The sequence below is a fragment of the Rhinichthys klamathensis genome, unplaced genomic scaffold (genome assembly GCF_029890125.1).
Source record: "Rhinichthys klamathensis goyatoka isolate OS25496 unplaced genomic scaffold, OSU_Roscu_1.1 h1tg000243l_1, whole genome shotgun sequence".
In the NCBI taxonomy this organism is placed as follows: domain Eukaryota; kingdom Metazoa; phylum Chordata; class Actinopteri; order Cypriniformes; family Leuciscidae; genus Rhinichthys; species Rhinichthys klamathensis.
Window position 1 is genome coordinate 909,037 of NW_026606765.1, and position 143,155 is coordinate 1,052,191.

Genomic DNA, 143,155 nt, shown 5'->3' on the forward strand with positions numbered 1-143,155 from the left:
CAAGTGAACAGAGCATTTCTCTCCTCCATTATCTCAGCTTGAAATCTCACCACTGGCAGTTAGAGAAGGCACAGCAAAAAGACTGTTTGATATTGTTACAGCCATTATATGCAACGGTTCACTGAACACATTACTAGCTCTGACATGTGAAAGAGATGTGAGAAAGGGATTTCTGAGGCTAATAAATTGATAATAAATACCCAACTGGGCTAATGACATATAATTAAGTATATCACCAGAGCAAGAGTGCTGTTGCTCAGGCTACAACCTTAAAGTGTGGTCAGATGAGAGAAATTTTGCATGCAAAATAGTGTATCTATGAATAAAGCAACCTTTCACAGAGAAGACATTTTAAAACCAAGCAGCTTTCTTTTGATCTACATGTGAAATCTGCATGTGGAAACCTTTCGTCCTCACTATTGATTCCCATTGAAATTCAAAGAGCAATGGTAAGCCAGACTTGTGAACAAACTTTTACATTTTCGACACAATATTGCCAGTTAACTCATGTATTTTGTTCTGCGAATGTAAAAAGTTAAAAAGAAGATAAAGTCAAATCATCAGAATTCATTTGCAAATTGATTGAGTAAAAGGTTCAATGACTCATAAAAACTGTCACTTGTTTTGTTGAATGAATTGGCGTTATAAATGAATCAGTTGCGTGAATGATTCGATGACTCTCTCAGTGCTGAATGAATCAGTGCTTTTGAATGAATCTGTTAACTGAGTCACCTGTCGACAACTACTGCTGTAATGACGTAACATTCAGAAAGAGTCATTGGAAAATCCCCACCTCAAACTGTGTGTCTGGAACAAACAGACAAGCGTAGTGATACAAACTAGCAAACTACTAGTCACAGTGCTGTTGGACTACTATAGAGTGCATATGCCCACGTTTCAGGCTGCCTTGGTTTTGGACGTTTTTTTCCATACGTTTTTTCCATAGGGATTTTTTAAAAGTCTTAGATAAAGGGTTTTAAGCCATGGATCAAACCAACCAGCTACAAGATCAATCACAATATTACAAACATCAATATGAAGCCAAACAAAATACTTGAAAATCTGACAAGAACCGCAAATATATGGGACGCAGAATATCATGAGGTGCACTCTTTCAATTTTGGGTACCACCTAGCAACCACCCAGATCACCCTAGCAACCATAGCAGCACCTGTCAAACACTCACAACACTCTAGTAAAGTGTCAGCGATAATCCCGTTTTGCAGAAATTGTAAATATCAGGTTTAATGGCTGCTACGCCTCAGGCTGGATGCGTGCTTTCATGACGCCTATAAAGCCTGGTTCATGGTTCCCTGAAGGAGTATGATATTGTTTGTTATAAATCATTGATTACCTTCATAATCTTTAATCAAAATATCTTCCCCTCCCTCTTGCAGCTCTTCTCTTCTCTAATGTGTTTACTGGTGTGGCAACCTGTCACTCACATGAGATCCACCAATAGCCAACTACGACCATCCAACTAACCAATCAATTCCTGATGGACAAAATCAAGTCCTTCCCTACATTTGTTCTTGTTCGAGAAACCGTTTTACTCAGATATACGTCACAGCAGGGGGAAAAGTACTATCACAACTTCTGTTTCAAGGCGACTTTAAGGTTTTTTACATTATTACATTATGATTTGTACATTTGCATGGATCATTTTGTAATATAAAATAAGCAATATAATAACAATACATTGACATGTACTTTGTTTCATGTACAGTTTTGCCCTTCACAAGCTCTCATATAGGATAACAATCTCAAAACCTGCAGATTGTGTGAATTTAAATGTGTTCCCATATATTTTGACATTTCAAAAATCTCTCAAGATTCAGAATTCAGTCTGTTGTTATAGGCCTATAGACGTGTTATGTTGAAAGATGATGTAAAGGACATCTGCAGTACCTCCTGCTTCAGCTCGTTCTCCAAACACAGCCTTGAGTCTTTGAGAGCAGCATTTGAGAGATGTGTGGATGTATGACATCTGTGTGCAAACACAGCTCTGTGTACAGGACACCACTGAGAGTCACTCCAGTGTCACACCACAAACCTGCTTAAAGGGTTAACCAATGAGTCAATCTAAACAGACTCACTTATGTGCGTCAAAGTGCATTAATTAGGCTACATGTATTATTGGTGGGAAATCAATGTAGTGGTGTTTATGTGATCAGACTGAGACTATAGCGTTCACATTTAGTCACGTGCACTAAAGCCAGCTGAAAAATGACTTATCATCACATTTAAATCCAGAGGCCTTTCCCAGCGGGGTGTAAACTAATGGTTCGGCGATGACATTAATGGCGTGCGGTAATGACTACACAGGAGCTCAATGAGTAGTCTATCTGAAACCATAAAATAAATGTGTGGGTGGATGAGGTTCAGTGAAATGGAAATTAGGGGTTAACTGAAGGATACAGCAGCTAATTTCAGAATCGCGGGAATTCATATTTCTTTATGATCGCAGTGGGGATCTACTTGTTTTCTTTCTTTTTTTTTAGAGCACTGGAGTAAGCATTTTTCATTAAATATTGATAAACTATTTTATAATTTTCATCATGTACACATTTTAAGGGAATGCAATAAAGTTATTGATTTCAATGGTTTCATAATTGCTTATTAATACATAAGTTACATTTTTCTCAGACTGTGTTGATTCTATCTATCTATCAATCAATCTATCTATCTATCTGTCTATCTGTCTGTCTGTCTATCTATCTATCTATCTATCTATCTATCTATCTATCTATCTATCTATCTATCTATCTATCTATCTATCTATCTATCTATCTATCTATCTATCTATCTATCTGTCTGTCTGTCTGTCTGTCTGTCTGTCTGTCTGTCGACCTCATTTTAAAAGGACGAATGAACCTTTTTATAGTCTGTGTCATTTGTGTTTAATTCAGTGTCTGGATGCCGAAGAACAACAAGCTGAGGAAGGACTTTATTTTAAGTATGCACATAAAGCTTATTTTGTCACACACTAACCTACTCTCTGTCATTATAATAAGTTTTAGAGAGCATTGACAATTGCATGGAAGTGACTGCTGATTTGTTAAACTGTCTGAATCCACACTGTATATTTACTAAATTCCTCTCCTGCCATCTAGTGGCTAAACATGATAACGTCAATGGCAGGTCCATTCAGGGGCCGGCCTGGATAATCATTTACATTGCATTTGCATTTATGCATTTGGCAGGCGCTTTTATCCAAAGCGACTTACTTTGCATTTCAAGTTACACATTTAGATTCTTATCAGTTCTTGCTTTCCCTGGGAATCGAACCCATGAATTTGGCGTTGCAGGCGCCAACGCTCTACTGTTTGAGCTACAGGAAAACTATCATAGGAAATCATCAAGGAAAATCATACTTGGATCTCTTACTTATTTATTGACTTTTTTTGCATACAAAGTTTTTCTCGCTGCAGTTCCTCCTCTTCCTCTCCATCCAGTTGTTTTGTGTTGTGGCTGTTCTCAGAGCTCTGAAGCAGTCAGGACGCGGAGAGAGAAGAAGAGAGAAGAAGAGAGAGAGATGAGGAAAACCACATGAAGAGAAAAGCGTTTCTAATCATTTTAATAACTACTGTGAGCATGGCTATCATACATGTCCCATACTGTTTACCATTCTAACAAACCACTATATTCATAAACTTTGGATCACTGGTCTGATTTGTTATATACTGGCTGGTTTTGTTTAGCCTGCTCTTTATCTGCACCGCATTGGGAAACTCTCCTGCCTTTGATTTTACCATCCTCGTATAATTATTTAATGAAAAAATTATTCATAACGAATCAAATAATATTACACAAAATTACTAAGTAACTTTTTTCTTATATATTGCTTTTTCATGATATTATGCTACTTGTGCAGATTAAAATTTTTACTATCCTCCATGCATAACTGCATAACGTCTCGGTTACGATGTAACCCTCGTTCCCTGAGTAGGGAACGGAGACGTTCCGTCGGATGACGACGAATGGGGTTTCGCTTAGAAAGCCAATCGACTTCGAGTATACAAAAACGAGCCAATGGCAAAGAAATGCCATGGGTCTGTGGAATTTGCATAGCGTATCTCCGCCTTACCTCGTGGGTATAAAAGGAGGACGCCGGCAATATGCAGATATGTTTCTTCGCTGAGGAGCCAAGACTGAGCTCAGGCGATCCCCGCGGTACAGCGGAAAGTGGCTGGAAGACGGAACCCTTTCGTTGTCACTCCGAGTTCCGTCGGATGACGACGAATGGGGATACCTAATTACGTCTAATCACGCCACCTTCTCGGCTGTCTTCCAGTGCCCTGCGTAAATCTGAGATCCCTGTCGTGAGACTGGCACAGACGAAGGACTCCTATTTAGCACAGGAATACCAAGGTACACTGGGGAGCATATCCCATAGCTTAGAGGAATATGCAATTACTGCCAACCCAGAGGGTGGGACTTAGAGAATACACATATGACCCGGAGGGATGCATATGGAGAACACTGGGGTGTCCAGCCGCAGGTGGAATATTTCAACCCCAGGGGTGGCAAGGTGGCTTGCCAAGGGAAAGACACATGCTCAGAGAGGCTTACAGTGGAAATACACATGTGGGGGTCGCTCAGAGGAGGGACCATGCACACGGGAGGCACCTAGCCGACGCGTAGGCAATAGACACTGGCGCCGACGTCAGGAGTGCTGGAGGAACTCAGGGCATTCGGGGAAGCTCACCTGAGGAATATATCGCACGTATCCAGTCCGTGGAGTGGAATGGCGAGCAAGCGAAGACACCTGAGCGGGTCCAATACTAGCTGGTTGAAGCGAGTACATGAGAGGACACAGGCTCCACTCGGAGATTATAGAATCTGGCGAATGTGTTCGGTGTCGCCCAGCCTGCAGCTCTGCAGATGTCTGTTAGCGAGGCGCCATGCGCTAGAGCCCAAGTGGGGGTGGAGTGGGCACCACTCCGGGTGGAGTGGGCAGTCACACCAAGGGGGCACGGTCGGCCTTGCTGCTGGTATGCCAAAGCAATGGCGTCCACTATCCAGTGAGACAGCCTTTGCTTGGAGAGAGCCTTTCCCTTCAGCTTCCCACCATGACAAAGAGCTGGTCTGAGGTCCTGAAACACTGTGTTCTGTCTAGATAGGTGCGGAGAGCACGTACTGGACAGAGCAGTGCCAAGGCTGGGTCTGCCTCCTCCAGGGGCAGCGCTTGCAGGTTCACCACCTGGTCCCGGAAGGGAGTGGTAGGAACCTTGGGCACATATCCAAGCCGGGGTCTCAAGATCACGTGAGATTAGGCCGGCCCGAATTCCAGGCACGCTTCGTCAACGGAGAATGCGTGCAGGTCCCCTACCCTCTTGATGGAGGCCAATGCAACCAGGAGCGCTGTCTTCATTGACAGGAACTTAAGCTCCACTGATTGCAAAGGCTCAAAGGGGGCACTCTGCAGGGCAGTTAGAACCACTGAGAGGTCCCAAGAGGGAACGAGAGGAGGGCGAGGAGGATTCAGCCTCCTCGCTCCTCTCAGGAACCTGACGATCAGGTCGTGCTTCCCCACAGACTTACCTTCCACTGGGTCATGGTGTGCGGCAATAGCGGCAACATAGACTTTGAGGGTGGAGGGAGACAGCCTTCGCTCCACGCCTTCTTGAAGGAAGGAAAGCACAACACTGATCGAACATCTCCGGGGGTCTTCTCGGTGAGAAGAGCACCAGTTGACGAAGAGTTTCCACTTCAACGCATAGGCGTGTCTCATGGACGACGCTTTAGCGGAAGTGATGGTAGCCACCACCGCTGGTGGTAGGGTACTCAAACCTGCCTCGTCCCATCCAGGAGCCACACGTGGAGGTTCCAAAGATCGGGACGAGGGTGCCATAGGGTGCCCCGTCCCTGAGAAAGGAGGTCCTTCCTCAGGGGAATCGGCCAAGGAGGTGCTGTCGTGAGGAGTACAAGTTCGGAGAACCAGGTCCGGGTGGGCCAGTACGGCGCGACCAGAATGACCTGCTCCTCGTCCTCCCTGACCTTGCGCAGGGTCTGCGCAAGAAGGCTCACTGGGGGAAACGCATATTTGCGGCCCTGCGGCCAGCTGTGCGCCAGTGCATCTGTGCCGAGCGTGCCCTCGGTCAGGGAATAATACAGGGCGCAATGGGTCGAGTCGTGAGAGGCAAACAGATCTATCTGTGCGTCCCCGAACTGGTCCCAAATCAGCTGAACTGACTGGGGATGGAGTCGCCAATCTCCCGGGAGGGGCTGAAGCCGTGAGAGCTCGTCGGCTGCACAGTTCAGGGCTCCGGGGATATAAATGGCACGAAGCGACCTCAGATGCTTCTGACTCCATATGAGGAGGTGGCGGGCGAATTGCGACATACGGCGGGAGCGTAGACCACCCTGACGGTTGATGTACGCTACAGTGGCGGTATTGTCTGATCAGACTAGTACGTGTTGATTCTTGAGCACGGCCCGGAAGCGGCGCAGATCAAGACGTACAGCCAGCAACTCGAGGCAATTGACGTGCCATAGGCCGTGGGGTCCTGTCCAAGAGCCCGCGGCAGCACGTCCATTGCACATGGCGCCCCAGCCCGTGGCAGAGGCATCTGTTGTTACAACAACATGCCAGAAAGCTCGTTCCAGGGGCACTCCGGCCCGTAGAAAACTGAGGTTCGACCACGGGGTGAAGGTCTGACGGCAGGTTGGAGTAACTGGTACTCGGAGGGTGCCGTGTTGCCATGCCCACCTCGGGACTCGGTCGCGAAGCCAAAGCTGAAGCGGTCTCATATGAAGCAATCCGAGCGGCGTTGCCGCGGCTGCAGATGCCATATGCCCCAGGAGCCTCTGAAAGAGTTTCAGTGGAACCGCACTCTTGCCCTCGAACTGTCTCAGGCAAGTCAGCAGTGACTGCGCGTGCTCGCTCGTAAGCTGCGCGGACATGGCGACCGAGTCGATGTCCATACCGAGAAAAGAGATCCTCTGCACGGGGCAAAGTTTGCTCTTCTCCCAGTTGACCCGAAGGCCCAGACGGGCTAAGTGCCGGAGCACTAGGTCCCTGTGTTCGCAAACCTGGTCTCGAGAGTGAGCTAGGATCAGCCAGTCATCGAGATAGTTCAGGATGTGAACCCCGTGTTCCCGAAGGTGGAACAAGGGCTGCCTCGACGACCTTCGTGAAGACGCGAGGAGACAGGGCTAGCCCGAAAGGGAGAACCGCGTACTGGTATGCCTGCCCCTCGAAAGCAAACCGTAGGAACGGTCTGTGTCGAGGGAGAATGGAGACATGGAAGTAGGTGCCCTTCAGGTCGATCGCTGCAAACCAATCTTGGGGCCGCACACATTCGAAAATGCGTTTGGCGGTGAACATCTTGAACGGCATCCTGTGAAGGGAGCGGTTCAGCACGCGCAGGTCCAGGATTGGCCGTAACCCACCGGTTTTCTTCGGGACAATGAAGTACGGGCTGTAGAAGCCAGAGCTCATTTCGCCTGGAGGGACAGTCTCGATCGCGCCCTTCGCCAGCAGGGTAGCAACCTCCGCTCTCATGATAGGGGCATTGCCACCGACCATAGTGGAGCGGACTCCCCTGAAGCGGAGAGACCACGCGAACTGAATTGCGTAGCCGAGCCTGATCGTTCGTGCGACCCAGCGGGACAGGTTGGGAAGCTCTAGCCAGGCTCCCAAGAACTGTACCAGCGGAGTCATGCGAACCACAGACTTCCCGTCGGTGGGGCAGCGAGGCGTTATGACTGGCCCGGACGTGGACGGCATAGCGGCCCGGTGTGGGGGCACAGTCATAGACCGTGTCCTGACAGAGGAGACCAGGGAAGGACGAACGTTCCACGGGGGTCTGCTCTGCCAGGGGTCTGGCGATATACGAGGATGAGAGCGGCACGGTCCGGGGACAGCGCGCACTGTCATCCGGCTCTGGGACAGAGGAGGACGAGGGGTGCACGGCCCTGGGGCGGCGCACCGTGTCGTCCGAGAACTCTGTGTGGTCAGAGACGGGAGAGTCAGTTCTTTCTGAGAATAAGGATTCTTCCCCGGCCCTCCACCAGGGAAAGTAGTGGCCCTGCTACCAGCTCCTGGAAAGAACTGAGTCCCATCTCTGAGCAGCCCATCTCAAGAGTGCCGCTTAACACGGCGTATAGCGGGGGGCGGGGCTGGAGAGGGTTGTGGCGTCCCTCTGCGGCTTCCAGAGCCAGCCCGGGTGAACGGGCGGGGTGGGAGCCGCAGGAGGGCGCCTTCGGCGAGGGCAGACTGAGGGATCTGCTTGGACGGCGGGACCGTCGGGGCAGAATAAGCCTCAGTCTGCTCGTGGGCGGTTGAGAACTGTTGGGCAAAGCCCTCAACCGCACCGCCGAAGCCTGGGATATGGGGGTGTCAAGCAGATTGGTCCGCCCGACATCCTGCACATCGGACAGGTTTAGCCACAGAATGGTGGACATCACCTGACCCAGGGAGCGTACGGACACTTTCGTCGCTCGGAGAGCAAGGTCAGTGGCGGCGCACAGCTCATTGAAGAGCCCTGGGTCAGTCCCGCCCTTGTGCATGTCCGTGAGCATCTGGGTCTGGTAGACCAGCAGAATGGCCATGGCATGCAGTGAGGCGGCTGCCTGTCCTGTAGCGCTATAGGAATTCGCCACAAGTGTAGACGAAAAACTACAGGCTTCGGACGGGTGCTTAGGATCGCGCCGAGAGGAAGCACTCTGAGGACACAGTAGCATCGCAACAGAGCGTTCAACCGGGGGGATCCCAGTGTACCCATGGGCAGTGGCCCCGTCGAGGGAAGGAAGGGCGGAGGAGATCGAGGGATCGCTGGAAGACATGGGGGTCTTCGAGGATTTCGAGATCTCCTGATGCACATCCGGGAAGAAAGATAGACACCCAAAAACCAATCGCCCAGCAGCGAGCGCTCAGGACAGGGTGAAAGGTTCCACTCTAGTCCGATGCTCGCAGCGGCCCGGGAAAACTTGGCCGTCATCTCAGGATCTGACTCGACAAATGCCATATGCACACCCGAAAGTGGCAGCACTGTCGAATCTTCACTTCCTGAAGATTCTAGCCCGCCCTGTGATGCTGCGATGGACAACAGATCCGATTCTGGAGCGTCAAGGGAAACCCGTGGGGCATCCGAAAATAGACCCGGGGGAATCCCCTGAACACTCGCGGGTTGCGTCACTGAAGAGGGGGGCATGGTCCACGGACAAACAGTCGGCGGATTTGTTCCACACTCACACCCTCAGGTCACCCTGGCCACCAGCCGAAGTAGCACCTCACGTGGAGAGTGTTAGATCGGGCTGTGGATGAGGGGACTCTCTCTCTAACGAGATCATTGAGTCTCGACCGTAATGACGCGATGGTCACGTTCCCGCCGGGAGAACGTGAGTCATCCACAAACGCTGCTCTAGCGTGATCAAGCCCAAGCACGCAGAGCAGAGAATGTGCCCATCAAAATCGGAAATGAGTCGACCGCAACCAGAAATGCACGGGCGAGCCGTCTGGTAACACTTTACAATACGGGTGCACTAATATGCATTAATTCATGTTTAACTAATGCATAGATAATCATGAGTTAATGTATGATTCATGAAGAACTAAACCATTAATTAATGATTACTGCATCAGCAACTAATAAAGAGTCTATATGATTAATAGATTAAGTAATACATGAATTGCTATTAATTCAATGTGTCATTGTGTATTAATTCCTTAATAACATATTTGATTAACTAATAGTGTAAATTAATGTGTTAATTACCACAATTAGTCAAAGCTATGCACTTCAACTTCCAGTTGTCTGCTTTAATTAATCATTAGCTAATGATTTGCAAAGGTATCATTATGTTATGACTTTACTTGTTGAGGCACATCGTTATTAACTAGTCATTTAGTAATTGTAGTAATTTACACATGAATTTGCACTAACAATGAAGTAATTAATCATGTATTAATGCATATTAGTGTACCTTAGTGTATTAGTGTATCTGGAAGTTGAAATACAAGGCTTTGGCTCATTCTGGCAATTAACATATTAATTAACATTATTAGTTAAAAAAAATGAGTTATTAGGGAATTAATTCACAATTACATATTTAATTAATAACAATTCATGTATGAACTAATACATTAACCATACAGACTCTTAATTAGTTCCTAATGTGGTAATCATTAATGAATAGCTTAGATAATCATTAGTTACACATTAATTCAGTATTATCTGTGCATTGGTTAAGCATGAATGAATTAATGCTTATTAGTGCACCCGTATTGTAAAGTGTTACCGAAAAAAACTCTGCGATGTTGAACGAGCAGGGAGAAACACACTCATTGGCAGATCACTGCACAGATCAGCAGGCAATGTGAACTCGCTGCAGATCGCCATCACACCAACACAGGAGAGAGTGGCTCGTCTCGTAGAGTGAAGTCAGAAATGGCTGTGGAGTGAAGAGATACTCTTGGCTCTGAAACGAAAACATATCTGCATATTGCCGGCGTCCTGTTTTATACCCACGAGGTAAGGCGGAGATACGCTATGCAAATTCCGCAGACCCATGGCATTTCTTTGCCATTGGCTCGTTTTGTATACTCGAAGTCGATAGGCTTTCTAAGCGAAACCCCATTCGTCGTCATCCGACGGAACTCGGAGTGACAACGAAAGGGAACTAATAGTTATTATTTTATATAAAAACAGATTTAAGTTTATTCTGCTCTATTTTATTTATTTTATTAGTAAGATGTAGGTATTTTCCACATATATTTTACTATGTTTAAATAATATCATTAACGTATTGTTAGTCTCTACCACGCATTTAGCATTTTTAACACTTTAGAGATGCACAGATGAATGCTATGCATAAATGTAAATGTAGGAATCAACAAGGGTTAATTCAGGATAATCAAGCTTTTAATGTTGTTTATATGTCTATGTGGTATTTTTAATATGCTTTAAGACAAACCATGTGTAAATTCATAAGTCAACACCATTGTTGAGTATTTTCTCTTTAAAACTGCAGTGAACTAGCCTGGTTTAAAACCAGACCATTCTCAGTTGTAACTGAGTTATGGTCTGGCAAAGCATCAGACAAATCATTTCCAGAGGGGCGTCACCAACGGACGTCACGGATAGACCTAAAACCAATCAGAGCGATGAAGGAGATGACGTATGGAGAGCGGCGGAGAAACATCTCCGAGTGTTGTTCTTTGCTCACTTTTTAACAAAAAGGCAACGTTCAAATCGCTTAAAACAGACGCGATAGCTGATTCGAACGAGTGATGTTCGACGGCGGCATCCATCTTTGTAATGTAGGCTACAAAATCTGCTTCAAAATCCCAGCGCTGTCGTCATCGTGTAAAGCCCGCCCCAACGTTTCTGATTGGTGCCTCGATTTCGACAGATTGGAAATGGGCTTGAATGAGCTCTTTGCCAGACTAACTTTCAGAGCAAATCTAAATTTGCCAGAAGTTGTCTGGGTTTTCCCAGGCTAGCAGTGAACCAAAGACGGTTTGAAATCGCTGGTGTTTCTGACATCACAAACTACCTTGTAACCAATCAGGTCAACGTGTGATCGTCAACGAGTGGATCTCTGAGCTGGTGTGAGTGAGTGGAGGCGGGGCTAATTTGCATATTCATAGAACCACGTATATTAAATGAGTCAAGGGTATAGAGTTACATTCAAGCTATTTTAAGGCATGATGAATTTTCTTTTCACAGGAAAAAAAACCTTTTAAATATGTCATTTTGGTGATCAAAGATGAGTTTTAAGGGATAAAATTATTGACTACAGGGGGACTTTAAGATTTAGTCAGTCAAAATCGTTACTCTAATTTTCTAAGTCTCTGGAAAATAGCAATCTGTGACTATTATGTTAAATATCACATTTTTTGTGTTAATTTGTTAAGGGATTTGTGGAAACATTCATGTTTTTAGATTTGCAGAGTTAAAGGATTAGTTCATACTGATAAAACTACAAAGGACTACAAAACAAGTCCACACAAGACAAGGAAAACACAAGACAGGAATCGTGACAACTCCTCTAAAAAAAAGAAGAAAAAAAAGACCTTTGAGGAAGGATGCCTTTAAACTTTAAAATATTAAAACAAGTGCAAATTATGTTATCATTTAATCTCTATTAAAGGTGGCCTATTATTTATCAATAAAACCGTTTCTGAACATCATCATTCAAACTTTCTGAACATTCTGAGCATCGATTGTAGTCTTGAGGGTTTTATTTTCTTTCTGGGAACGTCACGTCACAATATCCCTCATTTAAACAATTCCTGCCTAAGGCATGTGCAAAATAATGGGTCAGGCCCTGCTTGAGTTGAGTGTGTTGAAACTCGCAGTTGTGGTAAGGGGAGTGACATTTTCGAAAACCCACTCGAATCAGTTGACCAATCACAACACAAGGTCTATCCCTTGACTCAATGTAGCAGGGCACCGCTGGGTGGCAGAGCTGGCGGATTATGCTCCACATGCTGGCTACGTCATATCATAACGTTAACATGCCGAAACGTCAGACCTCATTTAATCCGCAAATGGACAAAAGAGCACGAATTTAAATCAAGTGCTGTTATCGCCTGAGCTGCTGCAGAGGGTGAACTTCTTTGTTAATAAACTGAAATGTCTATTTGTTTTGTTTTTTTGGATTCATTATTTATTTATTTGTGTATTTCTTTTATTTCCAGAAGTCCAGAAATATTATGTTTTCAGGCACTGTGCACTTTGCAAGACAGGTTCGTCTCAGTGTTCAGTTTTTAAAACAGACACAATGTCTTGAATAAATACAAATACTGTGAACAAACACTTTTTTGCCTCTTCTGTTACACATAGGTCTACATCAAGATATATCGTAGATCAAATTGTCTGGCAATGAATAGAGTAGGCTATTTCAGAATCACTGTATCATGATACCATCGATATGATGGTCAAAATTGTTGCGAGTACACCAGAGTCCTAGGTAATTATTCTTGCCTCACTAATGTCCTCCTTTTTGATGTGTTATGGAAATGGCCACGCTACTTCCATAGTATTTTTTTCCTACTATGGAAGTCAATGGGGTACATCAACTGTTTGGTTACCGACATTCTTCAGCAGAAGAAAGAAATTCATTCAGCTTTGAAACAACTTGAGGGTGAGTCTCAAGTCTCTAAAGTCAAACTAGTCAACCAAAGTGCCTTAATAATCTCCTCTTTACAGAAAGGTAAATAAAGCTGTGATTGTAAATGGGACATAGGATAATCGAGTTGACAGTAGTCAACATAATGACATAAAACGCTCTCTTCATGTGGTTTTCCTCCTCTTCTCTCTCTCCTCTTCTCTCTCTCTTCTTCTCTCTCCTGGTCCTGACTGCGTCAGAGCTCTGAGAACAGCCACAACACAAAACAACTGGATGGAGAGGACCAGTAGCAGCTGCATTGACATAAACCGCACATGTACCATGTTTTGTGAATAGTAAACATGCCATACAAACTGGATCCATGTAAATGTTAAAAAAGGCTGTTTTTAAATGAAAAAAAAACAACACTAAATAAAATAGATAAATAGATCACAAGATCATAATCTTAAATTATGACAGTGCCTGATTTCTAAGTTTCTTTTTAAAATGATTTATTGTATGACCTCAGTTTGAACTCAGTTTGATGTGGTAAATGGTTCATATACAGTAAAAGAAAAAATATTATAAATGTCAATCAAGCTTTTAAAGGAGAAATTATGAATGGAACAATGAATGTCCAGACATCACAAACAATCTTTATACATCTGAAAATGAACATCGAAACACCTACTATGCAAATCTTCAGAATTTATTACATTATGAGATGTAAACCATGACAAGGTACATTTACACATAATATTTATTGTGACAGAGATGACAAATGTATTTGCACTGTAGTCACAATCATCAGAAATACACATGCCCATGTGTTGCATTTCTACTTTATCAAAAGTTATCAATAATTTGCACGATTCACTTAATCTAGTACTGGAAATTCTATGACGAACAGAGGCAGGAAAGTTTTCCAGTGCGGTGCAGAAAAAGAACAGGCTGAACAAAACCAGCCATGATAAAAAAAGTCAAAGCAGGAAACCAGCTTGTCGGAGAACTGTCTGATGTCCGAATTTCAGAGAATCCTGTGATTATTCTTGGAACATATAGGATAACCATGCTTACAGTAGTTATTAGAATAATATTAAACTACTCGGTTACTCACAAACCTCAGTTCCCTGAGTTAGGGAACGAGTATTGCGTAGCTATACGCAGTGGGGAAACTCCTTTTCCTCGATTTACTGAAGCCTTTATGTAAAGCGCATTTGCAGCTGCACAGCAGAACATGAGCGTCTGGCTCGCTCATAGGCTGCGCTGCGGCAACTGCATATCCAATGGCGCGGGCGCCTCTGACGTGCGACCAATGAGATCACTCTGCGTCATACACGTCAGAGGTATCCTCAGACTATAATAGTCCCCGAATTCGCCTTTATAGCAGGTTTAATGACTGAAGCGACAACTTGCCATGTTACTATAGTGCGGCTGGCTACGCAATACTCGTTCCCTAACTCAGGGAACTGAGGTTACGTAAGTAACCGAGTAGTTCCCTTTCGAACGGTCACTTCGTATTGCGTAGCTATACGCAGTGGGGACGCCATGCAAAACGCTGCACTGGATAACTGGCTGCTACTGCAACTCAGGACCCCTGAGCATACAGAACAAGCCATAACCGCATAATGATGTATAAATAGACCAGACACCGTCAGGTCTAAATAGTACACCTCAGTTAGTAATAACCCAACCTACTACACCAATGAACCCAGACCCTGTCGGGGTTATTAGTATATGAACATACCACCAGTCAAGTGGGTTATATATATAATTATAACCGGCCAAAGCGGGTTTATATATGTATGGAATATAGTAGTAGTAGTAGTATCCTTTTATTCAGACTCATGGTCTAACCATACAAAATAAGATAAGATAAAAATACAATAATACAAATACAAATACACAATACAAATCTACAAATGACTCGTTTTTAAAAGACACTTATACCAGTGTTCCCAAAACTGAGACATGCAGCGTGTGGCACTGTACCTAACATTCACCAGCACCACAACAACTTGATTTACAGAATCATTCAGTCGACAAATGAACCTGAACATTGCTTTTCGCAGGACAGACTGCAGTGTGTCCACTCTTGTGCTCACAAACAACTCACTCGCACCAGTTGATCTGGGCTTTTTTAGTAACATCCTCAGAGCGTCATTGAATGCTACTTGCAATTTCTGAAGACTAGCTTTTTTATAGTTCAGCCACAGATGTGCAGTGTACAAAGGCGAACAGTATGATTTAAATAGGGTCAACTTGACTCCAGCAGTGCAGCAACCAAATTTGCGTACTAGAACATTTGCCCGCACATACAGCATACGGCACTGACGATTAATGTCATTGTCATCTGTAAGCTGATCTGTAATCAGATGACCAAGATATTTCACTTTACTGCAGATATTAAGAACATTACCTGCAAGCCTAAAAACAGGAAAAGTTAAATGTCTGTCTTCTGCGGTTCTGCAGATCATGATAACACTTTTGGAGTCATTGTACTTTATATCATGTTCTTCCCCAAACGCAGAACATATACTAAGAAGATGCTGCAGTCCAGCTGAGCTCGGGCTAAAAATCACACAATCATCTGCATACATAAGATGATTCATCACTGTACTACCGACCATACAGCCAGTTTTACCTCGGTTTAATTTATATGATAAATCATTCATGTAGAAATTGAATAAAATGGGGGATAAGATGCTCCCTTGTCTTACTCCATTACTGATATGAAAGGGAGCCGACATACAGCTGTCCCATTTCACTTGCATGGTCTGTTGGGCATACCAATATGATAGGATTCTGACAATGTATTTAGGGACTCCTGCTGCATCCAATTTTTTAAATAATTTCCAATGATTCACCCGGTCGAATGCCTTGGATGCATCTAAAAAACATATAAAAACAGTTGAGTTTTTTCTCTTATAGTTGCTTAATAATTCCTTCAGGACATATATACACATATCCGTACCATGCTTCGATTTAAAACCAAATTGATTATCTGCAGAGGTAATTATTTCATTAATCCTCTCAAGTAGAATTAATTCCGCAACTTTTGATACTATATTAGCTAAGGCGATGGGTCTATAGTTGTCTGAGGAACCCACTTTTCCTGCTTTATCCTTAATCACAGGAATCAACATCACAGACATCATTGAGTCTGGAAGAAAGCCATGGATCATGAAGGCAGTAAAGCCTAGTGCAAGAAGTGTATATAGCCTTATGCTTGCATTTTTTAGATGTTCAGCCGAGATAGAATCCAGGCCGGTTGATTTATTAACTGCTAAGTTCCTAATAGCTTTAGATACCTCATGAACATTGATTGTATCTACATTGTCAACATTATCTACTTTAAAACATTTAGTCTGTACACAATTAAACAATTTTCTATAATGCTCTCGCCAGAGCTCAGCAATAGCATTTGCACCAGGGACTCCATCAACTGAACATGGTAGTGAGGGTTTGCAGGTATTTGTACGTTTCACCTCTTTCCAGAAATCATTATTTGTGTTGTCTAAAAGTTTCTTGGCCATAGCTTCTGCCCTCAGATGCTGCTCATTTTTACTAATGAAACGTATTGCATATTTACATTTTGCATTTGTGCTCTTCTTATATTCAAAAATAGGTCCCTGTCTTGGTTTACCAGCCATTGCCCAAGATCTAGTAGCTTCACGAGCCTCAGCATAGAATTCAGCCACATATGCATTCCAGCCAGGCCGAGTTTTTCCTCCCTTTTTATGCTTAAGAAGAGACTTACTAGCTTCAAGTAAAGCAGAGACAATTGCTGTATACATAGCAGAGATATCTATGATATGTTCACTGTTTGTGCAATTACCATTTTTGCACATGAGTGCCTCTCTAGGGAGATATATATTATTCAATAATTGATCAGTATGTTCATAGTACAAAGACATTTCTTCACATGTAAGAGAGGACCAGTCCAAAAAACCATGATTTGAGTTATTTTCACACTTTATAGTTGACGGTATGTACTCAGACCTGATCACCATTTTTATAGGAATGTGATCAGAAGTGGATACATCGTATAAAATTTCCATATGTGCCAAGGATGCGTGAGCATCAGCTGTAGTGAGGCAATGGTCCAGCCAGGACGTGGTGTGCCAGGCCTCACTTATATGTGTGTAGCTATCAACAGGCAGGAGCTCTCTGCTGGACAGTATTAAATTATTATCGGTACATAAGTCATTTAAATGTTTAGCAAACACTGACTTGTTGTCTGAAATGTCTGCATTCATATCCCCAACGATAAAGATATTTGAAAAACACTCATTTTGTAAATATGAACTAATAAAAGCAACCTTATTTACATAATCTTCTTCATTTTGCTGGCATTCATATGTAACCGGCCAAAGCGGGTTTATATATCTCATATAACCGGCCAAGAGCGGGTTTTCTATATGTGTAAATCTACCCGGCAACAGCGGGTTTATGAATGAACACAACCGGCCAGCAGCGGGTTCTATATATGTGAGTGTGATTGTGCACAGTAATATATGACCAGACCAGCCACCGACGGGTCTTAATCATACCGAATGCACCTTCGCCAGCAGGGAAGGCACTTCCATATTATAGAAATTCATAAATGTGGAAGGCGAGGACCAGCCGGCCGCATCACAAATATCCCTGATGGGAATGCCAGATGACCAAGCCCATGACGAGGACATACCTCTGGTCGAATGGGCCCTGATGCCTATAGGGCAAACTTGACCCGCTGTGGTATAAGCCATAGAAATAGCATCCACTATCCATCTAGACAGTCTTTGCTTAGTGACTGGATCCCCCTTGGATCTACCACCAAAGCAGACAAAAAGCTGTTCTGATTGTCTAAAAGACGCAGAACGCTCCAGATAGATTCTCAGCGCTCTGACAGGGCAGAGAAGACTAACCTCTCCATCCTCTACAGAAGGAGGGAGGGCTGATAACGTCACCACCTGTGCTCTGAACGGTGTTGAGAGCACTTTAGGAAAGTAACCATGTCTGGGCTTGAGGATGACTCTGGGGCCATCTAGACCCAACTCCAAACATGCAGGGCTCACAGAGAGATAGATGCCAACGCCATAAGGAGAGCGGTCTTCAGCGAGAGAGGTTTTAGATCAACCAATTGGAGCAGTTCAAAAGGCGGACCTTTCAGCGCCCCCCAGGACCGTGGAGAGGTCTCAAGACGGCACAGACGGAGGTCTGGAGGGGTTCATTCTCCTAGCACCTTTAAGGAATCTCACGACCAGGTCGTTTCTTCCCAGTGACTGACCAGCCACCAGAACATGATGTGCTGCTATGGCTGCCACATACACTTTGAGCGTGGACGGGGAGCGACCCGCATCCAGCAGCTCCTGTAAGAATGAGAGAACCACAGCTATCTCACATGACTCTGGGTCAGCCTGATTTTCCGAGCACCAGCTGGAAAAACCCGACCATTTTGAAGCATAAACGAGCCGAGTCGAAGGGGCCCTGGCTTCAGATATGGTTCTTAGGACCTTCTCAGGAAGGGCCCATAAATCGGGTCTCGGATGCCACAATGTCCCGTTCGCCTGTGTGAGGAGGTCTTTCCTCAGTGGGACAGGCCATGGGATTGTGTCCGATAACTGAACCAGTTCCGGGAACCACGGTCTGGTTTTCCAGAGAGGGGCCACCAGAAGGACTGGGCACCCGCTCTCTCTGACCCGTTTGATGACTTGTGGAATCATTGAAACGGGGAGAAAGGCATAAAGGGGACGGTTGGGCCAGACATGGGCAGTGGGTGTTGATTCTCGAGGCGAAAAGGTCTATTTCGGCCTCTCCAAACACCTTCCATATCAGACTGACCGTCTGTGGGTTCAGGGACCACTCGCCGAGGGGAGTGTTGCCCCGTGAGAGCATATCCGCGCCCACATTCTGGACGCCTGGGATATGTGCTGCTCTCAGAGAGCTCAGGTTGGTTTGTGCCCATAAGAGGAGGTCTCTTGCCATCGCATGCAGGTTTCCTGACCTGATGCCCCCCTGGCGATTTATGTAGGCCACCACTGACATATTGTCTGTGCGGATTAAAACATGGTGGCCTCTGAGGTTCGACAGAAATGCCTTCAGGGCCAACCCAACTGCTTTCATCTCCAGACAGTTGATATGTAAGCTCTGCTCCGTGCTCGACCAGAGGCCGGATGCAGGCATGCCCTCGTGCAGCGCTCCCCAACCCAGGTTGGACGCATCTGTAAGAACCACTTTCCTCCTGGAAATTGTTCCCGTTGTCACCCCCTTGTGGTACCAGTTCTGAGCCCGCCAGGGAATCAGGGTTCTTAAACAACCGTGATTCACCATAATACGCAAGTTGCATTATGTTGAGGGTAGTCCGGCAAGTGCGGGACCCGTCCCCTCTCTCCTTCCTCTGCGTGCTAGGACGACTTTGGCGGTGCTGAGTGGGGCGCAGCGCTTGGTCTCGGGCCTTAGTGTCGGGGAAGCGGGAAGCGCTTGGTCGCTCTCGGCTGGCGCTGGGCATCAGCCGCAGGGCGGGGCTGAGAGGCTTGTTTCGCGGGCTTTGTTGGCCGAGGCGTCGACGGGGCAAGCTTGTGAGCACTCGACGCCGAGCTAGAGCGTTTAGGCAAGAAGTGACGCATGGCCTGGGACGCTTTCTGTGCCTCGGTGTATCTCTCCGAGAACCCCTTCACCGCCGGGCCGGTGCTGGATACTGGGCCTCGAGGAACCTCGTTCTCTTCGCGTCCTTAATCAGTCCCTCCAGAAAAACGCGATTATGCGATCGCTGAATTCAATGCATAATCAGCCAAAGTCCGCATATTTATCCGCATTTTTTTCAAATACTCCGCAATTTCGCCGCATAAATTGCTGATTTCTGCGCAAAATATGCGGGGCTTGCATGATTTCATAATCCCCGCATTTTCGTCGCAAAAAAGTCACATATATCTTAGCAGAAAGTTGGAAAATGTTGCGTTTGCTTCACACAAGAGCAGCCGTTTCCCCCTGTTGCCATGGGAACGTTATGAAGTGACGTAATTACGCGACGTGAACATCATTGAAAAGCTGTAAAACAGGAGCACACTTTATTTTTAAATATTTCATTTATTCATTTTTACTGAAGTTGTAGCATATTCCTCTAGTAAAGCTACAGAACTTGTTTGACTCATCAATGTTTTATTAAGTTTGATGTGTTTATTAAGGTCTTGTAACGTGTTGTGTCGGGAAGAAAAATAGGGATAGCTCACAGCTGAAGTTATTGCAGAGGCCAGACAGACTCACGGAGGCGATTGGCATCTCACAACTCGCACTTTATTCCCAAATCGAACTCGTATAACTGTCTGTCACGCGTTCTACCGTCCACATCGTTACTTAATAAACAAAATAAGATAAAATAAGTAGCAACAAACAGAAATTACCCGCACACATGGGGTGTTCGAGGCGCACATACAATATAATACTGCAGACAGCGCGCAGCTCTTAAAGGGGCCACACCTTATTTCCACTCGTTACAGTCTGAAATAAAACAAGATGAGAAATTAAATATTTCCAGCACTTTCTGTGATGTAGTATGCTTGCTTATCATAGGAAGTAATAAGAAATGACTCTTTACATTAAGGTAGTAGCCTAGTGAGAACAGGGTGTTGGGGGAATCACTTTTTTTTCTCTTTTTCATCAAACCGCAGTTTTTGCAAGTTCCCGCAATTTTTGCAAGTTCCCGCAATTTTTGCAAGTTCCCGCAATTTTTGCAAGTTCCCGCAATTTTTGCAAGTTCCCGCAATTTTTGCAATTTCCCGCAATTTCATCGCAAAAAATTGCATAAATATCCCGCATATTCCATCGCATTTTTAAAGAAAACGGGCCGCGTAATCAAGGATTTTTGCCCGCAACAATCACAAAAAAACTCCGCGTTTTTCTGGAAGGACTGCTTAATGTCAGTGAGGGTAAGCCAGAGGTGGCGCTCGAGCACGACCAAACTCGCCATATTCCTCCCGATAGCCTGTGCTGTGGCCTTGGTAGCTCTCAAGGCCAAGTCCATGGCCCTTCGCAGGTCCCGAAAGGCCTCAGGGTCCGGGCCAGCCTCGTCCATAGACAGGAGGAGTTTGGCCTGGTACACCTGCAGCACGGACATCGTGTGCAGGGCCGATGCAGCCTGACCGGAGGCGGAATACGCGCGTCCAGCGAGGGCTGCAGTGCTACGGCACAGCTTGTTGGGATGAACAGCTCTAGCTCGCCAGCTAGCGGCTGTGTTCGGGCAGAGATGAGCGGCCAGCGCCTCTTCGAGGGGCGGCAATGACTCATAGCCTTTTTCCGCTGCTCCGTCCACGGAGGAGAGCATTGTGGACACTGCGGGGCCTCGCGTAGAATAAGGAGAATAAGGAGTGCGCCAGGCCTTGGTGAGCTCCTCGTGTACTTCGGGAAAAAATGGCGCTGGCTTGTGACGAGGGGCCTGTTGATGCCCCGGCAGAAACCAGCCATCCAGCCGACTTCGAGGGGGTTCAGCGGGCGCGGCCCACTCGAGCTCGAGGTCCGCTACGGCCTGCGTCAGGATCCGAAGCATTTCCACGTCGGAGTTAGTCCTGGTAGCAGAGGCGCTGGGCGTCGGCTGGTAAGCCATGACGGGGTCGAAAGAGCTTGCATCCGCACGTGGCGCAGGTCTTGACACGAGGCATTGAAACAACGCTAGTACAGATAAAAACACACTAGAAATGCAATAATAATGAAAGGAAATCGCCGGATAGCCACAGGAGAGACGGCGTCAGGAGAAACACGGTTGAATGTGTCGTCTGCTGAACTGTAGCTCGCTCAGGCTGAAGGCTTGTTCAACGGCGAAGATTCAATAAATGGTCAGAGACGTGAAGTTTGTCGTGAAGAAAATCTGCTATAATGGCGAATTCGGGGACTATTATAGTCTGAGGACACGCCCCCTGAGGACGCGCCCGCGCCATTGGATATGCAGTTGCCGCAGCCCAGCCTATGAGCGAGCCAGACGCTCATGTTCTGCTGTGCAGCTGCAAATGCGCTTTACATAAAGGCTTCAGTAAATCGAGGAAAAGGAGTTTCCCCACTGCGTATAGCTACGCAATACGAAGTGACCGTTCGAAAGGGAACGCTCGTCTCTTCATGTGGTTTTCCTCCTTTTTCTCTCTCCCTCTCTCTCCTGGTCCTGACTGCTTCAGAGCTCGGAGAACAGCCACAACACAAAACGACTGGATGGAGAAGACCAGTACCATTTGCATCGACGAGAGCCATGTATTTATATATCTGTTTCGTGAGGTTAAATTGAACATGCAACACAAACAAGAGATCAAATTAATTACCCAGGCTGCAGTGCAGCAGATCACTCTATATCTGAGAGGTTTGTACTTCAGAAAGGTTACAGGATGAACCAGTGCCAGGTAACGCTCAACACACATCAGACACTGAAACAGAGGACGGCCAGTGATGGTAAGTCCTATTAAAAATAGTTCAAAACTTGAAAGAGTTGTAAAACCACACTGACAATACAAAGATCCCACTATTCAGACAGATACCAAGCTCACAAACAGAGAGATTGAGGATGAAGAACTCTGATGCGACTCCACTTCCTGTTCCTGTGATGATGAGCCATATAATATAGGAGTGTGTAGGAAGACAAAATAAGAAATTGATGCTGTACACACAGATTTCCAGACTGTCCATTAACCCAATGGAATGCATTGTGGAGTTTGATGCTTCAGTTGTGGTGAAGTTCATTGTAAAATGTATTTATTTCCTTACAGGGAACAAGGTAACTTGTTCCCTGTGTCGCCACATTGAATAAGTAGGTGTTGGAGCCATAGGCAGGAAACAATGCAATGGCGTTAAACTAATAAAGTCAAAGTTAGAATGGTGGCCTCATCAGGGGCCAGTTTCAATTAGGAGGTTCAACCAACTCTGAGTTAAAACTTGAACTCTGAGGGCGTTTTCACACTTGGTTCGATTGCCTGTTCCGAACCCGAGTTCGATTGCTCCCCCCTCCCCCCTAAGCTACTAGTGGCGCTCAAGCACGACGAGGCTAGCCATGCTCCTCCCGATAGCCTGCGCTGTAGCTTTGGTAGCACGCAAAGCTAGGTCCGTGGCACTCCTGAGATCGCGGAAGGCCTCAGATTCCGGGCCAGCCTAGTCCATCGCCTGGAGGAGTTTGGCCTTGGAAACCTGCAGCACGGCCATCGTGTGCAGGGTCGAAGCAGCTTGGCCGGAGGCGGCGAAAGAGCGTCCAGCGAGAGCTGAGGTGTTCTGGCACGGAGGGGCCTGCTGGCGTCCCGGCAAAAACCAGCCATACAGCTGACTTCGAGCCAGTTCCTCGAGCAAGGCCCACTCGAGCCAGAGGTCCGCGACAGCCGTGGTGAGGATCCTCAGCATCTCTGCGTCAGAGTTAGTCCTGGTAGCTGTGCAGTCCGCTGAGACGCTGGCACCCGACTGTGAGGGGAGAGTGGGGTCGACAGTGCCTGACCATTCCTGCTCAGAAGCTGCAATGGAGAGGCTGTCGTCATCATCCAACGCACCGAATGGGGGGGCGAGGCACATGGGGTCGTGGCCGGCGTGGGCTCGCTAAAATCCACGTTCTTGGGCTGCCACTGGCTGAGGGTGCTTCTTCCTCTTCAGTTGAAGTAGCGCGGAAAAGAGGAAGAGCGGGAGGAGCGGTGTCGCCATCTTGAGAGAGAGATAGCCGCGTCCGCAGCACCGATATAGGCATGCCCTCGCAGAGAGAGCAGCCGCCAGCAGTAAGTGCAGTTTCAGTGTGGGCAGGCCCCAGGCATGAAACACACTCTGAATGCCCGTCGTCCTCTTGCAGATGGGATCCGAACGTGGCGCACGTTGAGCAAGGCTTTTGTAACAACGCTCGCTTAGCTCTTTCAGACTGTATAACGTAACAGTAGAGTGAAAGGATATATGGTTGATCGCCGGATGGCCACAGGAGAACGGCGACAGAAGAAAGTGGCTTCCAGACGAGTGGAGGCGCAGTCCGCTATGCGAGGCTCGTTCTGGCAGAAAAAGGCTTGTTCCGAAGGCGATGGCTTCAATTTTTCTGGAGGACACAGAGACGTCAAGTGTCGCTGAAGAAGAGAAAATCTGCTATAATAGCGATTTTGGGGTTCCCTTGTGCTGATTGGCGCACACGTCAGAGGCGCCTTCACCATTGGATGTGCAGTTGCTGCAGCACAGCCAATCAGCGAGTCAGTCACTCTCTGTGCTCGCTGTGCAGTTGCAATGCTTTTTACATATAAGCTTCAATAAATCTGAGAAAAGCAGTTTCCCCACAGCATATAGCTACCCAATACAATGTGATCGTTCTCGAAAGGGAACTGCTGTCACCGATTTAGTTCATTTGCGAATTGCTACAATGGTATGAGTTTTTTATTTATTTTTTTGCATTTATTAATGATTCATTCTGTGAGAAACATTTAATATATCATCAAAAACTGTTGAGTCTTATAGGCATATCAAATAGACCTATAGCCTATGAGCAGAGTTCCTCTTTCCTAAATGTAACTAAATTACATTAAGTTTGAGTTGATCAAACTTAAATCAATTTCATTGATGACACTATTTAAATATTTTATGTTAGACTCATTAAATATAAATATGCATTACTTAATTAGATATAAGTAAAGTGAACCAATTTGAATTTTGTGTCATATCTATGAAGGGCCTGAATTTTATTTTTTGAGTGATGTATATGGAGTATGTATATGTATATAGTGTTCTTAACCAATAATGGAATATGCGTATCTTTCTGTCTGTTGCACATTTTAGTTTTTTATGCATCATTTCTCAGGCTTAAGAAAAGTGTTGGGTAATTGGCAGTGTACATGTGTAGCTATATAGAAAATATGTATAAAAAAATAAAAATAAAAATAAACATCTTTATAAATTGTATTGCAATCACTGTTGATTCCAAATAAAAGGAGACACTCGGTCATTGATAACCTTTTTTATTTGAATAAACAAACAGCACACTAATGGCAAAAACTTAAAATATTATTTGCAGATAATCGTAATTAGCGCCGTTTATCCATAAAATGCATTTTAGATGCATGTTGTCTATAGCATGTTATCATTCAATGCAAACGTATGAGAATGTGTGTTCTAGCTGTATTTTACATGCAAATATCTACAACTTTTTAATGAGATCACTGACTTGCACATACAGTATAATATAACCAAAACCACCACATGAAGCTATAACTATAATTCAGTGTGCAATTGTGGCCCATTAAGGCTACACAGGAAGAAAAAAAAAGAGCAATATATCAGCTCCATAAACTGAATTTAAAATTTTCCAGTATAATAAAATAAAAAAATAACTACATTTAGCATACAATTATTTAATTTAACAGCCAATTAATTTATCAATCATTTAATATAACATATTAAATAACAATGAAATCATTTATCACCATTTCATGGTGCACAAGAGCAGGAGAGTTTCCCAATGCGGTGCAGATAAAGAGCAGGCTGAACAAAACCAGCCAGTATATAACAAATCAGACCAGTGATCCAAAGTTTATGAATAAAGTGGTTTGTTAGAATGGTAAATAATCCTATTGTAGCAAATGGGACATATATGATAGCCATGCTCCCCGTAGTAATTAGAATGATTTGAAATGCTCTTCTCTTCATGTGGTTTTCCTCCTCTCTCTCTCTTCTTCTCTCTCCTGGTCCGGACTGCTTCAGAGCTCTGAGAACAGCCACAACACAAAACAACTGGATGCAGAGGGCCGGTAGGAACTGCAGCGAGAATAAATGTGAATGTATTTGTCCATTTTTTGTGAAGTCAATAAATAAGGAACAGAAGCAGGAGCCAAGAATAGTTATCCAGGCTGCAGTGCAGCAGATCACTCTATATCTGAGAGGTTTGTACTTCAGAAAGGTTACAGGATGAACCACTGCCAGGTAACGCTCAACACACATCAGACACTGAAACACAGGACGGCCAGTAATGCATAGGCCTAGTAAAAAGAGTGGTAATTTTGAGATTCTCTGAAAGCAAACTGACATTATATAAAACAAACAATTCAGACAAACACCAAGCTCACAAACAGAGAGATTGAGGTTGAAGAACTCTGATGCGACTCCACTTCCTGTTCCTGTGATGATGAACCATATAACATAGGAGTGAGTAGGAAGACCAAACAGGAGATTGATGCTGAAAATACAAATTTTGAGACTTTCAAGTAACCAGAAAGAATCCGTTGTGGAGTTTGTAGATTCTTCAGGTGTGGTGAAGTTCACTGTGTAGTTGTTCATCTCCTTTGTGTTTGTCTTCAGCAATATAAACTGCAACTGTGATTTACTGGAAAAGAGAAGCGTAATGAACCAGTGAATTCAGCCTGTGTGAATGAACTCAGAATAAGTACGATTTTAATATTTTTTTAATGCATCCAGTTTGAATGTTCCAGTTTAGAATTCTAAAAATTCTTTGTTTACATTCAAATAACCAGAGCATTTCATGATTAAATGATATACAGTCTCTTTTAATTCAATGTCTCTAAACAATTACACTTGCCCCAAAACCCTTGGACAGATAAACACAATTACACGGTTAATTATTGTTGATGTTAAAAAATAAGAAATTCAATCAAAAACAGAGGTTTATCACCTGAAGAGTGAATGTCCGGTTTCTCTGGATGAAATCTCTGTGCTGTGCTTTGTACACTGATCTCACAGCTGTCACAAGAATATATGACTTCATCTGCTACACGTCACATAAAACATCAGATATGAATATACTTCTTCAGATAAAAAAATAGGTTTCGTTTTTTTTCTGACAGGAGATAGAGACAGATATGGATTTTTAAAAGATGCACTGTACGCGGTAGACCAATCACAACAGAATGACTTTGACACTGGTCAGGTGTTACTCATTCAACACCTGATATTCAAATAATTAGACTGAGCATTTAAAAACTATGGCAAAGAAAAACCAACTATATATCTGTGTTATGACAGAATGTCAAATTTGATGTAATCATCCTTCATGCCATCCATATCTGAATAATGAATACAGAATAAACAATTAATCTGTGTAAATAACTAGAACAAACAAATGTGCAACGATAAGTCAGTTTCAGGTGGAAGACAGGGCGGGACATATTGAACAGCTCCTCCCCCTTTTTTAAATAGCCAATAGTTTATATCACAGCCAGAGCTGTTGAGCCCGATAAAGCCGCAGTTTCCTCCTAATCTCCTCCATATTGCTTTAAAATATAGCATTCTGTTCAGAATTCAAATGGGTCCTATACGTTTTCTAATACTCTCTGGACCGGAGCAGACTGTGTGCGTGCTTCGGCGGTTCACGTGCCACTTACAAGAAATCAGACTTCATTCGCCCCAATGGGAAGCATATTTACACTGAATCTGAATCATTCCCTATCCCCTATACAATGCACTGTGTGCTATTCGCCATGCAGAAAATAGTAACTGTGTGAGCAAATTGATTTCAGGCACAGCTTCAGCGTCTATGTATAATGAAGGGGGCGGGACGCGTTGGATTCTAGTGAACATTTGATTGGACAGAAAATCTAATGAGAAGCTAAAGTGTATGGAAAATTTTATGCTTGTTTCCATCTGTTTTGTCTCTCATAAGCAGATGGCCTTTGTATTTGTTTGCTTTTTGTTTGTTTGCTATTTGTATTACATTGTGAAGCGACCTTGGGTTCTTGAAAGGCGCTATAGAAAATAAACATTTTATTATTATTATTATTATTATTAAAGAGCAGAGTGATTATGCATTAATTTGAGGAGAGTCTCTGCATGAAAGACCAGTGACTGCAGATCAACGTGCTGCTGCATTTCTCTCCGAAATTAAATGAAATGTGGAGGATTTTATCTTTGACAAGATGATTGATAGGTCAGTTTGCGTGACAGGGTGCAACAGAGAGCAACCGTTAACTTTCAGATTCAGTAAGTATGGCTTTATGTCTGCACGGATGGCGTCATCATGGAGGCCAGTGAGCAGTGTTTGGAGGAATTGATTTTGGATTAGCTCTGTACTTCAAACCAGATTTAACTCTTTCTGAAGCAAAGACAATTTGTTGTCTCAGATCCATGGCTCGCACTAAAAACTGAATGGGTGCTTCTTTTTAATCTTAAACAGCCCGTGTGAGGGAGTGGTACAAGTCTGTAGCATCCTTCTCAATGTAATCAGTCCGTAATATCTCTCTGACAGCTTGCAATGACAGATCAACTCTACTTTCAAGATAACTCTTCAATTTTGTTCCTGGGGCTATAGCTTGAATGACAGCTTCTACGACTTCTCCCACCTCATCTCTTTTTCAGTGCTCTTTGGATTTGTCTTTCCAAACTAGTGTACGCTAACTCTCTTCTGTACAGTGGATGGACAAAATAAACATTTTGGGAAGTTACTCCTGTTGCATTCGGGACAGAAACATTTTCTCCTTGTTCATTTGGATTACTGGGTGCGATATCATTTTCAACCACCGGCTGGCGCTCTCGCGATATTTGTTGGGGCTGGGATACGCCATTATTGTAATTTTTCCCTTTGATTTCCTCAATGTTGTCATTTACTTGCAGCAATAGAGACATCTATTGTGTCTCCTGTGTGCGCACGGCCTACTGGTGAAGGACGCGATGTTGCTTCTCCTCCAGCCGATATGAAGACCGGTTTCTATAAACCCGTACTTCATTGAACCCTAGATATGTGGTGGGTTATGGCCTTCTTGGACCTGTGTCAATTAAAACGGGCCCTTTTTTGAAAGCCTCCATTCAATTACTTCACAGAAATGCATTTTCAAATGCTCCGTCCCCAAGGTTGGCCGGCAGCGTTCGACCTGAAAGACAGTCCTTCAGATCTCTATCCTTCCGCTCCACAGACCATTCTGTGTTCTGGGGTCGAGGGAACAAAGTATCAGTACAAGTCCTACCCTTCGATTGCTCCATAGCCAGTTCGGTCTTCAGGTCAACTGGGAGAGAGTAATCTCGCCCATGGGCTGAGTATCTCTTTTTCAGTTCAGGAGAAGGACTCTGTCCAACACGTCTCTTCAAGAAGAGTGTGTTAGGCTAGTGCTAGAAGTGAGAAAGGGTCCCACTGAAAATTTCAGAGGCTCCTGGGGCATATGGCAGATGCAGCCGCTTGGCTTCCTCCATATGAAGACCGCTTCAGCACTAGTTTTATGATCGAGTCCCGAGGTGACCGTGGCAGAGCGGCACGCCCTGTGTGATAAAAGATAACCCCGGCCTGCCGCCAAACTCTCAGCCCGTGTTCAGACCTTCAGGTCCACTAACACCGACTGTGGGGCCATGTACAAAGGGCATGCTTTAACGGAGGCCTAGGCGACCTCTGACTGCATTGGTATTCGTTACCTCGAGTTGGCAGTTCACCTCGCTTTGAGCCACCGCTGCTCAGCGAGCTGGAACTGGTCTGAAAAGACAACATTGCGACCGTTGTGCTAATCTTCCCTCGCATGTCACAACTCGCCCGCCACCTCCTCCTTGGAGTCAGAAGCTTCTGAGGTCGCTTCATTCCACTATAAATTTCTTCCGGCCTGCTCAATCGTGCCACCAACGAGCCTCACGGCAGCTATGGCCAGGGAAAGTAGAGACTCCATCCCCTGGCGGTCCAGCTGGGCAGGGACCACTACGGGGCCGCACAATTACATCTGTTGCTCCTCCAGACTCGTCCCTCTGCCAGTTGTGTTTCTGTCTGAGCAGACATCCCTTGGATAGACACTGGCTCTCAGCTGACCCCGGGGCCCCGCAGAAATGTGTTACCCAGTGAGCCTTCTAAGAAAGCGGCTATGCGATTCATTATCGCTTGGCGCTGCTCAAGTTCAGTGATGTTCATCATACTCAGGTGTTGAGCAGAAATGCTCCTGAAGTTCAGTGAATTATCACATCTAGTGTTGAGCAGTGCTCCTGTCGTGTGCGTGCATGTCGCTTGCACCTACTGTGCTAAATCAGGAGTGGAACAGATCTTGATAGTTGCCCCTTTTTGGTCCAACCAGATCTAGTTCCCTTCGACAGCCTTCCTGACTTCCCCTGAATACATTTCAAAGAACTGGACGGGGAGGTTCAGGTGGCTACCACAAGGAAATATGTGGTAGTGACCATCACTTCTGCAAGCACCCCCTTAAGATAAGGCAGTTGTGCTTCGCTAGTTAGAAGTGGAACCTAATCGTTGAATGAGTCTTCTCTCCGATCCTGAGAGCGTTCGGTCATTTCAGTGCTCTCTTTCCTGCAAGTTGGGTTGGAGTAGGCTGTTCACCCTCAATATGATACAAACATCATATGCAGAAGTATGGGAAGCACGTCCTGATCGCCAGGTTCCTGAGGGAGCAAGGGTTATCCCTGCGCTCCTCTTTATCCTCTTGGGCCTATCTCTGGTGCTACTGCAATGCAGAGACCGCCCCAGAGCCACTGATGAAGTAATAATTACATATGAATTACATAAAGCGTCTGCTCCGGTCTAGAGACACCACAGAGCGGATCATATGTGCGAGACGGCGCAAACCGTCAAACTTGACATTTTGTCATAACACAGATAGTGGGGTTTTCTTTGTCATAGTTTAACTATTTGAATATCAGGTGTTGAATGAGTAACACCTGACCAGTGTCAAAGACTGAATCTTTGAACGTTCACTGATTTTATCTGTGCACATCATACTACAAAGATGGTTACTGAAGTTAGACAATTTTCTGCATGAATGTAATAATGGTTGAATGATTTATTTTCTTCAAATGTTTAGTTAGTCATTTTGAACTTCATTTTTTAATTTAAAGTGCCCCTATTAAGCTATTTTAAAGGCTCCTGTTTTGTTTTGGAGTCTCCTACAACAGGTTTACATGCATCAAAAGTCCAAAAACATTTTATCATAATATACATTGAACATCACCACATTTTGCAATGATTCTCAAATGGACTGGATGGATGAATCAGTCTCTCTAAATCCCTCCTTTTCACGAGCTACTCTGCTCTGATTGGTCAGATGGCCCAGTCTGTTGTGATTGGTCTACCGCGTCTTTTAAAAATCCATATCTGTCTCTATCTCCTGTCAGAAAACAAAAACAAACCTATTTTTTTATCTGAAGTATATTCATATCTGATGTTTTATGTGACGTGTAGCAGATGAAGTCATATATGCAGTGTACAAAACACAGCACAGAGATTTCATCCAGAGAGACCGGACATTCACTCTTCAGGTGATAAACTTCTGTTTTTGACTGAATTTTTTTTTTTTTTTTTACCATAAAAACGAATTAACCGTGTAATTGTGTTTATCTGCCCAAGGGTTTTGGGGCAAGTGTAATTGTTTAGAGATATTGAATTAAAAGAGACTGTATATCATTTATTAATAAAGTGCTCTGGTTATTTGAATGTAAACAAAGAATTTTTGAACTGGATCGTTCAAACTGGATGCATTAAAAAAATATTAAAATCGTACTTATTCTGAGTTCATTCACACAGGCTGAATTCACTGGTTCATTACGCTTCTCTTTTCCAGTAAATCACAGTTGCAGTTTATATTGAGACAAACACAAAGGAGATGAACAACTACACAGTGAACTTCACCACACCTGAAGAATCTACAAACTCCACAACGGATTCTTTCTGGTTACTTGAAAGTCTCAAAATTTGTATTTTCAGCATCAATCTCCTGTTTGGTCTTCCTACTCACTCCTATGTTATATGGTTCATCATCACAGGAACAGGAAGTGGAGTCGCATCAGAGTTCTTCATCCTCAATCTCTCTGTTTGTGAGCTTGGTATCTGTCTGACTGGTTTGTTTTATATAATATCAGTTTGCTTTCAGAGAATCTCAAAATTACCACTCTTTTTACTAGGCCTATGCATTACTGGCCGTCCTGTGTTTCAGTGTCTGATGTGTGTTGAGCGTTACCTGGCAGTGGTTCATCCTGTAACCTTTCTGAAGTACAAACCTCTCAGATATAGAGTGATCTGCTGCACTGCAGCCTGGATAACTATTCTTGGCTCCTGCTTCTGTTCCTTATTTATTGACTTCACAAAAAATGGACGAATACAAAAAACAATTTTAACTCTGCAGTTACTACCGGCCCTCTTCATCCAGTTGTTTTGTGTTGTGGCTGTTCTCAGAGCTCTGAAGCAGTCCGGACCAGGAGAGAGAAGAAGAGAGAGAGAGGAGGAAAACCACATGAAGAGAAGAGCGTTTCAAATCATTCTAATTACTACGGGGAGCATGGCTATCATATATGTCCCATTTGCTACAATAGGATTATTTACCATTCTAACAAACCACTATATTCATAAACTTTGGATCACTGGTCTGATTTGTTATATACTGGCTGGTTTTGTTCAGCCTGCTCTTTATCTGCACCGCATTGGGAAACTCTCCTGCTCTTGTTCACCGTGAAATGGTGATATATGATTTAATTGTTATTTAATCATTTTAAATAATTGATCAATTAATTGACTGTTAAATGAAACCATTTTATGCTAAATGTAGTTATTTTTTATTTTATTATACTGGAAAATTATAAATTCAGTTTATGGAGCTGATGTATTGCTTCTTTTTTTCTTCCTTTGTAGCCTTAATGGGCCACAATTGAACACTGAATTATAGTTATAGCTTCATGTGGTGGTTTTTGGTTATGTTATATGTATGTGCAAGTCAGTGATCTCATTAAAAAGTTGTAGGTATTTGCATGTAAAATACAGCTAGAACACACATTCTCATACATTTGCATTGAATGATAACATGCTATAGACAACATGCATCTAAAATTACGATTATCTGCAAATAATATTTTAAGTTTTTGCCATTAGTGTGCTGTTTGTTTATTCAAATAAAAAAGGTTATCAATGACCGAGTGTCTCCTTTTATTTTGTCTACAACAGTGATTCCAATACAATTTATAGAGATGTTTTTTTATTTATTTTTATACATATACTCTATAGCTACACATGTACACTGCCTATTGCCCAACACTTTTCTTAACCCTGAGAAATGATGCATAAAAAACTAAAATGTGCAACAGACAGAAAGATACGCATATTCCATTATTGGTTAAGAACACTATATACATACTCCATATACATCACTCAAAAAAAAAAGATTCAGGCCCTTCATAGATATGACACATTAAAATTGTGTTTACTTTACTTATATCTAATTAAGTACAGTAATGCATATTTATATTTAATGAGTCTGACATAAAATATTTAAATAGTGTCATTATGAAATTTATTTAAGTTTGATCAACTCAATTTAGTTACATTTAGGAAAGAGGAGCTCCTTCTGCCCATAGGCTATAGGTCTATTTTATATGCCTATCAGACTCAACAGCTTTTGATGATATATTAATGTTACTCACTGAATGAATCATAAATAAATGCAAAAAAAACCCAAAAAAAACTTGTATGATATGAACGGAGTGCGCTGTAGTGTACAGAGGATTTGAATGACGCTTCTTAGCAGAATGTATCACAACTTACTGGAAGCTTAAGTCATTAGTCTTTGTGTATATATAGCCCTCATTTTACCATTGTCTCTTGTCTAGCTTTGTTCTCTGTAACCACTATTGGTGAGTGTTAGGATTTGTTCAAGTCCTTGTTTATTTTGTTCACGTTTATTTGAATAATGCTGCACGTGGGTTCTCATTGCACCCTGCCCCAGTCGACTTACGTTACAAGAACTGACTTCTTTTTCAGAATAGTAGGACACAACAGAATATCGCTTATGAACACAACACCCATCATATGAGTCTCCTTAAACTTTCATGATATGCCAATTGCTGCATCTACTGCATCTTTTTACTAGATTTAACATTGTGTCATAAACTTAACACATAAGTTACATTGTGATTCCTCTGTAAATGAGTTTCACAATGAAGAGTCTGTGTAAATGTAGCTTTAATGTGGCTTCTGTGTCTTGGAGGTGTAAATTTGGTTCATTACAGGTTAGGGTTTAATGTAGTGCTGTCAAACGATTAAAATATTTAATCGCGATTAATCACATTAATGTCATAGTTAACTCGCAATTAATCGCAATTAACCGCATATTTTTATCTATTCTAAATGTCTCTTGATTTCTTTTTGTCCCATTATTTTTTCTCATTTTCATGCTCTTATCAACATGAAAAAGTGGATCGGCTTGCTTTGTGCACATGTTTTTTATTGAAAACAACATTGGCATACTGTGTTCAATTTCACACTAACATTATCACTTGGAGCAAATAATCTCTCACACAATGTAACACGGTCCATCAATAAAAGGGTGAAAGTAATACTGACGAGGTCCTGATATTGACGAGGGGGCGGAGAATTCGCATCAGCTGTGTGTGTGTGTGTGTGTGTGTGTTTGGCCATCAAGGGGTATTTCAGACTGGACGTGCTGCGATGATGATAGCTCAGTTCACAACGACAAAACACACAGATCACTTTGGTCTTGTCAATGGAACCATTTGGCAACTTTTTAAAAGTAAACTTTCCATTCAGAATCTTATTGGCATCCATTTCGGCGTCTCGCGCTCGTCATCCACTCAAAACGTAACGTTAACCAACTATTTGGCCGGCTCGCAAGCCCAAACAAGTGTGTGCGGCGTGCCTGTTGTTTTGTTTCTGGTCTAGCTAGATCCGCTTGCGCTTTGGTCGACGAAGCAACAAAACGTCCTCGTGCGGTGCAAGCCATTGAAATGAATGGGTTTCATAACGCAGCGCATGCCGCGTCCTGTTGCAAAAGCATGTGAAAAAAAATACTACGTTTGCTAGGCCAAAAAGACCGTTAATCGCGCGATAAAAAAAATGTACACCGTTAAAATGGGTTTGCGTTAACGCCGTTAATAACGCGTTTAACTGACAGCCCTAGTTTAATGTTACAAACTGATTTACTGATGTACTTTTTGTAGATTGTTATTCCAATAAAGCACATCATGACCCAGTGTCACCTTTTCCCTATTGATGGCTGCCACAGAGATCATAGCAATAATCTTGACCTCCTGTCAACACAAATGTCTAAAGTATTTATTCCCTCTCTAATTTTAAAATTCTCAGTCTAAGAATTTGCATTTAAGGTGTTGAATAAGTGACACCTGTGTTGTTTAGTGTCAGATAAATGAATATGATTCGAGAGGACTGAACAAAAATTGTTCCAGTGATAATTTCCTTTTTACAGATTTGAGTGATTGTTGATTTAAACACTTATACTAGCTAAATGTATACAATTTTTTTTCGTAAAATAACGGTGAAAAGTCTGGCAGCAAAGTTGCCAACCACTTACCGTCAAATTACAGTAAAAAAACGTAAATTATTTTACAGAATTTTTTTTTTGAAAACGGATATTTACCGTGAATATTTTCTGTATTTTTACAGTCAAACTGCTGTAGAAAAAAAAAAATCTCATAAAAAATGTCTGTTGAATGTTAAACGAATGTATAAATCTGTATAAAAACTTACAAATATTGCAGAAATACCTTAAAATTACATAATTAAAACAAAGATTTTAATACAGAATTATTTGGTATATTTTTTGGATAATCCAATCCATCTACAAGAACTCCTTGTCAAAGTAAAGACTTTTCTATGTAAAACACACAGGAAATGTTGTATAATTACCTTCAGATACCCTAATTTAAAGCCTAATACCAGTATATTTATTGATTTAAACTTATTTTATGTCATTATTCAATCTATTTACAGTAAATTCCTGTTAAATATTGGAATATTGGTTTTATCCTGTACAAAAAAACAAGATCTTGTGATATTAAGTTTCAGAAACATATTTTTAACAGTTATTGCTTTATTAAAACATTATTTGACAGTAATTACAGACACATCTCTAATACATTTACAAGCTTTTACCATTAATGTATGCAGGTTTACTTTATATAAACATTATTTGACAGTAATAACAAGCAACTCTCCAATATTTCTACATGTTTACCATTTAAATAAGGGGGTTTACTTTATATAAACATTATTTGACAATAATTACAGGCAACTCTCCAATATTTCTACATATTTGTACCTTTAATGTATAGGGCTTTACCTTCTATATACTTTTAACATCAATGTATGAGGTATACTTTATATAAACATTGCTTTATACTAATTAAAATCAACTTTCCAATATATCAACATGACATTTACTCAATGTATGGGTTAACTTTATATACACATTAATAGACAGTAATTACAAGCATTTCTCCAATATATGTAAAAATACACATGTTTATTTTATGTAAACAATAGTTGATAGCAATTACAAGCAACTGTCCAATATATGTACATACTTTTTCCATTACGGCATGGGGTTTACTTTAAAATGCACATAGGCTAAAATGCACACAAAATACGGTCAAGTCCTTCAGTCAAAAAGTTCTTTGTTCTTAGTTCAGAAGCTAAGTTCTTTCCAGTAACAAACAAAGTTAATATATAATCAGTATTAATATACAGATGTGAATGTGCATGCTAAAAAAGTTCATTTGGCAGATTGATATTCACCCACGTCCTTTCAAAATTCCAACGATGGCTATGATCCTCTGTAGTGGCTCTCACCAGGCATTGTCCTGAAAAATAGATAAGATGTATCATGCTTGTAAAAATCGCCAGAGCAGAGCCATTAGGTTGCCCCTTAACAATAATTGCAGTTTGGAGCTTGAATGAAAATTGAACTGTATGCGTTGCGACGTTATAGGACAACTTAGTTTGAAGAAACGAGCAGACACTGATTAGCTACTTGCTCTACGTTTATTTAAAATTAACAGCAAGAAAACTAGAAGTGAATGTGCTTTCCATTAAATGAATCACACACAGTAAACAAATCCTTAAGAAAAAAAAAAACTTTGTGTGATTTATTTAAAACAAAACGCGTTCATTGCACAGTAAACAAACCCTTAAAGGAGAACTCCGGCGCAAAATGAACCTTTGGTCTAATAACACATTGGTACCTAGTCAACCGTTCTCTGAGATTTGTTTTCATGATAATCAATGTAAAGAGTTTTATCTCTAAAAACTGTTTAGCGTATAACGCTAGTAATGGGGGCATTTAAAAAGTAAAAAGAAATCGCTAGTTAATACCACTAACAAGGCTCAAAATAGCCCCACACTAACACAGTAACATAATGAGGGTCCCTACATGCAAAACGAAGCATTTGGGATGGGCATTTTTGTTAATTTCTCATTTCGATCATTGACAGGTCTCAAAATTTGTACTCGAGTACTCGGGGGGCGGGGCATGTGCGGGGGGGCGGGGTGTGTCTGTCGTGAAAATTTAAATAGGCTATTTTAAGACATTTATGAAAATGTATGTTGACAAATAAAAATATGACATCAAAACATGTCTATGAAAACATGAACGTATGAATAAAAAAAAACCTGCTAGATTATGATGCATCAATGTTATCGAAAAAGAAACATCTAAAGGGAAGCTGCCTGAGGTAAAGCTAAAGAGTAAATGATCTCCAGTAAACTGAAGCCCGTTCTATGACACACATCCTATGAGATTAATAATCAGATATCCTAGATATATAACATAAATGTAGCTAATATTACAACGATCTGCAAAAAAGGACACGCATGCACATGTGAACTAGTTGTCTATGGTTTGAAAGTGAAACTCTGGATGCGCTCTTCTCTTAACAGCGCGCTGATACACGGGCAACTAAAGCACAGAGAATTTACAACATTCTATCACAATCCTGTTCTCATTATAATGCTGAATATGGCATATTGGCGCTGCACATCTTGCACTTAATTTTTATTTTTTTATGATACAAAGTGATTAGGCTACAGTCATCACTGCGCGTTTTCGAAGCCATAACTAGAAACAACTTTAAATAAAACATAGGTTTACAGTTTAAAAAATTAGAACAAAATAACACTGCAGCATTATTAATATCATCAATGATTTTTGCCCATCAAGCCTATCTAAAAGGAATATGACTGAAAGGAATATAAGAAATAACCTGATTATAGTCAATAATGTCGGACATTCCATTTGAGCTGAAACTGATGAGTGAGTGAACGGTCGGTAAACTGCCGCGTTTTTTCTAGCTGATTATTAAACTCAACCAAACGCTTCTTATTTGAGATTAATCAGATATAGACAACATAAAAGTAATCTTACAACTTATATCTGCACCAAAAAGACGCGAATGTGTACATGAACTTGACCGTGCTGCTATAGAGGGAATGCGTATGACGTCACCGTCAGCTGGAGTGAATGCGGTCACGCACACTGAGTGGCAGAAAGACTGAGCGGCAGCATTGGTTTTCAGCGTGAATGCCGTGAAAAACACAAAAAAACACATCTAAAATGGGAAAGAGCTTTGCGATTGACTGTACAACTACATTTCACAAGAAATCTGAGGTATATTTTTACAGACTGCCAAAAGCTACAGAACAGAGAAGAAAATGGGATCGATGCAATTCATAGAAACAACTTGACTCCAGGCAGAGAAAAGTGGATTTGTAGTTATCATTGAGCCCGTTTACATGCAAACCAGTAACCATGACAACACAAGTAACCCGTGTTTACATGACTTTATTAATAAATCAGGCCATGACCCTTAGGCTGTGTGACGACAAAACAATCATTTGCGTATCTGACTCGTGAGTATTTCATTTGTTTTGTCGGTTGATGTTAAATAAAGCTTGCAACATGTCAGCGGGAAATTTACAGCTGGTATATTATCCTCTCATGCAGTTACAGATGCAGCGTTTTGACTGAACCACTTCTACTTCTGCTGCACGAGATGAGAGAAAAAAAAAGCAGAAAGCAGGTTAATGCGTTCACATAATACGAAATCCGAGTAAGAGGCAAAAAACGTATGACCCTACTCCGATAAAAGAAAACGGGTTTCCGTGTTTACATGACCACATGCGTTGTCATGACAAAAAAATATAGGCTACAAGTTTTAGGGTTGGACGATATGATTATAGCCTATATATAACATTGATATGAGTGATCACCTGGATTTAGACCTACCTATATTGTATTTATATAAAGCGTTCACGTATTTCCCCGGCGTCGAAATCAGGCACATATAAATGTCAGGAAACACAATGGCTGCGTGTCAATATCCATGGATCACTGGATCTTTGGTAGGCCTAAATTGTAAGGAACACTTATATCGAGTCCAACCATCGTTTGTTTTACTCTCGTTTCCGCAGTTTCCCCTATTAAATCCAGTCACGCAGCAGCTCTTTTGCCACTCAGTCCAGCTGAGGGGGCGTGTTCCGGCGGGAAAGTGACGCTAATGCATTCCCTCTATAGTCTGATGTTGTGGACAGCGCGTTGAAAAACGAAAGCACAGAGAATTTACAACATCCTATAACAATCGTGTTCTCATTGTTATGTTATGCATAGATTGGCGCTGCACATCTTGCACTTAACTGTATTTCATGATCAAAGTGATTCCAGGCATCACAGTGCGCGTTTTCAAATCCAGTTTCACTTTATTTCGCCGGTCTGGAAGGCGTGCTGTTGTCTAACGCTAACAAATCAGACTGCAGGAACCGCCCCAAATGCCACAATGACCAATCAGAGAAAGAGAGAATTTTTTTTGGGGGGGGGGGGGGGGGGGGGGTCATTGTTTTCATGATCGATCGTCGCTGTCACGTACGAGTACTCGAGTACCCGTGCCCATCCCTACGAAGCATTGAGAACTTTGTAAGTGTACAGACAGTTTAATAAGAAGATATTTTAAACATACAGTCAACTTCGCATATACAGGCAGAAGCCATCTTTGAAACACAGCCTTTACCAGTCGATCTACGAACGCCGATCCAAGTGCGCTGGTGAGAATGATAAGGTGAGCGCGAACAGCAGGCTTGGATCGGCGTTCATAGATCGACTGGTAAAGGCTGTATTTCAAAGATGGCTTCTGCCTGTATACGCGAAGTTGACTGTATGTTTAAAATATCTTCTTATTAAACTGTCTGTACACTTACAAAGTTCTCAATGCTTCGGTTTGAAGGTAGGGACCCTCATTATGCTACCGTGTTAGTGTGGGGCTATTTTCAGCCTTGTTAGTGGTATTAACAAGCGATTTTTATTTGTCATTACACTATGCCCAATATACTAGCGTTATACTAGCTTTATAGACTAAACTGTTTTTAGAGATAAAACTATTTACATTCGATAATCATGAAAACAAATCTCAGATAACGGTTGACTAGGTAACAATGTGTAATTAGACCAAAGGTTCATTTTGCGCCGGAGTTCTCCTTTAACAAAAAAAAAACTTTGCAATGAAGTCGTTCATCCTCGGATGCGGCGCCGTGCGCACTGTTACAAAAAACCCTGTGCACACAGCCAAGCGAAATGGGGTCTTGCGCACCCAACGCGTCATTTTTGCAAGGTGCGCGCGGACCATAGACAGTAAAAGAAACGGACGCGTCGAGTATAAACAAGGCTTTACTCCGTGTCAGCGCGCGCTCTGATCGGTAAAGGTGCACAGACCTCTCCCGAATCATCTCCAGCACTCAGCCTCCGAAGCACCACTAACTCTCCACCTCTGTTTCCCTCGTAAGCTGATAATAGTATTTAAACATTCTCTATGATAAAAAATGTTTGTAAAAAATATTTGAATAACGGTTTTGGCGGTTATAGAGTTCTAATGACGGTGTTCAACTATAACCGTCGGTCTCACGGTTATATAATAACCTTCACACCCCTACTGTTACGTGTTTGCAAGAGGCAACAGTAACTTGTAAGATGTAACGTTAAGTTAACAGCTAACGTTATTAAATTAATGTTAGTCAACCAAAGGTATTTAACGTTAATGTTATGATGGCTGATGCATGTTTCACATTCAGGGCTAACGTTAATAACGGTTTAACTTTATTAGGACCAGCATAATGTTACATTTGCTAAAGCTAGACAGACTTTTATAAGGTTAATACATAATGTAACAAACGGCGAGTTTTAACGTTAGCCCTGCTGACTCGACAATGTTAACTTGCATATTAAAATTGTAAAATGTATAAAAGCTGCCGCACTTAACAAGCACATTTGACATTGTGAGGAAACATAAATATATATATATATATAAATATATATATATATATATATATATATATATATATATATTATGTATATGACATTTATTTCATTTGTAAAAATGTTATCTTTGAGTAATGTCATCTTTGAGACTGTTAGTTGTTACATGATTAAAAATGTAAACATACACATAAAGCATGGCAATCCCGTCAGAAATGTGTATCATAAGCCCCTTTCACACAGCGCTTTGAACCCGGCAAATTGCCGGCAAATTGCCAGAGTGCCTTCTGTGTGAACGCAAACACGACCCGGGACTGATGCCGGGATCGATGCCGGGTTGGGGACCTAGTAACATTGCCGTGTTCTGACCCGGAACGCGCGCTGTGTGAACAAAAGCCGTAACCAATGCCGTGTCGTAATGATGACGCTGAAGTGAAGTGAAAGCAGGCTAGTGAAACGGTACGTAATCCGCTAGTTTATGATCGAATCAGAGAAAAAAAAATGCACAAGCGTGGTTTCTCCAGAGAGAAATCGCAGCTCATAAGCAAACTATACATGTTGCTGAGACATTACATGTAACATCGATGTCACGTGTCTTTCCGGAACATACACGGGTTGTGTGTGAATGCGCTCTCTGATTCCGGCAAATCACTGGCAGTGTGAATGAAGCAAAATCAAACGAACCCGGGTCAAATCCCGGGTCGCTTTAACCGTGTATTTTCCGGAATCTCTGTGTGAAAGGGGCTATAGAAAGGGAAGCACACACACAAAAAATGCCAACATCAAATGGTACACCAAAATCAAATAACCCTAACCCCATCAAATAATTTTACCTGCATCTGAGGGTCTTTCCCTTAATGTTTCCAGTGATTAAAGAAAGGACTGATGAAGGTGACACGAATCTCCCCTTTCAGTGCGCCACTTCAGCAGGAGAAAGACAAAAGGACAGAAAGTTACTCAGACTTTCCATCAGTAACAGTATGAAAATCACACTTAATACTATCCCAGTGTAGGTTTTCGAACAGTACGTGGGTAAAATTGACTTACTGTAACGTTAGTTGGTGAATGGGTCTTTCTGTTGGGTGTTCTCCCCCGATAAACATCTTATTCCAATGCTTGATCTAAAAAATAAAGTAAACAAATATCTTTTCAATATGTTATCAGTGTTTGAAGAGGTTATGTAAACATACTTCTAACGAATAAATGACGTTTTATCACTTTACTCATTCCCACGCTTTTTTACCTCTCATGTTAACTTACCAACAACAAAACACAGCAATGTTAGATGGTACTAACACATTGAAATACGTGCTAATATCGCTACGTAAATAGTGAAGCAGTACAAAAACACACACAGAGATAACTTATTCATCTTATGAGGTTGCAATAAGCCTGACAGTTAAATTACCCGTGTCCCTAAACGTTAGACTGTTAAGGACTGAAAAATGTTTTCTTACCTGATATCGCCAACAGACCACGTACGACCCCTTCCTCTGTTCATATTCCAGCTTTTGTTCTTCATTGACATAGCAACTAAAATTCGCTCAGAATTTAAGAATTCAACAGGCAGATATAAAATAATCCAGGTCTGACCGAGTAATCAACAACGCAAACAGCAGCTGCTCACACCAACCGACAGTAACGGACGTATTTTCAAAATTAAAATAGGCGCGCACCGCGCAGAGCCGCGCACATTCTCATTGGACAGTTTCCTGGAAGACAGACAGATTAACCAATCATGCTCAAAGTAAAACGGAGAAACAACCAATAACAATAGCAATAGTTTGCGCGAGTTGCAGTCTGTATTATCAAAGCCCGTATTATTATTTAATTAATTGGTCAAATGACATGACAGTGCATGTACAGTGTAATAATGCAATGTAAACTGTTAGGCAAGCAGACAAAATTGGCAAGCATACAAAATTGTAAATTCACACAAAATCACATAAAGCAAAAGGTTTCTGCTGCACTGCTCTGTTGAGGGTGAAACTATTATTGTTAATGATAATACTTATATTTTAACATATACATTGAAGAACTGTTATGAAAATCAGAAAAATCATTAAATGCTAATGAATTATCATAATAATATGCTTAAAGGCAGATATTTATGTATGTTGTTGAAAACATTACATTGTTTCAACGTACAGATCTTGTAAAAAATTAAACGTTGATTTAGAAAGTGTTTTTGTTAACCTTTTTCAACCATTTAGCATTAAACGTTGTTTCAACGACTGGCATTATTTCAATCATTCAATCATTCAATCAATCAACGTTGAAGGTCGGTCATGTGCCGGCTGGGTATATTAATCTACCTTTAGTGAAAGCTGAATGCCGATATCGTGGAAATGTTCCATACTTTATCCAGGCTCTCTACTGCTTCGCGCGAAGTTATGACGTATCCCCCTCCCAAAGTCAAACAATATCATTGGTCGAGATTGCCTCTGGCGTATGATTCGTCCAATGATTGTACAACATTCAATTATTTGAATCTGCGCGCACTTTCTTGATATCTAAAGCACAGAGACTAGAAAAACAATTAGGATGTTTGTTTACACGTTGTGTAATGTTTCAACCATTTTAATGTCTTCAATTCCTTCACCCCCAGTTTACCAAAGCTCAAGTTTATGCTACAAGAGCCTTGGTTGAACTCGAGCCCCAGAATAAATTCCTTGTCTTTCACACATTGCTCACCTATTGTAAATTAAAAATATATAGCACCCCATTGTAAAGCTTTATTCATAGTGTGGCGGTTTGTTCCCATCAACCGAGAAAATTGTGGAGTGGCCTAATGATTTCACTGCAGCGAGGGCCTTGAATTTTGTTGAATATAGATTGACTTTGTGTCTTAATGCTTCAACGTTTTTAAAGTGGATTTACAGCCTTTACTTTTAAATTTAATCACATATTTTCTTCTCAAATAAGCATATGAGATACGTGTCAATATAGTATGGTCAGAAAATCACTGTCAGGGCAGCATTTCAAACAGACAAAAAGGACAATGTCACCCTTAAAAGCCAAGCCAAAAGAGGACATATCAGCACACAAGATTCAAGAGTCCTTTCACACCAACAGGCAGACAGGCGGTTAGTGTCCAGCATTTTTTAGCCTGGTTGTCTTGCGGAAAAACTGTCCCAAAGCATGATGATCCGAGACTTGAGGCTGCAGCACCAGACAGCAGCAGCTACAGTGCACGGGGTGGGGTCTGATGTTGCCACTCAATTTTTTCTCTGCCACTTATGAAATTGTTACAGAACACTTCAGAATTGTAAACACTGAGTCAGTGGTACCTGACAGTAGAAACACTGGATATAGGATGCATAAACAATCACTGACTATTCTTGATTTAATTTTATATTAAACTTAAGCTGTGCAATTATTTCATGTACAATAACTGTATATTTAGTTACACTGTGCAACAATATCTCCTACTGTATTCATCCATCTTTCAAGGCAATATTTTTAGATCTGTTTCTGTAGTATAACACACAGTAATTATTATGTTCAATTTTTATTTACAGCATATCTGCATGAAAGGTATAGCCTATATAGCTGTTTTTTTATTTTTATTTTATGTATGTATTTTTTATCTATCACTCTTGTATCTGCACTTGTTGAATCTTAAGCTGATGTGGCCAGCAAAGTTTATCTTTGCTTCTGAAAAATATCTGCATTGGTGGCAGGGGACTTGGAAGTTTTACATTTACCCTGTATTTGATAGGTGTGAAGTGCTAACCTAACCCTAACCCTATACATTAATGGTAAAGTAATGTAGATATATTGGATAGTTGCTTTTATTTACTATAAAACAATGTTTATATAAAGTGAACTCCTTGAATTAAAAGTATGTAGATATATTGGATAGTTGCGTTTAATTACTATAAAAGTAAGTTTATTCAAAGTAAACCTATACATTAATGTGAAAAGTACGTGTTTTACATCTAAAAATCTGTACTTTGACGGGGAGTTCTTGTGGATGTAATTGATAATGTTATGAATTTACCAAAGAATACTGTGTAAAAACAGAAGACTTCTTTAATTGTATAATTGTAAGGTATTCCTGCAATAATTTCCAGTTTATATGCAGATTTATTCATTTGTTTAATGTTCTACAGACATTTTTTTAATGAGATTTTCTTTTCATTCTACAGCAGTGGAACTGTAAAAATACAGAAAATGTTTACAGTAAATATCTGTATTTTAAAAAACAGAATTATTCCGTAGAATTAACTTAAAGAGCATATTGCAGGTATAAAAAAAAATCTAAATTAATATATAACCTTGTATGAAAATACCATATGAAAAGTTAATGCAGGATTTAAAATGTTTTAAAACAACATAAGGGCACTAATTTAGTAGATAAAGTGAGCGTTTCTTGGACTGCTCGTAAAAACGGCTTTTTTTTTCAACATCGCGTCATTTTACGTCACGCTAGGGAGCCTCAGCCTCGGCTCAGTGCAGAGTAGGCTGGCATTCAGTGAGAGCGGCCGTGAGTCAGTGTGTTTTCGGTAGTTTTTGTATTTTAATTTATCATCGTCATGGTAAATTATTGTTTGTGGAGGTTGCAAAAACTCCGGCCTGTCAGGACATCGAGTCCACAGGTTTCCATAACAAGAAAAGGGACGGTGTTGTTGTATATCTTTCGTGCCTGGTGCGGTTTGTGCAGGTGAAGAGACGGGATTTCTCTTCCGCATCGGCTTCGAGAAACGCGTCGTGTGTAGCGTTCACTTCAGATCGGAGGATTATCATCCCGGCGATATGAGTTCAAAATGGGATTCCGAAGCAAAAATATTGATCGTCTAATACTGTACCAATGGCATGAAATAGTGTGATATAGGTAGTCATGCCCTAAATAGAGGCAACTTGTAATTGAAAAACAAAATTACTCAGGTTGTTTAAATATTCAAATCTTTAATTTTCTATTTATGTTATAACCCAGGTGAAAAATATGTATTAAAAATGTACTTGGGTATGTTTTTAGTACAATAGAAATATACTCAAGTATAGTTTTTATACATTTAATAGTATAAATCTACCCTAAAAATACGAATGTCTGCTGGCCTGATATACGATGGTAATAATCTGTACAATATTGTGAGCACAGTGTATATCGTTAGCGAACGTGTACATCTATAAGCACGTCTCTCACCAAGACACCTGGGCTGTTCTCCACTGGTTCTCACACCACAACTCATGGTGTCTCTGACCGTTCTGTCTGACATTAGTCCTGGCCTGTCCCTGCTCTCTTGGCAGCATAGCAGGCTCATAACTGTATGGCTGTGGTCCGTCATACGAGTAAGTACTTCCCCAGCGTCCGAAATGTCATTGCGATCCATTGTTTTCCTGTTGTTTGAATCAACCGCTCTCCCGCCCGTTACGTCACGCCCGCCACGCCCATTTTCAGACGTGGAAGTAAAATTTTCTCACAAAAACGACTCCAGAAGCTTCTGTAGCGTATTTATAAGTATATTTTAAAGAAAATCTAGTTCCTACATTATTTTTCTATACATTGACTCGTTGGGTCCTCTAACCTGCAATATGCCCTTTAAGGTTTTTTACTGTAATTTGACGGTAAGTGTTTGGCAACTTTGCTGCCAGACTTTTTACCGTTTTTTTACGATTGTTTTTTTTACATGTATTTACCTTAAATTTAAGGTTTCACAGTAAAAAAACACATAGTTGTCTTAATTTTAAATAAGCAATTTTATTTTTGTCTTTTTACATATAATTTAATGTAATTTAACATTCAAGCCAATTAAACAAAAGAATAATCCTGTAAAAAAAAACTATAATTTCTCCTTATATGAATTTACAGATTATTACTTTTATTTTATGGTTAATGTTTTTAATAAAAGTTTTTTTCTGTTTTTAATGACATTTACACGTAATGTTAAAAAAACAGAAAATATCTGTAAAATAATACAGTATATTTCTGTGAATTTTTTTTCTTTTTTACAGTGTGCTTAAAAAAGGTCTGCCAAAAGCTTGAAAATAAAATGCAATGTAAAACAATAATCCAGTTGCTGTTGGACATTAAGGAGCAGTTGAAAAATGTTGTGTCAAATGTCAAATGTCGATCTGTCTTTTTGATTATAAATGTTATCTTTTGCATACCTGGTGTTTTATGTGACGTGCAGCAGATGAAGTCATACATCTGTGGCATGTGAAGTCAGTGTACAAAACACAGCAGAGAGATTTGTGCCCATCCAGAGAGACCGGACATTCACTCTTAAGGTAATAAACTCAAATTTATGAGTCAATTACATGTTTTTACGATTAATAAGCTGACACATTACCACTTTGCTGATTTGTTGTAGGGCAAGTTTAATGAGCGGAATTTCTTTCCACTGCAAAGAAATAACAATTTATTTAAAATTCATTCAAGTGAAATAACAAAAGTGGTAAGAATAGAAAGAGGTTGTTTTTGTAGGCTATAAATAGCTACTCCATTTGTATAACCATTTTTTTTGCAGATTTAACAAAGATGTGCTCTGGTTCTTTGAGTTTAAATTGGAAAATTTGTAGACTTACAGATTGGATGTGAACTTAATTTACACTTCTCTCTTCCCATAAATCATAGTTACATTATTATGTTTTGTCCGCTGCTGAACTGAGGAAGACAAACACAGAAGAGATGAATAACTTTACAGTGAACTTCACCACAACTGAAACATCTACAAACTCCACAACTCAGTCTTTTGAGTTAATGGACAGTCTGGACATCTGTGGATACACCATTTGTTTGTTGTTTGGTCTTCCTACTCACTCCTATGTTATATGGCTCATCATCACAGGAACAGGAAGTGGAGTCGCATCAGAGTTCTTCAACCTCAATCTCTCTGTTTGTGAGCTTGGTATCTGTCTGACTGGTTTGATCAATGCACTGTCATTTAGTTTTTTTAGTCTCTCAACATTACAATCCTTTTCACTAGGATTTGTCATCACTGGCCGTCCTCTGTCTCAGTGTCTGATGTGTGTTGAGCGTTACCTGGCAGTCGTTCATCCTGTAACCTTTCTGAAGTACAAACCTCTCAGATATAGAGTGATCTGCTGCACTGCAGCCTGGATAACTATTCTTGGCTCCTGTTTTCTGTGCCTGTTATTTTCTGACGACTTAGAACTTACATTGTTGTTGTCGGTGCAGTTCCTCATCTTCCTCTCTATCCAGTTGTTTTGTGTTGTGGCTGTTCTCAGAGCTCTGAAGCAGTCAGGACCAGGAGAGAGAGGGAGAGAGAAGGAAAACTGCATGAAGAGAAGAGCATTTTGTCTCATTCTAATAACTACTGTGAGCATGGCTATTATGCATGTCCCATATATAGTCATCGGAGTTGTTACCATTCTGAAAAAACAGATTATTAGGGCACTTTGGTCCATTGGTTTGATTTGTTATGTTCTGGCTGGTTTTGTTCAGCCTGTTCTTTATCTGCACCGGGCTGTAAAACTCCCTCTTTCTTCAAAATGATAGAGTGTTTGATTCTACCAGAATGGCCAAGTTAAAGCAGCTGAATGATGCCTCCAAATATTTATTTACTGTGTCCAAGAATTAACACAGATTTTTGTGTTTTAAATGTAACATGCTAAACTTTAGTCTCACATTGAGTTGTTTTTCAATATACAGTACATTTTTGTGGAACATATTCATTGGGTTTTGTATCCAAAATTTTCAAATGCTGATTCTTAAAGTTTGCTTTTTTATTTGTATTAATTATTATTTTTTTAATTATTATTATTATTTTAAACAGCAGTGGTGTTTGAGTAGGCAGGGATTGATTGGCCATAGTATAAAAAGATTTTGAAGTATGTTTAGTTAAAATAAAAGCATTTAGGCTATTGTAAAAAAAAATTTTTAACTGATGTCCATGTTTTAGTGTTACAAACTAGAATGAACTCAAATTGTTTAACTCAAATAAAAACAAATTCAGAACATCTTCAAATTCCGTTAAACGAAAGTTAGAGAGACGAAGTTGCAGACATTAAAGGAAACAATTCTAATAGCGTGTATAGAACTTTTAAGTCAGCCAAAGAACATTAAAATCAGTAGATGGAAATCTTCTCTAGTTACGACTGTAATCATAGTTCCCTGAGATAGGGAACGAGACGATGCGTCGATGACGCTTTGGGAACGCCTCCAGCGTGAATGCGTCTGAAGCATCTATGTCCACTAGTCCAATGGAAAGAATGAGCATCATGGGCAGGTGACGTCATGGCCAGGAAGAGATAAAAGCGCATCCGGTGCAAACCGGCATTAGTTTAGAAAATTGCCGAAGCAAGTCGATCGCAGGGATGCAGGAAGTATGGCAGGGAGACACATCGTCTCGTTCCCTATCTCAGGGAACTATGGTTACAGTCGTAACCTGAGACGTTTCCTTTCGAGGGAACTCGCGATGCGTCGATGACGCTTTGGCAATGGCAAAAATACCCAAATCGCCAAACTTTCAAGTACCTGAGTGTCAGCCTGTTGTCAACTAAGCACTAAGCACCTTTGACCCTGGGGCAGCATCCAGGTCCAAGCTGTAAAACCTCACGAATGTGAGCGGTGAGGACCAGCCCGCCGCATCACAAATGTCTTGGAGAGAAACCCCAAATAATAAGGCTTTAGAAGCCGCCATACTCCTCGTAGAGTGAGCTCTGACCGCCAAAGGGCATGGCTGGTCAGAGGACTCGTAAGCAAGTGAAATAGCCTCGACTATCCACTTGCTAACCGTCTGTTTAGAAGCAGGAAGACCTTTCTTGGGTTATCCAAAACAAACAAATAGCTGGACGGAACTTCTCCACGGAGAAGTCCGATGAACATAAGTGTCCAGTGCTCGCACTGGACATAAGAGGTTCAGCCTTTGCTGGTCCGAAGAGGTAAAAGGAGGAGGACAGAAAGCCTGCAGCACAATAGGCCTCGGAATGATGGTCGGCACCTTAGGGACGTATCCCTGTTTTGGATATAAGAATGCCTTGACGGGGGGCGCTAGCGAGCAGGCAATGGAGTAGGTTGCAAGTTTAGAGAGCTCTGCACAAAATTTTATTTTTTACCCTTTTAAATGGTGCTTTGGTAAATTGTGTGATACAAAAAGACTACCCAAGACTGTTCTGCATCTTCAAAGACGATTTACTCCCTGATGAATGTAAATGGCGAGCAACCTGCCCAAATACAAATATACGGGCAAGGCCTCTGCTAACAAGACGAGCGCCGACACACCGAGTGTTAGCAACGTAACTAACACGACACCCGAGATGGCTGAACAAGCTCAGCAAACTCGAGAACAAATTGATATGGCGACGGAGATGAAGGAAGAGTTTTTGTCCTCTATAAAATCGGAGATGACCACACTTTTCCAAACCGAGTTAAGATCAATCATGGCTAAAGAGTTTGATGGAGTCAGATCAGAACTACAAGCAGTTAGGCAGGAGATAGCCAACAACACATCAGCTTTTCGGTCAGAACTGGAAGTGATCAGAACAACTGTGTCGGACATGGAAAGAGGACTCTCAGGATGCTCGGATGATGTCACGGAGCTACAAAACTCTGTGCGCAAGCTGGAGGGAAATGTTCAAAATCTACAGGAGAAATGTTTGGACATGGAAGGCCGAATGCGGAGGTCAAACATCCGCATTATGAATGTAGCTGAGGAAGATGGCTCCAGCACCCCTGCTTCTGTTTCAAGGCTGATTAAAAAAGTTCTTAAAATGGATAAAGACGTGCTGATTGACAGATCCCACCGCACTTTACAGGCGAAACGGATGGATGGCAAACTAAGAGCGATTATAGCAAAATTACATTATTATCAAGATTGTGTCGAAATCCTCCGCCTCGCACGGGAATCTGGCCCGCTACAACATAACGGTCCAACCATACTCATCTTTCCTGATTATCCACCGAGTGTAGCCCGCGCCAGGTCGGCGTTTAACGAGGTCCGTAAACTTCTTCGAGGACGAGAGGGAGTCCGCTATGGTCTCCTACATCCAGCCCGATTTCGGATCACGTATAATGGGACGGATAAGCAGTTTCAAGACGCAACGGAGGCCATGACATATGTTAAGAAGAACATTCTGCGTGAGGTGGCTTAGCTTCGCTTTTTTCTTTTTCTTTCCTGTCTCTAATTGTCAGCAGACTGTCTTTTTGATGAGTGCACGAACTTAAGTTTGATAAACAACAGTGCAAAATATAACAGGCTTGTTGACATGAGACTACAGTTAAGTTAATTTCTTTTATGCTTCTTTTATTATTATAATTTTACCAGTCTTAAGGTATGTTAGGAGATAATAAGCACCACTCTTTCTTTGTTTTTCTATTTTAATTTGAAATATTGGGGTTATATCCCAAAATGTTATTAACATGTCTGTGCAGAGCAAGCTGCAGAGCTAGAGTTCTCTAAAAAAGCACTTTATGTGTGGATTTGTTATTTGCGAGGGGTTATTTTTTCACCATGTTCTAGTTGGTGACTGGGGAAATTACTGTTGCACTAAATTGATTTTTTGTTTTGCTAACTCCGGGTTAGGGAAGGAACTCTTTTCTGTTTACATTGCACAAAATGAACGCTCACACTGATGTATCAGGTACTTGCCAGATAAACCTTGTTAGTTGGAATGTTAAATCTCTAAATCACCCTGTAAAACGCCGTAAAGTACTCTCACACCTTAAGGAGCTGAATGCAGATATTGCCTTCCTGCAAGAAACCCATTTGAACACATCTGACCATTTTAGACTTAGAGGAGGATGGGTGGGACAGATTTTCCACTCTATTTTTCAATCTAAATCTAGGGGAACAGCTATTTTAATCAAAAAGACTATCCCATTCGTAATGTCAAAAGTTGATGCTGACTCTGCTGGCCGTTATATAATAGTAGTGGGCAGACTGAACAATACCCCAGTAGTTCTGGCAAATGTGTACGCACCTAACTGGGATGACAGTGCATTTTTTACCAGCCTCTTCTCTCGAATACCTGATATAGATACACATCATGTCATATTAGGAGGAGATATTAATTGTGTACTGTCGCCCTCACTGGATCGTAGTTCACCCAAGACCATGCAACCAACTCGTTCAACAGTAGTACTTAATCAGCTTCTTAAAACTTACGGAATGACTGATGTTTGGCGCTTTCAGAATCCTGGGCGCAGAGGCTACTCCTTCTATTCACCGGTTCACAAAACATATTCTCGAATCGATTATTTTTTTGTCGATAATAGTTTACTTTCTAGAGTCAGTAAATGTGAATACCAAGCAATAGTGATATCAGACCACGCACCACTGTTAATTACTTTAAACCTGCCTACCACAAGCAGTGGGTATCGGCCGTGGCGATTTAATACATTACTTCTCTCAGATACTGAGTTTGTTAAATTTATTTCTAAGGAAATACATGAGTTTTTAGAACATAACCGGACCCCAGGGGTGTCTCACTGCCTAATTTGGGAAACGTTAAAAGCCTATCTCAGAGGCCAAATCATATCATATAGTGCCCGTGTAAAAAAAAAACAACAGGAAAGGCTTAAAAAGATAGAAAGTGATATCTTGCGAATCGATGGGGTTCTCTCATACTCGCCATCAGTCGATTTATTTAAGGAACGATTGGCTCTTAAAACAGAATTCAATCTGTTATCTACGAAACTTATTGAGAACCTTTTGAATAAATCCAGACACAAGTCTTATGAACATGGCGAAAAAATAGGGAAAATCTTAGCTCATCAACTACGGCAACAAAGTGTTGATCAGTCAATTCTCGAAATTATTGATAAACACGACAAAAAATTAACTGATCCATTAGAGATTAATAATAGGTTTATGGAGTATTATTCGCAATTATATACATCTGAATCCAGTAGAAATGAAGTACTGTTTGACTCATTCTTTAGCAAATTTACTCTGCCCTCTATTGATGAACAATATGCCTCAGATTTGGAAAGACCATTCTCAAAGGCCGAAATATTGAAAGCAATTACCACCATGCAAAGTGGAAAATCGCCGGGGCCAGATGGCTTTCCGAGCGAATTCTTCAAAAAATTCTCCTCAGAACTCTCCCCTATCTTACTTGCTGTCTATGAGGAGTCCTTCATCTCAGGGTCGTTACCAGAAACCATGAGACAAGCAGTTATTTCTTTAATTCATAAAAAGGGTAAAAGTAAATTAGATTGTAGCTCATATCGACCTATCTCATTGTTAAATGTTGATAGTAAAATATTTGCCAAAATTTTAGCATGTCGATTAGAGATTGTTATACCTTCAATAGTGTCTGATGATCAGACTGGCTTTATCAAAAATCGATATTCATTCTACAATATACGCAGACTTTTGAACATCCTTCATTATCCCACTCCACCCGATATACCTGAGGTGATTCTGTCACTTGATGCTGAAAAAGCATTTGATCGGGTGGAGTGGGACTACCTCTTCTACACCTTAAAGAAATTTGGCTTTGGTGCCAAATTCATTTCATGGATTAATGTTTTATATTCCTCTCCTGTAGCAGCAATTCGGACAAACAATAACATCTCATCCTTTTTTCAATTAGGCCGCGGGACTAGGCAGGGTTGCCCATTATCCCCCTCATTATTTGCACTGATGATTGAGCCCCTGGCAGTGGCAATACGGTCCGATAACACTATTAAAGGCATACTGAGGGATGAATCCGAACATAAAGTGTCCCTTTATGCGGATGATACCCTCTTGTATGTGTCTGAGCCGCTTAAGACCCTGCCTCATCTATTGTCATTACTTGGTAGTATTGGTAAAATATCAGGATATAAAATAAACATGCAAAAAAGTGAACTTATGCCGATTAACACTGCAGCCAGACTAATCACATTTAACTCCTTACCGTTTAAATTGAGTAAAGATAAATTTAAGTATCTAGGTATATGGGTTACTAATAATTACAAGAACCTCTATAAAACTAATTTTATTCCATTGATAGATTCTATAAAACAAGATTTTGAGCGTTGGGGTACATTACCGCTATCACTAGGAGGCAGAATAAACACCGTCAAGATGAACATCCTACCTAGATTTCTATATCTGTTCCAGTGTATCCCGATATTTTTAACTAAATCGTTTTTCCTACTGATAGACAGGCTGATATCAACTTTTATATGGAATGGGAAAAATGCACGCATCCGTAAAAGTGTTCTGCAGCGACACCGAGAGCATGGAGGACTATCGTTACCCAATTTTCAGTACTATTATTGGGCAGCCAATGCTCGTTCTATGTTATATTGGTTTAACTCGCATGCTAGTGTTCCTAAATGGCTGTCCCTTGAGAATTTGTCATGCCATCCCGCTTCTTTACATGCATTGCTCTGCTCAACATTGCCATCACCTCATCCAATATATAAATACTCTCTGAATCCAGTGGTTAAGCACTCCTTCAAAATATGGGGACAGTTTAGAAGACATTTTTCACTTAATGACGTGTCAGTCTTCACTCCCATAGTAAGAAATCACATGTTTACTCCTTCTATTATAGATGATTCTTTTGGCGACTGGTCTGTAAATGGCATTAGGGTACTAAAGGATATGTATATTGATGGCACTTTTGCAACCTTTCAGCAAATGAAAACTAAATTCCAAATTCCCAACACTCACTTTTTCAAATATCTTCAACTTCGTAGTTTTGCTGCATCATCTGTTAGTCACTTCCCCTCATTACCACCTGAGTCACTTCTTGACACTGTTCTAAAAGTGAATTCATACTCCAAGGGGGCCATTGGTAAAATATATAGTGTAATGAATACTCATAATATGGGACCTCTGGCTCACGTGAAAAGATTGTGGGAAGAGGAACTGTCTATAAGAATCTCTGAGGATGTATGGGAATCTATAATGAAAAAAATTCATTCATCTTCAATATGTCAAAGACATCGAGTGATTCAATTTAAAGTTGTTCATAGACTGCATTGGTCTAAAGTAAAACTGGCAAAATTTAAATCAGACATAGATCCTCACTGTGATAGATGTGAAACCGAACCAGGTACTCTGTCTCACATGTTTTGGCTCTGTTCAAAACTTGAAGTTTTTTGGAAGTCTATATTTAAATTTATTTCTGACACTTTGGGGACAGTCATAGAGCCTGATGCCATGATCTCTATATTCGGCATTGTGCCGCAGCATTTTCACTTAAATCAAAACAACAAAAGCCTCATAGCATTTACTACTCTTTTAGCTCGACGGCAGATACTGCTTAAATGGAAAGACAAGTACCCTCCAACTTTCAAAATGTGGCTCATTGATCTCTTATACAATCTGACCATGGAAAAAATAAGGTATACTACAGCAGGCTGTGCCTATAAATTTTTTGATATCTGGCAACCGGTTCTGGACCAAATTAGGAAGGTGGATCCCTCTCTACTCTCAATTTCAGAGGAGTAATATACTGTACATACGTGTGCTCTCTTCTTTAAAACATGTTAATGATTTTTATTTTATTTTTATTTTTTTGCTTTTCCAATTAATATGTGTATTGGTGCAACAGGTGGGGATTGTTCTTGGGTGGGTGGGTTAACATAAAAAGAAAATGTATTGTAAAAGTGTATCTTATGTTTGATAAGATGTTCAATAAAAACACTTTGAGGAGAATGCCTTGACCATCCCCGGTGCAAACTCAAGGCAAGTGGGGAAAACCGAAGGAGCCTGAAGGTCTTCAACTCTTTTGAGGGACGAAATAGCTAGCAGAAAGATGGTCTTAAGAGTAAGAAATTTTTCTGAAACCGAATCTACGGGCTCGAATGGCTAATAAGGGCTCTAAGGGCTTCTAGGACTATTGCAAGGTCCCAAGCTGGCACCCTAGTGCGAGTTGCAGGCCTCAGCCTCAATGTGCCACGAAGGAAGCGTGTGATCAGGGGTCTCGACACAACGATGTACTATCCACTAGGGCGTGGAAAGCTGCAATGGCCGCCACGTAGACCTTGAGCATGGAAGGACATAGACCTGACGTAAAGTGCTCTTGAAGGAACTCGAGTACTGTGTTTACTGAACAGTTAATTGGATCCCACTGATGCTGGTGACACCACGAAGAAAAAACTCTCCATTTAAGTGCATAAAGTTTCCTCGTAGCGGGAGCTCTGGAGCTTAGAATGGTCTCAACAACCTCGTTTGAGAGACCACTCTCTATGAGTTGGGCCCCCTCAGAGGCCAAACCCACAGTTTCCAAATCTCTGGCCGGGGGTGAAATATTGTGACAGAAGGTCTCTCCTGATCGGGATCTCCAAGGGAGGGCCGTCGAGGAGATGAATGAGGTCCGCAAACCGAATTCGACTCGGCCAGGGTGGTGCTACTAGCAGAAGGCTTATTCCATCCTGGGGGATTCTCTCCAGAACTCCTGGGAGCAGAGCAACAGGGGGAAATGCGTACAGACTCAGCCTCGGCCACATCTGAACCATAGCATTCCAGAGTGGACAGTGCGTCGTATGCTGAGACACAAACAGATCCACTTCTGCCTGGCCGTAAAAGTCCCATATTTGCTCCACCGCCTTGGGGTGGAGTCTCCAGTCCCCTGGCCTCAGCCCCTGCCTCGACAGGGTGTGTGCCCCTATATTCTGGCCCCCTGGAATATACACTGCCCTCAGAGAGAGTATTTTCCCTAGGGACCACAGGAGGATCTGGTGCGCCAGTTTGCAAAGCGGACGCGAACGCAGACCCCCCTGATGGTTCAGATAAGAGACCACTGATGTGTTGTCTATCCGGACAAGCACATGATGGCCCCTCAGGTCTGGGAGGAAATGTCTCAATGCATTGAAGACAGCCATCGTCTCCAGGCAATTTATGTGCCAAGAGAGATGATGACTCCTCCACAGACCCTGAGCGGCTTTCCATTACCGCTCCCCAGCCGGTGAGGGAAGCATCTGTCGAGATAGCAACTCGATGGCAAAGAGCTCCCAACACCGGACCCTGGGTTAAGAACCAGTGTTTCCTCCATTTAACCAAGGCGCGGAGGCACCGCCGTGTGATCTTGATCATACGGAGTGGGTTTCCCCTCGGGGAGAACCCTCTGGTCCTGAGCCACCACTGCAAAGGTCTCATGTACAGCAGGCCAAAGGGTATCACTTTGGACGCTGCTGCCATGAGGCCTAACAGTCTCTCGAACTGTTTCAAAGTGCATGACTGCCCTAGCTTTAGCTCTTTTGTGGCTGTGAGGATAGCAGCTACACGAGCGGGCGATAGAACGGCTCGCATCGTGACTGAATCCCAGACCACACCAAGGAAAGTGGTCCTCTGTAATGGAGAAAGCACACTCTTCTTATCATTGAGCTACCTGAACTGACTGCTTTTGAACCCCCCTCAGAGGGTGCGAGTCTGACACAAGGTCGAGTTGACACTGCGCCAAAAGCTCGCTGGAGACCGCTGCGCCCCGAAGCACTAAGGGTGGCGGGGTTGGCAGAACGGTCCCGTGAGGACACCGAGATGGAATGGGCACCGTATTCTGAGGTGTACACCGCTCCACCCCGGTTGAGGCTGTCCTAACAGGTCTGACGCCATTGGTTTCGACTTTGGCTGAGAGTGTTGCGTCTGCTTCCAGTGTTTGTGTGGAGGTGCACGAGACGCAACACTCTCTTTCTGCTGCGCACGATATGAGGAGCTGGACGGCTGGGGCTGCTCACGCCCAGCAGCCCCAGGGGGTTGGACACGGCAAGGGATAAACTTCTTAAATGCCTTTACTGCGTTTACTGCGTCACCGAAGAGACCAGAAGGATCAATCAAAGCATCAAGGAGAAAGGATCTGTCAAGGCTCCAGCTTGACCTGCTGCCGTATATGCCTTGCCCACTAAGTTAGATGTTGTCTTAAGTGGCTGGACCGAGTGACAGATAGCTCGCGAGCGTCTGTTCAGCCCGGGGCATCGACTCATATCCATATTCCTTTAACCCCTTTATTCCAGAATATAAATGAACTTGGGGGCTAAATAAAACGTGACGAATATGGCTTATTCCACGATCCGGACAGCTCACTGTGCAGATCGGGGAAATAGGGAAGGCCCCGTGGTGGAGGTGAAACACTAGATGTAAGGAATGCATTCTCCGTGTTGCCTCGGCAACAGCGGGTCCTGCACCCTGAGGATCGCGAGCCTGGCCACTTTTCTCAAAAAGTGACAGGCGGGAGCGGAGCAAGCGAAGCAGAAGCATCTTGCAATGCTGGCATTCAGCCCCCTCGAAGGCTGAAACCGCATGCTCCACTCCCAAACAAATCACACAAAGCTCATGTGTATCCCCACCCTTTAAATAACGTGGGCAAGGAGAAGCACAGAGCTTGTAAACTTGTTTCGCCATCTTTCCCAATATATATATATATAAATATAACAGACAGAAAGTCACAGATCGCTTGCTGAGGCAACAGAAGCTAATGGCGATTGCACCGGATGTGCTTTTATCTCTTCCTTTATCATGACGTCACCCGCCCGTGATGCTCATTCTTTCCATTGGACTAGTGGACATAGATGCTTCAGTCGCATTCACGCTGGAGGCGTTCCCAAAGCGTCATCGGCGCATCGCGAGTTCCCTCGAAAGGGAACAGACACTCGGTGCATTCATTTGAATGTAATTTTTTGTGAATTCACTGGAAGAGAAAGGGGGCAGCGGAGTGAGATGAATCGTGCAAGAGTTGCGTGGCGCTCCATAAACAGCACAGTTTTCACTTGAATGTACTATATGAACCCAATTTCTACTGAATATAGATCCATGTATACATTTTATATTTAGATAATGGTTACATTACCACATTTTATAAGCTGCTGAACTGATAAGAAAAAGTCTGAGGAGATGAATAACTTTACAATGAACTTCACCACACCTGAAGCATCTACAAACTCCACAACTCATTCCACTGTTAATGGACTGTCTGGAAATCTATGTGTACAGCATCAATTTGTTTTTTAGTCTTATAATACACTCCTATGTTATATGGCTCATCATCACAGGAACAGAAAGTGGAGTTGCATCAGAGTTATTCAACCTCAATCTCTCTGTTTGTGAGCTTGGTATCTGCTGTTTTTAATAAACCCTTTGAATATTCGTTTTTTTATCATGGGGCCATCTCAGTAAGTATGGTTTGCCAGGTGACCATCTATATTGTGTGTGGGAGGGGCAGGTTTTGTCGATGACCCAGTGTCACCTTTCCCTTATGGAGGCTTTCCATTGAGAATGTTGCATTAAACTTGACATCCTATCATTACACAGATGATTAAAGAGTTTGTTCTCTCTCCTTTTCAAAATGCTTGGTATAAAAATTTGCATATTTGGTGTTGATTGAGTGGCAGGTGTGCTGGCCAGTGTCAGAAATATGGATAATTTCTTTAAAGATTTATGGACTATTTGCTTTTTCTATTGTATATATAAAAATCACATTAATTTAGCTGGCGTCTCAGTTTTTCTGTGAAGGTCAGCTTGTAAAATGTGGCTTGGTGCACAATTTTAAAGTCAAATCAACTCTGTAAAATCTGGAGAAATGAAAACAAAAAAGATGGTCCTGTAAAATTAGATACACACAAGACAGCAGATTCAATTCGAGACAAAAGGTGTCAACCGAACACAATTTAGTGTTCTTCCTTCTAAAAATCACTGAGCTTATAGTGCAGGGATGGGCAACTTCAGTCCTGGAGGGCCACTGTCCTACAGAGTTTAGCTCCAACCCTGAAAAAATCACTTGCCAGTAACTTTCTAGTAATCCTGAAGACCTTGATTAGCTTGTTCAGGTGTGTTTGATTAGGGTTGAAGCTAAACTCTGTAGGACAATGGCCCTCCTGGACTGAAGTTGCCCATCCCTGTTCTAGTGGGATCCTTACCTGGGAACTCAGAAGGCTTTGGATTCAGTGCCAGAATGGGAAAGGGGATTTACATTGGCATAGGTTACAAGTGTTACCAGTATCGGTTGGACTACCTAAAAGTCTCTCTGCTGAGTTAGAAAGGGTGCATAAAAGTTATTGTTGGATTATCAGTATTCTGATGAGGCCACCATATTAACTTTTACTTCATTAGTTCATTGCCATTGTTTCCTTATGGATCCAACACCTACTTATTCAATTTGGCGACACAGGGAACAAGTTGTGCCCAGGAGAAAAACAAAAAAAAACCATGAACTTTCTTTTATTACTCATGCTCTTCAATTGTTTTATAAATGAATTATATGATACATACATTGATTGTGTGATGTCTGATGCATTTTAGGTTGTTTCTAATAGGAAATGGAACTGTCTGTGCTGTAATGTCCCACAAAGATTAATGAAATAAATCTTCATTTAATCCAAGTGCATTTAAATTGATTTTTTTAAGAGATTTTTTTTACATATGGTTGTCTGAGTATGTGTTGTGTTTGACGTATTTCAGGGTGTGCTGCTAAAAGGAAAAGGAAATGTTCTCCTTTTCTTGTGCTGCAATATCATGCCTTGTTAAACTTAAAATAAAACTGACAACTAGAAAAAAAACCTTTTCTTGATTTATGTTTGTAAGTAAATGCCAATAAAATATCTCAAGCTTTCAATTTCTTTTCTGTTTAAATGTTTACTCAGTCAGTTTCTTTCTCTCTCTCAATCATTTTATAATTTCAATATTTGCCTATCTGGTGTTTCATGTGACGTGTAGCAGATGTCGTGCTCATATATTCTTGTGACAGCTATGAAGTCTACAAAACACAGCACAGAGATGTATACACATCCAGAGAAACTGGACATTCACTCTTCAGGTGATAAACTCAATTTTTTAATCAGTTTCTTGGTTTAAGGCACAGCAGTGTGCAAAAATGTTGATGTTTTTCAATATCGTCAAAGGGCATGTTTTGTTTAGCAGTTTTAGCTCTGGTTATTTGAGTTTAAATTGGAAACTTTCTTGAAATACATATTGGTTCATTTATACTTCTGTTTTTTCCTCTTTTTCATATGATCTGTGGGTTACTGAACTGAGAAGACAAACAAAGGAAATAAATACCTTTTACAATGAACTTCACCACAACTGAAGCATCAAACTCCACAATGCATTCCATTGGGTTAATGGACAGTCTGGAAATCTGTGTGTACAGCATCAATTTCTTATTTTGTCTTCCTACACACTCCTATGTTATATGGTTCATCATCACAGGAACAGGAAGTGGAGTCGCATCAGAGTTCTTCATCCTCAATCTCTCTGTTTGTGAGCTTGGTATCTGTCTGAATAGTGTGATCTTTGTATTGTCAATGTGGTTTACAACTCTTTCAAGTTTTGAACTATTTTTAATAGGACTTACCATCACTGGCCGTCCTCTGTTTCAGTGTCTGATGTGTGTTGAGCGTTACCTGGCAGTCGTTCATCCTGTAACCTTTCTGAAGTACAAACCTCTCAGATATAGAGTGATCTGCTGCACTGCAGCCTGGGTAATTAATTTAGTCTCTTGTTTGTGTTGCATGTTCAATTTAACCTCACAAAACAGATATATACATACATGGCTCTCGTCGATGCAAATGGTACTGGTCTTCTCCATCCAGTTGTTTTGTGTTGTGGCTGTTCTCCGAGCTCTGAAGCAGTCCGGACCAGGAGAGAGAGAGAAAAAGGAGGAAAACCACATGAAGAGACGAGCGTTTAATATTATTCTAATAACTACTGTAAGCATGGTTATCCTATATGTTCCAAGAATAATCACAGGATTCTTTGAAATTCGGACATCAGACAGTTCTCCGACAAGCTGGTTTCCTGCTTTGACTTGTTTTATCATGGCTGGTTTTGTTCAGCCTGTTCTTTTTCTGCACCGCACTGGAAAACTTTCCTGCCTCTGTTCGTCATAGAATTTCCAGTACTAGATTAAGTTAATCGTGCAAATTATTGATAACTTTTGATAAAGTAGAAATGCAACACATGGGCATGTGTATCTCTGATGATTGTGACTACAGTGCAAATACATTTGTCATCTCTGTCACAATAAATATTATGTGTAAATGTACCTTGTCATGGTTTACATTTCATAATTTAATACATTCTGAAGATTTGCATATTAGGTGTTTCGATTTCCATTTTCAGATGTATAAAGATTGTTTGTGATGTCTGGACATTCATTGTTCCATTCATAATGTCTCCTTTAAAAGCTTGATTGACATTTTATTATATTTTCTTTTACTGTAATGAACCATTTACCACATGAGTTCAAATGAGGTCATACAATAAATCAATTTAAAAAGCAATTTAGAAATCAGGCACTGTCATAATTTAAGATTATGATCTTGTGATCTATTTATCTATTTTATTCAGTGTTGTTTTTTCATTTAAAAACAGGCATTATAACATTTACTTATATTTGCATACCTGGTGTCAAGTATTATTGTAACAGCTGTAAAGTCAGTGTACAAAACACACAACATCCAGAGAGACTGACATTCACTCTTCAGGTGATAAACTCCTCTTTTTTTAAAATCAGTTTGATTTGACTTAACTTCTAGTTCAACTAAAGTTTAGTTGTATAACGATGAATTTCCCCCACAAAAATAAATAAATAAAATAACCAAGTACATAAATAAATAAATGTACTGCAATTATTGAACTTTATCTTGCCTCCCATTTACATCTGGTCAAAGAATTTCATCAACATCATAGCATATATTTTCATGAGTCTTGGGAAACAAACAACTACACAATTTCGCTCAATTTGCTCCTGATCACCTTGCGGAAAGTGGATTTCATTGAGGGAGTTTAAGAAGTGTAGAAGCCTTTCTGTGTTGTACGCCCCCAAGACAGCGCTGTGTGCCACAACACCAGTGGACTGCACTCCAGCACTTGTTGTCCAGGGACATTTGGCACAGTGTTTATATTGGGCTGAACTCTCTGTCCAGCTTCTAGCAAGGAAAGGCCATCATTTATGACATGGTCAATTACAGTGGCTCCACTCTGACTTCATTTGAAACCCGTCTGTACTTTATCTTTCTACCTCTCCTCCGTCCTCTGACACCTTGCTCTCCCCTTCCCCTCTGTCCATGTCTTCTTGTATTTTCTGCTCTTTCCTCTAATACCATTGCCTTCCACTCTCTCTTCTCCTCTTCCTACATCCCCAGCTCTTATACTTCTCCTAAATCCTCAACTCTTCTTGCTCTCTTCTTCTCTACTCTTCCTTTTCCCATTCCTCTTCTTTTTTTCTTTTCCCCTTTTATAGTTTTTGTAATTGAGGTAAACAATTAGGAAGTTTGCATTTCCTGTGTTCTGTGTATTACAGTAGGCTATACTAACTCAGCAGAACTTTATTTGTGGCTAATTGAGAAGATCCCGAGTGCAACTGAGAGTTTTGTTTGTTGTGTTTGGAAAAATGGTGCACAAATGATTGTGATTTTTGTAAAACCAATAAAAGGAGCTGCAATTGTTTTTTCCTGATATATTAAAGTTTTGGTTGACTGTATTAACTGTGAAAACATTTCAGAATTTTGTGCACAGCGTTTTGAAACAATGATGCACGTGATTTGCAATTTGCATGAAATGAAGGAAAATGTACAACCTGTTTAGGGCAGTTACAAAGTGTTCAGCTCACTGTGTTCACTGTTTAGAGAACAGTGACCTGAGTTTGGAGAAATGTGTCAAATCGATTAAACTGTAGGCCTAGTCATTGTGCAAATTGTAGACAAGTTTACTTACTCTTTTGCATACACGTGCCAAAACATGCAATTTGCTTAAATCAATAAGAAATTCAAATCTGATGTGAACAAGAAACGAATTGGTCAGAGATCTGAACTTTTATTGTTTCTTTTGAGAGAAAAAGTCTCATTTGGGAATTGAGCCAAAGCGACTGAGAAAAACTGTAAACTCCTGCTCCCTAGTGGCTAAACATGAGAACATCCACGGCAGGTCCATTTTTTACATTCAGAGGGCGCTTTATTATTTTATAATATAAATTATAAGCGTTGAAATCTATCAATTACAATTACTGGTGCTTAACATTTATAGGGAAATCCTTATCAGTAAGTAATCGCAAACATCAGTGATTGACCGTTGACCCCTTCTGCCATTGAGCGCTGAGAAAAGAAGCGCGTGTCACGTGTCAATAACGAATAATGATACTGAAAAGTAACATTGCAAATAGACAGAGTTAAAATAGGAAAATTATTTTTTAGATGAATCGAGCATTACCAGTCAAACAATACTGTGAGATTCTTTTTTATTACGTTAATAATTATTTTATTAAAACCCAGTTTGTAACGGTGCTTTGTGTTTGTATATTTTATATTTCTAATATATATGTATAGCATTGCATCAGGTATTATAGTTTTCTCGCATCCAAAAAGAGAAGGAAACGAAGTAGAAAAAAAGAAAAGGAAAAAACCCTCAAAATCTCTACACGTCATCACGACGTCATGTAACAATACGGAAGTGAAACTATCGAGTCTGTACCTGAAACAAACTGATGGTGCTGTACTATACTTGTACGACTATCCTGTCTCGAAAAAAAAATCATTTATTAGTTTTGCACGGGTTAAAACTAATAAGCAAATGCAGAAAGAAGTGTTGCCATTCAATTGTCTGGTGTGTTTCTTTAGCATAAAAAGCTCGAGCAGGTGTATAAAAACAGCAGGATATTTAGTTGTGTAAGTTAGTGTTGCTTTAAAGGGAAGAAGAACACCAGTTGTAAGCAGCATTTATTCTGTCTGAAGCTATTTTTTTACAGTCTATGGTCTGAAACTGATATTATGGATCAGTACTCATTGGTGAGAGTCATTGGCGAAGGATCTTTTGGTCGAGCTCTCTTGGTTCAGCAACTAAACGAAGAGAAACAAAATTATGTGATGAAGGAAATACGACTGCCAAAGGTAATGAAATCGTAATAATAATAATAATAAAAAAATGCAGTCTGTACTGATCGATAACGTGCATGAAAGAGGTTCTGTGCTGTATTGTGTTGATGTTATACAGAATGTCATGCATTTATTATAGGCTGAGGCTGGGATGAGGAACAGCAGAAGAGAAGCAGTGCTTCTGTCCAGAATGAAGCATGCGAACATTGTGGCATTCAAAGACTCTTTTGAAGGTTTGTCAAGAGTGTTTTATATACTCTAGTCTATACTTATATAGACTTCAACTTCACAAGATCAAAGGCTGTAAAAAAAACACATGGTCTCTCTCTCTCTCTCTCTCTCTCTCTCTCTCTCTCTCTCTCTCTCTCTCTCTCTCTCTCTCTCTCTCTCTCTCTCTCTCTCTCTCTCTCTCTCTCTCTCTCTCTCTCTCTCTCTCTCTCTCTCTCTCTCTCTCTCTCTCTCCAGCTGATGGTCATCTGTACATTGTGATGGAGTTCTGCAGTGGTGGAGATCTTCTTCAAAGGATACGGCAACAAAAAGATGTTCTGTTCTCAGAGGACGTGGTATGACATAGATGATAGTACCCTTCTCAGATTAATTCTTTAAAGTAGTCAGGTTTATAATACAAGAATGGGTCTAGTCATATTTCAAATACTGTATATATATCTCAAATACTTTATATATATATACATTTATGCATTTGGCAGACGCTTTTATCCAAAGCGACTTACATTTACATTCTTATCAGTTCTTGCTTTCCCTGGGAATCGAACCCATGACCTTGGCGTTGCAAGCACCATATATATATATATACATACATACATACACCCTATTTTACTGCTATTCATATTTTTTATATTATTTCCATAACAATTAAGCACATACCTCCTCCCCCATTCGCATTACTGCAATGTAAACTGCAAAAGAAACAGCAAGATATTATTTCATTTGTAATGTATTTATACATAATATTTGTATTTTTACTGCTTTTAATTTAATTTATTCTTCTATAAATACAATACAGTATAACAGTTTAGTAAAAATGTTATTCCATCGAACTATAAATGAAAAGTGCAGTAATGAAAATATAATAAGAGCATTGCATATCGAGTAATAAGAATGTTACACATCCAGTATAAGGATAAAGGGGGGAAAATCTAAGTCATAAATCTAAAAATGCTTTACCCTAATGAGAGTTGTGTGGGGAAAAGGTGTCTTCAAAATAATGTCACAATGCATAAAATAAAATAAAAATGTACATTTTATGTAAATATATTTTCTTTATTTTTTATTTTGGGCAAAGTATGACCCGGATATATATATATATATATTTTTGTGAGAAATCATCTTGAAAGTAACATTGAAATACCCAAAAATATGATATAATTGTGGTACAGTTATTAGTAGAATATATCTTATTGTTTTTGGGTTTTGTAATGAGTACTTGAACTTGATAGTAGATTTTAAATGATTAAGAATAATTAGGAAATGTGTGTTTTGTTTTGTTTTAATGTCATCTCTCGGTTGTAGATCCTGAAGTGGTTTACACAGATGTGTCTAGGCACCAAACACATTCACGACAAGAGAGTACTTCACAGGGACTTAAAATCAAAGGTGCGTGTCACTTTGTGTCTGGTAACATTATCTTACTGTAAAAGTTGTATTTATTATTTAGTTTACAAAACAAATGGAGTTCAAAGAAATGAAGCCTAAAGTGTAGTATTTATACTTTTTGTACATTAAGCTTTCAGCCACAACTTTTCTGCCCTGCAAAGTCAAAACACAGTTCTGTAATTACACCAACCACATCAATATGATCGAGAGATTCAGGAGGAAATTGTGATCATCAGATTATTATTTTTCCCATCATTTTCAATACACTATTTTGACTAAAACTTTAAAAAAAAATATGGGGTCAATGACATGACTCTCATTTTTGGTCTGGATCTATTATTTTATTAAAAATACAGTTTATAACTTGAGATCATCTTCTATGAGCATGTTTTTAATTTCTGAATTAAAATTAATTCTTATTTTCTATTTATTTCTTAGGGCATAAAGTAAAAAATGTCAGGGTGATACAACTGTCCTGATGTCACAATTAAGAAGGAAAAAAAACTTCACTACCAGAATTAAATTCATATTATTATCTTTTATTATTATAACCAGTGTTGGGGAAAGTTACTTTTAAAAGTAATGCGTTACAATTTTGCATTACTCCCTAAAAAGTAACGTAGTTACTTTTTATGGAAAGTAACGCGTTACATTATTTTTCCGTTACTTTTTCTCACCTGGGCTGGGCTTGCTTGTTTGCTTTTTAAAGTACAATTTTTAAATTAGTTTAATTACAAAAAAAGTTTTATTTTTGGCAAATGTAAAGGCCCTTTCACAACAAAAGTGAGCTGAATAAGCCTCAGACTGATGGAAATGCATATTGACTACTGTCCAGTAGAGAGCGCCGGTCAAGCAATCCTTTCATTCTTCTGACATTCTGGATCACAGAAGAATGAAAGTTCACTGATTTAATCAATTTTGAGGAATACTGAAAGTGTTTTTGTGCAAGTGAGATGAGTTCACATTTAGTCTAGATCTACATTAATCATCATGTTCACGCACAGCGCACACAACGCCTCTGCTCTCACTCACGATTTCTCTCAACACGGGGACAGGAGAGCTGTCAGTCAATATATGAGAAAACAAAGTAACTTCTGTTACTTATTTGAAAAAGTAACTCAAAGATTTAGTTGTAAATCTAAAAGTAATGTTAACTAGTTACTTGAAAAAAGTAATCTGATTACATAACTCGCATTACTGGTAATGTGTTACCCTTACACTGATTATAACTTTAAAAAAAAAAAAAAAAAAACGTTTGTCTGCCAAATCAAAGTCGTGTGGTGCAACCAATGGCAAAAACGTCAAGGTTTTGTATAAATAAAAAAATAAAAAATCTTACATCTAAAAGATCTGAGACCTGGTTTTGGTTCCAGTACTGTGATTGGCCGTTGTAGGCCAGTGTTTTCAGATCAAAATCACAGTCTAAAGAATGGAAAGTTGAGATTTAAGTAGAAGAATGGATTAATGATGCATGCATGAAAGTCAATGCTAGTTTCTTTCCCATTTCCATTGCAGAACATTTTCTTGACAGACGGTGGAACTGTGAAGGTGGGGGATTTTGGTTCGGCTTGCACTCTTAACAGGTATTCAGCCAAATGTTTGTCATTCGTTCACAATTCAGTGCAAGAACACAGCCATGTGAGTGACACGTTTTGATATGCACTGATTTTATATGTATTTCTGCAGTGCAAAAGCATTCGCTCAGACCTATGTGGGTACTCCGTATTACGTGTCCCCAGAGATATGGGACAACAAACCTTACAATAATAAAAGGTACAACTTTCCTGATAATAATTCCCTCAGATTGACACCAGCTTTACATTTTAAAATACATTTGGACTAATATGCGAGTATATTACAGTGACGTCTGGTCTCTTGGCTGTGTCTTGTATGAACTTTGCAGCCTCCAACACCCGGTATTTTCCTCTTGACATTCTCAATGACTTTATGCATCAGACGGTGTAAAGAGTCGCACTTTTATAGTGTGTTTTAGATTATTAAGGAACTTACCCTAACATTTCCATGTTTTCTTTTACTGTCGCGCGTCCCTTCATCAGTTTCAGGCTCGTAGCTGGAAGAGTCTGATCTTGAAGGTGTGTCGAGGGACGTACGCACCCTTACCCAGTCACTTCCCCTATGAGCTGCACTACCTCATCAAACACATGTTTAAGACTAACCCCAGAGACAGACCCTCAGTACACACAATCCTCAGCTCTCACCGCGCGTCCCGACTGCTGCAGAAACACCTGACGCCAGAGGTACATTTGGAAAACACTTCAACGTTTTATGGAGCGATTCAGGAGGAAATCGCGATCAGCAAATCAGATTGTAGATTTCTTAACAGTCATTGTAACAAAATTACAATCAATCCAGTCAGCAGCTTATAAAAACAAAACACTATAAATCAAGATAGAAGTCAATATTTAAAAAAAAAACTGTTGTGATCATTAAAGTGCATAAGCAAGAATATAAATAGATCCAAGTCCATAGATAAATGAGTGGTAAACGAATACTGGTGGCAAGTATGTGATTTTCAGTGAGATTATACATTCATCATTTTCATTAGATCATAATTTTGACTGAAACTTGAAAAAACTGTATTAATGGTCTATGGCATGATGCTCAATTTTGTCTGTATTTATTGTTAAAAACATAAAAGGGGAGTAAAAGTAATGCAAAAGTAATGTAACGCATTACTTTCCAGAAAAAGTAACTAAGTAACACAATTAGTTACTTTTTTTAGGGAGTAACACAATATTGTAACGCATCACTTTTAAAAGTAACTTTCCCCAAACACCGGTCGCAAAGTAATTTCTTCATAACAAGTACCTACTAAGAGTGGATGCGATTTCGAAAAGCTAAAGCCTAAGTCTCTTAAAAAATATATTTTTTTGATATCTTTTAATAAGGTCAGTTATAGTTTATATGTGTCTTTGGTGCAGCTCCCTAAAAACCTGAATAATACAAAAAAAAAACTATTTACATTGAAAATATATTTAAACATCTTTGGAAATAATGATTAAAATGTGTACTCAAATTTGCATGTATTGAAGGTGTAAGGAAAAGATGTTATTGCTTTGATGGTTAGACCGCATGACATCAGAAATTTTTTGGGAGATGGCTTTTCAAAACTACATTAAACGCATGGATGAACTAGATTTGAGCTTTTTCTTTTCTTTATCACATTACTTAAACTACATTGATGATCATTTGCAGCAGCTCTTAATTCCTCTCTGCGTTTTGCCGTGCAGAAAAAAGAACTGGTGGGAGAACGAACACGCCATTGGAGAAAAGAGGAAGGAGAGAAAGTGGCCATGTTTTTAGGCCAGAAGAGTTTATTGACCACATCTACCACTGAAGGTACACTTTGCTGCAAGTTAATATTCCCCATTTTAGTTCAAACTTCACCTGTAGTGAATCAACCTAACTGATTAACTAACTGTGGTCAGGAGCTTTGCAAGCAGGACAGTCCCGTATGGAAAACAACAGCAGCGATGACCCAGCTTCTCGTAAGAGGTGGGCAGTCGGATCGTGTAATACAGTGCTGGGGGTCCTGGGAAATGCTGACATCATTTCCACTGGTAGCATGGACACTGCAGAACGGCCTGACCTCATTTCAGGTACAACAACACATGGCATTGCAGTGTTTTTACCATGGTACTTTTTTGAAAACCTTGGAGTGCCATATGGTAAATATCATGGTATATTAATATGGTAGTCATTTAGCAGCATGGTTTTACCCATCACTGCGCAATGGTACCACCACAATTCGGTTTTGTCTATGTATGGAAAAGCAAAGTGAGTAAGAATTTAATTCTATTTATCATTTTTTGTCCTGCTAAACATCAGCAAAATCTCCATCATTGATCAAATGGCGGTTAGTAGCAGTTCTTGCATCCTCTGATTGTGTTACAGAGGCCGAGAGTGTGGAGACCCAGCGGAGACGAGTGAGGAAACAATGGGACAAAGATCCACCGGAGAGACTCCTGAGCGTTCTGGAGAAAGCACAGCTCTGCTATGGCTTTGAGACGTACTCTATACACAGAGACGGTCAGTCTGCTCACATCACATACATCAGGGAACAGGAGTTTATGACATTAATAACAGTGGAGTGAACAGCTGACTAAAGGCCCCGATATGCTTTAAACCAGGGGTCTCCAACACGTCGCTCGCGACCTACCAGTAGCTCGTGGCCTGATTGGAAGTAGCTCGCCAAGGGGCCGTTCACATATCGTGTCTTTTTCGCGCTCAAGTTCGTTATTTCAAATGTAGGCGCTTGGGCAAGCGCGCTCATAATTGAAGCGACGCGTTCATTTTTTCCAGGCGCAGCGAGATGAAAACGCCTCAACTTTTCAGAATGCCGCGAGCGCACCGCAGTTCATGTGACAAGAACCAACCAATCAGCTTCACCCTTTCCGTAACAACATTGAAAGCTCAGTCAACATGAAGGATGGGGGTGCACCCAAACACTGCGGGTGTTTTTCTCTTCTCAGTAAATAAATCTTGTAGCAGAGCTACAGCAAGCGTTTTTCGGTGGTGGAAATCCATTAGCTACTAAAACTTCTTTGTCGTTGTGGAGAGCATATGGTTGCATAGCAACGACAGATGCCACGGGAAAATCGGACCGAATTTTACTATTAATAATAAAAGATAAGCTGATGTGCATTGTAAATGTCAGTAATTTATCTTTTTTGACTCATTCTTTTTATAAAAATGATTTAAAGGCTGAAATATGTGAGGTTTATCTTTTTTTTATAAAACCTTTTTTTGTCAAAACTTTATTTGAACTTGTACGTTAGTAGATAACATGTTGCAAGACACTCCTTTAAAATCTGGCCATCATTTTTAATGTTATTATTTTAATGTTTATTTAAACTATTTTTTTTTTATTTGCTGGTTTTCGACATATAACTTGGTGAATTGATTTTATTTAGTAGTATTTTTTAACAGGATTCTGTGATAACCGTGATAATTTTGGTCACTATAATCATGAAAGGAAATTTTCATGCCATTTCCTCTCTAGTTATGATGCACTATAAAATCAACTATTATTATGTGTTTACAGTATAATATGCAAAGTACAATTTTCTATAAAAAAATTAATCTCTGATTCTGTTCTTTTCTCTGACATTTAAGGGTGACATATATAGGCCTACAAAAACTCTTTTAGGTCTAAAACAGTTTGGATCGCTGTTAATATGAGTTATGAGACATTATTTAAGAGATTTAAGTATTGTATTACATGAGTAGCTCTCGGCCACTTTCATTTTTAAAAAGTAGCTCTCAAATGAAAAAAGGTTGGAGACCCCTGCTTTAAACGATATCGAAGAACGAACTGGTGTGACGTCATTCTGAACAAATTCAGGATATCTTTTGTTCGTTTCGGGAGTTCGAAACAGCTTCCCAAATTGAACTTTCCGGAAAAGCTACAGCTGGTAAACAGCTCTGAACTACCATTGGTCAGTGGTGATGATGTAATAGGTGGGCGTGGCTCTGAGGCTCCGCTTCTTAAGCCCCGTTCACACTACAAGCGACTTTGTCGCTGCATGTCGCCAGTGGCTGGCGATGAGGTCGCTAGTGGGAGTTCCCACTACTGGTTGCCTTTATGAATGACATCCAATGATGTGGAGAAGGATCATACGCGCTCCGCTCCTATTGGTTGTCGCTCCCGAAAGTCGCTCCTCATTTGCATAAAGTTAAACAGATCTCAACTTTGTCGCGTCGCCAGACACGCCCCATCCGGTCGCCAACGGTCGCTGTCGCGCGTGTCGCCGGAAATCGCCAGCTCCCCATTGAAATGAATGGTATCGCGTCGCGTGTAGTGTGAACGGGGCTTTAGACGTAAAAAATCTCCTCTGGTTCATTTCTTCAGTTGAGATCAGACGTCCGCTAGTAAAAACAAACACTGGAGAGCCGCTTTATAGTACAAAATATAGCTGTAATTCTAATTAAAAGAGACACTGACACTGTTTGCTTTTAAACTATCAATAGTATAAAGTGACTTTACTTGACTGGAGGGCCGTGAAGAAAAAAAAACACTTTTAATATTATTTATACTTAAATTTCTGACATAATATTTTATGCTTCACATGACCTCATGTATATTACACTGCTGTTCAAAAGTTTAGGGTAGGTGACATTTTTTTACGTTTTAGAAATGTGTCTTCTGCTCATCAAGGCTACATTTATTTGATGAAAAATACAGTAAAAGCAGTAATATTGTGAAAATAATATAACAGTTTAAAATGACAATTTCTATTGTAATATATTTTAAAATGTCATTTATTCCTGTGATCAAAGCTGAATTTTTAGCATCATTGATTCAGTGTTCAGTGTCAAATGATCCTTCAGAAATCCTTCTAATATGCTGATTTAATGCTGAAAAAATGTATTTCTTCTGAAATTCTTTCAGGATTCTTGGATAAAAAGAAAGATCAAAAGAACAGCATTTATTTTGAAATAGTTTTTTTTTTGTAACAATGTAAAAGTTAAAATGGTAAAATTCTACATCATTTGAAATGTCCTTGTAAAAGTATGAATTTATTTATTTCTTTAAAAAGTACCTTTGATCAGTGTTCACCCTTTTAAAAAAGCACATTTTCTTGTTTTCCATTTCTATCCGACATCTTAATTTGCGGCCTACGCTCACATTTCACTCCCTGTAGGTGTTTGATATTGTAGATAAATATTATCTTTTGCCATATCATGTCAGGAAAGACTAAAGTTCATTAAGTTTGCATGCATGCAATGTGGTCAGATACTGTCTACATGCACCGTCTTAGCAAAATCCCAAAATGTTTTTGTGAGTCAATTTCATAGTGACCTAAATCTGAATCTGATAACATCTACAGCAAAGTGGAGTAGAGAAAATAGTATTTTATTTCAATGCATTAGACACAAACTATCAAAGCAAGCAACATTCATTTTAAAGAAAGATACTGTAGCCCAAACTCACTTTTCAAACTAAATAATAAATAAAATAAAAAACTTTATTATGTCTATTTATTGTTCTATTTTCTGTTTCTTTTTATATTAATTTATCTATGTTTTTAAAAAATAAGCTAATGCTGTATTAGTTAACTTTAAAAGTTAAAGTGTAACACATAGTGCCTGTGCTTAATGGGATGATTTTCTCAGCAGGGTCTTCAAGCCCAGAGCCTGGAGACAAAGTGGACGGCCCTGAGGAGACGATCACAGACTTCAGTAGACTGGAGCCGCGCTCAGACGATGAAGACACGTGAGTTTCTCCTGTTTTCCCTCTCTCGGTACTGTCTCATATCTCCATTATTTCCTATAAACCTCACGTTACTCTCCTGACTGCAGGGATTTTGAAGAGGAGTGTCCGTATGACTGGATAAATGAACTAGAGAAGATGGTGGAGGAACACTAGCAACTCAAGTGTGTTATTGTACATGTAAATATGTTTTATTTGTATTCGATTTTGAGGATTCTGACATGAAAGACATAAGAGACTGTCGCGAAAATATAACAGTAAAGTGATTTCTAATTCCAAGAGCCTGTTGTGCTTTATCCTATCCATTTATAAAAAAAGACTTTCTTTCACGTGTGATCAAACGTGTTGAGGGATGTCATAGTGTGCTGTTTTTATGTGCCAACATCTCATGTAACAATGAAGGTGTCCATGGTAACACATTTGTGTTTAATAACAGAAATCAATCAATGTCTCATTCTCAAAAATGCATTTATGATTGTCTTGTTTAAGCCGGACAAGTTAAGCGACTAAATACTAAATAAACAATAAAGAGAAGCATATTAATCGCACCTGTCAAGAGCATATATATATAGTTAAAACAATCAGAGCACATGAAAATAATGTCATAATTATTGACTATATTTAATTATAAATTAAATATAATTAACCTGAAAAGGCTCCATTTTATGTTAATTGTAATTTCTCTTTTTTCTTTTTAATTTCAGTGTGAAAAGTGACGATTAGCCTCTTTCTGCTGTCTCTTTTTCACACTCTTTTGATTTTTTCTTTTTTTTTATGAATATAAAGTTCAAAAGATCAGCATTTATTATAATATATTTGTGAAACAATGTAAAAGTCTTTACTCTCACTTTAAAAAAAAACGGAAAAAAAAAACGTACTGAACTTACTGACTCCTATATATAATATATAAGCATAATGTAACAACAGCTGTAGAAACTCACCTGAATCCACTTACTAATCCTCCTGGCACACTTTTTTAAAATTTGCTCAAGAAGGTTGTAGAGAAAGTGTGTCTCTTTTCATGACCACTAGATGGAATGCAAAATGTGCAGATGGAAGCTGTTGCAGGGAAATGGATGAGCTTCTAAAGACTTCGTAAATAAGATTTTGATTTTCACCATGCGGAAATAACCGCTGCCTACAACCTGATGAAGATGTTCCAATGATAAGCTTTATCCTCCCCACATCTTGAAAGGAAACCCTGTCATCGGCTGACAGGATGCAAAACACTTATTCACATGTTACAGTAGATTTCATATAGTATTATTGTGAGGTCATTGATATACTGTCATTCTTAGGTTGAAATTACTTTATGCATTATACTGCAGCATATTTTGTTTTATGGGGCACATTATTAATATTTAGTTTTTTGTTTTTTTATTATATGATCTTGACCACAATGTGGAGCTGGTGTGTGCTGTACTGTACTGTAACAGTAATTGTACATTATTTTATGCCATATTGCCTATATATTATACTGTACATAGGGGTCAGTTTATTTTTATTTTTAAATAAATTATTTTATTTAGAAAGGATGCATTAAATTGGTCAAAAGTGAGTGCTAAGACTTTTCACGAATATATTCTAATGAATGCTGTTCTTTTGAATTTTTTTATTCATCAAAACAAAAAAAAATCTAAAATGTATCACGGTTTCCACTAAAATATTAAACAGTACAACTGTTTTTGACATTAATAATAATTTAAAGTGTTTCTTGTTTTGTTTATAGAAAACAACAAATATTGAACTTCTATTTTGGTGATAATTCACCCCATTTCTTATGTTTTTTGTTGCTTAATTATAGGTGGACCATCCAAGTAAGTGTTGATATTACAGTAGATGAGGAAAGAAATGCTCAAACCTTGCACTTGAAAACAAAAACCTGTTCAAACCTGTGTATAAATCCTGGTTAAATTATTCAAACTAAGGGCTCTGATGAAAGGAATGCTGCCACACTCTTGCCAAGGCTGAGAGGACTCAAAGTCAGTTTGCAGTTTTGCCAGCTCTGCTTGATTTACGAGTGGTCTCGGGCTGACTGTCGAGGCGCTTGGTGTGCAGATAAAAGACCCCAGTTGTGTTCATAAGGAAATGCTGGGCCAGCGTTGAGGCCTTATCTGAAAGCCACATGGAGTGCCTCAGAGACCAAGTCTAGGCCCTCTAGCCATTTTTAATTTTCCCCGTTTACCTCAAGTTGAAGCTTGCTGTCTTATGAGAGACAAAGATAAACATATAAGGATGTGCATGTAAATATGATACACTCATTCTGAAAGACCTCTGTTCCTGTTATTGTGGTTTTAGGCTGCTCTATTTTGGCTTAGATGCTTAATAAAAGGGATAGTTGTTACAACCCCGTATGACTTTGTACTGTAATAGTACTGTTCTGTTCTTTTTCGTTCACTTGCAGTACAATGAATGTGGAAGGAGCCCTTCGTTTATGATGTCAGATGATGGCCTCCACAGCCCTTGGATGGAATGAATTGTATTTAGTGTAATTTAGACATTATTGTAAGTGAGTTACGGTGAAACAGACAATGTCTAGCCAACCAATGACTCGATTAGAGCTCGGTCAGAGAAGAAGAGATGGTAGATATTGTGCACTTCAAACTGTTCTGAAAACAGCACTGCAAGGTCACCTGTGTATTATCTATCTATATTAGGGCATGACTTTTCAAGCAGAGGCTACAGAATTACATTGAAGGAGAGACCTGAGCCTTAAAGTATATCCAGAATTGGGTTTGGGATCTTTTGACTTTGGCCTTACATCTCAGAGTGGTTACATACAGTACAACCAAGTGTGCAGTGAGGTGGGAGGTGTGTTAGTCCTGATAGTTCGTAGCCATAACAAATTAGCAACATTATTAACACAATGGGTTGTTCAATCCTTTCAGAACAGTCCAAAAACAATTCATTGAGAACAGTCCAGGAAAAATAATTGTCCATTTTGATTTCACAGTCAATTTTGATATCAACTTTAACAAATTGAACCTTTGCACAGTGAGAAAATGAACCAAAAAAATCCTCTTTTTTTTTCAACGCTGGTTTGTCAGTATGCCGTTCCTCCACTGAACGCTGCCCACACCAGCACACACACTAGCCAGTGCGCCATTAAGCATTTCCTCTGCAGGATGGAGACATGAAGTCATGTCTATCGAAAGAATAACAAACAAATCAGTAAAGAAAAGTTACATTGTTTTAATTGTTAGGCTGCACAATGCTCACACATTGTAGACACACAGTGTGTCTGCTGACTGGTGTCGCACTCTCTGATCCTCTGTTGCATTTTGTGCGAATGTTCCCCGCTTTGAATAGTTCGTAGAAACAGAAGCGTAGGGTCTGACCTTGAAGTGGCAAAACGGTAATTATAATGTGAATAGAGGTGTGAAACCACTCAAGGGCTTTAGAGATGTTTTTGCTTGTTGCATGCACGCATATTTAGTATCAACCCTTTCTAAAGGATATCCTGTAACTTCTCTTCACTTTTTATCAGTTTAATGCATCCTTGCTGAATAAAATGAACAATTTCTTTTAAAAAAAACATCTTTGAATTTGCCTGTTATCTATATCAGCTGTTTTTACACATTATACTACTTTATACAACATCTCTTTCTCGTTTGTCCCTGTCAGACTTTATTTTCTGCTCCACACCTCTTTCTCTGTCTCTTTGTCTTCCTTACGGATGGTCACACCACTCTCCCATTTACCGTCTGTCCGTGTCTGAATCAGACGCCACAGGAAGAGGATGAGTCCAGCACAGATGGACACTGACCTACTGATCTCCGCTTTCTACAGACTCCATTAAGCTCTCTATTTATTTGTGTCACGACTTCTGAAATTGCAGACACAAAGCATTTATAAAATAAACTGTCTGGTCAGGTCTTCCTCTGGAAATGGTGAAATTGAACCCGAGTGTTCACTAGTGAATTTGGTCTGTTCATAGTGCTGCACAAATCCTCAACACTTTACAGATGCTTAAATAATGTAAAAAGGAAAGGATTTGGGTTTAGTCCTCAGTTGTAAGTCGCTTTGGATAAAAGTGTCTGCTAAATGACTAAATGTAAATGTGTTTTTTTATCAAGGATTCTGTTGTTGTTGTGTTTGTTGTTTTTGCATTATGATATTATTTTCATGACTTTAACTCTTTCCCTGCCAGTTTTTATCAACACTTGAATATGGGTAAGTTTCATAAACAAAAGCATTATTTTGAACAAAAAGCTGAGAAAATCACGTATTTGTCAAAGACTACATCTATATCGGATTCAGAACAATAATCAAAACATAGATGGAGTCCATCAACACCCCTAATGCTTGCACAGTCCTGTAGCTCATCCTAGATATAGATATATTAATATCACAGACTGCATTTCCCATCATCCTCCCTGGCACATAAGTCACACACACCTGGAACTCATCTAGCCCTGATCACCAGCACTATATAGAGCCACACACTCCCTCAGTCATTAGCCGCGTTTCCATTACACATTTGCGCAAATATGGCGACAGACATTGGTAGGTTCACGTATATCGTAGCCACCGCACTACCCGTTATTTATTATCGAAGGAGATGTTTGCGCATTATACAAGCGTTAATGGCAAGGCAAGCCCCCTATACTTGGCAGCGGCCACGTATGCGTTTTTTCTGGGAAGTTATGGTGCACGATTTCACAGAGGACCTGTGGATTCAGAATTTCCGGATGAACAGATCAACGTTTTTTGAGTTGTGCAATGCGATCGGGCCTCTTGTAGCACCTGCTGCATCATAACCAAGGGAGCCAGTTTCTACAAATGAACGCATAGCAATAGCTGTTTATAAAGTGGCTAGCTGTGCAGGGTACAGGGTAGTGGCTGAGACATTTGGGGTTAGCAAAACAACTGTCCACAGCTGGTTCTCACCTGGTTCTCTAAGCGATGTCGGGTGACGTCACTTCTTGTTGACGTTTAAAGTATTGTCAAACAAAACGGAGGCTAGCTAGACCCTCACTCCTCCTCATCCGCGCACTAATGCCGTGTTCCAGGCAACCCGTAACCCGTGTTTTTCCAACTCGTAACTGGGAGTACATCGATCTAGAACGAGTTCACGGATGGGAAGTCACGGGTTTGACTGCCGTTCCAGCGCACTTTCACGGGTATACGGTTGGAAAAACACGGGTTACAGGTTGCCTGGAACGATGTACTCCCAGTTACGAGTTGGAAAAACACAGGTTACAGGTTGCCTGGAACGCGGCATAACCCCCCAAACCCCGCCCCCAAGTCCTTCTTGTCGGTGATTGGCTGGAACTGTTTGTCATGTTTCTTGGAGCGGGTTAGCCCAGTTTGTTTTTGTTGCTGTTTGTGTAGCCTGGGCTGTCTACAGAGATCGCGTTTCTTTACAGTGTGTTCAGAGGACAGGCAGCCAGCGGTTAGTGAGGAGATGTTTGCTGTATGTGACAAAAAATGTTTTGGCCTTAAAAATGGGTGACATCGCTTAGAGCACCTTTAAAGTCGCATAAATTGACATGATAAGCAATAACCTTTTTAGCTTATGAATTAAGATAGGAACATTTCGTCCATTAAGTCGAACTTTTCCTTTCCTACCCCGCTTTTGCAAAGATTTCTCTTCTCTGAAAGATACTTTTGTTTTAGAGCTTTCCATTTGGACCGTAAGATTTGCCACGGCTTGTCAAAGCGCATCTCCTTCATGTCTGCTTCCAAGTCTTGATAAATTATGGCATTTCTCTGTTGTTCGGAATCTAATACTCCCATAATTTGTTTGTCTTTAATTAGTTTAAGAAAGAACTCTGTCTCATCTTCGGTCCAGACATACCGCGCCATCTTTAAATATCATGGGACTTGTGTTCGCAGGGCGGCAGTGGCTCAGTGGTTCATGTAGGTTGTCTACAAACCGGAAGGTTGGTGGTTCAATCCCCAGTTCCACCTGACCAAGTGTCGAGGTGTCCATGAGGAAGACACCTAACCCCAGCTGCTCCCGATGAGCTGGATGGCGCCCTGCATGGCTGACACCGCCGTATGTGTATGCATTTCATGATTCCTTTAAATTTATGCTGAACTAAGTTTGAATAAATACTGGTTCCGTTGTATTACTGTTTTACTGTAGTTCAATTGTAAAAAAATAAAATAATAATAATACTCTATAGAGTGATGAGATTCTCTTGAAACTTGCCGCTCTTAAAAAAAACACCCTTGAATAAAGGTGTGAAACTGTTCATAGGCATATTTTTTTCACCGCTACAACTGTTGCTTGAATGTTTAAAATCAACATGTTCAAAAGGATATCCTGTAGCTTCTCTTTGCCTTTAACTATTTCCTGAAGAAGTCACAGTATATTATCGTGTCCCACATTATATAACTGCACAGGTGAATTAATATCACTCCTCTCATCTGTTTTCTGTCTCTGCTGAGGGAAATTTACAACTTTTGGTTTTATAGGAATAGTTCTTCCAAATTATGTCACCATGTACTCGTCATATCATTTCAAATCTATATGACACCTGACACAAAAAAACTACACATTCTTCTAACTCCAACTATAAGTAAATTTTCAACTACATGTCAACTAACTCTCATTAGACTTAGGTTCGGGTTAGTAGAACAAGTTGACATGTAGTTGCAAAGTTACTTATAGTCAGTAGAATTTAGGGGAGCATAAAGTGTTAGTAGATATTAAGACAGGCTATAACACTCTAATGAGAGTTAGTTGACAGTTGCATTGCAAAGTTACATACAGTTAGTAAGTGGACTAACAACAGAAAATCTTTTTTTACAGTATGTATTATGTTATACCTGCAAGACTTCTGATTCCTGTTCCATTGCTTCTGTTTCTCTTTCTGTGTTTTCTTCCTGTGTTTGATGTTTCCATGGTTTCTGAGTATATTTATTGTTTAGTTCCTTATTTATCACTGAATATATCTAGCCTTGTGGTTCTCTTCAGTTTTAAGGTTTTGCTAGTGTTTTTGGTTGCTGTATATATGAATATATGCATATGTGCTGGTGTATTTTTTTTTTTTACTGTAGTTTTAAGTTAGGCTACTGTTAGTAACAGTTTTAATTACAAGTACATTAAACAACTTACTTTAAACGATAATTTTATCATGGGTCAGAATGTGAGGTAAGATATATCAAATTATGTCTTATGATGCTTAATGAATAATGTTTATTTCTGTGTTCATCAGGTTAATAACGCTGGGACCTTCCCATTCTCACAAATCACAGTAGCAGCATAAGTCACAGATCCTTTGTAACTATTTATATTGCTCTGACATTGTTATTGTCTCGCTCTATTGTCTTTGAGCACCGTTTCTGGACCGGATGGTTCAAGTGAAAATGGCGCGGTGGGATTGGCGTTCGCATGCCAGTGTAATGCATCCTGTGTTCGCTACCCAAAGGTCGTGTGCGGGTAAAAATGGAAAGATGTACAGGAGGGCGTGTTTTTACCATTGTTCCCCCTCTTGTGTCTGATACGTCTGTCCACTGCTGCGAAAAGAAATTAAACGTTCCATCTGTCTTTCAGTCTTCCTTCCTTTCCAGCCCAGAATAGACTAGCGCGGCCTTAGAAAAACCCTCTCAAGTGCTGTCAAACCAAGACCGTAACGCCAGGTCATGTTTAGGGCTTACATCATTGTTAGTTTAATGTTTTAGAATATGTTAGAAAGACAGTTTTTTACAAGAAAGACAGTTTTTTTATTTACAAGAAAGACAACATTTACAAAGAAAGTTTTGGTAGGCCTATTTATATAGTAAATTGCAAATTTATTTTAAATTGAAAATTGATGTCTTCAATATAAAAAAAAAGTATTATTCTCTTTTAAAGGTATTGTAGGTAGAATTTTTTTTAAAAACTTTTTGCCAAATTTGTTTAAACTTTCTATATATATCAATGCATAATTAAAATGTAAGTACTCTGGAAAAGAGAGTATAAAAATCGAGTGTCTGTAGTCCTCTCAGGGCTGTAATAAACACAGCTACTTATCTCCATTCACTTCCACCCCCTCCATTCTGGGCTCCTTCCAAAACCACGCCCCCAAAACACATGAACGCGCGATGCCGACAGCTCACAGCTGGAGGACGCGCTTACTAGCGCCGAGCGGAGAGGAGCAGTGCATGTAGTGACATCATGTCAGACTCACATGTAATAAAATACCTAACTTTATCATTATGAATATAAACAACTAACATGGCTGTTAATACTCACTATCAAGCTAGCATATCGATACTGTTAAAGTTTAAAATATATTGAGTTTGATTCGTTAACGAGCTAGTAACATAAAGCAAAGCTAAAAACAGGTTGCATTGATACACGTTTTCCCATTACAATCAGTTACACTGTGATGAAGGTGAATTTTGTGTAAGATTCATAACATATACGCCGTGTTTTGCATGTAATTGTGTCTCTTACTAGTCTCTTACCCTCCTCGAGTCAAACGAGTGCGCGCATGTGGGCAGCGCATGTAGCAGCGGGGGTGTTGCCATGGTTGCGAGAGAGTGACAGTCGCCTAAGCCAATCCTTTGTTTCGTCCCGGAAGGAAATAATGAGCTGTGTTTAGTGCAGATTAAACGGTCTAGAGTCACTCGATTTTTATACTCTTTTTATCAGAGTACTTACATTTTAATTATGCATTGATATATATAGAAAGTTTAAACAAATTTGGGAAAAAGTTTTTTAGACCAAAAACGACCTACCCAACCTTTAATGAATGTAATGTCGTTCAAAATGTGAAATGTCCAATGGCAGCATTGCATTTAATTATATTAAATTAAATGATCGGTCAAAAATGTTTATTGACAGAATGCTTTGCTATACATTGTATGAATACATTTTTTAAAATCAATTTTAGAAGCTATATAACACAATGGATTTATAATTGCATTAAAGCTGCTGTCCGTAGCTTTTTTTGGGGTTAAAAATGATCCAAAATACATATTTGATAAAATACATAACCAGCCAGTGTTCAAAACTATCTGCTTGCCTTAGCTCGATGCAAAACGGTAAGCTTGTAATAATGTTTTTAATTTTAGTGGTACTGGTGGATTTCCGCGGGAGATTCGAGCATGTCTTTGCGTCATTACGTCACATCTGTACACATAAAGAAGGAGTCTCGGCTAGTATAAGCTATATTGCGTGTGAGGATGTTGGAGGTAGAGATTTATAGCCTTTTCTCACAGCACTTGATATAATTAAACTTATCAATTTGATGGCGGATCCAGAAAGGTTCAAACGACGATCATCAGTGACAACAGATTTACCCGCTGTAAAATGCAAAAGACTTCGTTCGGACTTCGGAGTGGCTACAGAAAAAAAGAGACTGCAACCGGCCCATGCGAAAACAAGGATAATATCGGAAGGACATTACATGATGTAGTCACGCAATGCTTGCTGACGTTGTTAACATTAACAATTAGAGAACATAGTATAGCTACTTTGCACGGTTTTGCGTGAAATGATAACTTATAAGCAATTGTTAGATTTAATCAGCGCGATTTACTGCAATGTCAGAACCAGAACAAAAGTGAATGTTTCTTACTAGTTCAGATGACATTTCCCGGTGAAAATTCTTATGTTGGTCATACTTCCAAAAAGAATAATCTGTGATTCTGAATGACAATATCCACATCGGCGCGGTGACTGACAGCTGCACACTCTCCTCAAACATTGTGTTCATCCGCGCTGTGCCGTGTCGAGGGTGTTGAACTACAACCCACGTAAAGTTGATAATTCCGCGAATGACTGCAATCGAACAGAGATGGCGACAAAGAGGAAAAATGCCGGACTGCAGCTTTAAATTGCTCAGCCCTGTCATGCTCAATTTCCCATGTGAGTAACAAATCTGAATTATGGTATGTTTTTTTGCCATGTGTCAGAACTACTAAGAAATGTGAAACTGATGTGTTTCCTGGAGTATCTGTTCTGAAGAACATGAAGTGTTCAGATGTTATTAAAGGGGGAGTTTCCCTCCGCTCTTACTGGCACGTCTTTCACATTCCTTTTACCTGGAAATGAAAGAGTTTTTGCAAATATTGATATAGAGTCTTTCCCACATTCCTGTTGATGTTCACATATGTATTATAGTTATATAATTTTGAAAGGCATGCATACAGTGTTTGTGGATCATAATATGTACAGGATAATTATTCACTATAGCATATACAGTATAGATGTGTGTCAAGTGCGTTCTCATGTATTTGGGAGCTAAAAAGTGATAGCCTATTATAATTGGAAATTAACGTGAAGGTATGGAAGCTTTTTTCTACCACAGAATAAAAAAAATATTAAAAAAGTAATTGCAACTTTTTATCTCACAATTCTGACTTTTTTTCTAACATTTTTAAGTTTATATCTCACAATTTGGACATTTTAACGTAGAATCGTCAGTTTATATCTCACAATCGAGAAACAAATCTGAATTGTGAGATAAAGTCACAATTACCAGTTATACCTAGGATATCAAAATCAACTGCGGTTGGTAGATCCTTTTTCTTAATTAGCACCCAAATATGCGAGAACGTGCTTTACACACAGCTCACTGCATGTAAACCCTGAACTCAGAGAGACAGGGAAGACACGACACTGTTGCACTGATTCACTCATGCTGTTTGTAAAATTACGGTCTGACAGCAATATTTAAAATTATTAATTCGATCTGGATGGATTAGTTTACTCATTCAACCTGCATGCTAAAACTTGTTTGCAGGAATTATAAGCGTGCAACTTGTGGGGATGATTAAAATGATGTGCAATACCCACAATCCTGGGCTAAAAGTCAAATCAAGTCAAGTCACCTTCATTTATTAAGCCCTTTCAACAGTATGGATTGTTTCAAAGCAGCTTTACAGTTATAATAGAAAGCTTAACAGATTGTTTAAGCTTTACAACAGCATTAGGATAAAGTTATTGTCCAGCTAAAATTAGTTTTGATTAATTCACTTCCGTTGCGAAGGTCAGGACCAAAGTAGACAATATATGCATTAATATATTTAGTTTTATAACTAAATATATTCAGATTTATATTTATATATTCAGAGTTTTAACTATATTGTAACTATAACAAAACATAACAGTTCAACATATTGTTGTGTATACAGGGCATTGTTCCTGTAATAAATATGCTGTCCTCCTATGCAGTCTTCCTTTCAGTTGTGCTTGCTCATGGTCTCCATTGTTAAAAGTGACCCACCTCTGCGGTCTTGCACAAATCAGCACATTTGAATCACATGTTTTAAATTGCCATTGAATACATCTCCCTTGTACACACACACACATACACTTGGCGCCAGCTAGGCCTATTATAAGACACACTGATCATGTCTTAAGAGTATCGTTGAGAACAATAGAGCTGGACAGTTATGATAAGGCACTCAGTCACTTCAGCTGAACCTGCTTCCACTCCTCTCTCTCTCTCTATGTGTGTCAAGTCAAGTCAAGTCAACTATATTTGTATAGCGCTTTTCACAATACAGATTGTATCAAAGCTGCTTCACAGTATCAATCAAAACAACTTAACAGTGTTTGTTTATTACTGGAAAAAGACATCCAAGTATGGTAGAGCTGATCAGTGGTATGATGGGTCATTTAACTTGAATATTCCCAACTGAGCAAGCCAAAGGCAACAAGGAACCGAAAAAATCCATCAAGTGACCCGATGGTGTCCTAAAACTCCATCAGATGACCCAATGGAGAAAAATAAAAAACCTTGGGAGAACCCAGGCTCAGTCGGGGCCAGTTCTCCTCTGGCGTTTAAGAAGTAGAGGCCGAATTTACAGTAACTGTAAGATTAAAAATTTTATATGAATGCCTGGCTAAATAGATGCGTCTTTAGTCTAGTTTTAAACTGGGAGAACGAGTCTGAGCAACGAACAATATCAGGAAGGCTATTCCAGAGCTTCGGAGCTAAATGTGAAAATGTTCTCCCTCCTTTGGTGGATCTGGATATCCTAGGAATGACCAGAAGCCTCGAATTTAGTGATCTTAAAGAGCGCGATGGATTATAGGGCAATAGAAGATCCGTTAAATAGACTGGAGCTAAACCATTCAGAGCTTTATAAGTCATAAGTAATAAGCAAGACCTTGTAATTAATACGGAACTTTATAGGTAACCAATGAAGTGATGATAGAATCGGTGTTATATGATCATATTTTCTTGATCTAGTAAGAACTCTAGCGGCTGCATTTTGGACTAACTGTAGCTTGTTTATTGAAGATGCAGGACAACCAGTTAATAAAGCATTACAGTAATCTAGTCTCGAGGTCATGAATGCATGAACTAACTTTTCTGCATCAGGGACTGATAGCATAATACGTAGCTTAGCAATGTTTCTAAGGTGGAAAAAGGCTGTTTTTGTAACATATGAAATATGCTTTTCAAAAGACAGGTTGCAGTCTAATGTAACACCCAGGTCTTTTACTGTAGCGGATAAAGTAACAGGGCATCCTAATAAGTTAAAGTCGTGCTGTGAAAGGTTTTGTGGACGGTTTTTAGAACCGATAAGTATTACCTCTGTCTTGTCTGGATTTAATAAAAGAAAATTACGCGTCATCCAATCTTTTATATCTTTAACACAATCTGTCAATTTGGATAATTTAGCGTATTCATCTGGCCGTGATGAAATATATATTTGAGTGTCATCGGCATAACAATGGAAACTAATTCCATGTTTCCTTAGAATATTACCAAGTGGCAGCATATATATTGAGAATAATAAAGGGCCTAACACAGATCCCTGCGGCACTCCATAGTTTGCCGAAGTTATGATCGATTTTTCTCCATTTAAGTAGACGAAATGGTAGCGGTCAGATAAGTATGACCTGAACCAGCTTAATGCTTGTCCTTGAACACCAATGTAGTTTTGTAGTCGATCTAAGAGTATTGTGTGATCTATAGTATCGAACGCAGCACTAAGATCAAGTAAAACTAGTACTGAGATACAGCCTTGGTCCGAAGCTGAAAGTAAATCATTTGTGATTCTAAGCGCAGTTTCAGTGCTATGATGTGGCCTGAATCCAGACTGAAACTTTTCATAGATGTCGTTTTCTTGCAAGAAAGAGCCGAGTTGAGCGGACACAACGTTTTCTAATATTTTTGACATGAATGGAAGATTTGAGATGGGTCTGTATTTTGCTAGGTTATTTGGATCTAATTGTGGTTTCATAATAAGAGGTTTTATTACTGCCAGCTTGAACGTTCTTGGAACATGACCTAAAGATAAAGATGAGTTAATAATATTGAGAAGAGGCTCTTCCACTATAGGTAACACTTCTTTTGTTCTATGGTTGTAAAGCCTTGTAATTGTTCTTGCGGGGTGATAATTGCGGCTGAATTATAAGGCGCGAGCAAGGATTGAGCGTTTACGATTGTGAGTCTGATGCTTTCAATTTTCTCGGTGAAGAAGTTCATGAAATCGTTACTACTAAACTGTAACAAGTTATTTTGTTCAGACGACGTCTGTTTATTTGTTAGTCTAGCCACGGTATTAAATAAAAACCTTGGATTATTTCGGTTGTTTTCTATTAGTTTGCTGAGGTGCTCAGCCCTGGCTGTTTTTAGAGCCTTTTTATAACGTGACACACTGTCTTTCCACGCGATTCTAAAGACCTCTAAATTAGTTTTTTTCCATTTACGCTCTAAATTACGGGTTTCTCTCTTTAAAACATACGTAGTATATTATTGTACCATGGTGCTATACTTTTGTTCTCGGACCTTTTTTAATCTAATAGGTGCAACAATATCCAATGTTCAAGAGAGAATGGAGCTCATAGTGCTAGTTAATTCGTCTAGTTCATCTGTTTGTTTGGGTTTAGCCAGCAGCTGAGTCAGATCAGATAAGCTATTTGAGAAATGATCTATGGTGGATGGAAGAATTGTTCTACCTGGTCGATAACGTGGCGCAGCATGACATATTACGGAAGTGCGTAATATGCAAGTTACCATGTAATGGTCCGTGACATCGTCACTTTGTGGAATGATATCTATATCGGTTGGATCGGTTCCATATGATATAATTAAATCGAGTGTATGATTAAGATGATGAGTTGGTCCGGTGACGTTTTGCTTGACCCCGAAGGAGTTTAATAAATCTGTGAACGCAGCCCCTAACGCATCATTTAAATTATCTACGTGTATGTGAAAATCTCCAACAATTAATGCTTTATCGACGTTGACCAATAGATCTGATTGAAAGTCTGCAAACTCTTTTAGGAAATCGGTGTAAGGCCCTGGAGGTCTTACACCGGTAGCCAATGCTATACGGTAGCCAATGCTAGAGATAATAGGGATTTTTTTCTTACATCTAAGAGCGTAACATTTAGCACAAGTACTTCAAACGAATTAAACCTATGACGAGTTTTCTGAGTAACATTAAGGATATCTCTGTAGATTGTTGCAACACCGCCGCCACGACCGATCAGACGGGGCTCAAGCTTATAACAGTATCCTGGCGGAGTAGACTCATTTAGACCGAAATAATCATTTGGTTTAAGCCAGGTTTCAGTAAAGCACAGAACATCAAATTATTATCTGTGACCATTTCATTTACAATAACCGCCTTAGGTGTGAGCGATCTAATGTTTAGAAGACCTAGCTTTAGAAATTGTTTTTGTTCACTAATAGCGAGATTTTTTGTTTTAATAACAATTATATTTTTTCTTGATCCCGCGGTAGATTTATTATTTGATCTCAGTAAACGAGGAATAGACACAGTTTCTATGCAATGTTCTACACTAGTATTAAAATCAATTAAATTGGTGCAGTAGAGACTGTGATTTGGATTTTTGGTTACTAGTCAAACGGTATTTAACATCTTGGAGATGTTATCCGACAGAAGATCTGCCCCGATTCTACTTGGGTGTAAGCCACGTGTGTGTACGTGCGTACGCATGGTTGCAAACTCTCACAAGGAAACATACATGGCAAGCCATGTGCTCACATAACTTGAACACAAGCACATGGCCAGTAAAACAAATCACAAGCCATGTGCTCACACAAAACGAGACATGAACACACAGCTATTAAGAACTCATAAGCCACTTGTTCACACAAAACAGGACAACATGAAAGCACACAGCTAAAACACAAGCTGCGTGCTGCAGAATACAACACAAAACATGACATGAAAGCATGCGGCCGAAGTAAACACGAACTGCGTGCTACACAAAACACAACAACACACGACAAGACAGAGCGCACGAGAATGAGGGAAAGCTCACCCTTTGCGCTCACCACAGAATACACACACGCGGAGCATGAATGTCCGAATCCCGACACAGAACCGAAACCAAACTAGACTGATGTGCCGGGATCCAAACACCCCGCCCCGCACATGTAACAAGGCACACAGACAAGAGAGCGTGCACCCACACAAAGACATGACTAAACAGGAGTGACAGAGCTCTGTCACAAAACCAAGAAATAAACTAGAAAGAAGTGACAGAACCCTGACAGATACAGTACAACTTTCTGAACTGAGATTCTAATTATTGGACAAAAAACTTCCTCACGTAATAATCTAGAACACTTGATGGCTGCTCTGTCAAGTCTTCGTCGTCAGTTAGGAACCTGGGTGGGCTCTTTGATGCCCTTTCATTTGAAAGTCACGTGTCTGTAAAGCCGCTTTTTTAGAAAATATAAAATATAGCTTAAAAATATAGCTAAATTGCGTCATGTGCTTTAAATGAAAAATGCAGAACAATTAGTTAATGCGTTCATGACATCAAGGCTAGATTATTGTAATGCTATGGGTGGTTGCCCTGCACGCTTAATAAACAAACTACAGCTGGTCCAAAATGCAGCAGCTCGAGTTCTTACCAGAACCAGGAAGTATGACCATATTAGCCCGGTTCTGTCAACACTGCATTGGCTCCCTATTAAACATCATATACATTTTTAAATATTGCTGATTACTTATTCCAATCTCAAAATTCCGGCCAGTTGATAATACCTAGAATATCAAAATCGACAGCAGGCAGTAGATCCTTTTCCTATTCAGCACCAAAACTTTGGAACAATCTTCCTAACATTGTTCGGGACATCCAGATCTGATTCAGGACACGAAAGCCATCGGCACTGATCCTCAACAAACTCGTCTGCATACTGGCGTGATGACTCCGACTTCTCACCAGATGGAACTGGATTAATATACTGAGTGTTATGATCCAATCTGACTTCTGACCTGTAATGCTGCCTGAATCATAATCATACACTGTTCGTTCGTTGGCCAGAGGAGAACTGGCCCCCGACTGAGCCTAGGTTCTCCCAAGGTTTTTTCTCCATTCTGTCCCTGATGGAGTTTTGGTTCCTTGCCACTGTCGCCTTGGCTTTTGGCTTGGTTAGTTGGGGACATTTAATATTCAACAATATTATTGATCTGCCTTACTTAAGGATGACGCAATTTTCTTCTAGAAACAAACTTTGTTGTATTATTTTCATGTTATCACTGTGAAGCTGCTTTGATACAATCTGTTTTGTAAAAAGTGCTATATAAATAAAGGTGACTTGACTTGACTTGAAATGTATCGTCAAAGTCCTTTTAGACAAGTCATGCCACTCGGCCGCCATCTTGGCAACGCCTCCGGGCAGCTATTTCGGACTAACAAGACAAGGCTCCTATCTAAATGAATGGGCAGAGAGTCAGAACTGCACTTTCACTGGTCACCGGGACATTTAATAAATAAACAAATACAAAAATGTAAGTATGCCAGCAGCCCCGGACGACTGCTGGCCACACAAAACAGAAACAAAACACAACAAAAATCAGGCCTGTTCCTCTCTCGATCTCCACTGTCGTCGCTCCTCCTTTATGCTTCCACCTCCGTGAGAGATACGAGACCGGTGCGCCACAACTACCTTGGTAGTCCGGTGCCTTCGCGTTGTTATCACCCTCTTCCATGTGGATTCCATCTGATCTTGCACACAACACCACAGCACAACACAACTCGCTGTCGCCAAATCGTCTTCGCTGTCGCAAACCTCAACTGTGCGCATGCGTCAGTGGAACCAGACGATAGGCTTAAATGTTTCCCTGCTTGACTGTTAAAAGCAGACGATTGGCTTTCCAGCGGGAGGGGCGGGACATGTGCATACAACCGCCATCTTTGACGTTACGGGTTTTCCCTATATAATTGTATTGAGGATTGAGGAAGTGGCATGTCTCACTCTCTATATAAATTGTCTCTGGTATCATTTCTCATGTAATCGGCTCAGTGTTTCAACCTTGAAAAGATGTCAAAACAACTTGTAAACAATGTCACGTAAGGTTACATTTACCTCAGGAAAGCCATTTAATGACAATGGCATAGTTAGCTTGAAAAATTAACTCTAGAGAGGAGAATTTTGCTAAATATATGCACTATATTACATATTCATTCCATTTTTAACTATCACACCTGTCTATAATGACTTCATCACCTATTTAAGTTCCTCCTCAGTTATCAGTCTTGCTCCCTTCTGGATTATAAATGTGCTGTGTTTAATAAACCTCATTGTCTATTGGAACTATGTTCACCTTCCTTGGACTAAGCATTACACATATTGTACCTGATATTTATCCAAATTAATCTATATTGAATCCAGAGAGGAATCGAATCACAAGCTTATGAATCAACCCCCTCCCTCTAATCTATAATATTCGCTCCAAGCTGAACTCAAAAGTTGGCAGCACATGTGTGTGTGTGTCTGTGTGTTTTATCCTGTAGCTTATCATTTCGCCTCTGCTCCGGATGAACTGAATCATCACACAGTCACGACATCAGGCACACTCACACTTTCACAACTGATTTGAGAGTGCTAAGAAACCACCAATGTTTTGGTAACATTGAGTATGTGTAAAAAGTTTATTACAGTAACAGTTATAATGCAAAACACATTGTTAGCAAAACAAAGGTAGTAGCCTACACTGTAAAATCTGAAGGTGCCTCCCCAGCCAGCACAGCCATGTGGGGCCCACATGGGTTTGACGTGGGCTATCTAACTGGGACCCAGCCAGTTTTGCTCCCGGTTTCCATGTAGGCCCCACATGGGTTTGCCCAGATGAAATGAACACTGCTCAGTGTGCACACTACAGGCTGTTAAATGTAACACTGATCAGTGTTGGAGTTAATGAGATAATTAAGTGATTGAATATGATTGAAGATTATTGAAGACACCTAAAGCAGAATCACTGAAGGAGAAAATTGTAAGCCACCGTTATGGCGATCATTGTTTGCTTTAGTTGGGCTCTTGACCCTTATGTTATTAACTTTAGATTTTGTTTGGCTGTTGTTTCTGACTTATAACTGCCAGAAGAACAAAAAAAAAAAAAAAGTAATGTAATGGTGTTGGTTATATTATGAAATTTATGTCATCATTTGAACCTTATGTTTAGTGATTTATGCTGTTGGTTACAGCATAACTGTGATTCTGCATAAATATCCAGAATTTTAGATATAATATAAAGGATTTCTTAAAAGTTGTTTTAAAAAAAAAATCTTTCTTTTAGGCACACCCAGACGTCAAGATTTAGTCAATGCATCTCAACAATGGTGATGAGCAGAATATTCAATTAGGAAAAGTAAATTACATAGACAATTCAGATCATAATTTATTCATACCGCAATGCATGATGGGAGCCAGTAATGAGTTGTGATTGGTGGCAGCCACTGCAACATGCATTATTATTGTCACTATTGTTGAGATTCACAGACTGATTATTGATGTCTGTGTTTCTAAATAAATTCATTTGAAAGTGTTTTGATCAGAACAATGTTTATTAAATATTTTGGATTAAAAAAAATACTGATAATCATATGCTGTGGAATCACAAAGCTGTTGCTAACAAGTTGAACCAGAAGTTGAACCATCTCAATAAGTTTCATTTATCAGATCACAGTATGATTATACCAAAACATAACCAACACTATAAGATCACACTTTTCTTTGTTCATTTGACTGTTATAAATCAATAACAGCAGACAAACAAAATTTAAAGTGACAGTCTAAGGGTCAAGAGTCCAACTAAAGCAAACGCTGATCGCCATACCGGTGGCTTACAATTTGTGATTTTCTCCTTCAGTGATTCTGCTTGTTAACATCAGGTGTCTTCAATAATGCTCAATCATTATTCAATCACTTAATTATCTCATTAACTCCAACACTGGTCAGTGTTACATTTAACAGCCTATAGTGTGCACACTGAGCAGTGTTCATTTCATCTGGGCAAACCCATGTGGGGCCTACATGGAAACCGGGAGCAAAACTGTCTGGGTCCCAGTTAGATAGCCCAGGTCTAACCCATGTGGGCCCCACATGGCTGTGCTGGCTGGGTCAAATATCCTGTTGGATACTCAATGAACTTAAAAATGTAATTTAAGTGCCTAAATATAGCAAAGCTCTTTCTCCTTTAGTAGGGTTATTGGTGGAGCATTGGTGGTTTTCTATTCCAAAATAAGGCCTCATTTACTTTTCCTGCAAAACATGCCCTTGTGAAAATGACCATCATCCCAATGCTTGACTTCAGTGACGTTGTCTACAGAACTGCTTCAAATTCTCCCCTCAAGAAATTGGATGTTGTTTACCCAACACCCGTTGGGTAGTTACACGTTTTGTAATTGTTTTAGATACAACACCCACTGCACTTTTTACTCACTAGTTGGATGGCCTTCGTTACACACCAGGCGCCTAAGCCACTGGTATCACTTAATCTACAAGTCCTTATTAGGCAAAACTAGGGGTGGGCGATATCTCGATATTTAAAATATATCGAGATATTTTTTAAACACGATATGGATTTTGACATATCGTATATATCGATATATTGTTTATATTTAATCCTGATTTTGCCACTTTGCTAGTTTGCCTTCTCTGTGCTGTGCTCGCCCCCGCCTCCTTGCTTTTGTTCCCCCTCACCTCGCGTGTTGTCTCATTCAACAATTGTCTCATCCGCAACCAGCCCGGAGGCTACAGAACTCCGAGTGTGTCTGCGCGCGAGCGACAGAGCACGAGAGAAACCGAGTGTGAGCATTAATTGCATTAGTAAATTGGTAGCCTACATACTACAATATATAATTACTATATAAGAGGCATGGAAGTTCAATTAATGGACTCCAGTAATCAGAAGGCTACTACAAACGTCTTGTTTTAAACTATTGCAGGGCTCGAATTTCGGCGCGGGTATTGCGCATAATTCTAATCATTCCCGCAGGTCTCCCATTTATAATGCGGGAAATTCCCGCAATCGTAATCCACACAGATTATAAAATCAAATCATTCTTTTAACAACTATCTGCCAGACGCAATTTCACAAACAGCGTGAGTGTTCAGCGGTGCCGCTTCTTTCTCGTCTCTCATAATGTGTTGTGCAAGGCAAGCATCAAGAGCTGCGGCGATAATACACACTCGCGTTTAGTAGTCGGGACATGATGGATATTCACTCGCACAATCGGGCCAGCAGTGCATCGTGACTGAAGTTTACTATTTGCACGTCTTTTTAAGTCTTACCAGTTTAAACATTCAAGCGATTTTAAACTAATCAGTGCTCGCGCGCTCTCTGAGAGATTATTTTCTATGCGCACATTCATAGAGAATCCGCCTTAAGAACAGCTGGCCAGTAACAAAAGTTATTTTTCGCGGATTATATTGCTTTAACACGCAAAATTGTCAATTTCGGTCGTCGTGAGTATACTCTAAACATAGTCGGTTTTGTCTTTAATAAGCATAAAACGCATGCCAGTATAATGAACACAGGATCCGTGCACTAGCTCTTAAAGTGACGGCAGCCATATGTGTGTCATTCATTTTGCTGTCAATACAACAAAAGATAGCTTTAAGTTAAAGGAATCAGGATTAATAACCTATGTATTTAATTTATTCAGGACTAAAATACTACTCAGTGTTATTTTCCATTTGATTTCTTAATTCAGTTTCTGTATATGAATCACGTGATTAATAATGATGACGAAATTCAGGCCCTGTGTTTAATTTTTCTCATTTGGTTACATTCTGTTATGGGAAATTAATTTTCTATTGATTGTAGGCCTATATTTTGAGTTGTATTCACATCCATTTTCCTGTAAAGATATCGAGATATATATCGAATATCGAGATATAGCAAAATATATCGAGATATATTTTTTGCTCCATATCGCCCAGCCCTAGGCAAAACACCATCTTACCTAAGCTCTTTAATATCTATAGCAGTGCACTCATCCTGCGCTCGAGTAGATATATCTCTCTACTCGCACCTCAGTTGGCCGCCTGTCTTTTCAATTTTCTGCTACAAATGATTGGAACAATCTACAAACATCTCTTAAACTAGAATCTACCATTCCTATCACTACTTTTAAAGCATTACTTTCAAAATTATTAACAGACCGCTGCACATGATGACATTTCTGCCTTCTAAGGCCCTAGCACATTTAACAAAGCTTTAATGCATCTTGCACATATCCAACTGAATAGCAATCTTTGAAACAATTTGCACTTTACCATGTTAGTCATGTTGCTTCACGTTATTTATCCTCCTGCTATTCCGCTTGTATTGCCATTTGACATTTTAAATAACTTATACCTTTTTAATTTTTGTTGATTTCTGCACGTAATGCCCAGCACCTTTTTATTGAATTTTAACATCTTTATATGTGTGACCGTATACTTGAATGTTTGTACACTATGTGTAATTAATTTCATGTCGCCTTGCACCTTCCACCTTATCTTGGCCAGGTCGTTGTTGCAAATGAGAACTTGTTCTCAACCAATTAACCTGGTTAAATAAAGGTGAAATAAAATAATAAAAAATTGACAATCTTTGCGGTTCTTGCTGGAACGTATGGGATCCGTTAAGCACTTTGTATTCAGTTCAGAGGTTCTGGAGTCACTTTTCCATTACCATGAGACCTCAAAGTGCTTTGGGGGAAATTCGAGGATCGAATGCTATAAAAGGGTTATTGTAAGATCTTTTAACATTTAAGTGGTTCCTGGAAGATGTCTTATGTTAAAGCCAGCATCTGGAGGAACGGTTCTGTGAGGCCACGATAAGATTTTTACAATCCTATTATTATTAGGCTACATTTAATCATTTAGTGCTTTCAATGCTGTGACCCTTCCCAGTTTAGTCTGACGCAGAATAAAGGTGATGATACACAGGGCAACTTTTTGAGCAATGTTGCTGGGCAATGTTGCCGCCAAACGGCAACCAGATGAGACACAGGGCCCTCGACCGATCTAAATTATCCAGATAGATATTTATTGCCCATTTTCAATGGGAAAGTGCCCAAGCAACAATTGCTCGGCAAGATTGCCCAGCAACATTGCTCAAAAAGTTGCCCTGTGTATCATCACCTTAAGTTTTTTTTTAAGATATAAAGGTGAAGAGAAGAGAAAGCGTTAGAAATGGATCCAGTGTTTATTTAATGTTGGATTCAGTATACATAGGCTTACATTTATTTAGTATATTTTATTGATTAATTTAAACCTTAAACGACAACAACAATAAATAATAATAATATAAAGGAGGAGAAAAGTTTTATTCCGTCACGAAACTGCTGCTATTCCTCTGCTGTCATCTTCAGTGATCCTCGCGCTGCTCGCGCGCAATTCAGATCAGCTGATCGTCATCGGATTTTAAAGTAACGGCTCCCCCTCACCAAGCTTCGGCTGTTTGTTCGGCTCTCCGTTACATGGTTTGTAAACTCGCCAAAGAAATATATATAGGCTATATATTCAGTGAGTCTACTCACTATATATTCAAACACATGTAACTAAATGTATTATACATTACGTCTTTACAGTGTTACCACTCGTTTATTGCAGTAGCCTATGTGATATGAAGGTTTTAGCCTGCACCACATGTAAGTACTTTACTATGAACTTTTCTGTGTGAAATTGTAGCCTATTCTTTGAGTGTGTAGGCCTACTTGTGTTTTTTAATCAGTTATTCTCTGAAAATCTTCCCTCATGCTCTCAAATCTCATTCATGTTATTTTTACATGTAAAATAATATAACAAGTTTAGTGCCTTTGGATATAAGACATTTGAACTCTGAATTATAACTTCAAGTTTAGTCTTTTTAGACCCCCCCCAAAAAAGAAGCTATTATATGGCTTCAGAAGACTTACAACACAACCCATAACACATGAGTTGTGGAATCATTTGATTATTTTTAGGATATTCTAGGACATTTTTGGAGCTTAACAGAATATTTATCAATTTTTGCATAAATTGTTGCATTGAATTGAACTAGCGCTATACAAGTGTACATAAGAATGGTTTCATGAATGAATTACACAATTTTTTTCTGCTTGTTTTTCATGCAGTGAAAGCGGACTGGGGTTGCATTATGCCCGAGATCTGCTTTTGGGTTCCACAGACAGAGTCAAACAGGTTAGGAATGTCACAAGGCTGAGGACATTTTTTTAATTTCACAACTATCACTTTAATAACATTACTAAAAGTACATGTTGTACTTTGCAGGGATCTCGGTAAGCTGAAATACAAGTTTGAACAAGAATAAAAATCCTCCTGTAGACCTGAAAATCATTGAAGTGCCTGGACCATCCACCAGAAAAGAGGAACGGAAAACGAAGCTGCTGCATCTTTTCACTTTTCTAACTCGTTAAGTACCTCACATGTCACTTGTGAAGATTTTATTATTGATTGCATTTTATGTTGCAGCGAGTAAAGGTGCGGTCACATTTGTGAATTTCGTGAAATTACACAGGCAAAAAGGTCCATTGTCAGCAGTGTAGCGACGTAATGTATGAAGCACAGCTCACACAGGAGTCACTTTTTCAAGCATTTTTGTGTTGGTCAATCCAGCGAATTCCAGTGACCAACTTGGTCCCATAGTGAGATTTTTGACCACGCACGAAATTGCAGATCGTGTGGACTCTTATGGAAATGACTGGAATTCACCAGTGAAAATTCACAGAACAACAGCTAATTTTACTGCACCTTAACTCTGTTAAAATATTTTCTGCTTGTTGTGACATATAAGGAATACTGTGTCTGGGTCGAAGCCTCTACTTCTACTTCCTCTATCTTGTTTCTAGTGAGAATACTCAACAGCCATTTATGAGCACTGTTGATTCATGTCACACATTTAAGCTTTTCAAAAGCCATAGTGTACATTACCGTCTCACGGCATCCCAGACTTCGATATTTTACCAATCAAAATAGCTGAATAACTAACCATCTGATATTTCGGTATAGAGATAAAAGTTAGGATCATAATCTTCAGGAATATTACAGGACAACAAGTGTATATTAGCACCGTTTGTTGTTTGTTTTTGGCACCTGATAGAGCTTTTGGATTTGGAAACAGTGACGTCAGACTTAACAAGCTTAATATGTGTTTCCATCCATTTTGTTGAGATGTTTTTTCTTGTATAGCCTAAATAGTATAATATATAATCAACATGAATAATCATCAATATATATACAATTATTGTATGTACATGGTTGATTATTCATGTTGCTTTTGTATTATACCATTTTTTTGTGTATTCTATTCTATTATTTGTGGTTCTTCCAGGCACCTTTTATTTTTACAGTGTAGTTGTAATCCTTATCTAGCAACTTATGCTTCAAAAGCACAAAATTATTTCAGAATTTATATCTGAGGTTTATCGGGTGACTGTGTAATCTATGTGGTAGAACAAAGACGTGAAAGTAATGTTAACCACAGACCTTGTTTTACTCAACAACTACAACTGAAAACCACTATTGTACGCATTAGAGTGAGTTTCAGAGTGAACTTTTGGTAAACTAGTCTTCCGTGGTCTACAAATTGATGCCATGGTTGAACAGCTCGATAGATTCAATGTGACCACGTTTGTGTCTAGTTTTTTCTCTCTTTTTTTGAGCTGTCTTGCTTGCGAGCCTGTTTTAACTTTTTATTATCAAGTACTGGTACGTGTCATCAGAATTGTTGCCTGTCAGGTCTGTTTTTGTACTGTTTTTTTTTTGGTGCTAATTTTCACATCTAACATGAAGTTAAACGATTTGCATATTTCATTTAGAATCATTTGTGTTTCGGTTTGACTTGCTCTTCATTACAGTTTTGGCTGTGGACACTTTCCTCTCCTGCTGATCATATCAGAAACCGGACTGTGAAACCGTTAAAACAGCCACTTCCTCTTCTGTTTCCACTGACTTATTATCATAGTTAAATCAATTCTAGTCATGTTTGTTTTAAAACGAACAGGAATCAACGAAAAGTTTTGAATCTGTAAATATTCATTACATTGTCATATCTTCTTATATTCTTTTTTTCATTTATGTATATATTTAGATAAAATTTGCTCCATTTAATATTAAACTTCATCTGCCCATTTGCCTAATACACATTTTACTATCCACCAGCAATATTTCTAACACCTTTTGTCCGTTTATTTTAGTCTCATTTATATATGTGTAACATAACTTTATATTCTTGGCATGGAGTATATCCAAATCCTGGCTTATATACAATATAAGCATTAATATGTAATTGTATAGTATAGGTTGTTTTCTTGCTGTATATGGTTACCCACAAGAGCCTTGGCCAATGCTTTGTTTTAATTATGCAGTGTATGTCATACAGTGTGTCAATAATCTTACGATTCCCCTGAGGCACTGAAGAAATTCCTCACAAAGACAACGGTCAACATCAGTAAAAACGGACTTTGACTGGCCAACAACACCGTCATTGATCTTAAAGTGAGATCCAGATGATCCTAAAGCTATTCTGCCAAACCGGAGACACGTCATGTGCCTCACCTTGACTGACCCGCCCGGACCTGCCCTTACGTCAATCATTAATGTTCACAAAATAGAAAGCAACCCTCTGGGGAAACCCTAGAGCGCATGACATGTCCCATAAACCAGTGTAAAGAGTGTAGGCCTACCTGAAAATCATAGTTGAGTAAAAGTACAGATACCTTACAGCCAAAATGACAAGTCACCGATTCCAATGCAACGTTAGTAAAAGTCTTAGGGTACCTTTACACGACAACGATATCGATATGCTTAGAAGTTTTTCCTTTGAGTTTTCTGCGTACAGACGACACCATTGTCAAAACGATCCCCATTCACACGGATCTGCGAAAACGACTAAAAGCGCTGTGTTCTGCTGCCAGGCCATTAGATGGCGATGAAACACTATAGACTGAACACGTAATACGCATGTGCATGACGTCATCGTCTTCAGAGAGCGTTTTTTAAAAACTTGCACTTTGAAACCCGTTTTCAAGGTTTGCGGTTTCAGGCACCCAAAACGCCATTGACGTGTAAACGAACGGTCAAGATGCATAAAAAGTTGTAGCCTACGTTTTTAGTTGAAAACTGCGTCGTGTAAACAGCCCCTTATAGAGTATTTGATTTTAACAGTACTTAAGTATTTTATTTCGTTAAATCGAGGTTTACACAACAGCCTCTTTACTCAAGATTTAGTTAAGCTTAAAGACCCACTCCGATGAAAATAATGTTTTTCTAGGTGTTAACATGTTCTTGTGGCATTTTTCTGATGTTAGAGGACATATCTTGAGCAAAATAAGCTCAAAGTTGTATTTCTGAGTATTTCTACATTCAAATGGCTGTGAATCAGTAGCAGACGCTAAAATGCCGGCTAAAATCGACTGGAGTTGTGACGTAGTAACTCCACTGGGCGTCTCCACACGCGACGTCTTGGAGTGAAATAATGATCGGTGATAACTTTGATTAATTTCGGATAATAATAATTAACGTGTATATAATACTGTTGCCCCATCGGTATTGGGGGTGTAAGCTAGCGGGAGAGACAGAGCTCTCAGCAACGGGCAGGGGGAGGGTCGTCTCCATGCCAACGGCTCCGCCCACAACGCAGAGGCGAAATGCTAATGAGCTACTGCCGCTCTGCTGAAGCGAAGTCCCAGAAAACGGCACAGGTTTTGTGATTTTGGCTAAAAATGGCATAATCCTTCAAAAAGTTCTCTTTAATATAACGAATAATCAAAATAATGTTACGTAAAAGGAAATAGTCAAAGCCTATTTGCACTAGACGTCCTGACATCACGGTCCTCATCTTATAAATCAAACGCCTGCGATTCAGCAACTACCTGCTAATTCACTCGCATTCATGTAAAGTAGCCTCGTTGACAAGTTTGGGTAAGTCATACCTGTCAACACTCCCGTTTTTCCCGGGTTTCTCCCGTTTTTTAGCCCTATCTCCCGGACGCGATATTTTTTTTCACAGGATGGTAGGGGAAGACTCATGAATATTCATTAGGGAACTCATACCTGATTGGTCTTAACCCCAGTGACGGGTAGGTTTAGGGGCGGGGTTAGGGGTAAGTCATCAGACCCCCAGTGACGGGTAGGTTTAGGGGCGGGGTTAGGGGTAGGTCATCAGACCAATCAGGGATGAGTTCCCTAATGAATATTCATGAGTCTTCCCCTACCATCCTGTGAAAAAAAATATCGCCTCCCGGTTTGTTATTTCTTCCGGGAAACTCCCGTAATTTGCATGTCCCAAACTCCTTTATGAATAATCGGACGGACCAATATGTTTGTCTAATGTTGACCAGTTGCCAGATCGTGTATTAAATGCATTATATTCACACAATCCACACACCATATACAATTTCAACCCGTTTGTCATCTCAGCCTGGCAACCTATACCCCAGTTGCGCAGTCACGGAACGCTTAACCCGAAAGCAAGCACGCACACACACACACACACACACACACCACCACCACCACACCCCCCATCCCCCATCCAACATCCCCCATCCAAAACACTCAACATATAGTACCTTCAATGCCCTGTAGATGGCGATATTGCTTCTTTTGTAGCAGAAATAAACTGGTTCAGAAAAAGTTAGGTGCAGTGCAAAATGTAACAAGTAATTGCATTACTCATAAAGACTACATATACTTATTCAAAAATGTAGTCAATGAGAGTTAACATTGTAGTTTGACTGAGTATAAGATATTAGCAAACGTTTACGGTGACATTTACTCAAATACTTTACACCACTGCCATAAACCTGTAAATGTTCCACAGCATTGGTAATCAGACCATCTGACATACTATAAGCAGTGTAGTAAAATTACAACCCAGCGATATCCTATTTATGTAGTCGATATGTGTTAAATAAACAAAACCCAAGAAGGTATGAATATCAGTTAATTATGGAAGTAGAGGAAGTTGCTGATGTCATTTTAAAGTGGGAATTTCCGTGAAAGTATAGGGTGAGGAGGGTTTATGGGAAAAATTTCAGTTGGAGATTGAGTAACGTCAGGTCACACCTTGTCTGAACTGAAGCTCCTCACAGACGTGTAGGAACAGGACTGAGCTCAAACCACAACGCTTCTCATAACACTCGTTTCCACAGATTTATCACCGCTGAAATATCAAGAGAAGTTGTGAGTTCTGAGGAAAAACTGTAGATGAAGCCTATCAATAATTTCAATATAAGTGATTTCATGTTGTGTTTTTGAAGCATGGGTGGCATTTTACAGTGATCGTATTATCTTATCAGCGAGAACTAATCCACTAAAAATGCTTTCACTTTTGTCTCACCTGTGCTTACAACTAGTTTCACTTGTTTCTGATATTTTTACATGGTTTACAGAGATATAAATGATGCTGTTTTGCTCCGTGTATCTCCTGTTTGTCTGTTACTCACTCTCTCCTTGTAAACGCATAAATGCTTATCAGTATTCAGCATTACTTTAACTATATTACAAAAAAAGTAATTATGAAATTACATATAAAGATTAAGTTCTTAAGTGGGTCAAAATGCACTTTTAAATTCAACTAATTACATTTTATATAATTTGAAACTACATTACATCTTAATGTAATTGTAAATGACATGCAATTAAGTGTCCAAAAACATTACAGTCAGTTCACACATAAGTATATTCTTTCAAATGTTATTTTCATATAGTTACTCTTCTTAAAAGTATGCTTAAGTGTTCTTTTTCACAAGGGTAACTATAGGTCGAAACAATACGGTGACATGAGATGCATCTGAAAGATGGTCAACAAAATTGATAATGCTTCAACACTCAACCAATCAGAATCAAGCTTTCAATAATGTTTGCGACACACAGTCCTTCCACAGTGCTTCACTTACTTATTAACAATGTACAACATGTGTGTGTTTTCTTCTAGTTTCAGGCATGCTTTGTGCATTGTCATGGCCTCAGCACTGACTCACAATGAGCACATGCTCTGTTTCTGGTCGAGATCCCACACAAGTGGCCTTGTGACAACAATTTAGCATTTTAAACAGTGTGGCTTGTAAAAATGTGGCTAGCGTTAACAGTTCCACAATTTTTACATGACAAAAAATGTACGTGTAAACTTACACTGTGGGTCAGGGTTTCCCAAACCGCTGGAGGTTAGCTAATAATGAATTAAATAATTAAATCTTAAAAATGTAAAAATTTATCATTTTAGATAATTTAATAACTTTTAAATAATAAATCATTTAAAAATAAAACGTACTTAAAGACAATTTACTGAAATAAATTAACATTTTATTTGTTTACTTGCATGTCATGTGACCAATGTGAAGAAGACTTGAGTGACATTTATTTTTACTCAACTGTAGGATTTAAATCACATTAACCAACATTAAAACATATTTTATTTTATAAACTAAATATTTCAGTGTCACTGATATGTTATTGTAGTTTTTTTGTTAATATTTTGAATTCAATTTTTTCATTTTAAAGGGGACCTATTATTTACAAGAAGTAATATAAGCCTTAGATGTCCCCCAGAATGTGTCTGTGAAGTTTGTGATAGAAATATTTTATGTAATGTCCTCAGAAGTGGTCAGAAGGGTATTTTCAACATGAAATGTATAGAAAAATGCAGACTAAGGTTGCTCAGGTCAAAGAACACGTAGACTTACTAAAAAAGTGCTTAACACAGCTAGAACTAACAGTCGTATGATTAGCTTAGATCAGGGGTCTCTAAACCCTCGTGGCCCTCGGTCCTGGAGGGCCACTGTCCTGCAGAGTTTAGCTCCAATCCCAATTAAACGCACCTGAAACAGCTAATCAAGGTCTTGATTAGCTGTCGAAGGTCATTAGGCATGCTAAAAACTTACAAGCAGGTGTGTAACCAGAACAAATCACAGTGAAGAAGACATTGATTTTTACTCAACTGTATGATTTAAATATACATGTATCTTTTTGTTCAGTAAGACTCACTTGGTTGTTGTGGCCAGTGATCTCCCGGCCGTGAATAAAACTTCATTTCTGCAAAGAGCAACTTGGGAGTCGTGTCAAATGCTGAGGAATAGAATTACTAAAGATTCAACGCTCAAAAGACAACAAAAGAAACAGCTCAAGTGTGATTGAGGTAGTAGCTTCTTGACGGGACGCCATCACCATACTTCAGGAAAGAATTGGATTGGATTGTAAGTATTCAGGGAATTACCTCGAGATACTGTAGTATATTATTTTATTATATTAACCACTGGAAGTCAGATTTAGTAGGTTGTATTCGTATTGAGAATTTCCACGACAAGTTTCAGCTCAAAATACTATACAGATCGTTTATTATACCATGATGTAAATGCCCCCTTTTGAGTGGAAGCAAAAACACGCTGTTCTTCGTGTGTGTCTCTTTAAATGCAAATGAGCTGCAGCTCCCCGCCCCTATACAGAAGAGGGCGGAGCCTTTACAGCTCATGCTTCGGATCAGTGTTGCCAAGCCCACCTTTTATTTTATTTTCTGCGGAATAGGTCTACTTTAAATTGATGAACTAAACAAGGAACAGGTGGATCAATCAGTAACTATATGAAAACATGCTTATAAACCATGACAACCAAGGAAACAAAAAGGAAACACAGGAAATGTCCATGAAAACGAAACTAAAAGTAGAACTATTGTATTCACGATAAAACACGGCTATGACCGCTTCACCCACCGGTTCTGTGTATCACTACACAACACCCTTAGCAACCACTCTTAGCAGCGTAAACAAATGTTTGTTTTCATTGATAATGTTCATTGAAGCTTACTGTATTACGTAGGAGAGTATTGTGAGAGAGAGATCGAGTGAGCGAGTGTGTTACCTGCATTCAGATTTAGCACTTTCCTTCAGGTTCATAATAAATGTTCATAATAAAAAATCAGTTTGAATGTCCGCTGCGATATCTTGTCCTTCTAACAGTTGGGACAGAGCCAGTCAAAGTTTTGCAAGTTGCTGTTCACAACAAGTTTCAGTCCTTTCAATATAAAATATAAAATGACTCACTCATGAAGACAGTCTTTGCTGCCATCTAATGGTGTAATGATGTAACTTCTATTGCTGTTCACGGTCAGGGACTATTTTTTCCAGTGAAAGGAGGGGTTTTTACTTCATACAAACTCGTGCCTAACAACGCCCTTCAGCCGTGACTTATTCATGATACAGACTCTCCTACCTTATTGCTTACATATATAAAGCATAGTCGATGCAAAGTCTATCTATGCAATGTCCCCATTTAGATAGCTAAGTAATGTGTGTATGTGTGTGTGTGTGTGTGTGTCCTCAAATTGCTACACTGTATGAGATATTTATAAAACGGTTAGTTCCAATCCTTGATTCTGATTGGTCAATAGCTGTGCTTTATTCACGATAAAACACGGCTATGACCGCTTCACCCAACGGTTCTATGTATCACTACACAACACCCCTAGCAACCACTCTTAGCAACTTAAACAGATGTTTCATCTCATTGATATTGTTCATTTAAAGCTAGAGCAGAGCATTGTGAGAGATCGAGTAAGCGAGTGTACCTGCATTTACAGTAGACGTAGCATTTTCCTTCAGGTCAGTCCTATATTCATAATAAAAAAATGCGTTTGAATGTCCGCTGCATATTTTGTCCTTTTAACAGTCATGGGGTTTTCCGTGCATAACGTTAGTCATCTGTCAGTTGCGTCTGTCTTCTCCGTGATCACAAGTTCGAGTCCTTTCAAAAGCCTTCTCTACAGACTCACTCACTCACTCACTCATAAAGACAGTCTTTGCCGCCATCTATTGGCGAAATAATATATGTAACTTCTGTTGCTGTTCACGTTCCGGGACTATTTTTTCCAGCGGAAGGCAGGCTTTTAGTGATTTTACTTCATGAAAGTTGCATAGATACATATTTTTCGGCTTTAATATTTTTATTGTGTGGCAACCGTTTTATAAAAGCAATAAGGTACTCGAGGCAAGTGCTGTATCGTGAATAAGTAACGGCTGAAGGGGTTGCAGGCACTCCGCTTCGCGTCGTGCCTAACAACGCCCTCCAGCCGTTACTTATTCACGATACAGCACAGCCTCTCGTACCTTATTGCTTACATAAGCAACGTTCAGTGATCATAAATTTACAAAGAAAACAAAATTTAAAAGAAAACCATTTAAATTGTAAAATTTGAAAAGTAAACAAATGTGTTTTTTTTTTTCTTTATACAAATGTGCTGATATGTTAGATTTAACATAACTTATCTGTGTTTTCCAGCATAAATTCACATCAATAACATAATCAGTAATGCTTGCCTACACCAGTAGCTAAGGGTAAATGTTCTGAAGGAGAGTGAACCTTCGATTGGCTAGTTTGTTGTGAGACTGTCTGTGCTCTGACTGGTGTTATGCAATTCAACACAGATACAGATTCTCCCCAGTGCTTTGATAAGACTTGTTGAGCTTTGAGACGTCTGGATTGTATGACAGCCCCTCTGTGTCCTCCTCCCTTCCTTGAGCAAACTGCAGAAGAGCTTCTTATGGAGATGAAAATGCTGAAGAGGGAGATTAAGTCAATTTTGTAGTGGTTCGCTCCATCAGACATGCAACATGATCTTGGTCTGCTTGCTTATTGAAGAATTTGATATTTGATTTATTTTATGGTATATGTTTTTTTTCTTTCATACTGTAGTTGTTTTATTGTTTGAATCAACATTCAGTATTACTTTTTTGCTGTTCTGATGTGTCCAAATGTTTGTAAATCCACTTTTGTCAGAACATACTGTACAAAAGTATGTGAACGCTTCCGGCTACGCGAGCTTGATTTCACACATTGCTAGTTTTCTTTTTCAGCTCAACAGCTCTCGTCTTTGTGAAGAAGTACATTCACTGAAAAAAGTGTCTCATTAGATCAAAGTAAAAAAATTGCGTCAACTGGTTACATCTAATTCATTTACTTTTTATCAACTTAATATTTTTACTTTGAAGAGAATTAACTATCCATTACTTAGCCAAAGCAAAAAGTATCTTTGAATCAAATAAAGTTTTTAAGTTTAATGAAGTCTCAAATTATACTTTGTCTCAATGTTTTGTCTTTGTATTAGCTTAATTATTTTTCTTTACATCTAACCAAATATTCAAACAAATACAATTTAAAATATTAATGTAATAAAGAAATGTATTAACTTTCAGAATGTATAATTTTATCATCTAAGAAAAATGACTTCAAGCATCAAACTTTTGACAATTTATTTTGTCATGATACAAATATTTTTACAATCTGTACAGTATCCTCATACAAATACACACTATTTAACAATGTAAACACATCATAAACTTGACAATTTTTGTCAAAACATTTCTACAATGTGTATAGTATTGTTTTAGTATCCATATTCATAGACACATTGGATACAATGTAAATTCACAATAAGAATCAGTTATGGTTTTGAAGAGAAACAATTTTCATTTTCAGGTGAACTATTTAACTAACCCTAGATAAAACAAATCCGGTTTAGTAAACAGTAGTACAGTTAAATTCTTTACTTTTAAAAAACAGTACTTTATTTTTACGATATAGCATGCTTTAAAATAATATACTTAAGTGTGGACTGAATGTAATGTTTTCAGACACTTAATTGAATGTTATTTACAATAAAATGACAACATAGTTTAAATTTGTCAAATGCAATTAGTTGCAACTTTGAACCACTAGAATTTAAGTGTATTTATATGTAATTTCATAATTCTATTGTTATGAAATATTGTATTAAGTGTGCTGCCGAATGTGCCGCCAAGCATTTTTGTTCAACTAAAGCATGACGTTGCAACTGAATACATTTAAGTGTGTTATGAAACAGTTTAGATGCTCTTATGTGGCCTTTTATATCATTAATTTTATATTATCCGCATGTCACGGCAGGCAAGGAAGAGCAGAAGTGGATCTTTATCAGCTTTACACTTATATTAACCAAAATAACAACTAAAACAACCAGAATGCACACTATTTTTGCATTGCGTTGGCCAGGGTTCTCAAGTTTTATCAAAAGCTTGGAGTGAGATCACATGCGGTTAGGGGAGGAGCCCCAGTGGAGCCCCGCCCCCCAATTTTACCCATTGTTCATAATTAACCAGCACAAATTCAAATTATAACAATTGGTAAATCTGATAAATGACAGAGCAATTCATCACATCAAATATACTCTTTAATGTTATATTTCAAAATTACTATAACAAATTGCTCCAAACAGTTTGGAAAAACAAATCTTTTTGCATTTTTCCCTGACATCTTTGAAAAATACAAATGCAATGGCAATGATTAATGTATGTTTTGACAGGATATAAAATATTACCCAGAGCACTCTGCTTTAATACATGTAGCCTTAATGTAACTAGAAAGACTATTAATACAGTATAATATATCATTTAAAATAAAATTCAATTCTTCAATAAACTTCATTCATTCCCATACCCACTAACATTTCCCTTAGCAAAAGCTTCTGGCTTGGTTGCTATAGTTGTAGAGTTTTTGACTGCATCAATAATAATGTATACGATTGGCTATATATTAAATGTTCTAGCCTAAAAATGTTAGACGAGCTTTCTTCCAACTTACCTTCTCCATCACGACCAATGATCAGACGTGTGTTCGCGCGATATTGTTGGTTACCTAGTAACGAACGCACGGTGGCCGAGAATGTGTGTGCGTACGTTCGCGCGATGGTTGAGAATGTTCCGTCAACTTCCGTGTGTTCGCGCATCTATGTTTCCTAGTAACGAACGCAATCTGGCCGAGATACGGACGCGCTGGCGGCGGGAAACTTCACTGTGTGTGCCTGCGCCTCGTATACAGCGTTATATAAAGCTTGCAGGACAACTTGGTTGGCATTGCCTTTTCAGCGTGAGAAATACACGGTGTGGCGTGTGAGCGTGTGAACTGGTTGAATTGCGTGTGACTCACGGCCAATGCGTGAGACTTGAGAACCCTGGCGTTGGCCAAGCATTAGCACATTAGCATACTATTACATACTCACATTAGCATTAGCATACACTCACCAGATGTTATTCTTCTGACGTCCTAAGATGTAAACAAGCTAATCAGCTAAAATTTTCTCATATCAAACTGATAATGTTCATTTCCTTTCCTTGACTGCCTTCCTGTGGGCCATATCTGTTGTTTAGAGCTATTTGAAGCTACGCTAACATATCTATGTTGTGATCCACACAAGAGAAACATATAACAAAGAATGTAAGAAAAATAAGAACTTACCCCTAAATTACTTCTTGACATACACACAGGTCTGCACCTATGCATGACTGAATTTGCTAATGCTAATCCTCAGGCCACACAGAGACAGACACGTCACTGTGCTAAGGTTTCATTCAATCCACAAACACTTGCAGACCTTGTATGCCCTTAGTTATAACAGCTAACATAAAGCATTTGGCACGCAAGCCTATTCCAAATGTGTGGGTTTCAGAACCGCATGTGTTTAGCACGCTTAACCTCACCAAGCTAGCAAACAAAGCAGATGAAAACATGAGAGGAAATGCGCAGCAGGCGGCATGACCTTCAATCCATTTTTTTACCACAAAAAGTATGAGCAAAGTGCAGTCATGACATTTTGAGTTTCATATGAATATTATTAATATGATTTTGATTTGATCAAAACCTTAACCATAAGCAACTCATCCCACACGCACCACTCTTGAAAAGTCGTGGGAAAAAAAGTAAATGCTTTTGTGTTCTCTCACAAAACTATTGCATTCCCACAAGAAACTTGGTTTTATCCTCCCATGCCTTTTTTTTTTTTGCCATCACCATGTCCAATTAGGGGCTCATTAAACTTTTAGTTTAGTTTAACCATATTGTGTGTAATGGCAGGGATGTTGAATGCCATTTTAATATGCAGAACTGTTACCCAATCATAACAGTGGGCGTTTACGTACAAGTCTTAAATGCTTAAGTCTATCAAAACTGAATGCTTCAAAGAGAGGGTCAAAAACAGGAAAGTAAATAGTCCATTACTTCTAAATAAGGATGTTTTTGATGTAAAAATCTTGCTAACATTAAGTGGACCTCAAAGAACATTATAAATGTAGGTCATGACCCCTTTAAAAGCAAAATGTAGGCATTTCAAATCAGCAACACACCCTGACATCTATGATATAGCCTATATTTACAACTAAAACAACAGGCAGAAAGTATGTACAACCAGAATGCACGCTTGCATTGCGTTGGCCAAGCATTCACATTAGCATTAGCATACATATATATATATACATATGTTGTTTATGCTAAAAACATATATTTCAGGTTGGTCCAGGCCCTAAGCAAGCGTCTCAGAACATGGACTGTTTCTGTGGAAACTGGATCTTTTAACGGCAGCTGAAGTGACGCAATGACTGTCAATTGCCGATTAGCTCTAAGTTAAGACAGACTTATTATGCCATATTTGTGTGTTGCACGTCCTCCCATTCAGAAAAAATATGACTGAACCGTCTTGGTGTACAGTCTTTCTCATATCTAGGGGCTAGAATATCATGGAGGCTTGAGGAGGAGCTGTTCTGACTTTGCCAGTAAGAAACCACCCAGAACACCCGAAAAACAACCAAGAATTACCGTTAGCAACTCATAGCAATGAACTAAAACCCAGCCAGCCTTGAAAATCTAGCTGGACGCCTCAGCAAACACACAGACGTGCATCAGGATCTTCTCACTCACACCATCGACGAAAACAAAGATGCAGAGGTGTAGGAGACTTGAGATTTGTGTATTGGACACAATGAGTGTGTGTGTTTGTGTGTGTGCTCTGGCTCTTCTCAATCCCGGCCTCAGGGGGAGAGCTGTTAGACTGATAAGATAAGACTGGACTCAGAGCAGTCAGTGTGGACTGCGTGCGAGGCTCCTGATCCACTTCAGATAGGCTTTGAAAAGCACGACCTGCACCAACACACACACACACATACGGCTCTATAGTCTCTCTGACATGATGAAGACACGTTATTTATGTGTGTTTAGTCTCAAGTGCAATAACATGCCTTTTTAAATTCCTGAAATTGCTGACACAGTGTTGTCTTGCTTAAATGCATTTTAAATGATGTTTGCTAGAACAAGTGGGAGTTATATATTTTTGATAATTCACTATGCTGCTCTTGTCTTTCATTTTTAAGTAAAATATCTAAGTAAGATACTTTTACTGATAAGCAAAATTGTATGGAAGCTTGTTTCCGCCACTGAAAAAAATAATAATAAAGGTAATCGTGACTTTTTATCTCACAATTCAAACTTTTTTTCTCACAATTGTGAGTTTATATCTTAGCCTACCAATCAAACTCGTAATCGTAAGCTATAAAATCAGAGAAAAAAAGTCAGAATTGTGATTTTTATATCTTGCATTTCTGACTTTATAACTCGCAATTATGAGTTTATTTCTCGCAATTCTGACTTGCAATTGTGAGAAAAAAGTCAGAATTGTGCAATAATAATTCACAATTATGTTTATCTAAAAAAAATGTATTCCGTGGCAGAAACAAGCTTCCATAAAATTTCCATAAGTACATTAAGTTTTTAGGGAATGTGACTTGAACAAAACATAGGCTATATTTTTTTTTTCAATGGAAGAATTTTTCACTTGTTTTAAAGGGATATGGGATCACAGATGTTTTTTGTTTTTCAGAAAAAATGGTGATGAGAATTTTCAACATCATTACTTGTGCAACAGTAGTAGTATTCTTCTATACTTTGTTTTAACATAAATGTGGCATCCTAATATCATATAATGGTAAATAAAGAGTTAAAAAGTACTTTCTTTAACCTAATTCTCTTGGCAATCAAATCAGCATATTCCCTACCTTGTTTGTATGAAGATACCAATATATGAAAAGATATTGATTCAGGTTAATAAATCTCGCAGAAGATGGAAGGTCAAGTCGAGTGCATTGCATTATGGGATACAGTACCCAAAGCATTGTGCTCAGTTGTATTCTACACTTTGTTGAATGTAATCCAGGTATTCAATGTATGTGTGTGTAGGGCTGAGCGAATATGGGTAGAACTCTTTACTGTACTTCAGAAATCCTTTTAAAGGTATACATGTGAATTGAAGGGATAGTTCACGTAAAATTTAAAATGAGTCTATGATTTACTCACCCTCAAGTCATCCAACTTACGCAACTTGTGACGTCAGAAGTAGCGTAAGTATCAGCACCACGTCGCATTACTAGCATAAGTTGCGCTTTAGGCTTACGTCGAATATGTATATTCGTTTGGCCGGATGCTCGTTATTTTACTTCATAAAGTTTTTAATTCAATATTTTTCTTACACGAACGCATCGCTTCGCTTCAAAAGGCCTGTATTAACCCCACCGGAGCCGTTTGGAGCACTTTTATGCACTTTTATGGACTTCAAAACAGAAGCGGCCATTAACTGCCATTATAAAGCTTGAAAGAGCCAGGACATCTTTAATATAACTCCGATTGTATTCGTCTGAAAGAAGATTGTCATATACACTTATGAATTGAGGGTGAGAAAATAATGGGGTGGTTTTCATTGTTGGGTTAACTATCCCTTTGAACGTGGCACAATGGCCTTCATCATCACAGTATGCTAATGCCTATTTAGTGCAAGGGATTCATCAATATGCATATTGAGGACTGTTGGGACAGTCCAGGCACAGGATGGTCCTGTTTGGAGAGACAGACTCGATTGCACCTCAATGGTGTCTGTACCATTTGCTTCACATGACAAATGCTTTGTTTATTTACTAGTGCGTTCCAACATGTAACTATGCCATGTTCGGTCTCATCTGACAGCTTATACACCGAACTGAACGGCGGGGAACTGAATAGAGATATTAAAGTATGCTAATGTACAATGTAGGTAATATTGCTTAAACATGCATTGAGGTGAATATGTTAATGTTCTTCTCTCCCTCTTGATCGCCACCCATTTTCCTTATCTTTCGGTTTCCTGCCGGTCGGTTTCGGTGTTGGTATTCCTCTCATGTTTAATAATGCTTTGGTATAAGAAGGAAAGGTAACTGTTGATCTGGGAGAAAGGCTTCACCACTCCCGCACACCGGTGCGTAAACTCATACTATATGAGAAAGGCTCTTACGGCCTCGTTTGCACAACAGTGTATTATTTGTTACAAGTAAGTTTTCTATATAGTATGTTGTCCCATATACTGTCTGTATATTGAAACATGTAACTTAATAAATTACTTTGCCTGCTTTAAAGGCTTTGGGAATCTTTCCTTTTATCACTGATAATGTCGAGAGCTAAAGTGATTACAACTTTCGTTATCTAAACGTTCAGGTTAAATCCTATGTTTTCCTATCAGTCTTATAGGAAAGACTTTTACCTTTAAAGAATAAGAGGTTAAAGAATAACAACACCTTTAATGGAGTCAGATTAATTATATTGGAGTCAGATAAATAACTGAATTATGCACTTCATCCTGCCTTTTTTCCCCCGATTATTGGTTCAAAATAGCAACGTAAGCTTCCAGCTTTACATGTGGAAAGTTTCATGTTGTAAGACAAAAGATAGCATGCTACTCTGAACATAGCCATTTATACAATGAATACTGACAGCAATAGCGACTGTGTCAGAAACAGAAAGATGCGGTCGACAGCCAGAACGCTTCACACTCAGGAAACATGCTTTCAGGGCGCGCTTGGGTTTGGGTTAGCATACCTGAGTCGGTTTTGAGAAGAGTTCCTGTCACATGTGCTTCTGAAATGGGGTCAGGGGTCATGGGGAAACCTAATCTGGCTGCCTTGGGGATTCTATCAATAACTTGAGCGGGTTCCTGTTTGCTTGTTCAGCTGTTCTGCTTCACCACGAGTACATGTCAATAAACATGCTAATCTCACGTTTAAAGACAGAGGAGTACAAATGAAACAGCAGGATTTGAGAACAGTTACGATGGCTAAGCTTCTTCTTTTTTTAAGGCAATTGCTTTGCTTCACAGCGTCTCTTGTAATGCGGCGCTCACATGTCGAAAGGTCAGAAGGTCACTCGCAAGTTTACACACTAGCCTCTTTGTTTTGTTCCGGCCCTTTCCTTCTCTGGTGTCTTGTGTTCTGAAGATGCAACATGAAAAATGACAAAAAATGACGGCAAGCACCATAACACACATCCCTAAACTCCAAGAATCATTCTACTTTAAATGAAGGTTGATTTAAGTTTCAGTCTGATCTCTGACACAAAGCTATGACTTCACAGACAAGTTTTAAGTCTGGTCCTGGACTGAAATGCATGTTTGAGTTGTTTTAACTGAAAGTATCCTAAAATATGTCAGTGCCATTGTTTTGTCTCAAGATGCACAGCAGTAATGTTTTTTTTTTCTAAGGCACGTTTATAAAAGCTACTTAAATGTCCTAATTGAACTAAGGCCTATCCTGACTTAATCTAAGCCCTGTATGTGAAACCAGGCCTTGAAATATAACGCACAAGAATACATATATAAATACTTAAATACATATAAGATATATTTATAAATAATTAAATACACTAAATACTTTAAAATTGCATTACTTTTTTTGTTTCTAAAAAATACTGTAGATTTTTCTATTCACCAAAGAATCCTGAAAAAAATGTATCAAGGTTTCCACAAAAATATTAATCAGCACAACTGTTTATAACATTGATAATAATCAGAAAGCTTTCTTAATAAACCAGCGTACTGAAGGATCATGTGACACTGAAGACTGGAGTCATGATGCTGAAAATTCAGCCTTAACCATAAATTACATTTTAAAATATTACAATAATTGTATAAAAAATAAATGTACACTGTATATATATACTGATACTGTATATATATATATATATATATATATACACACACACACACACACACACACACACCCACAGTACCGGCCAAAGTTGGAAACATTACTATTTTTTAATCTTTTTTAAAAAGTCTCTATGCTCATCATGGCGGCATTTATTTGATCATAAAATCAGTAAAAACATTAATATTGTAAAATATTATTACAATTTAAAATAATAGATTTCTATTTTAATATACTTTAAAATGTCATTTATTCTTATGATCAAAGCTGAATGTTCAGCATCATAACTCCAGTCTTCAGTGTCACATGATCCTTCAGAAATCATTCTGATATGATGATTTTATGCTCGTTTATTATCATGATGATTTTTTTTGGATCTTGTGATACTTTATTCGGGATTCTTTGATGGATAAAAAGTTTAAAAAGAACAGCATTTATTCAAAATAGAAATCTTTTCTAACAATATAAATCGTATCACTTTGAATCAATTTAACACATCCTTGCTGAATAAAATAATTATTTATTTCAAAAAAGAAAGAAAAAAATCCTGACCCCAAACTTTTGAGTGGTAGTGAATATTGTTACAAAAGATTTTTATTTTAAATAAATGCTGTTCTTTTTTAAACTTTTTATTCATCAAAGATTACTGAAAAAACGTATTACAGGTTTTAAAAAATATTACACAGCTCAACTATTTCCAACATTGATAATAAATCAGCCTATTAGAATTATTTTTGATATGTCTGATTTCGAATAAATACAGGCTCGATGAGCATAAGAGACTTTTTTCAAAAACATTAAAAATATTAACTTTCCAATCTTTTGACCGGTGCTTATATAGGCTATATATATATATATATATATATATATATATATATATATATATATATATATATATATATATATATTATTTGACTAAATAAATATGACTAGTTATTTTTTGACTAAATGACAAAAGTAATTTTTTTGGGTGAACTGCTTCTTTAAATGGAAGATAAACATTTCTATCAACATATTCAAATCCAGACAGAACAAAATCTAACGGATGGACTAAGCAGACTAAATAATAGCTTTAGTCTTAATCTAGTTAAGACTGTCTTCAGTTCTCGAGACCGTACCCCTCCTTCTCACATCATCGGGAAATGAACCAGTCAAAGGTGGCGAAAAAGTAAACAAGCCTGTGTTGAAGTTTTTGAAGCTTTGAAGTGGAGCTTGAGGTGGCGTGCTGGGTTTCGGATGCTGTGTTTGTGCAGGGCTGAGCAGCGGGGAAAATAATGGATGTGTAATGCTTGTTTGAAGTTTGGAGACATAAGCCCATGTTTATCACCGGCTTCATCTTCATAGCGCCAGGAGCATAACAAGCTGCTTAGAAGGAAAAAATACTGCTTAACAAGAGAAACCAGTGCACATCCATACAAACAATCAAATGGATGGATCTCACAACAGCTGCTTTACTTTTTTCCGTATTTTGCTTTGCATATTAAGTTTAATGATTACAATATGTACATGTCAATTTTTATAATTCTCTTTTTACTGTATTACAAAAAAACTAGATGCATTACAATGGTAATGAGATTGTTTTGCATGAAAATAATTATTATTTTCATTACGAAGAACATAATACATTTTTTCTTTTAAATCATGAGGTTAAAAGTGACCCGTACTGTTTTCGTGACATGCATGCTGACACAAGAGGTGACTGAGGAAGTGAAAACAAAACAGGATTTCAGTTTGATATTTGGGAACTAACACAGGCTTCATTGAGGATGTTTTTACCTTCCATATTTAGCTTTGACTTATTGCATAATGTCTTAAATATGCATTTAAAAGAACTCAACTTCCTGTCCAAAACTTCCAGTTGTCGTATAAAATCTTGAATACAGAATGCGAATGGGTGGACCATCATCTACAGCAGTTTTTAAAGAATGTGTCGCCACTCACCAGTCTTCGAACTTCACTTTGAGCCAATTGGAAAATGTATCATCAGACAGTTGCATAAGGTTTAAAGAGGGATGTGCACAAATATTGAAATATTAGGGGGACCAAATGTAATCTTGGAATAGCCTTTAATTGAAAAAAATCCATAGTAATGCACCACTATTCTGAATTTTGTGAGGGACGAGTGCATTATGAGAGACGTTGAACAAATTGGGTTCCAGTCAAGTTCCCTGGTTCAAAACACTAAAACTAGGGTGATTTGCATGAATAAGTGGAAGCGGATTTGATGTACGTAAACGTGAAGTCAGTACTTCTCATCAGACTTTCGGTCTTTTTTATTTCCCCTTTTTCTGCTTGACAGAGACACAATGAGTGAGATTGATCTACTAATCTAACACTTGTGCCAAGAGCTTAAAAGCTCTGGATCTCCCTTTTTGACTGACGCATCTTTACAGATACAGCAACGCCTTACTGCAGACTTTTACAGGCACGTTTAGAAGGGAGGATGTTGGATTGGGTGTGTTGACAGTTCCTGCCAAATCTAGCGTTGCGCTGTCATGTCACAAATTACACAGTTATAAAGAAATTTCTCAACCTTATTTATCCAAAACCCCAGCTCAGTTATGCCTGTAGCAGATTACATTTTCATAAGAACAAGAAAAAACAGAATTTTGGACAAACTGGTGTTGGGGCATGCATCTCGTATCAAGACTAATCTGTTTCACTCTCCAGTGACTGACACTTTGAGTGATTGAAATGTTGTTTTTACTTTCCATTTAGTCTAAGAGACTGTTCTTTGTCAATATCAGCCACGAGATGCCTTAAAACACAGAGAATTTCATATTTTATATCAGTGCGGCATTACACACACACATTGTATACCATTTATACAATGGTATACATAGATAGTAAATACTTTAAATAGTAACTGTTGAATATTTAAAGATTAAACAGAAGAAAAGGGAACATTGCAACTTCAATATTGCAGGCTTGTATTTGTGAATGGGCATTACAGAGGGAGAAGCAATGATGACGATCTATTGTAAATAAATACTTCTACCTATGATTTTAGAACTTTATTGTTAAGTGAAGTTTGTAACAGGAAAAAACAGTGCATTATGACATTATCAATAACAGTGCAAAGTTAATATACAGTATTAAACTGTCAGCAAAAGTTTTCAGCTTGTTAATACTATGACACTTTCAGGCAGTCAATGTGTTTTCACGTGGCATTGCATAAAATAGTATCATTCCATTTTGTTTGTGAGTTTAATTAAATAGTGGTTATATATCCTAGTATGTTATTTCCACATTCACTTACCATTCTGGAAATGTAAGTACATTCACATATAGTTAGAAGTTCTGGACTACTTTTATCAAGTTCCAGTTGATCTATATTTGTATTATTCTTACTCCACAGTTAAGTAATCCAAATGTTTGGATAGATTTCCACTGAGAACAGGTGTGGCCCCCAGTTCCGGGCTGAGGGATGACTTTAAGAGGGAGGTAAATCCCTCTAAAAGGGCATAGTTTACTCGTTGCCCAGAGAGATATTAACAAACCCAATTAGGGCATAATTCACATGTTTCATGCCACATTTCATCCGCCGCAGAGTGCTTTTTCTGCATTCTGTTTCCTTAAATCCACTTTATGTAATGACTTTGAGATTTGTTGCAAGATAGGATGTTGAGAAAATATCCATTTGTCCAATATATATGTCCTCATACGTTGGATTCATTGTGAAACATCTTGTTCTTTATGGACCTCAGGCTGAAATGAAGGGAGGAGCTCGTCTCCGACTGCAAGGCCTCGGAGAACTTGACATCCAAGGAACGGTTCGCCTGAGACTTCCTCTTAATGGAGTTTTGTATTGTCTCTGAGGTGAAATAGTAGACGATGGGGTCGAAACAGCAGTTGGACACAGCAATGCACAGAGCAATGGGATAGATCGTCCGAACCACCGATTCCACCGCGCAGCCCTTTAAGGTGTTCGTCCGCACCAGTGAGTAGAAAACCAGGTTGACGTTGTAGGGGATGAAACAAAAGCAGAAGATGCAGAGGTGGACGATGATCATCCTCAAGATCTTTTTCTTGTTCAGCTTCCCTCCTCGACTGACAGCATGCGGCCTCCTCAAGGTTTGGAGAACCATAGCGGAGCAAACCACATTCAGTATCAAGGGGATAAGGAACCCCACTGTCTCGATGAAGATCACCACTTTCGAGAGATGGCTCTTCCACTGCTTTGAGGAGAAGTTCTCAAAGCAGGATATTGAGTTATTTTGCTTGTTTGTACTATCCAGCATGAAGCCTGTCGGAAGACTTCCAGAAAGCACCAGAATCCAAACGGCGACGCACACGATTTTGGCATTGCGTTTGGTCCGGAGTCCCCTCGAACGGAAGGGGTGAACGATGGCGAGAAAGCGGTCCACGCTGATGCACGTTAGGAAGAGGATGCTCCCGTACATGTTGGTGTAAAAGAGTGAAACAGAGAGCTTGCAGAGCAGACTGCCAAATGGCCAGTTCTGCTGGATGAAGTAAAAAACCCTCAAAGGGAGCGTGAGCACAAATAACAAGTCCGACACCACAAGGTTCATCATATACGTTGTGGTCTCATTGCGCAGTTTCAGAGAACAAGTGAAAATGTACATGGCTGCAACATTGGTGATGAGTCCCACCATGAAGACAATGCTAAACACTATACCATAGAGTGGATATTTGAAGCTGTCATTCTTTGGGCAACTGTTGTTGTTTAGCTGCAGAGAATAATTGTCCCATCCCGGGGCAAAACTCTCCATCTGAACAGTCGTGTTGTACATCTCAATGAGAAACAAAGGCACACTATGGGGTGGCAGTTAGGCGAGACTACACAATAAGAGGATTTCCCTCAATCCCCAATTCAACAGGGCAAAACAAAGCATGCGCAGCAGACAGATTGCTTCCAACCGCAAGATGTTCTTGCCTTTAAGGGCACATAGATCTCTTTAATGTGTTTTTTTTTCTTTCTTTTTCTGCTGGCAGTTGAAAACTGAAGCGATCAAACACTTCTCTGTGGCATTCTCCAACAAAGCCTCATGTTGAAGGCATTTCACCCCAGAGACTGGAGCCAGACCCCAACTACCTCTTCCCCTCCCCCTTCCCTTTCCCCAGCCACCCCACAAGATTGTTGCCCCAAGTTTAGAAGCTACTCACTTCAAAGTTTCAATTCACGGAGTTCTTTCCTCTGGTTTCACTTGAGCAATACCATCCACAATCAGCCAAAGGGAGTAGTCCTGTTAGAATCCACTCTTAGTATATTCCCATTGAGAAAAAACAGATGTCTTTTTCCAACATACTAATTAAAGCATTCCAAAATAGTTGTTGTTCCCCGACTTGTCTTGAAGTATCCTTTCAATTAGCCCTCTTTGTTCTCAGTCCCACATATGGTCCAGTGATTGTAGAGCACCTGTAGACCGCATGCAGCACTCCCTGAGTGTGTGACAGTGCAAATGAGCGAGTCCGACTTGCTTCAGCGAGGGTCTGTTGGCCCACCCCCTTCCTCACAGCTCTGTCTTGGTGTCTCCGTCAGCAGTGGCCCCAGGGGCAATTCTGTGCTGTGTGCATTGAAGAGGTGGGAGAGAGGCAGCTGTGCTGTGGAGGACAAGCCAGTGTTATCACGACTAACGTATCTGACCAGCCACGGCTCCTCCCACCTCCTGGATAGATCCCTCCTCCTCTGACTGAGAAAAAAAAATATTATTATACCGTGTGCAAGGTGCAAACTGTCTCTTTTGACAACTTTTCATTTGTTATTGTATTCTACAATATTAAACCTTACCCATAGGAAAATTATAATAAGAGGTTATATTTTAAAGGATTATTTAAGTTCTCATGTTTGTTTTGTGTATCAACTGTTTTGTTGAAATCTGGAGCTATACAATGTGGATAGAATAGCTCAGTTAGTGGTTTTTTTCATATTGAAATTTCTGACTTTTGTATGTTGACAAAGAGTTCTGAGTTTATGAGCTCTTCTTAGGAGACTGTAAGATTGCTAGGCAGTCACAGTTTAACTTTAGCACGGTACAGTTAGCCCCTGCTGGTAGATGCCTTAATTACACCATCTGACTGCAAAGAGCATTGACAATTCAGACAGTCATTCAGATTATCCATTTATGTATTCTATATTTCTGAGATTATGTATATAAAACATATCGCTTGCTTATATCATATATTAGATGTTTTACCAAAGCCATTTCTGCTACCTTAAGATCAGGGTTTGCCATTATCCAATCAATGTTATTCATGCGGTTCCAGCATTAGTCACATGACATCATGTGCTTGGATCAAGTGCCATTGAGGTGAATGGTGAGGCTAACCGATAGCTTTCTCCAAGTATTACAGAGCTCCTTGTGTTTCATTTTATTTTATTTTATAAGCGAAAGACTTGTAGAAAGACTTGGAGAAACCCTTTAAAGTCCCACTGTAGTCAATCATTTAAAATAATAGTCAATAATTTCTCCCAAAACAATATACATGCAAATTGTATAATATCCAAGGTAAACATTTCTAGTAATTGTGCAGTTAATACTCATACTGTATTTTCTTTTAAAGTTTTGGAATATATCCTCTCCCCAAATGTGTCACTAAAAAACAATAATGAATAATTTAATGAGAAGGCTTATATTGGGTATTTCTACCTTGTAAATATATATTTTTTTGCTATTTTATTAAAAAGTGTTAACATGTAAATCAAAAACAATTGCAATTTTAACAATATCTTAAGTGTAATCTTTCTTTTTTTTAAAGTATACATTTTTATCATACATATTTCAAAGTTAAGGATTCGTTTGATATAGCCTACATTGGAACAAACACTATAATAACATCTTGATGAGTTTATTTTGACAAAACATACTAGATATTTAACATATGAGCAGAAACTGGCTAACAAAAGCTTATTTGATGTCTATTTTACAGTAAAAACTTTATAATTTATCCAAAACTAGTCAACGAAATGTTGTCTTTCATATTTCGTCTAACATAGTAAAAACAACAGTGCGCATCTGTGCCGTTCATTCATCACACACAGAAATGTGATTCATATTTAAACAGTCTTTTTGCGGTTTACAGACACTATCCCATATCACAATTAGAACAAAGCACTTATGAATAAAAAACGTACTATTCACAATCCTCAACTGGATCCGTTGCTCCTCGAAGTGAAACTAAACCAGCACTTGTTCTGAGGTAAATTTTCCAGGATTATTCCTCACAGCTTCGCAAGACGACATAGTACATTAATCTGATTAAATTTGGTGTGTTTTATCAAGTTGATGAAGGCGTTGGCACGTTTGCATGGCTTGCCTCAGATCATTTGCGTTTGAATATCGTGCGCTCTCCGTGGGCGTGATCACATTAACACTTAATGAGCTATAATGAGCTGAAATGAGAACGACTGACATCTCTCTTTTTTTATATAAACTACATAAACAGAGAATATTTGTTTTGTAAAACAAAAATGACGGAGTATTTTAAGTCTATTTTGCTGCTATGTGAAAAGAATCGAGCAAAACACGCCGACCCCAGAGGGTTTTAAAGCATATTCAAAACACCACATAGACATATAAACAACATTAAGCTTGATTTTCACCACAGGGGGACTTTTAATATTCTCACTTGTGATTTTATTGCATGAACATAGAAGCTGCATTTCTGTGCTTTTCCAAACTATAACAAAGCTAAAATAAGCGGAAGTGCAACCAGCAACCTCAGCAAACCGTCCTTCAGTTTAGAGCATAGAGGATAGTTTTTGAGACGTTATGTTAGGGTTCGGCAAGGCGTTCTGGATTATAAACCACACCCCATGACACATTGCACGTTACTTGCAACAACAACATGCAATGTATTATGCAATACTGTGAGGAATCAGTCTTTGATTAAATAATAGAGGGACCGTAATTCTGGAAGTATTTTCTCATTCATTTTCTCCACTGGGATTTTAAAGTCCTCAATGACCATGAATAACAATGAAGTACAGAAAATAATAATAATCTAAAAAACTGCAGCACATTATAAAATGAAATATTGATTTATTGTAAGTATTAAATGCAATATATTTGAAGTCATTCATATCATTTATATATACACTGTAAACAATTATATGATCTATAAGTTATGTTTTTACATTGCTTTAACTCATCAAAAATAAGTTAAGCAATTTTAAACTTTTTTATGTTATACAACTTGAATCAAAATTTAAGTTGAAATTACATAAACATCCAAGTTGATTGTACTTAATTTAAGGCAGCAACTTTTTTTTTACAGTGGAATATTAAAAGTTATTCTATTTTATTTTTATAAATCAATTTCTCCATAGAAAAAGTGAAAGGGAGTTTTACTGCCAAACCTGTTGCACTCTATTACTATGACAATTTTATGTCACAGAATAATAATCTTTTAGGGAAAAATCAATGATGAAATGATGCAGGACTTGGATTGATGGACATGGCTAAGGACATACATAATACCTCAAAATAGAGAGATTGTGAGATATTATTGATATTATTACTTTACTTATGCAATATGCTGTACGTAAAATATGTGTTTAGACTGAAAGGTAATAAAACAGGCCAAAAAAAAAAACATTTGATGTTGCCCTCCTTGCAAAAATTTTGATATTTCAAACGTTTGTTTTTCTTTGTACAGATTTTAAAAAAGAATAAGTAAACACACTCCCTGAATTACGTAACCTGACGCTTTTGTTAAGTTCTAGCCTGGTCAGCAAATGCTTTGCTGGTGAGGCATTTGAGGCTGAGATTTGACATTGTGACATGCTGACATGTATATTCATGTCTAATGTATTATGTATGCGTGACATTACGTTATCAAAGCAAGCATCAGCAACGTTAGTGTTAGAGATTTTATTAAGAAGCGAAAATACCCAGCAAACTGACATGAATATATAGCTCAGAAAGCCTGTGCTGATCATGTGAAGAAACATGCAAGATGTTTTATGGCCATTGTTCTGTTTTCCCCATGGGGCTCCTTTAAAACAAACACCCCCAAGGTCAGGGAGACATTTTCGGTGAAAAACAGACATGTCATTGTCTGCTGCACGCAAGACCTCCAACAAAACCATTGCACTGAACACATAAAAACAAGACTCGCATTTGTGCACAGCTACTAGATGAGACGCAAAGCATCTCATTTCAATAGCAGGAAACTGTGCAATGGCCAAGGCACACTCGACTGGGGACCAACAGAAGTGTTAGTTAGCTGTCCTTTGTGTCAGTTCCAACATACAGACAGCCTTGTCCTTGAATAATATATATGTGTTCACGCATTCCGATCATTTTGTGTACAAATTACACTTGCTAAAAATAAATTGTTCAGCATAGCAGTGAAATCTCATTAAAGATATATTTCCAGCAGAACATACAGTTGTTTGTCCACTCTTTACACACTACAGCTATTGTGAAAAGTACACTTTAGCATACTATTAAAAAGAGTTCTTAATATGGAAATACTACACTGTAATAGAATATACTTAAGTGCGTATAAATGTAATGTTTTTAGACACTTAATTGCATGTTATATATTTACTTTTTAAAAGCTTACTTAAGTGTTTTAAGCATACTTACCGGTAAGTGTTTTAAGATACTGTCATAAAATTGTACTCTCTTTAAGTACACTTAAATGGCCTTTTATTTCAGTAATATTATAACATCTGCAAGTACAGGGTTTTAAATATATACTTTTAAGATTTGAAGTACAAGTGCACATTCAATACAATTACTTCTTTTTCTCAAGTGTTAGTTGTTATAAGTCTTTTGGCATTGTGTTGACGCTTACATAATTACCAGCTAATGTAGAAACACTGGATATTGACTACACAACATCTGAGGAAAAAGATCAGATTACATTACTTACGAAATAATAGAGATATTTGAAAACCAAATCAGATTTATGTGGCCTGTGAAAAGCATTTATACCATCAATGAAAGCTGCATTAGAGTGTTTCATAAATTGTATAGGCCTACATGCTGCACTTATCTGTATATGTATCGGTTCATTAGGGCAAAACGATTAGTGGGGAAACCAAGTATGTTTGCTCTTCCCGCTTCCCTTTGGTTATTTTGGTCATTCCTTTTATCAGTATACAGCTAATAGCTTCCTTGGTCAAAACGCATAAAATATTTAGCCTTACATAGATCATGTCTGCGCATAATGGACAAAAAAAATCAATATCATGGCTCTTTGATTGCTGACTATTGAGTGGGTATATTTATATAGTATATGTGGGCGTATTACTGATGGCTACTTGGCCATTATGTGGTCCAACCTGTGTGCAATCTATAGCTGTTTGCTTTTTGCATATAAAAACACATTAATGTGTACCGGATGTTTCATATTATTTCCGAATCTAACTTAAGAGGATTGTAATTGCACTTATAGTTTTTGAAGGATTAGTTCATCCAAAAATTGTAATCATTTACTGGTCCTCTAAAGTAGTCAATAGTAGACTGGATCTTCCCTTGTGGAAAAAAAAGTGCCCTTAATCATATGTTTCTAATATATAGAAAATAGCAGCATGAACATTTAGCTAAACATCTGCTTTTGTGTTCCACTGCAGAAAGAAAGTCATACAAGTAGGGATACTAGTCATACAAGACTTTCCCAACTGGTTGCTTTTTTCCCAACAAAAGTACTTTGAAAGCACTTGTATTTGCTGGTGTTTATGGCACACCTCAATTTACAGATGTCTCTAGGTGTTTATTTGATGTTGCAATTCACAATTTCAGAAGATTGGTTGGTTGTTGTCATATTGAAAGAATGTGTGGCAACGTGTATGAGCTGAAAAATAGTGCGTCATGAATCAGTGTTGCACCATTGCTCATTCTTGCAAAACTCTGGGCATTGGCAGGAAGGAAAAGTGGATGTAGTGTAGTGTAGTGATGCAAAGTGCACAAAGAACATCTTCTGAAAGAAGAGATAGGAGGAAGTCGAAAATATACATTGATGTTCACTGTAAAAAGTGAACATGTTGCTTTAACCCTCTGGGGTCTAAGGTGTTTTTGGGGTCCTTGGGATGTTTTGACATGCCCTGACATTTGTGCTTTTTTCAGTTTCTTATAAACATATTAATGGCACAGGTGAAATTACACTCTATTTAGCACAAACAGGGCTACCATAATATGTGAGCAACATGTATGTACATGTTTGTGTTTTTGAGAGAATAATGTTTATGCATGGTTATTGAAAAAACTAAAAATGAAAGTTTCTGAAATAAAGCCACAAAACACATGCTAAATATGTGTCCACAAGACTTTTGACTAATGGATGTTGTCGCCTAGAGTTTTTGCTTCAAAATGATCTGAAAATCAGTTAATTCTCATACTGTATATTCAGAAAGTTTTGGAATATATCCTCTCCCCAAATGTTTCACTAATAAAAAAACAATAAATAATTTAATGAGAAGGCTTATAATTACCTATTAAGATGCTGCTTACAACTTGTAAATATATTTTTTGCTATTTTATTAAAATGTTTTCACAGGCAAATCAACAACAATGACATTTTTAACAATATTTCAAGTGTAAGCTTTCTTTGTAATAAGTATACATTTTATCAAATGTAAAATTTTAACAAGTTAAGGATTCATTAGCTTGAATATTGGAACAAACACTATAATAATTCAATATACTTTATTTTTGACAAAACATGCCATTCTATATATTTAACATATGAGCATAAATTGCGAACAAAAGCTTATTTGATGTGACTGTAGTCTTTTTTACAGTAAAAACGTTATAATCTATCCAAAACTAATCAACAAAATCTTGTCTAAACATTCATATTTTGTCTGTAACATATCGTTTTTCTGATATATTAGCAAATAAATGTTAAATTGTTGCTAATACGGCACAGATGCAAGCTGTTCTGTAGTAAACAACAGCACGCATCTGTGTCGTTCATTCATTCACACACAGACATGCGGTTCATATTTAAACAGTCTTTTTGCGGTTTACAGACACTATTGCATATCGCGATTAGAACAAACCACTTAAAGAACTTATATTCACAATCCTCAACTGGATCCGTTGCTCCTCGAAATAAAACTAAACCGGCACTTCTGAGGTAAATTTTCCAGGATTCCAGGATTATTATTACGATAGTATTATTCATATATATATATATATATATATATATATATATATAATATTATTTATTTATATAAGAAAAAAATCGAGCTGGCCCCAGGAGGTTAAGGAGGTATTTCAATTTTTTTTACCTTTAAATTCTAATTTTGTTGTTGTAACCTAATTCATTTGGGTGTATATAACATAAAACAATGCTGTTTTAACTTAATTGAGTTACATTGGCCCAATATACGATTTACAATAAAGCTCAGGATGGATACATTCGACACATGCGCACTACGACTGCACCACACCTAGAGGGCAGTATCGTGACTTGTGTCCGCTATACAGGACATCTGCTGTGAAGGACAAAGAATAAGAAAAGGGTCCTGTTTCGCTGCTTTTTGCTGATCTGTGAATTCTGCTTCAGTGAGAAATTGTGATTTGAGGTTATTATACATAAGTTGGATCAAAGTAAAAATGACAATTGTAAAACAAATATACACTCAAAAAATACATATTTTTGTTGCATCCTGTTCAGGTTAATTATTTAAAACGAGCTAAAGTAACACAATTTAACATTTTGTCAAAACTTGTGTTCAATCCACCTAATATATTTAAAAGGGAAGTTGACTTATTATTTTGTGTTAAAACTACATGAATAATTGACATTAACTGCATGACATTAACTGGGCAGTGAATCTGTAGTTCCCAGCATGCTTTGCAAGGGACTGCATTAGGAGAGTCAATTTAGGGATTAAGTGTTATTTTATGTGTTTTACAGTAAAGGGAAATATTTTGGTAGTTTATTTTAATGTTTAATGTTCAGTTATGTTGGGCATTTATTTCATTTCAACAAAACTAGTTATTGTAGATGTTACCACTTGAAGTACATTTTCTAAGTTGAACTGACAAAACATTTTTTTTCAAAGCCTGTCACCACTAGTGAAAATGCTTCTGTTTTGCATTTTGCAATACATTTTTTTTCTATAAAAAATATGCAATGTTATATACTGTACATTGATATTTTTTTTGTTTCTTTTTCAAAACTTTTTTTTTAAACTTTTGTACGGTGGCAGAGAAAGCTCAACACACTGCAACTGAAGAAAACACATGCAAATAAAAGAAAATGCATGCAAATAAAAAACCCCGCATGCAAATAGAAAAAACACCCGCAAATTAAGAAAATATCTTCATCAGTTTCACAACACACGTGAGCTCCAAATACTCACAACACCACCCAAATACAGAAGCGCGCTGCAAAGGCTCACAACACAAATACAGAAACGCGCTGCAAAAGCTCACAACACAAATACAGAAACGCGCTGCAAAAGCTCACAACACAAATACAGAAACGCGCTACAAATAACACAGACCACAACGGAAATGTTATCAGGGGAACCAAATAAGTGACGAACCCGGCTGGGACGTGCTGGTGCTTACAGCTTACAGCAAAACATACAGAGATTACATTTTTATGACATACACCTTGTATACAATATATAAAATGTATTAACAATATGTTCAATGTCATCAGAATACAAATGAGAAAAGAACAATGAGCTGAAAACTAAAATAAATAAATAAAAAAGATAGAGATCATATGATACCTGATAAATGTGAAGAGAATAACAAATGGGGAAAACATCGTGTGTTACTAATAAAAGGGAAAAACCATGACAGACAGGAAAATCTAAAAACTAGACAGATAAGAGGCTGTGAAGATTTCCAGACACCCACAGATTTGGTCATGGTAAATTTACTGTAGGTCTACACACACTTTAAAGGGATAGTTCACCCAAAAATGAAACTTATCCCATAATTTACTCACCCTTAAGCCATCCTAGGTGTGTATGACTTTCTTCTTTCAGCCTAACGCAATCAGAGTTATATTAAGAAATATCCTGGCTCAGAGGTCAGTGGAACGACTCGCGAACGGCCGTTACCAGAAGCCAGTGATTATAGTTTGTAAAGTTATAAATATGGATATTTTTTCTCACAAAAAACCCATCGCTTCTATTCAGAAGACCTTTATTAACCCACTGGAGCCATATGGATTACTTTCATGATGGATGGGTGCAATTTTTTGGCCTTCAAAATCTAGTTACCATTCACTCCCATTACAAAGCTGGGAAGAGCCAGGATATATTTTTTAATATAACTCCAATTGTGTTCAGCTGAAAAAAGAAAGTCATATACACCTAGGATGGCTTGAGAGGGTGAGTAAATCATATAGGATAATTTTCATTTTTGGGTTAACTATCCCTTTAAGATACTACACAATTCAATAAAAGTCTGGAACTACATTCTTCTGAGGTTCATGTTGTTTTGAAAGTCATTTTTACTGTGAGGTCTTGTGCAAGTCTTGGATATGTTGGGTCATGTGTTTTTCTCAGAAAGCTCTGACGGCTGGGCTCCTTCTAATTCCATTCTCTCAGCCGTGAGAGTGAGACACAGACAGACCTTCATACTGAGTAACAGTATGTAATCTGTGACAACTGGATTGCACTTGCAGTTTGTGTGCTTGAGTGTGGTATACTGCCATCTAGTGATGTAACACACCATGAGGCGCAAAAGACCACTGGAAATCTGAGATTTTTTTTTTGTAATTTAAACCTGGACATTAAGATTAAAATTATGATGTAAAAATTCACTCGTTCTCAAAAAGCGAAATGTTCTGCTAATATTCAAGTAGTCGATTTTAGAGACTGCTTGAATGAAAATAAACGCACAGTATTATGGTTAAGTTTTATCATGATGAGACATCAACCATCTATACGTAAGGCATACTTTTGTAATAGGCTATAACAATTTATTTAAAAGAAATATGAGAGTTTGACCCTATCAACTTATTTTAATGATCTGAATTTATTAAGTGTCTGAAAATCCCCTTGTCCCCGTTATCTGTAATATGGCATTTACAGCAAATTATTTATTTAATCATTTTGGTTTCCAGGATAAAGCATTAGTGCAAGGTATAATAATACATGTCAAATGTATTAAAAGCTTGTTTTTATGAAAATTATGGAAAAGCACATTCTAAGGTCAAACTTCAGAGTAAGAAAAGGCTGTTCAAATGTGCATTGTTATTGTTCAATGCTTCAGTGAAAGATTATCACAAAAAAATGGATTTGATGCTATCCATCCATCCATCCATCCATCCATCCATCCATCTACTTCTTCTAAATGACCATCAAATTGGGCAAATCTGCCCGAAACTCCTGTAGGGTAAGCCAGGCATTAAATCCCGATTATCTTGATGGTTTAGATTATCTTATCAGATTTTCCTGTTGTTGAATATTGAATACATGTTGAATATTTACGACTCTCGATCGGGGCGGCTCCGATGTTCTTCCGAGCAGTTTCGGTCACTCTTAACACACCTAATTCCACAGGAAAATCTGATAAAATAATCTAAACCATCAAGATAATCGGGATTTAATGCCCGGGTAACACTACAGGAGTTTCAGGCAGATTTATGCACGATTTGATGGTCATTTAAAAGAAGTAGATGGAAAATGGATCATGAATGGATGGATGGATGGATGGTTCTTCCGATCAGAAATGCTGATGTGTGTGGGGAACCCCGAGGACAAATGCTCATGTACTCTGTAAAATGGATAAAAAACTCTGTTCGTGTGTGGTTGTCTTCTTCACATAACAACACACGACACACTATAGGAGCAAAACTGTTAAATCTAGGATTTTTTTCCCCTCATGTTTGTGGTCTCTCACATTTTTAAAATCTTATAAGATTTTAAATATCTTTTAGTGTGGCCCCAGCATTAAATACATACCTCGGGTCTTTAGTGACCCGGGGCTTCACTGCACTCCTCCTCGTTCATTTTTTAAAGTTAGACATCAACCTTCTTAGTATTCCTCAATCAATTCATTATAAACATAACAAGAACATTTTTTATTATAAAAGAATGCCTGTTTTCCCATTCATTATTTGTAAAAATTGTATAGGGTCGCTAACGACCAGAGGTGTGTAACAAAGTATAAATATAAACAAGGTATAAATAAAAATGATATAAACAAAGTATAAATATAAAGTATATTATTTTCTGCACAACAATAATTTAATCTTTGATGACTGAATGAGTGCAATTAATTTAACGTCTGATACACAATGATGAAGCGACGTTTCACTCATAGTTACCGCAGGCAGAAAACAAAAGAATAGGAAGTATCATCAGCAAAACTTGAAATGGCTCAGTGATTTACTGCAGAGCAAGTGCTAAACGCAATTATATATTAGTGTCACTGTCACTTGATGATGGATCTGGTAAAGAGAAGCTGTCAGCAATCATATATTGATTCTGAAGATGTTGAAAATGATAGCTTTGAGTATATGTTTGAGATGGCGAATATGAACCAGATGTTGAATGTTCTGGGAAATGACCTCTGACGAGGACAGTGATGATGGTATAAAACATCTGCTCAAACTGAACCCTTTCAAGCTCCAAAAGGTAACAAAATATGCTAGATTTTATTCTTCTGTAATTGTTACTCTAATATCAGGAGAGTTTTATATAATCACGACAGGTACAGACCGATACATTTTAGTAGAGTAAAATATGTCAATACAAGCATTTCACTCAAATATAGTTTATACATCAAAACCTTTTTTTTAAGTATCCTAATTCCCTGGGAAAACGTTTCTCAACAGCACACCAGTTTAAAAATCTATGTTGGACTGTTGTTTTGTCTGTCCATGAATACACATACCAAATATGCTACAATTTAGAAGTAAACGCAAAGTAAGCTTATTCTTTATCAACAACTGTTTCATCTGCAATACTGCAAGCATTATAGAAGTGAAGTGACCCTCGCCTGATCCCGAGAGTCGGTCCTCCAGTCCAGTGTCAGAAGTGAGTGAGGCGAGTGAGGACAACTGTACAAATAGAGAACTGCTGTCATGTTATCAGTTACTTGCTAATCTATAGACTAAATAGACTTCATCTATATCTTGTGTAGAACCTGCTGCCCAACACTCATGTCTGCTTAGAGAGAGAGAGAGGATTGCACGTCCAGTTCCAGTCTTATGTGTCCACTCTTTTTGTTTTGTATCTGTTTCATTGATCACGTGTGTTTTTGTTTATTACTAAATAAAAAAGTTCATGTGAGAACATTTAGGGATTCTTTTGTTTCGTCCCTTAGGGAAGTGAGGGAGGGGTGGGCGGTTGGAGGTCCTGGGCCCCATTCTTTCAAGAGGCCCTAGATTACCTAGCAACAGCACTGCTCTCTTCTCCTATGTAAGATCGCCGGAGTGCTGGAGTCTATCCCAGAATCTCAGGCTGAAGAGAGGGAAACACTCTGGTCATCACTGGTGTTTACACATTTCACAATAATTAGAGATGCGTGCTAGAGCTGCACGATTAATCATTTAGAGATCACAATCTTGATTCGAACACAAACAGTCTTTCCAACCATAAAAGTTTATAGTATAAGGACTTAAGGATTATAGTTTATAGTTCGGATATACACTCACCTAAAGGATTATTAGGAACACCATACTAATACTGTGTTTGACCCCCTTTCGCCTTCAGAACTGCCTTAATTCTACGTGGCATTGATTCAACAAGGTGCTGAAAGCATTCTTTAGAAATGTTGGCCCATATTGATAGGATAGCATCTTGCAGTTGATGGAGATTTGTGGGATGCACATCCAGGGCACGAAGCTCCCGTTCCACCACATCCCAAAGATGCTCTATTGGGTTGAGATCTGGTGACTGTGGGGGCCATTTTAGTACAGTGAACTCATTGTCATGTTCAAGAAACCAATTTGAAATGATTCAAGCTTTGTGACATGGTGCATTATCCTGCTGGAAGTAGCCATCAGAGGATGGGTACATGGTGGCCATAAAGGGATGGACATGGTCAGAAACAATGCTCAGGTAGGCCGTGGCATTTAAACGATGCCCAATTGGCACTAAGGGGCCTAAAGTGTGCCAAGAAAACATCCCCCACACCATTACACCGAGTGGTTATTTCCGTCAAAGTTGCTCTTCTATCAGCTTGAATCAGTCGGCCCATTCTCCTCTGACCTCTAGCATCAACAAGGCATTTTTGCCCACAGGACTGCCGCATACTGGATGTTTTTCCCTTTTCACACCTAGAAATGGTTGTGCGTGAAAATCCCAGTAAAGGGGGTCACACACGGGACGAGAAGCGCAGCGCCGCGCCACGTCTAGGACAACTCCAGGTATCGCACACCGGACGCGCACATTCAATTCGAGCGAGCTCAATTTTGAATCAACTGAGCTGCACGTCGATGTGAGTTTTAACTTGATTTTTTTTTTTTTTTTTTATGTTAATTGAATAATAGCTGATGTCTGAACGTTAATCAAGTAAAAGTGTCTATCACGTTAAGTCTGTTATTTTGTTGTAACGTTATCCGTTGTCTAGGCAACTATGTCACATGATACAATAGTATTTATTTAGCTAGTGTTTAGCTAACCCGAGTGAAAACAGCACAGGGTGAAGCCATGTACATTACCGACGATTTGAGACAAATAAATGTACATTTACTATAAAACTATGCAAATGGCGCTCTGTGGCGCGGCAGGGTTTTGAACAAGGTCCTGAGCCGTAGCTGGGCGCCGCGGACAGACGCCGAATGGCGCCGCCGGTGTGTGTACACTCATAGAGAATAATGTGTTCGAATTTAAAAGATGTGGCGCTGCGCGACGCGACGCGACGCTGAGCTTCTCGTCCGGTGTGCGACCCCCTTAACTGAGCAGATTGTGGAATACTCAGACCGGCCCGTCTGGCACCAACAACCATGCCACGCTCAAAATTGCTTAAATCACCTTTCTTTCCCATTCTGACATTCAGTTTGGAGTTCAGGAGACTGTCTTGACCAGGACCACACCCCTAAATGCATTGAAGCAACTGCCATGTGATTGGATGATTAGATAAGTGCATTAATGAGAAATTTAACAGGTGTTCCTAATAATCCTTTAGGTGAGTGTAAACACTGATGTTTATCGTAGTGATTAAAATAGAGAAAATCACTGTTTAAAAAAGAAACTTGTCGCTTCAAATAAGGATTGTATCGATTACATCGTTACACCAGTAGGTGGCGACAAGTAACTGTTAAAAATGTATTGGTCATTGAATCATTCATTCCAGAGATCTGTTCACAAATGCTGATTCATCCAGTAATAAAACAAGTGAAGTATTTATGAGGGAGTCATTGAATCATTCAATCAAGTCGTGATGTCTATTTGAAACAACAACAACAAAAAACATGATTCTTAATTTATCCAGAATAGTGCAGCTCTAGTGCTTGTGAAGCAAAGCAAATCTTACATGCGTAATATTCTTCTGTACAAACTTCGGCGCGTAACTCCCCAGACAACAATAGTGTCGGCCCAGATCCAGCCCACATCTGGTACACCTGGATTCCATACGGCCCAAACGTGGGCCATATCTGGGTCGACACTATGTTACAGTCTGGATGATCTTCCCGCACCGATTGTCACAGACTGAGGTGTCATGTGCTATGAATTTTATAAACGATCGGATGTACGATATTTGCAGAGCGGGCGAAAAATCCTATAGATTTAACATTTGACCGAACTTTGTGACTTCATATCTCTGCATCAGAATGTCATAGAGTCTTGAGAGTGGGCTGATTTGACTCGGCTTGGAAAGAAGCCAATAAATAGTGACATTTAAACTTCCTAGCCATGCCCTAGCGACCACTTACAGCACCATAGCAACCACCCCAATGACATCCATTAAAAAAAGATGAGAGGGATATCTGTGGATCGGAAGATTGTGGAGACATGGGTGGGCTCTTTTGACTAAGACTGGAAAGTAATATTTAAATATCATGCTGAAAACTGTATAACCACGCCCTAGCAACCATTTAGAGCACCCTAGCAACTGTATAGCAACATAAAGAAGCCATATCTCAGCTCCACAACAACGTACAGACATGCTGGCTGGCTCACTTGCAATCATGCAGAACACCCTAGCAACACGCCCAGTGCCGAATTTACATGTCTAGTACATGTAACATATAGAGTTTGTGCTGCTCTAATTGACTCACTGCTGATATGAAGTGTTGTTTACATTTAAATGAGCCTCAACATTCTGTCATTCCAGCAGCTTGAGTTGATATTTGAAATCAACACAACTGTCCCTGAAGCCTCGAAGCCTGATCACACGCGCTACAAACTCTTTACAACTCTACTATTTGAGAAGTTTCATCAGTTTAGTAAGCGTATCTTCAGTCATCAGCATGGAACAGCATTGCCTGAGAAGATCCAGGACTCACCACACACACCTAGACTAAAAACACATCTTGACCTAGCATACACATAACACATTATAAACTTCATTTATAAATGATAAATGTTAGGCTGCATAGATAAGGTCAGCCGGAACCTGGAACACTTCCCATAAATCCTGATGTACTCGTTACATCATAAGAGGAATGTCATCTACGCTAATATTAGTCTCTCTGTTTATCCCGAGGTTATCCAGGCCGTATCCGGATCTGATGAAGGACCTGCGCCTGGACACGACGACAACGCAGTCCTGAACCAGTCTCTCCCATGTGAAGGTCTCCTTCCCTTTACCTCTGTACAGAAAAATCGTTGTCGGGATAATTCCGGTTCACATGGATACGCGGAAGCAATAAATAATTCTGTATTATAATAATTTTTAAGACCAGACAAGTAATTTGTTGAGGTTAATTTGTAAAGAAAGACTACACACCTGCACACATATATATTCAAACATGCATACCTAAAGACTAAACATGTAATATGCATGTGCACGGCGTCAGCGTTTTTATGTTTGCATTTTTGAAGTTTGCACAAAGATAATCTTTTTTTTTTTTTTTTTTTCAAGGCTTGCACCTTGGAATCTATTTCAAGGTTTGCGTTCTCGAGCCACCAGGCGCTGTTGTTGTGCGGATGAGCTGTTCGAACAGAACGAGGAAACACAGACTGCTTTAATATTAGTGAAGGTGTACTGACAGTGCTCTTTCTTCAGCACTCAGCCAATCCTATTTGAGGCCCAGTAATAAATAAATAAAATAAAATAAAATAAAGCTTGTATGTGTAAAATAAAGCACTTCTTAAATCACTTCTAAACTTGAAACAATTTGCACATTATCACGTATACTGGCAATTAGAGCAGTGAAAATTATTAAATTATTTAAATAAATACAACAATTACTATTCATAACAGGTAAACACTATCACAGTAACCTGACCTTCATAAACTGAAGCTTAATAAAACAGAATCTCTGTAATGCGCTTATTTGTGCTTCAATAATCAAAATCGTTAAACATAAAAGCTATAAGTTGATCAAAATATTGCATAATCGCACATTTTGAAAGTGCTGAAATGACTCAATATTTACTTCTCTTCCTGTCAAATTGCGTTTATTTCCTTCTTAAGAAATTAAATATGTAACAATGTTTTATTAAAATATTTCAAAGAAAAATTCTAAATTACTTACTAAAATACAAATAAAATATACTGAAAAACTAAAACTATCAAACACTGCTTTAGTTTTAGTTTTTTTAATCTAAATCAAATAATTAAATCTCAAAACTCTCAAAATGTGTTATGTGAATGCAAAAGTGAGAAAATAAAAAAAAATACATTTTATTCAAGTTGTCATTTGTCTGAGTTTCATTTCTAATGTCTGGTTATGTTTATGTTTTAATATATATATATGCGTCAAGACAAAAGCAATATATTATTCTGATTGCCCTTAAAGAGATAGTAACGTAAAAGAAGATATTTTGAAAAATGTGGGGGGATTTTCTCTCCAATTTAAGTCAATGTTTTTTGGCCCTTATTGACTTTCATTGTGTGAAAACAAACAGTTAAAATATTCTTCAAAATATCTTCTTACAGGTTTAGAAGACATGCAGGTGAGTAAATGATGACAGAATTATAATTTTTGACTGAATTGTGCGTTTTTTTTCCTAAAGGCCAGTTTAAAGAATATTCTGCTTTTGACTCTCAGACTGGATTCAGCGCTCAGTTTTGAACATGATTTCGACCTGCAACCGCATTTTCAGGGTCGTGATCTACCGGTTATGAACAGACTGGCCAGTGAACAGTTTGTCAAAGAGTTTAGAAGAGGAAAATTGCCTGTGTGTGTAGAAATCATCAAGCTCTTTGAGGGAAACATCTAATGCTGTTTTATAAGAGAAGTCACGGACAATTGCGCAACAGGTATGATTCAGTTTATGGCACTTCCCATTCATTTCTATGGTCCCTGCAAAAATTGAACACAAATGTCTCAAAATAATGTGGGCATGGCTTGTGGGACACAACATGAAGACACGTTAAACTCTCCCTTAAACTGTGTGAAAGACAGAGGAAACAACTGTGAAGGAATTTTTTAATAATCAATCATAAGATTTATTTTTCTTGCAGGATTAACATTTATATGCTTCTGACAATGAAATGTCTCCAACACTTGGGCCAAAGTGTGTCTGGATATGTGTCTGAAATATAACAAAAGTCAGGGGGATTCTCTCTGAAATTGGTCTGAGATCCTCCCGGCCGTGATTAAAGCATATTCAAAGGCATTGTCTTTCTGATTACAGCTAGATACTATAGAGATCTTTTGCTTCTATTTCCAAGTGATAGTGCTTAAGTGAAGACCTTAATCCCATGTGAAAGTGTTCAAAACAGTGTCCGACTCGAAGCAGATGTTGAAGAGGAGACGCCTAGAAGAGTATAAATGTAGATAGGAGACGTCTCAATTTGAAGGATCTTTGGAAGTCCGCCTTCGTTACGCGTCCTTCATTCACCTCATTTTAATGGATGCTACATCAAGTGCATCCTTCATGTCATTGAATCAGCCATTTGCACACATTCCAATTCACGAAAATAACTGATGGAAAATGAGTGGGCTGTGAACTTGTCTAAGTTCAATATGAAATGTGAGACATAATGTTTTCGGAGATGAAGGCACACATGCTATTGTAGGATTACACATTTATTAAAATGTTTAATTTAGATTTCCCATACAATAGTATTTTATATTGAGCATAAATGATGAGATCAGGAAGTCTCTGCAAACGGTAGGGGTTCCCAGCGGGATATTCCGGACTGTCCTGATCTCTCTGTCACCTTTTGTCTTGGAGTTCTTGTCTCAGTACGAGAAGTCCTGCCCCGTCCTGTTCTCGTGTCTCATGCTGAGCAGGTTCCAAAACATGTATACCTTACTTACATGCTTTGTTTCAGAGTGTCTCCACCTCTATGTAATCCCTCCCCCTTGAAAGGTATATCAACTACAATGTATACTGCCTTAGGTAGACTTGGCTAAGATTTTTGGACGAAGCAGACTACAGCAATGCAACAGCAATAAAGAATCCTGCTTAAGGCGAGACACGGCAGGCAAAAACATCGTTTTTTTTTCACTGGTCAATTTTGAGATTTCGGGATATTTGTCTTCAAAAACATGTCTTCTTTCAGACTTGTGGTGAAAAAAAGTCCGAAATACACATTTAGGTCTTTATTTTACTGCACTTTGTCTGTTTGCGTCTGTAGATTTCTCATAAATTCATCAAAAGTTGGCGTTGTAAATCATCCGTTGCTCCGCGATCGCGATCTGCACCCTGTCATCACACACACCGTTAGAAAGCTCTCTCTTTTGTACAATGTTGTCGGATCCAAATATGGTCATTTCCTTTTTATCAGCAACCAATCGTGAAAGTAAAACGGCGCAAATGCGCAATCTCATTGGCTGATGCTAAATCTTTAAAGCCCGTTTTCTCAAAATGACTTTTCTCTCATACTCAAAGTCCGAAATCTCCACTTCGGTAGCACCTATATACACCAAACTTTCCAGTCTTGTACCTAGTTATATTATGAAGACATTTACAGAGGGATTTGTAAATATATTATTCCTAGCCCGATTTATATAACATTTTATTCCAAAAAACATGGCAAAAATCTTTTTTTTAAGGCTATTGACAGTATATTCTGATTTATAGGATAACAAAAGTAGATATCCATAAATCCCTCTGTAATTTTTTTCCCATCTAATATGTGAACACAATGAAAAAAGAATTTTGAATCTGGCTTTATCCAATACTCAGATTTCATTTTTTGAAACATATGCAAATTAGTGCATATTTTATTAGATAATACCTAATTTGCATATTTAAACATTAAATTACAGAAAACTTGTAATACATTTTTTTCTCATCTTAATGTAGGTAATCAACTGGGAAAGTTTCATGGTGATATCTGCCAGTTAAAAAAATTACCCTATTCATCTGTAGTGTCTCGCCTTAAAAAGATACAACCTTTGATCACAACACTATCTTTTGTTTTGGTGTAAATTAACCACTTAAAGACCCACTCCGATGAAAATAATGTTTTTCTAGGTGTTAACATGTTCTTGTGGCATTTTTCTGATGTTAGAGGACATACCTTGAGAAAAATATGCTCAAAGTTGTATTCCTGAGTATTTCTACATTCAAATGGCTGTGAATCAGTAGCAGACGCTAAAATGCCGGCTAAAATCGACTGGAGTTGTGACGTAGTAACTCCACTGGGCGTCTCCACACGCGACGTCTTGGAGTGAAATAATGATCGGTGATAACTTTGATTAACTTCGGATAATAATAATTAACGTGTATATAATACTGTTGCCCCACCGGTATTGGGGGTGTTAGCTAGCGGGAGAGACAGAGCTCTCAGCAACGGGCAGGGGGAGGGTCGTCTCCATGCCAACGGCTCCGCCCACAACGCAGAGGCGAATTGCTAATGAGCTACTGCCGCTCTGCTGAAGCGAAGTCCCAGAAAACGGCACAGGTTTTGTGATTTTGGCTAAAAATGGCATAATCATAATTTAAAGACCACTGGGAAGGTTTAAAAATAGCTCAAAATATGATCGGAGTGGGACTTTAAAGGTTCTCTAAGCGATGTCGGGTGACGTCACTTCTTGTTGACGTTTAAAGTATTGTCAAACAAAACGGAGGCTAGCTAGACCCTCCCTCCTCCTCATCCGCACACCAGAGCCCCTCTATGGCTCTGTCGCGCACTAACCCCCCAAACCACACCCCCAAGTCCTTCTTGTCGGTGATTGGCTGGAACTGTTTGTCATGTTTCGTGGAGCGGGTTAGCCCAGTTTGTTTTTATTGCTGTTTGTGGAGCCTGGGCTGTCTACAGAGATCGCGTTTCTTTACAGCAGTGGTCTCAAACTCGCGGCCCATATTTTGTGGCCCCCTACTTGATTTTAAAGTTTAATGTTAGTGCGGCCAGTCGTTGCGTGTGCCGCGTTTTTTTTTTTTTTTAAATCCCTTATGGGCTACCATAGATAGTCTCGTGACAGCTCACGGGTGGGTTTGTTGTCAATAGTTGTCATAGACAACCGCGAAGTACAAACATACGTACTGCGCCTGGACAAAATGAGCGCGTCGCTTCAATTATGAGCGCGCTTGCCGTGCCTACATTTGAAATAACGAACTTGAGGGCGCAAAATATGTGAGCGCGATATGTGAACTGCCCCTTGGAGCTACCACCAAACAGGCCACGAGCTACTGGCAGCTCGCGAGCGACGTGTTGGAGACCCCTGCTCTAAAACAATGTGAGAGTAATAATTTTGAGCTTGTAATATGTGGCCAACAGGTTGAGAAGAAGGTTTGATTTGATTGATTTGTGCAGTCAGTAATTTGCCTGAGACACTATACATGTGTAGAAAGAACTCAATAAGACAGGCAGACATGACTGCAAATATTTGTATTTCAAAAGCAATAATTGTTTTTCTAAGTATAATAAAAGGAAATGTGCCTTCCAAAATCACAAAGATGTTGTGTATAAGGAAAAGACAAAAAAAGTTTGTAAAATGAACTTCAACTGTCAGAAGGACAGCTCATGAAGAACCAATCATGTACAGAAAGGAATGTTCTAATTCAGAGGAACAGTTCAGAAGAAACGTTAATAATAAAGATTGAGAAGATTGGATCAGTTGTGCTCCTTTTTTGGAATACTTGAATACTATTTTTTTTGTGGAATACTTGATGCGGCCCAGCCTGACCCAGACTCTACCTCCAGCGGCCCCCAGTTAAGTTGAGTTTGAGACCCCTGCTTTACAGTGTGTTCAGGGGACAGGCAGCCAGCGGTTAGTGAGGAGATGTTTGCTGTATGTGACAAAAAAATTTTTGGCCTAAAAACGCGTGACATCCCTTAGAGCACCTTTAACACTAAACTGCCAATAATGTAAGCCATTTGGAGACCATAGATTGCTGTCAGATTGCAGATCCTGATCTCAGGTATTACATTTACATTAAAATATGTTTTATAGTATGGCATTTTTGCTTATTAGAGTAGTATCTGTAGTATTTTATACAAAATATGAGAAATTGTTGTACATTTATAGGTATTATTTATAATCTCATGTTCTACCGCATATAGTGCTGCTCACTAGAGACACATCTGTGTAAATACTCAATCTACAATTTTTGTAATAACGCTGTGTAAATGAAAAATCATAAAGCACTCTTTAAAGTGAGTGTTTTAGTCATAAATTAATATGTAATTTGTTAAATACAGCAATTAAAAGAAGCAACTTTAATATCTTTGCTATAGTTCAGTTCATCAGAAGAGATCAGAACCGGAGTCCAGATTTGTGTCTATCAGGAGTGACGGTCTTCAACACATTTACATCAAACTGTTGAAGTTTCAGTGTCTGTATTAAGGAACAGCAAAGCAGGGGAACCAGACTCTCCTGAATGAGATCTACACAGAGCTCTACATCACAGAGAGTGAGAGTGACAGATCAGTAATGAGCATGAGGTGAGTTTCTGCTCGGAGAACAAAGTGAATGACAAACTACAAACACTTGAATTACAATTCACATTGTGTCTTAGTTCACTACAGGTTGAGACATTGTGATATCACAGATGAAGGCTGTGTTGCTCTGGCTTCAGCTCAGAGATCAAACCCCTCACAGCTTAAAGTACTGGATCTGTCTGAGAATAAACTGTATACAACATTTTAATGCAGCCAGGTTACAAATTATTTTAAGTTGAATCAGCTATAGTTTGTTTTTGCAGTGTAGGGAATTCAGGAGTGAAGTTGCTGAAGGGATGATTCAAATTATAGTACATAGTAGCCTACATTTTTATTTAAAGCTTTTAAATTAGTCCAAATCCAGTAACACGCCTCATACTGTTTGTGTGTAACTCAAGAATATAAGATAATTTAGCTCCACTTTAGTCTTTAAATTGTGTTTAATAAGAGTTTATTTCTATATGTGACTGATCAATGAATATATGAATATGTTCTTCTCTTACAGTGTCTCTGTGTGTAAGTGATAAATAGAGTTGTCTGTCATTTACTGCTATTAGTCTATTAGCAACAATGTCTCATACTTCATTTGTGACTGTGTGTGTTTTATTGTAAGACTCTGTATTTTTGGACGTCAATCCAGTTTCCCCAGGATCAGCTGAGGGTGAATAAGGAGCTGCTACAGAGACTGAAGACACAGTGTGTGTGATTTCACACCAGTTATAACTTTTATATGTAAGGCCAATGAAAATGAGTGCTGAAAATAGACACTTAGTCAGGATACACATAATGTTACACCGGTAGGCAGTGGCCCACCTTACCGGGTGACCACGTCGTGGTCCACCAGAATTTATAGTTTACCTACCTCTTTTTTTTACCACTACACCTCTGCCTATAACAGAGTGTAATTAGCTACACCAAGTGCAAATAGCCCGCCTTGTTGATGTTATTTACACGATCTCTGTCCACCATTGTCTGATTGAGCCAGACAAAACTACAAACGAAATCCCGCTGACAACTGGATTAGTAGCGTTGAGTAAGACGAGTGGCGTTAACTTTTGACTCAAGTTCAAATCCGCCTTTTTCCGAACTAATTTTTCTCAATTTTCCCACTTTATTTTTGAAAATAAAGTGCCTAACGGATATTTAATAGTACAATAAAGTGTTAGTCTGGGTAGGGAGAATGTGATTCCTTTATTAATGTAGCATTTTTAACATTTTGGTTTTACTTTAGTATACATGTAGAAAGAGTTTTTACACGTTTTACTTTAAGAAAACAAGAGCCTGCTACACAAGAGATAGATGCTGTAAATGTGTCTACAAGTAGAGGGAGACAAAGATTATCTCTGTAAAAAAAATGTCTGTAAAATAATATTATGATTGACCTATTTTGTATAGTTATGTAGGTTCCTACCTAAATCTTCACATTCCTTTACTGTGTTTTTCCCCCCTCCTGCCTTTGAACACAGTTAGTTACTAATTTCTATATTGCTATGTATTCCTATTGATGGAAAGCATTTCTGAAGCCAACAACAAAAGGCAGCGAAGAGACAGTTGCTCATGCTTAATTCCACACTTTATATTAAAACGAGGTAATTCTTTCAATGAAAATGAACTGGAATTTTTCTGATAAGAGGGTAATTATTTCCTAAACTGCTCAATTTAACAATAAAGCTCAATGCTTTATAAAAATCAAGAAAAAATATAATTAATTAAAATAAATATGTGATCAGATTCCAAGCTCTACACAGGTTTGTTTCTTCTTCTTCTAAGAATTCTTCTATTATTCTTCCTGTTCTGGTTCATGTCTGGATAAATGTG

At 39.1% G+C, this 143,155-nt stretch overlaps 6 protein-coding genes, 1 long non-coding RNA gene and 1 pseudogene across 8 annotated transcripts; 5 read left to right on the forward strand and 3 right to left on the reverse strand.

Annotated features, from left to right (window-relative positions):
- Positions 1-13,894: 13,894 nt before the first annotated feature.
- Positions 13,895-22,764, reverse strand: LOC130100504 (chemokine XC receptor 1-like; annotated as a pseudogene).
- A 2,688-nt stretch (positions 22,765-25,452) lies between these two features.
- On the reverse strand, positions 25,453-26,298 carry LOC130100524 (hydroxycarboxylic acid receptor 2-like). The gene has a single exon (XM_056265997.1). It carries the CDS (start codon positions 26,296-26,298, stop codon positions 25,453-25,455), a length of 846 nt encoding a protein of 281 aa, XP_056121972.1.
- Positions 26,299-31,553: 5,255 nt separating this feature from the next.
- LOC130100525 (C-C chemokine receptor type 8-like) lies at positions 31,554-32,399 on the forward strand. Its single transcript, XM_056265998.1, has one exon. The coding sequence runs from the start codon at positions 31,554-31,556 to the stop codon at positions 32,397-32,399; it is 846 nt and encodes a 281-aa protein (XP_056121973.1).
- A 15,173-nt stretch (positions 32,400-47,572) lies between these two features.
- Positions 47,573-48,490, forward strand: LOC130100490 (C-C chemokine receptor type 8-like). The gene has a single exon (XM_056265960.1). It carries the CDS (start codon positions 47,623-47,625, stop codon positions 48,448-48,450), a length of 828 nt encoding a protein of 275 aa, XP_056121935.1. The 5' UTR covers positions 47,573-47,622; the 3' UTR covers positions 48,451-48,490.
- Positions 48,491-58,726: 10,236 nt separating this feature from the next.
- Positions 58,727-61,741, forward strand: LOC130100487 (C-C chemokine receptor type 8-like). Its single transcript, XM_056265956.1, has 2 exons — positions 58,727-58,782; positions 60,933-61,741. Exons 1-2 carry the CDS (start codon positions 58,727-58,729, stop codon positions 61,714-61,716), a joined length of 840 nt encoding a protein of 279 aa, XP_056121931.1. The 3' UTR covers positions 61,717-61,741.
- Positions 61,742-64,523: 2,782 nt separating this feature from the next.
- On the forward strand, positions 64,524-73,825 carry nek3 (NIMA related kinase 3). 2 transcript variants are annotated; one of them, XM_056265982.1, is made up of 13 exons: positions 64,524-64,713; positions 64,838-64,931; positions 65,164-65,261; positions 66,229-66,312; positions 67,828-67,895; positions 67,999-68,085; positions 68,174-68,228; positions 68,370-68,570; positions 69,564-69,672; positions 69,762-69,932; positions 70,228-70,362; positions 73,450-73,549; positions 73,636-73,825. In XM_056265982.1, the coding sequence occupies exons 1-13, from the start codon at positions 64,594-64,596 to the stop codon at positions 73,700-73,702; spliced, it is 1,389 nt and encodes a 462-aa protein (XP_056121957.1). In that variant the 5' UTR covers positions 64,524-64,593; the 3' UTR covers positions 73,703-73,825. The 2 variants fall into 2 exon arrangements, with proteins under 2 accessions (XP_056121957.1, XP_056121959.1); XM_056265984.1 differs by having other exon boundaries at positions 64,525-64,713; positions 73,453-73,549.
- A 22,985-nt stretch (positions 73,826-96,810) lies between these two features.
- Positions 96,811-97,070, forward strand: LOC130100486 (uncharacterized). The gene is made up of 2 exons (XR_008808886.1): positions 96,811-96,879; positions 96,970-97,070. It is a non-coding gene; the product is annotated as an uncharacterized LOC130100486 (long non-coding RNA).
- Positions 97,071-117,658: 20,588 nt separating this feature from the next.
- On the reverse strand, positions 117,659-120,074 carry lpar6a (lysophosphatidic acid receptor 6a). The gene has a single exon (XM_056265980.1). The coding sequence runs from the start codon at positions 119,246-119,248 to the stop codon at positions 118,154-118,156; it is 1,095 nt and encodes a 364-aa protein (XP_056121955.1). The 5' UTR covers positions 119,249-120,074; the 3' UTR covers positions 117,659-118,153.
- Between the last annotated feature and the right edge of the window lie 23,081 nt (positions 120,075-143,155).

Coding starts and splice junctions, on each gene's coding strand:
- nek3 (XM_056265982.1), top strand. CDS start 64,594: ATGGATCAGTACTCATTGGTGAGAGTCATTGGCGAAGGATCTTTTGGT. Junction 68,571..69,563: donor AGAAACACCTGACGCCAGAG/GTACATTTGGAA, acceptor TTTGCCGTGCAG/AAAAAAGAACTGGTGGGAGA. Junction 70,363..73,449: donor GTACTCTATACACAGAGACG/GTCAGTCTGCTC, acceptor TGATTTTCTCAG/CAGGGTCTTCAAGCCCAGAG.
- LOC130100490 (XM_056265960.1), top strand. CDS start 47,623: ATGAATAACTTTACAGTGAACTTCACCACAACTGAAACATCTACAAAC.
- lpar6a (XM_056265980.1), bottom strand. CDS start 119,248: ATGTACAACACGACTGTTCAGATGGAGAGTTTTGCCCCGGGATGGGAC.
- LOC130100524 (XM_056265997.1), bottom strand. CDS start 26,298: ATGAACAACTACACAGTGAACTTCACCACACCTGAAGAATCTACAAAC.
- LOC130100525 (XM_056265998.1), top strand. CDS start 31,554: ATGAACAACTACACAGTGAACTTCACCACACCTGAAGAATCTACAAAC.
- LOC130100487 (XM_056265956.1), top strand. CDS start 58,727: ATGAATAACTTTACAATGAACTTCACCACACCTGAAGCATCTACAAAC. Junction 58,783..60,932: donor GCATCTACAAACTCCACAAC/TCATTCCACTGT, acceptor AAACTCCACAAT/GCATTCCATTGGGTTAATGG.